At 43.7% G+C, this 138,981-nt stretch overlaps 2 protein-coding genes and 1 pseudogene across 5 annotated transcripts; 1 reads left to right on the top strand and 2 right to left on the bottom strand.

The window, feature by feature from the left end:
* Positions 1-38,327: 38,327 nt before the first annotated feature.
* Positions 38,328-72,034, top strand: UBAP1 (ubiquitin associated protein 1; the record flags this gene model as incomplete). Of its 3 annotated transcripts, XM_080709093.1 has the most annotated exons (6): positions 38,328-38,361; positions 56,020-56,144; positions 63,230-64,153; positions 69,759-69,941; positions 71,231-71,332; positions 71,894-72,034. In XM_080709093.1, the coding sequence occupies 6 exons, from the start codon at positions 38,328-38,330 to the stop codon at positions 72,032-72,034; spliced, it is 1,509 nt and encodes a 502-aa protein (XP_080565219.1). The 3 variants fall into 3 exon arrangements, with proteins under 3 accessions (XP_080565219.1, XP_080565221.1, XP_080565220.1); XM_080709095.1 differs by lacking the exon at positions 63,230-64,153; XM_080709094.1 differs by lacking the exon at positions 69,759-69,941.
* A 3,110-nt stretch (positions 72,035-75,144) lies between these two features.
* KIF24 (kinesin family member 24) lies at positions 75,145-125,783 on the bottom strand (the record flags this gene model as incomplete). The annotated part of the gene is made up of 12 exons (XM_080709384.1): positions 125,146-125,783; positions 119,137-119,326; positions 109,874-109,971; positions 107,254-107,469; positions 102,227-102,314; positions 92,928-93,049; positions 91,972-92,077; positions 83,427-83,498; positions 82,410-82,519; positions 76,951-79,170; positions 76,260-76,353; positions 75,145-75,285 (listed from the first exon to the last, which is right to left on the bottom strand). The coding sequence occupies exons 1-12, from the start codon at positions 125,766-125,768 to the stop codon at positions 75,145-75,147; spliced, it is 4,080 nt and encodes a 1,359-aa protein (XP_080565510.1). The 5' UTR covers positions 125,769-125,783.
* LOC308272579 (TAF5-like RNA polymerase II p300/CBP-associated factor-associated factor 65 kDa subunit 5L) lies at positions 99,581-101,345 on the bottom strand (annotated as a pseudogene). The gene has a single exon. The product of its transcript is annotated as a TAF5-like RNA polymerase II p300/CBP-associated factor-associated factor 65 kDa subunit 5L (transcript).
* Positions 125,784-138,981: the final 13,198 nt, after the last annotated feature.

Raw genomic sequence — 138,981 nt, 5'->3', positions numbered from 1 at the left:
CTGAGCTGCTGCTCTCCCAGAGACAGAAGAAGAAACTTTACTTTGATGAAGTCACTAATATTTCTTGTTTCTAGTCAATATCTGAACTAAAACAGGAGGAAGGCAAATGAGGGCTGGGGATGTGGCTCAGTAGTAGAAATTTGCCTAACATGTATAGGGCTTTGGGTTTTTGTTTTTGTTTTTGTTTTTGCAGGTCTGGGGATGGAACTCAGAGGCATTCGACCTCCAGGCTATACCGCCTGCCCCATAAATATATATATATGTATTATATATATATATATAATATATTATATATATATAATTATTCTTTATTTTGAAAAAGGATCTCACTGAGTTGCAGAGGACCTCACTAAGTAGCGGAGGCTGTCCGTGAAGCGTGATCTTCCTGTCTCAGCCTCCCGAGTGCTGGGATTACAAGTGTGTGCCACCACACCAGGCTAAGGCCTTGGGTTTAATGACAGCACACAAGAGAGGAAAGAAAAACTAGGCTGGTGGCCACACCTGTGATTCCAGATCTTGGGAGGCTAAAACAGGAGTAGTACCTGTAATCCCAGTATTTGAGAGGATGAGATAGGAGGATTGCAGGTTAACGGCCAGCCTCAGCAACTTTGTGAGACCCCTGTTTCTTCCTTTTTCTTTTTTTCTTTTTCTTTTCTTTTTTGTGGGTCTGAGGATGGAACCCAGAGGCATTCTACCTCTGAGCTACACCCCCTGCCCTATTTTTTTTTTTATTATTCTTTATTTGAAACAGTGTCTCACTAAGTTGCAGAGAGCCTCACTAAGTAGCTGAGGCTGGCTGCGAACTACCATCCTCCTGTCTCAGCCTCTTGAATGCTGGGATTACAAGCGTGCACCACCAGGCCAGGCTTAAGAGACCCTGTTTCTTTTTTTATTTATTTTTTTGATGATACTGGGGGTGGAATCCAAAGGCTTTCTACCTCCAGGCTATACTCCCAGACCTTTTTTAATATTTTATTTGGAAACAGGGTCTTACTAAATTCCTGAGAGCCTCACTAAGTAGCTGAGGCTGGCTTCGAACCTGTGCAATCCTCCTGTCTCAGCCTCCCAAGCGTGGGGATTACAAACATGCGCCACCACACCCGGCTAAAAGACCCTGTTTCAAATTAAAGGAAAAAAAAAAAAAAAGGAGCCAGGCATGGTGGTACACGCTTGCAATCCCAGTATAGAGGAGGCTAAAACAGGAGGATAGCAGGTTCGTGGCCAGCCTCAGCTACTTAGTGAGGCCCTCTGCAACTTAGTGAAACCCTGCTTCAAAATAAAGAATAAAAACTAGGGCTGGGAGGTGTAGCACGGAGGTAGAATGCCCCTGGGCTCCAGCCTCAGTACAGTATTAAAATAAATGAAATTGTGTTGGGGATGTAGCTGGAAGGTAGACTGCCTCTGGGTTTAATCCCCAGTACCACAAAAACAAACAAAACAAAAACAAGCCAAACTGTCTCCTGGTTTTACTTCTTTCCTTTCTTCTTCCCTTCCTCTTTTCTAAGTTTCCTTTTACTGTTGTCAAATGAAAAGGTGCATACATACACAGAGACATTTGCTCCTCCATATTCCACGAGTTTCAGATTTGCAAATTGGGAATCAACAGGTTTCTATCTTCTCTGTTTTCTGATAACTCAGCCTCCAGTGAAATAGTCCTAAGAATGGAAACAGTTTTCTCCCTCAGAAGCACTCTTCCAGAGCACAGCGAGGCGGTGGGTCGCTGGCCAGAGCGTAAACAGATGGCATATCTTTGGTCATAGTGAGCGGAAGGACAGTGCTTTCTTTGTGCAGTAAGATTTGCAGGAATAAAGGATCTGAGTTGCCTGGAACAGTGGTGTATGCCCTTATTTCCAGGACTTGGGAGGCTGACACAGGAGGGCTGCAGGTTCCAGGCCAGCCTCCACAACTTAGAATTTCAGCAATTTCAGTAGAAAGACCCTATTTCAAAATAAAAAATAAAAAGACCTGGGATGTAGCTCAGTATAACACCCTGGGTTCAATCCTGATCATTACAAAACCAAAAAACAAACAAACAAAAAGAATATAGGAAGCCAAGTGTAGTGGCACACACTTGTAATCTCAGTACTTGGGAGGCTGAGGCAGGAGGATTGCAGGTTCATGGCTAGCTTCAGCAATTAAGGGAGGCTCTCCACAATTTAGTGAAATCTTTTTTAAAATAAAGAATAAAATTGGATCTGGGTGTGGTGGCATATGCTTGTAATTCTAGTACTTGGGATACTGAGACAGGAGGATCTCAGGTTCACAACTAGCCTTAGTTACTTAGTGAGGCCCTCTGCAATTTAGTGAGACCCTGTTTCAAATACAGAATAAAAAATAGGGCTGGGGAGTGTAGCTTGGGGATAGAATGCCCTTGGGTTCAATCCTTAGTACTGCAATAAACAAATAAATAAATAATAAAATAAATAAAAAGTGCCCATTTATTTCCTAGTTAACACAATATTATATCTATATCTATATCTATTGCAGGTCTGGGGATAAAACCCAGAGGCATTTGACCTCTGAGCTACACCCCCTGCCCTATTTTTTCTTTCTTTTTTTTTTTTTTTGGTGGTACTGGGGTTCCTGGAAGCCCTTTCCACCTCCGGGCTACACTCCCGGGCCTATTTTTATATTTTTTATTTGGAAACAGGGTCTCCTAAGCCAGCACGCGTGGCTGGCTTCGAACCTGCGCGATCCTCCTGTCTCTGCCTCCCAAGCGTGGGGATTACAAGCGTGCGCCACCACGCCCAGCCTATTTTTTATTCTTTATTTTGAAACTGGGTCTCACTGAGTTGCAGAGGGCCTCACTAAGTAGCTGAGGCTGTCCGCAAACCGCAATCCTCTGCTCTCAGCCTCCCAAATGCTGGGATTACAAGCGTGTGCCACCACACCCAGCTCAATATTATCAATATTTTAGTCTGATAAAAGTAGCGATTGCTGCATTTTAACCTTGTGAATGGTGCTTCCAGGGTGGCAACTAGAGATGTATTTTAAAATCTTCCAAACCAACATCCCAAGACTTACACAAAGAGGAGAGCAGCAACTGGTCTTCTACCCTGACCCCAGGTGATTACTTGGCATTGGGGTTAGATACTGCGGTTGGCTAGAGGCCTTTGCAAACTTGTGGCAACAAAAAGGGACACCTCCTTCTGCCTAAATTGCTGTGTGAATGTAGGAAGGCATGCCCTCAACGAACCCATGAGATCATAGTCCAGGGGTTGGGGGTATGGCTCAGAGGTAGAATACTTCTGGGTTTGTTCTTAGTTTATCAAAAACAAAAGAAAAGAAAAGAAGGAGATGGGCAACTCTAGTGCTTCTGGAAAGGGATGTCAAGTTGTAGCACTTTAACCAAAGAAATCAGATCTTGAGATTTAAAGGTTTGGTTTTTTTATCAGCCGGGTGAGGTGGCACATGCTTATAACCCAGTATTTGGGAGTCTGAGACAGGAGGATCACAGGTTGGAGGACATCCTGAACAATTTAATGAGATTCTCGGCAACCTAGCAAGACTCTGTTTCAAAAACAAAAATAAAATAGGGCTGGGGTTACAGTTCAGGAGTAGAATGCCCCTGGGTACAATGCCCAGTACCACAAAAATGAATGAATAAATAAATAGCTTTCATGTGGCTGTCTGTGGACCTACCTGCCTTCCTCCTTCCATTTTCCTCATCTTTCCCTCTCCCTTTCTTCCTCTCTCTTTCTTTCTCCCACAGTCTGGCTATATGGGGATTAAAATATGCTGGGGATTTAATTTCTCTAATTACTTGGAAGGCCATCTGTGCCCTGCTTTGATGCATGAGCCCCTGCTCTGGCCAGGGACCCACATGCTGATCTGCCTGGCCTTCATTTCTCCAGCCTTCCTTATTCCCTGTCCCCTACCATCTGGCTACAGGAGCCCTTTTGTTAGAGAGTAGGACTGAGAGATGGAGCTCTAGACAGAAATCCTCCCCAACCTGCTGTGCCCCCAACACTCTGGGGACAGGCAATCCTCAGAGAACGATTCAATATCGGCCATCCTTGGCTACCAACCAATATCCAAGAGCTGCATCTGGGTGGAAACCTATCATGGCTGATGGAGTGAAGTGTTTTCCTCTCCTCAGGAGGATTTTGCAGTTTTATCTCCCCTTAGCAGACCTGACTTAAGTTCAAGGCTGAGTCATCATGGTGAGCATGGCAATATTTTTGTTTTGCTTAAGTACAAGTTAATGACGCTATAACAGAATTCTGGTAAAGATGGCATTTTGATCCAGGTAAAATGTATTCTCTATACTGAAAATCATGAGCAAAAAATTGATTTTTCAGATTCCTATTTACTGTTCAGAATGAGACAGATTTATTATAAGCTTTTTTGGGGGGGATGAGAAGAGAGTACTAGTAGGAAAAGAAAAGAGATGGCCTGTTCTTCTCATCAACTTCTCTTTCTTGCATATCACTATTTCTCTAATCCATAGTCCAGTTCTCCACCTCCAGATAGTCTGCATCCTCTCTTCACTGTAATAAGCTCAGTTCAGAGCTCCAGCTGACTGGGGCACAAAGACCATTAGATGAGGGTTTTCTCTCTTTTGGTGCTAAGGATTGAACCTAGGGGCATTCTACCTCTGAAATATACCCCCCAGCCCTTTATATTTTTTAGTTTGAAACAGGAGCTTTCTCAGTTGCTGTAGCTGTCCTCAACCCGAAGTCTTCTGTCTCAGCCTCCCAAGAACTAGGATTCCACCCGAGTGCCACCGCACCCAGCTTGTTCTTCATTTGATTAACACAGAACTCAGCTCTTTGCTTTGCCAGTTGAAGCAGGATTCAGCAGTAGAGGGGCCTTCAGAGATAAACAACTCTGAATTTTATTACGTAGTTTAGGAGCTTGAGATCACCCATCCTTCTAAGAGGAAAAGGTAAAATAACTGTCCTCTCGCCTCAGTGGCAAAAGGGCAGCAGAGCTGTAGATGTGGAGATGTAGTTGATGGAGTGGCTGGCTTTGGACTTGAAAGCCGTGATGCTGAGTAATAACTTCACTCTCCAAATATGCTGCCTTCACTGAAAATCAGAGATAATGATGTCATCTGCCTTTTAGGACCATTAAGAGAACTGAATACAAAGATAAATATATGACATAGCGCATGCTGAGTGCATTGATGAAGGCCTATAATCCCAGCAACAAGGGAGTCTGAGGCAAGAGGACCAAACGTTCTTTCCCAAGGCCAACCTGGGAAATTTGGTGAAACTCTTTCTCAAAATAAATTAAAAGGGCTGGGGATGTAATTCAGTGGTAGAATGCCCCAGGGTTTAATCCCTAGTACTGCAACAAACAAAAAAATCCACAATGCTTGCTGGGTGCAAGCCTATTCCCCCAGCTACTTAGGAGGCTAAGGGAGGAAGATTATTGAGCCCAATAGTTTTAGATCAGCCTAGTCAACAAAGCAAGACACAGTGTCGTGTGTGTTGAGGGGAGTACTGGGGATTGAACTCAGGGAACATTCTACTTCTGAGCTACACCACCAGCCCTGTTTTATTTTTTATTTGAAAACAGGGTCTCACTAAGTTGCTGAGAGGCTCACTAAATTGTTGAGGTGGCTTGGAACATGCAATTCTTCTGTCTCAGTCTCCAGGTATGTGCCACTGTGCCCAGCTTTAACTGTATTTATTTATTTATTTATTTATTTATTTATTTATTTATTTATTATTTGGGTGGTACAGGAGTAGAACCCAGGGAGTTTCTACCTCTGGGCTATACTCTCAGATCTATTTTATATTTTATTTGGAAACAGGGTCTCACTAAGCTGCTGGGCTGTCTCAGCCTCCCAAGTGCGGGGATTACAAGCATGCACCACCACACCCAACCTAGACTTTTTTATTTTAAAACAGAGTCTTGTTAAGTTGCTGAGACTTGCCTTTTTTTTTTTTTTTTTTTTTTGGTGGTACTAGGGGTGGAACCCAGAACCCAGGGGCTTTCTACCTCTGGGCCACACTCCCAGACCTATTTTATACTTTATTTGGAAACAGGGTCTCACTAAGTTGCTGAGATCCTCACTAAGTAGCTGAGGCTGGCTCCCAGTCCTATTTTGTTTTTCTTTTGAATAATAAATAAATAAATAAATAAATAAATAAATAAATAAATAAATAAATGAATTATCAGTAATATTATTAATGTTTTGGTGTGTGGTACTGGGGATTGAACCAAGGGGTCACTCTACCTCTGAGCTATACCCCCAACCTATTTTTTATTCTTTCTTTCTTTTTTTTTTTTGGTGACTATTTTATTTATTTATGGTGGTACTGAGGATGGAACCCTTCTTGGGCTACACTCTCAGACCTATTTTATATTTTTATTTGGAAACAGGGTCTCTTAAGCCAGCAAGGCTGGCTTCGAAACTGCACAATCCTCTTGTCTACCTCCCAAGCGTGGCGGTTACAAGCAAGAATGTGCTACCACACCCGGCTTATTTTGTTTTTTTTGGAACTTGGGATCAAACCTAGAGCGCTGCACCTGCAAAGCAAGCACTTTGCCACTGAGCTACTCCCAGCCCCTTTATTTTATTATTATTATTATTTTGGTGGTACTGGGGGTGGAACCCAGAGGCTTTCTACCTCAAAGCTAAACTCCCAGACATATTTTATATTTTATTTAGAAACGGAAGCCGGGCGTGGTGGTGCATGCTTGTAATCCCCACGCTGGGGAGGCTGAGACAGGAGGATCTCACAGGTTCAAAGCCAGCCTCAGCTACTTAGTGAGGCTCTTAGCAACTTAGTGAGACCCTGTTTCCAAATAAAATATAAAATAGGTCTGGGAGTATAGCCCGGAGGTAGAAAAGCCCCTAGATTCCACCCCCAGTACCACCAAAAAAAAAAAAAAAAAAAGAAAGAAACAAGGTCTCACTAAATTGCCAAGAGCCTCACTCACTAAGTAACTGAGGATGGCTTTGAACCTGTGTGATTCTCCTGTCTCAGCCTCCCAAGAGCGGGGATTACAAGTGTGCGCCACCATGCCCAGCCTCCTTTATTCTATATTTTGAAACAGGGTCTCACTGAGTTGCAAAGGGCCTCACTGAGTACCTGAGGCTGTCTGTGAACTGCGATCCTCCTATCTCAGCTTTCCAAATTCTGGGATTACAAGTGTGCGCCACCACGCCTAGCTGAATTATCAGTAATATTAAAAAAAAAAAACACATCCCAAACCGGGCGTGTTGGTGCACGCTAATAATCCCAGCATTCGAGAGGCTGAGACTGGAGGATCACGGTTCGCAGACAGCCTCAGCTACTTAGTGAGGTCCTCTGCAACTCAGTGAGACCCTGTTTCAAAATAAAGAATATGACTTCCAGGAAGATGGCGACCGAGAAAAGCGGGGCTTAAGAGCCCCGCTAACAACCAATCTCCAGTACCACAAAATCAGCGCCTTTCATAGCCAGAAAACACCATCACCAGAGAAACAAAAAAATCACCAGGCTCCAGAGAGAAAGCGGACTGAGAACAGAGCTCAGAGCCACACAGGAGATACACCAGCCTCACACCCGAGACCGCGGCAGCAGCGCCATACTGCCGGCAGCAGCGGCGACTTCACCGGACGGCTACAGCAAGCCGAGGTGAGCCGCTGCGGAACAGCCAGGTGAGATTTCTCGCCGCAGGTAAAATCTAAAGCTCCCAGTGACTGAGCTCAGCACACGCTGCAGGGATTCAGAGTGGAAATCAAAACCAAGAAGAAATACGCCAACCTCACGGCCAAGGGCGTAGCAGCGGCGCCATATTGCCACCGGCGGCAGCAGCAGAGAATTCACCGAGTCCAGTACAGCTACATCTGCGTACTCAAGAACAGTGAGTCAAATTGTGGGCCACAGAGGAGAAATCCCAGTACTGTACTCCCTGGGACTTGACCCAGTGGGGGAGGGGCGGTGGCAGAGATATCACACCATAGGAGAACGTGCAACCTGGCACCCCCCACAGTCTAAAGCAGCCTCTATCAACTCTCTGGGTCGGAGACTCTGTGATACAACCCAGTAAAGGAGTAGTGGGGTCTGAGATACTACAGACTCGAGATCCAGAACACCTTAAGTGAAGTCATAGTGACCCAAATGAAGAACCCAGAGAAGGCACAAACTTCCGAAATCATGGGAAAGAGGAATAATACTGGAGCAATGAATGCCCACAACCCCACAACATCAGAACCCAATAAAACAGAAAATCAGAGATTTCTAGAAGATCAAATCAGGAAAATAACTGTAGAAATAATAGAGGTGCTTCGAAAAGAACTCAGAGAGAGCCAAAAAGAGATAAAGGATGCAATTAATGAAGTAAAGGCCTCAATTCAAAGCACAAACAACCGATTAGACCACATGGAGAACAGAATCTTGCTCTTAGAAGATGATCATTCAAAAATGAATGCATAGTTTCTAATCTAGGAAAAAATATCCAACAGCAGGAATCTGATATTGAAGAAATATGGGCCCATTTTAAGAGAGCTAACCTAAGAATAATTGGAATAGAGGAGGGAAAAGAAAGTGAAACCAAAGGGATCAACAATCTCTTCAAGGAAGTAATAGCAGAAAATTTTCCAAACATAGAGCAAGAGGTTGATACACAGGTCCAGGAAACTTATAGAACTCCCTTTAGACAGGATTGGAGAAGAGGATCCCCACGCCACATAATTGTCAAAATTACCAATGTGGAAGCCAAGCAGAGAATCTTAAAGGCAACAAAAACAAAGGGCCAAGTGACATTCAGAGGCAAACCAATTAGAATCACTCCAGACCTCCCAAACCAAGTCATGAGAGCCAGAAGGGCTTGGAGTAACATATTCCAAACTCTGAAAGAAAACAACTTCCAGCCAAAAATTTTCTACCCAGCAAAACTTTCTATCAAATTAGATGGAGAAATAAGAAGCTTCCATGACAAACAGAAACTGAAGGAATTTATGTCTTCAAAACCAGCACTAGAGAAAATACTCAAAGAGATTAACTACAAAGAAGAAATAGGTAACACACACCAGAACCAGAGAAACAAGAGTTTCCATCCAACACACAACTAAGACTGGTTATCTGTGGAGATTCATTATTTATGTTAGTCTTTTACCTATCTCTAAATGGTATTGTTTGCCTTTATTGTTGTTAATTTTTAGGATTCCTAGTTGGAATATTAATATACCTTCAGATATAGCATTTGGAAATATTTTATCCCATTCTATTAGTAACTGTTAACTCTGTTTACATTGGCTTTGGATATACAATATTTTTTTTTTTAGGGAGTTTGTATACTCTTCTGTTGCCTGTTCCATTGAAATCATATCCAAGAAATCACTGCCAATTTCAGTGTTGTGAGGTTTTATGACCCAGATGTTCTCCTAAAAGTTTATACTCTTTAAGATTTATATTTAGGTCTTTTATCTATTTTGAGTTAATATTTGTATATGGGATTAGGTAAGGGTCCAACTTTATTCTTTTCCATGTAATTATGTTTCAACAATATTTAGTTAAAAGATTATTATTTCCACCACCAAATGTTCGTGGAAACCTTGTCAAAAATAACTTGACAATATAGGGAAGAATTTAGCTCTAGGCTTTTATTTAACTCCAATGGTCTATATATCTGCCTTTAGAATAGTACTACACTGTTTCAATTATTGTAGCTTTATATGGTTTGAAATCAGAAAATATATATCTTCTAGCTTTGTTCTTTTTCAAGATCGTTTTGGGTATCTAGAGTTCATATTCCATAGTAGGATAGATTTTTTTTCTGAAAAATAAATATATAAATATATGATAGTTTCACCTAAAAAAATAGAAAAAAAATATTCTCTGGTAAGAAAGAAAGTAAAAAGAAATATTGAAATGTTATCTTTAAGTCATCAAAAGCTTTGTATCAGACAAATGAAACTGTTATGTGAGATTATCATTTTTAGTTTTGGATAAATTGCTATAATACTAGATGTCAACCACTAAGCCAAGCATGGGAGGGAGGTATGGGGAGGGAATGAGGTGGGGTTCAGGTGGGGGCTGACTGGGCGATGTGTGCATGTATGTCTACGAAAGTTTGTATCCCACTATGATGTATGAATACAGTGCACCAATTAAAAATAAATAAATAAATAAATAAATAAAAATTAAAAAAATAAAAATAAAGAATATGCCGGGCGTGGTGGCGCACACTTGTAATCCCCGTTTGGGAGGCAGAGACAGGAGGATCGCGCAGGTTTGTAGCCAGGCTCGCTGGCTTAGGAGACCCTATTTCCAAATAAAAATATAAAAAAATAGGTCTGGGAGTGTAGCCCAGAGGTAGAAGGATTTCCGGGAACCCCAGTACCACCAAAAATAAATAAATAAATAATAAAAAATAGCGCAGGGGGTATAGCTCGGAGGTTGTATGCCCCTGAGTTAGATCCCCAGACCCGCAAAAAAAAAAAAAAACAAAAACCAACAACAACGACAACAACAACAACACCCACGAAATTTCTGGCAGTTAGCATTACCATTACTATATATATATATATATATATATATATATATATATATATATATTACCTCTGAGCTACACCCCAGCCCTACTTTTTATTCTGTGTTTTGAAACAGGGTCTCACTGAGTTGCAAAGGACCTTACTAAGTAGCTGCAGCTGTCTTCTAACCAAGATCCTCCTGTCTCAGCTTCCTGAAATCTGGAATTACAAGCATGGACCACCAAGCCCAGCTTTACTATATATATATATATATATATATATATATATATATATATATATATATATGTGTGTGTGTGTGTGTGTGTGTGTGTGTGTGTGTGTGTGTGTGTTACTAGGAATGGAACCCAGGGGCTTTCTAATTCCAGGCTATATCCCTAGACCTATTTTACATTTTATTTTGAAACACGGTTTCACTATGCTGCTGAGAGCCTCACTAAGTAGCTAAAGCTGGCTTCAATCTGCGTGATCCTCCTATCTCAGCCTTTTTTTTTTTTCCTGTGGTACTGGGGATGGAATCAGAGGCATTCTACCTCTGAGTGACCCCCAAACCTGTTTTTTATTCTTTATTTTGGAACAGGGTTTCACTAGGGTTGTGGGAGGGCCTCACTGAGTAGCTGAGGCTGACCCCGAACCTGTAATCCCCCTGTCTCAGCCTCAAGAAAGATATTTTTTCAAAATAAAAAATAGAGCAGCCGGCCGTGGTGGCGCACGCCTGTAATCCCCGCGCTTGGGAGGCGGAGACAGGAGGATTGCGCAGGTTCAAAGCCAGCAGCGCTGGTTTAAGAGACCCTGTTTCCAAAAATAAAAATAGGTCTGGGAGTGTAGCCCGGAGGTAGAAGGGCTTCCAGGAACCCTAGTACCACCCTAGTACCACCAACAAATAAATAAATAAATAAAAATAAATAAAAAATAGAGCTGGGAACTGTGGCACAAGCTTGTAATCTCAGTACTGGGGAGACTGAGACAGGAGGATGGGGTTTGAGGCCTACCTCAGCTACTTAGTGAGGCCCTCTGCAACTTAGTAAGACCTTGTTTCAAAATAAAGAATGAAAAATAGGGCTGGGAGTATAGCTCAGAGGTAGAATGCCCTTGGGTTCAATTCCTAGTATTAAAAAAAAAAAGCTGCCTGTAATCTAGTACTAGGAGACTGAAACAAGGGTATCACAGGTTTGAGGCCAGCTTCAGAAACTTAGTGAAATCGTGTGTGTGTGTGTGTGTGTGTGTGTGTGTGTGTTACTGCAGATCAAACCCAGAGGCATTCTACTTCCAAGCTACACCCCTAGTCCTATATTTTTATTCCTTATTTTGAAACAGGATCTCATTAAGTTGTGGAGGGCCTCACTAAGCAGCTGATGTTGGCTGCAAACCTGTGACTCTCCTGTCTCAGCCTCCCAGTTACTGGGATTATAGGTGTTCACCACCAGGCCTGGCAGAGACCATATTGTATATATTGTTTTTATTATTTATTTATTTATTTATTTATTTATTTATTTATTTATTTTGCGGTACTGGGGATGGAACTCAGGAGCATTCTACCTCTGAGATAAACCCCCACCCCTGGTACACGCTTGTAATCCCTGTACTTGGGAGGCCGAGACAGGAGGATCGTGCAGGTTCGAAGCCAGATGCACTGGCTTAAGAGACCCTGTTTCCAAATAAAAAAAGTATAAAATAGGTCTGAGAGTGTAGCCGGAGGTAGAAGTGCTTCCAGGAACCCCAGTACCACAATAAATAAATAAATAAATAAATAAATAAAACCCCTGTTTTTTAATCTATTTTCTGAAACAGGGTTTCACTGAGTTTTGAAGGGCCTTGTTAAGTAGCTTAGACTGCCTGCAAACCGACATCCTCCAGTCTCTGCCTCCTGCTGAGATTACAAACATGTGCCACCATGCCCGGCTTTAATTAATTTACTTTGTGTGTGTGTGTGTGTGTGTGTGTGTGTGTGTGTGTGTGTAGTACTGGGGATTTAACCCAGAGGCATTCTACCTTCAAGTTAACATTCTTTTTAAGCACTACATATTGTTGTCTGGTGTGGATTATTAAGTCAAGCATTTATTTATTTACTTATTTATTTATTTATTGTGGTACTGGGGATGGAACCTAGAGGTATTGCACCTCTGAGCTACATCCCAGCCCTGTTTTTTAGTCTCTTTATTTTATTTTATTAAAAAAATTTTTTTTGTGGTACTGGGGGTGGAACCCAGGGGCTTTCTACCTCCGGGCTATACTCCCAGACCTATTTTATATTTTATTTGGAAACAGGGTCTCACTAAGTTGCTGAGAGCCTCACTAAGTAGCTGAGGCTGGCTTCGAACCTGTGTGATCCTCCTGTCTCAGCCTCCCAAGCGCTGGGATTACAAGTGTGCGCTACCACGCCCGGCTCAGTCTCTATTTTTGAAACAGGGTCTCACTGAGCTGTGAAAGGCCTCACTAAGTAGCTGAGGCTGTCAGGGAACCACGATCCTCTGGTCTCCGCCTCCTGAATGCTGGGATTACAAGTGTACCACCATGCCCGGCTCTTTATTTGTTTGTTTATTTATCTATTTATTTATTTGTGGTGCTTGGATTGAACCCAGGGGCATTCTACCTCCGAGCTACACCCCCGGTCCAATTTTTTATTCTTTATTTTGAATCAGGGTCTCACTAAGTTTTTTGAGGACAGCCTCATCAACCTAGTGAAACCCTGTAAAAATAAAAGATAAAGCAATGGGCCTGGGGTGTAGCTTGGATGTAGAATGCCCCTGGGTTTAATCTCCAGTACCACATATACTCACACACATAAAAAAAAAAAATAAAAAAACCAAAAAAACAAACAAACAAACAAAAAAACACACAAGAGGGGCAACTCTAAAATGGGGTTCACATAGCATCAAATCAAACTTTGCTGACTGGGCACAGGATTCCCTTGCCCATGCGCTCACGCTTAACTGTGTGTACTGACATTTTGCTATCTTTGGGCAAAGGAGCCTTTTTTGATCTAACAACACTATTTTGGAAACCAGAAGAAAACATCTGGCATTCACTCTGATAGGAGAACCAAAGCAAAGCTGTAAACACCATATGTCAATTTTTCTTTCCAAATTTCTGGGAGCTTTCTTTGCCAACTCCTTGCCATACTTGGTGGCAGCAGAAGCAAGTGAAACTGTTCAGGCCTCTCCTGTTGTTCTGGGAGGAAGGTGGCTGCGGTCAGGTGTACCTTCTAGCGGCATGCCTACACCCTCCTCCATAGGTCCCAGCCTCTTCCTCCTGGAGTAAGGCAGCCACGTACAAATGGGGCTTTGAGCTTTGCACAAAGGTGCCTGACCGAGTGGTCCAGAGAGGACTGAAGCCCAGTATCTTGCCAAGCCGTCTTCCCTGGCACTGCGGCTACTCAGAGGTGACTTTTTCCTACTTTTCACAGAGGCATATTTTAGTCTAATATCTGGCCTTGTCCTGAAACTCACTGACATTATTTACCTTTATTGTAATTGCAAATAGAATGATTGATTGGTACTGGGGATGGAACCCAGAGGCATTCTGCTTTCAAGTTACACTCCTCAGCCTTATTTTATTTTATTCTTTTATTATGAAACCGGAGCTGGGCATGGTGGCGCACACTTGTAATCTGAGTACTTGGGAGACTGAGACAGGAGGATCCCATAGGTTCGAAGCCAGCCTTAGCTACTTAGTGAGGTTGTCCGCAACTTAGTGAGACCCTGTTTCTAAATAAAATATAAAATAGGTCTGGGAGCGTAGCTTAGAGGTAGAAAGCCTCTGAGTTCCATCCCCAGTACCCCCCCCCCCCACACACAAAAGAATATAGCCGGGCATGGTAGTTTATGCTTGTAATCCCAGCATTCCAGAGGTTGAGACAGGAGGATCGCGGTTCACCGCCAGCCTCAGCTACTTAGCGAGGTCCTCTGCAACTCAGGGGGACCCTGTTTCAAAATAAAGAATAAAAAATAGAACAGGGCATGTAACTCAAAGGTCGAATGCCCCTGGGTTCCATCCCCCAGGAAAAGAAAAGAAAAGAAAAGAAAAGAAAAGAAAAGAAAAGAAAAGATTACAGGGTCTTGCTAAATTGAGAGTCTTACTAAGCTGCTGAGGTTGGTCTCAAACCTCCTTCCTGTCTCAGTCTTCCAAGTACTGGGTGGGATTATAGGAGTGTGCCAATATGCCAGGCTCCCTCCTGAGATTCTTTTCTTTTTCTTTCTTGTGTTACTGGGGTTGAAATCCAGGGGTCTTCTACCTCCAGGCTATACCACCAGCTCTATTTTATTTTTTTATTTGGAAACAAGGTATCGCTACGTTGCTAAGAGCCTCACTAAATTGCTCTGGCTGTTTTGGGACCTCTTCCTTCCTGAGAAATCTAGTGTTGTTTAACCTTTGCTCTTATGACAGCATAGGACTTGGAATATAGAACGATATGAGCCCAATAAATTTCTATAGACGGGAGTCTTTTGTCCTACTGCTAGGACAGTTTACTCACTTCGTTAACAATTTTTTTTTTTGGGGGGGTATTGGGCATTAAACCAACCTTTTTAAAGTTTTTTTCTTTTTTCTTTTTGCGGTACTGGAGAAGAAATCCAGGGCCATTCTACCTCCGATCCATACACCCACCCTATTTTTTATTCTTTATTTTGAAACAGAGTCTATATAAGTTGCAGAGAGCCTCTTGCTAAATCTCTGATGGCCTAGCTAGGTTGCTGGGGATGACTTTGAACCTGTGATCCTCTTATCTCATCCTCCTAAGTACTAGGCTTATAGGCATACACCACCATGCCAGCACTTCTAATAGTTTAAAGCTATTTTTTTGTTTGTTTGTTTGTTTTAACCATACTGGAGTTTGAACCTAGGAATGCTCTACCACTGGTCTATAGCCCAGTCCTTTTTTTTTTTTTTTTTTTTTTTGTGTGTGTGTGTGTGTGGTACTAGGAATGGAACCCAGGGGCATTCTACCTCCATGCTACACCCCCAGCCCCATTTTTTATTCTTTATTTTTAAACAGTGTTTCACTGAGTTGCTAAGGGCCTCACTAAGTAGTTGAGGCTGTCAGAAAACCATGATTCTCCTGTCTCAGCCTCCCAAATGCTGGCATTACAAGTGTGCGCCACCGCGCCTGGCTCTCCAGTCCTTTTTATTTGAGACAGGGTCTTCTAAGTTGCCTGGGCTGAGCTTGAAATCGATCCTCCTTCCTCCGACTCCTGAATTGCGGGGATTACAGGTGTGCACCACCGCGCCTGCTTAGAATCACTTTTTTTGTGTGCTCCTATCCTCATCCTTCGGAATGTGAAATCACCGTTATCCATTCATGGTCATAGGGATAACTTCATCTCCACATAATGGTCATCACATAGGTCTTAGAATAGGAGGAAACTTCAGAACTCACCAAAGATCTGAATCTCTTTAACTGTGAACTTCTGAGAGTTTCAACCTGATCTTCAGGATTCTAAGACTTCATCCTGACTTTTCTCTTGGTTATCCCAGGATAAAAGATGCCTTTGCCAAAAATTCCAGTGACTTTATTTATAGCTTAAGAACTGTTAAACCCAAGCCAAGCCTCTTCCCACTTCCCTCCTGGTTTCTTCAACCTTATCTCCCTCTCTTGTACATAGATGCTTTTCTTATTTTTATTTTTATTTTTTTGTGGTACTTGAGATTGAACCCAGAGGCGTTCTACCTTTGAGCTATACCCCCAGCCCAATTTTATTTATTTATTTACTTACTTATTTATTTATTTATTTATTATTTTGCGGGTCTGGGGATGAACCAAGAGGCATTTGACTTTCGAGCTACACATCCTGCCCAACTTTTTATTCTTTATTTTGAAACAGGGTCTCACTGAGTTGTGGAGGACCTCTCTAAGTGGCTGAGGCTGTCCGCGAACTGCGATCCTCTGGTCTCAGCCTCCCAAATGATGGGATTACAAGCGTGTGCCACCACGCCCACCTCAATTTTATTTATTTGGAAACAGTGTCTTGCTAGGTTGACAGGAGTCTCACTACTTGCTGAGGCTGGCCGAGAACCTGTGGTCCTCCTGTCACAGCCTCCCAAGTACAAGGATTACAGGTATGTGCCGCTATGCCTGGCCCTCTTACATAGATTCATGTTATACTTACTGGTTCTAAATTTTCCTAGGACATTCCTGCATCCATCCTTTCGCTCAGGGTACTTTGGGCACCATTCAAGCTTCCTTTAAGCTTAAATTACATCAACTTTCATTTCTCCACAAAGTCTTCCTTGATTTCTCAAGTCCTCCTGTACTCCCTCCTCTCCTCTCTTACTTCTCCAGCATGAAATATACTACAGAGGAGCTCAGGGACCATCATCATCTGTACTTGTGTCTGATTCCCTCAAAGGCCCTCCTGGATAGCATCTCTGTAGACTCACAGTGCCGGGCACATAGGAGGCTTCGGCAATGCTGGGTGGCTAAATGAATGAAAAACTGGAGAGGTGGTGGTCTGTCTTTCCTGTCTCTGTTCTTAGATATCTCTTATTAGATATCTTTTATTAGATTCCTAGTGTGTGAAGGGAGGAAGAATGAAGGGGGGAGGAAGTTACAGGCTGGTGTCCCTTGGTTTGAAGTACTGTTGCAAGCCAGGAACAGCAGTGAACTGGTATTGGCTGATGTCTTCTGAACTAAGATGAGTCATCACTGAAATTAGCAATTGGAAATTGACAAGTATGAATCACTTCGATGAAGGTAAAGAGGTATATCGAGCCAGGTGTGGTAGTATATGCCTACAATCCCAGTACTTGGGGAGCTAAGACAGGAGGATCCAAGGTTGGAGCAGAGCACAGTAATTAGTGAGACTCTTTTTCAACAAACCAACCAACCAAAGCTGGGGGGTGTGGTTGAGAGGTAGAATGCTCCTGGGTTCAATCCAAAGTACCAATGAATGAATGAATAAAAAGAAATAAAAATAAAAAGGGCTGGGCGTATAACTCAGAGGTACAATGCCCCTGAATTCAATCTCTATTTTTTATTTTTATTTTATTTTTGGTACTGGGAATGGAACCCAGGGGCCTTCTACCTCTGGGCTATATTCCCAGACCTATTTTATATTTTATGTTGGAAACAGGGTCTCACTAAATTACTGAGAGCCACACTAAATAGCCAAGCTGGCTTAGAACCTGCGTGATCCTCCTGTCTCTTCCTCCCAAGTACTGGGATTACAAGTGTGCACCATCATGCCCAGCTGACCCCATTTTTAATTTGGAAACAGGACCTCGGTAAATTGCTGACAGTCTTCTTAATTTACCGAGGCTGGCTTTGAATCTATGATCTTACTGTTTCAGCCTCCCAAATACTGGGATTACAGGCATGCAATGTGTGCCTGGGTTTTTTTTTTTTAATTTATGGTGCTGGGGACTAAACACAGGGGCATCTACTTATTTTTGGTACTGGGGATGGAACCCATGGGTCTTCTACTACTGGGCTACATCCCCAACTCTCTCTCTCTCTCTCTCTCTCTCTTTTTTTTTTGGTGGTACTGGGGATGAAACCCAGGGGACTTCTACCTCCGGGCTACACTTCCAGACCTATTTTATATTTTATTTGGAAACAGGGTCTCTTAAGCCAGCTGAGGCTGGCTTCGAACCTGCTCGATCCTCCTGTCTCAGCCTCCACCACGCCCGGCCTTTATTTTTTATTTTTTATTTTTTTTATTTTTTTTATTTTTTTTTTCTTTTTTTTAAATTTTTTTTTAATTTTATTTATTTTATTTTTTTTTAAATTAATTTATTTTTTAAATTGGTGCATTGTAGTCATATATCAATCACATTGGAGTACAAGACTTGAGAGGATATACAAGCACACATCATCCAATTAGCCCTCCTCCAGCCCCCGTCCCATTCCCTCCCCCTCCCTCCATCCCACACTTCTTTGGTGATTTACTTTGATACATTTGTTTATGTACCTCCTGCATTTTAAAGAGGCTCCGTCCTCCAGTATTACATACCCTCTGATTGATCACATTAGTTGCTTCACTATAGGGCCCTTTCTATAGCTCAACCTCTTCCTGTTGCCCTTTTCCTCCTAGTTATTGCTGATTAAGAGAAGCGTCTGATTTATATTTTCTGCGATATTTCTCTGTGCATGCTGCGTTGCAAGTACCAATCCCACTCTTGATGGTCCCAGTAGTGGCCTGGCTACTCAGTGGACTGATCCAGACCTCGCTGGCTCACGCAGCGGCCTTGCCTCATGGGAGGACCCAGTTCTGGTCTCGCTGGCCCCTGAACCGGTCAAACCCCTAAGCTGGCTTTGGTCCCGACCTTGGAGGCCGCAGGAGTGAACTTGCCTCACGCCAGGCTCCGATGCCGGCCTCACTGGCCCCAGCACCGGCCTAACCCCTTGACAGGCTCTTATCCTGGCCTCAGAGGCCCCAGTACCGGCCTTGCCTCACGGCAGGCTCCGATGCCGGCCTCACTGGCCCCAGCACCGGCCTAACCCCTTGACAGGCTCTTATCCTGGCCTCAGAGGCCCCAGTACCGGCCTTGCCTCACGGCAGGCTCCGATGCCGGCCTCGCTGGCCCCAGCACCGGCCTAACCCCTCGGCAGGCTCTTATCCTGGCCTCGGAGGCCCCAGTACCGGCCTTGCCTCACGGCAGGCTCCGATGCCGGCCTCGCTGGCCCCAGCAGCGGCCTAACCCCTCGGCAGGCTCCGATCCCGGCCTCGGAGGCCCCAGCACTGGTCATGCCTCAAGGCAGGCTCCGATGCCGGCCTCGCTGGCCCCAGCACCAGCCTAGCCCCTTGGCAGGCTCTTATCCTGGCCTCGGAGGCCCCAGTACCGGCCTTGCCTCACGGCAGGCTCCGATGCCGGCCTCGCTGGCACCAGCACCGGCCTAACCCCTCGGCATGCTCCGATCCCGGCCTCGGAGGCCCCAGGACTGGTCATGCCTCACGGCAGGCTCCGCTGCCGGCCTCGTTGGCCCCAGCACCGGCCTAACCTCTCGGCAAGCTCTTATCCTGGCCTCGGAGGCCCCAGTACCGGCCTTGCCTCACGGCAGGCTCCGATGCCGGCCTCGCTGGCCCCAGCACCGGCCTAACCCCTCGGCAGGCTCTTATCCTGGCCTCGAGGCCCCAGTACCGGCCTTGCCTCAAGGCAGGCTCCGATGCCGGCCTCGCTGGCCCCAGCACCGGCCTAACCCCTCAACAGGCTCTTATCCTGGCCTCGGAGGCCCCAGTACCGGCCTTGCCTCACGGCAGGCTCCGATGCCGGCCTCGCTGGCCCCAGCACCGGCCTAACCCCTCGGCATGCTCCGATCCCGGCCTCGGAGGCCCCAGCACTGGTCATGCCTCACGGCAGGCTCCGCTGCCGGCCTCGTTGGCCCCAGCACCGGCCTAACCCCTCGGCAAGCTCTTATCCTGGCCTCGGAGGCCCCAGTACCGGCCTTGCCTCACGGCAGGCTCCGATGCCGGCCTCGCTGGCCCCAGCACCGGCCTAACCCCTCGGCAGGCTCTTGTCCTGGCCTCGGAGGCCCCAGTACCGGCCTTGCCTCACGGCAGGCTCCGATGCCGGCCTCGCTGGCCCCAGCACCGGCCTAACCCCTCGGCAGGCTCTTATCCTGGCCTAGAGGCCCCAGCACTGGTCATGCCTCAAGGCAGGCTCCGATGCCGGCCTCGCTGGTCCCAGCACCGGCCTAACCCCTTGGCAGGCTCTTATCCTGGCCTCGGAGGCCCCAGTACTGGCCTTGCCTCACGGCAGGCTCTGATGCCGGCCTCGCTGGCCCCAGCACCGGCCTAACCCCTCGGCATGCTCCGATCCCGGCCTCGGAGGCCCCAGCACTGGTCATGCCTCACGGCAGGCTCCGCTGCCGGCCTCGTTGGCCCCAGCACCGGCCTAACCCCTCGGCAAGCTCTTATCCTGGCCTCGGAGGCCCCAGTACCGGCCTTGCCTCACGGCAGGCTCCGATGCCGGCCTCGCTGGCCCCAGCACCGGCCTAACCCCTCGGCAGGCTCTTGTCCTGGCCTCGGAGGCCCCAGTACCGGCCTTGCCTCACGGCAGGCTCCGATGCCGGCCTCGCTGGCCCCAGCAGCGGCCTAACCCCTCGGCAGGCTCTTATCCTGGCCTAGAGGCCCCAGCACTGGTCATGCCTCAAGGCAGGCTCCGATGCCGGCCTCGCTGGCCCCAGCACCGGCCTAACCCCTTGGCAGGCTCTTATCCTGGCCTCAGAGGCCCCAGTACTGGCCTTGCCTCACGGCAGGCTCTGATGCCGGCCTCGCTGGCCCCAGCACCGGCCTAACCCCTCGGCATGCTCCGATCCCGGCCTCGGAGGCCCCAGCACTGGTCATGCCTCACGGCAGGCTCCGCTGCCGGCCTCGTTGGCCCCAGCACCGGCCTAACCCCTCGGCAAGCTCTTATCCTGGCCTCGGAGGCCCCAGTACCGGCCTTGCCTCACGGCAGGCTCCGATGCCGGCCTCGCTGGCCCCAGCACCGGCCTAACCCCTCAGCAGGCTCTTATCCTGGCCTAGAGGCCCCAGTACCGGCCTTGCCTCAAGGCAGGCTCCGATGCCGGCCTCACTGGCCCCAGCACCGGCCTAACCCCTCGGCAGGCTCTTATCCTGGCCTCGGAGGCCCCAGTACCGGCCTTGCCTCACGGCAGGCTCCGATGCCGGCCTCGCTGGCCCCAGCAGCGGCCTAACCCCTCGGCAGGCTCCGATCCCAGCCTCGGAGGCCCCAGCACTGGTCATGCCTCAAGGCAGGCTCCGATGCCGGCCTCGCTGGCCCCAGCACCGGCCTAACCCCTCAACAGGCTCTTATCCTGGCCTCGGAGGCCCCAGTACCGGCCTTGCCTCACGGCAGGCTCCGATGCCGGCCTCGCTGGCCCCAGCACCGGCCTAACCCCTCGGCATGCTCCGATCCCGGCCTCGGAGGCCCCAGCACTGGTCATGCCTCACGGCAGGCTCCGCTGCCGGCCTCGTTGGCCCCAGCACCGACCTAACCCCTCGGCAAGCTCTTATCCTGGCCTCGGAGGCCCCAGTACCGGCCTTGCCTCACGGCAGGCTCCGATGCCGGCCTCGCTGGCCCCAGCACCGGCCTAACCCCTCGGCAGGCTCTTATCCTGGCCTAGAGGCCCCAGTACCGGCCTTGCCTCAAGGCAGGCTCCGATGCCGGCCTCGCTGGCCCCAGCACCGGCCTAACCCCTCAGCAGGCTCTTATCCTGGCCTCGGAGGCCCCAGTACCGGCCTTGCCTCACGGCAGGCTCCGATGCCGGCCTCACTGGCCCCAGCAGCGGCCTAACCCCTCGGCAGGCTCCGATCCCGGCCTCAGAGGCCCCAGTACCGGCCTTGCCTCAAGGCAGGCTCCGATGCCGGCCTCGCTGGCCCCAGCAGCGGCCTAACCCCTCGGCAGGCTCTGATCCTGGCCTCGGAGGCCCCAGCACTGGTCATGCCTCACGGCAGGCTCCGATGCCGGCCTCGCTGGCCCCAGCACCGGCCTAACCCCTCGGCAGGCTCTTGTCCTGGCCTCGGAGGCCCCAGTACCGGCCTTGCCTCAAGGCAGGCTCCGATGCCGGCCTCGCTGGCCCCAGCACCGGTCTAACCCCTCAGCAGGCTTTTATCCTGGCCTCGGAGGCCCCAGCACCGGCCTAACCCCTCGGCAGGCTTTTATCCTGGCCTCGGAGGCCCAAGTACCGGCCTTGCCTCATGACAGGCTCTGATGCCAGCCCCGCTGGCCCCAGCACCGGCCTAACCCCTCAGCAGGCTCCGGTCCCGTCCTCGGGGGCCCCAACACTGGCCTTGCCTCACGGCAGGCTCCGATGCCGGCCTCGCTGACCCCAGCACCGGCCTAACCCCTCAGCAAGTTCCGGACCCGACCTCGGAGGCCCTAGCACAAGCCTTGCATCATGGCAGGCTCCAATGCCGGCCTCACTGGCCCCAGCATCGGTCTAAACCCTCTGCAGGTTCCAATCCCGGCCACGGAGGCCTCAGTAGTGGCCCTGCCTCACAGCAAGCTCCGATGTCGGCCACTGGCCCCGGCGCCCGCCTAACCCCTCAGCAGGTTCCGATCACTGTCTCTGTGGTTAGTATTTCAAAGGTTCCAGTTGTAATGTATCAGATCTCTGCCTCCCCCGAATATTGGCCACTGGCATTGCCACTGCCTCCACCGTTTCAAATCCTTCCCAGGCTCTTTTTCCACTCTGAATGTTGTCCAGTGTTCCTAAGCATGCGTGATGGTAGCATTCGACATTTGGTGTAATTTCTCCAAAAAAATAAAGTTGGTAAGATCCGGTTTCTGCTTCTCCTGAATACAAGTCTCTACCACCATCGCGAAGAACTCTTTCAACACCGCATTTCTCCTTGGTCTCCGCTAAACTCTCTCCTTATATGTGATGTCTGAGATTCTTAACAATATAGAGAAATAGCAGTCCTCTTTCACGGTGAATTTTTCCATAAGTTCCAGTGCATTTAGATAAGTTTTGTCTGCATCTCCAGTGTCCTGGCATCCATAACGGCTTTCTTACCACCTCTCCGATATTTTTCTTTATCTTTTTCTGTTCTGGGCCCGGTTTCTCCAGGGGTCTGGCGTGCTACTCGCAGTTCGGCCTGGGGCCCAGAGTCCCGCGACCCGGGCCCCATCTGGCGTGCCCAGCCCGCGACCCCCGCCCAGAACCCAGCGTCTTACTGGGTCCGGTTTCTCCAGGGGTCTGGCGTGCCAAGCGCAGTTCGGCAGGGGTCCAGAGTCCCGCGACCCGGGCCCCATTAGGCGTGCCCCGCCCGCGACCCCCGCCCAGAACCCAGCGTCTTACTGGGCCTGGTTTCTCCAGGGGTCTGGCGTGCTACGCGCAGTTCGGCCCGGGGCCCAGGGTCCCGCGACCCAGGCCCCGGCTTTTGTGCGCCGCGCGCGACCCCTGCCCAGAACCCAGCGTCTTACTGGGCCTGGTTTCTCCAGGGATCTGGCGTGCTACTCGCAGTTCTGCCTGGGGCCCAGAGTCCCGCGACCCGGGCCCCATCTGGCGTGCCCAGCCCGCGACCCCTGCCCAGAACCCAGCGTCTTACTGGGTCCGGTTTCTCCAGGGGTCTGGCGTGCTACGCGCCCCTTTATTTTTTATTTTATAACAGGTCTCACTAAGTTGCAGAGGGCCTCACAAAGTAGCTGAAGCTGGCCATGAACCTGCTGTCTTCTCCTGTCTCAGCCTCCCAAATATTGGGACAAATGTGCACCAATATGCCTGGCCTGGCTAGTTTTTGAAGATCTGAGAAAGGTTACCTTGCCCTGGCTTCAAACTTGCTATTCTCTTGTGTCAGCCTCCCAAGTACTAGATTAAAGGTACATATCACAGAGCTTGATACCTTTCTCTCCCTTCTTTTCTTTTTGTACTGGAGATTTAATCCATGGGCCCAGGGGCTTTCTACCTCTGAACTACACTCTCAGCCCTATTTTTTTATTCTTTATTTTGAAACAGGGTCTCACTGAGTTGCAAAGGGCTTCACTAAGTAATAGCTGCGGCTGGCCTTGAACCATGATCTGCCTGTCTAAGCCTCCCAAATACTGGGATTCTAAGTGTGTGCCACCAGGCCAGCCTTGTCCCAGCCCTTTCTCTCTCTTCTTTCTTTCTTTCTTTCTTTCTTTCTTTCTTTCTTTCTTTCTTTCTTTCTTTCTTTCTTTCTTTCTTTCTCAGGTCTGGGGATAGAACCCGGAGGCATTTGACCTTTGAGCTACACCCCTTGCCCTATTTTTTATTTTGAAACAGGGTCTCACTAACTTGCAGAGGGCCTCATTAAGTAGTAGCTGAGGCTGTCTGCGAACCGTGATCCTCTGGTCTCAGCCTCCCGAATGCTGGGATTACAAGCATGCGCCACCACACCCGGCTTTGTCCCAGCCCTTTAAAAAAAATTTTTTTGGGTGTGTGTGTGTGTGTGTGTGGTACTGGGGATTGAACCCTGAGGCATTCTACCTCCAAGCTAAACCCCCAGCCCGATTTTATTTCATTATTCGGAAACAGGGTTTCACTGAGTTGCAGAGGACTTCATTAAGTTGTTGAGGCTGGCTTTGAACCTGTGATCCTCCTATCTCAGCCTCCCAAGTACTCAGATTGCAAGTGTAGGCTACCACTCCTGGCTTTACTTTTTTTTTTTTTTTTTGGTGGTACTGGGGGTGGAACCCAGGGGCTTTTCTACCTCCAGGCTTTATTCCCAGACTTATACGTTATTTGGAAACAGGGTCTCACTAAGTTGCCGAGAGCCTCCCTAAGTAGCTGAGGCTGGCTTTGAGCTTATGCGATCCTCCTGTCTCAGCCTCCCAAACACTGGGATTACAGCATGCACCATCACGCCTGGGTTTTATTTACTTTTTATATTTCTTTATTTTTTCCTTTTTGGTTCTGGGGATTGAACCTTGGAAGTCACATACACTAGGCAATAACTTCACTCCTGATATACTTCCCCATCTCATATTTTTTTTTTCTCTTTTGGGGGGGGATCTAGGAATTGAAACTGGGGGTGGACTATCACAGAGCTATAACCACAGCCAGTTTTTTATTTTTTTTTTTTGTGTGTGTATGGTAGTTGGGATGGAACCCAGGGCATTCTACCTCCAAGATACATCCCTAGCCCTATATTTTATTCTTTATTTTGAAACAGGGTCTCACTGAGTTGCAAAGGGCCTAAGTAGTAGCTGAGGCTGTCTGCAAACCACAATCCTCCTGTCTCAGCCTCCCAAATGCTGGGATTACAAGTGTGCATCACTATGCCCGGCTTTGTTATTTGCCGGAGCCAGCCGGCAAAAGTATGGGTTCTGAAGAGAGGCATGAGGATGAAGAATTCAACTCTTAGAATTTGATTCAAAGAATTTTTTATTTATTCTAACATGGGGGGGGGCGCCAGCCTACTATCTCTACTGGCCGACTCCTGCTCCCGGGTCAATATCTCTACTGGTCGACGATTGCTCCTGGGTCAGAATTCTCTCTTGGGCCGATTTACTGGCCAACCTACTGGCCGATGCCTACTTCTAGGTCAATATCATCTCTCTTGCCCGGCCTCTCCACTCCTGGGGTATTTATAGGGTTACAGGTCAATCATCATCCCCGTGCTATCACCATGGGAATATAATAGAGACCAACCCAAAGCACATACATTACAGGTAGGTTAATCAGTACCCTCGTGCCATCACCACCTGATCTTCTCTCAGACTTTTTACTTTGAACATCACCGCCTGATCTCTCAGACCTTTTACTTTGAACTTTCCATAACTCCAAACCTTGTTGACTCTGGGCGAAGGACAGTCAGCTGAGTCAAATATTCTTTTCGGGGAAAACCTTAATGGCTTCCCACAGTTATTTTTTATTTTTAAATTTTATTTATTTATTGGGGTACTGAGGATTGAACCCAGAGGCATTCTATATCTGAGCTACACTCCTAGCCCTATTTTATTTTTATTTTGATACAAGACCTCACTAGGTTGATGAGAGTCTCACTACTTGCTGAGGCTGTCCTTGAATGTGTGATCCTCTTGTTTCAGCCTCCCAAGTACTGGAATTACATGACTGAAAAGGAATATTTAAAAAAAAAAAAAGGTTTTTTTTCGTGATACTGGTGATTGAACCCAAGGGCATTGTACTTTTGAGCTATACCCCCAGCCCTTTTTATTTTTTGTTTTGAAACAGAGTCTAACTACTTTACTGAGCGTCTTGCTGTGTTGCCTAGGCAGGTCTTGAAGCAGCTATCCTCCTGTCCCAGCCTCTCAAGTACTGGTACTACAGGTGTGTGCCCCACTTTGGTTTTTTATACTGCTATAGTCCTAGTGCTGAGAATAATGCCTGGTATCATGAAGGTACTCAATGAATTTTTTTTCAATAAATGAGTGAAAATCTATTTGCTCAAGAGTACTAGTGTAGTACATGTCTATTCCCTGCCTCTTTACTGATTTTCAGGCTTACATTCCCTCCATTACAGCTCTCCAGAATACTTGGCCATTTTGTTTGTTTGTTTGTTGGGATTTTGCTAAGTTGCGTAGGTCTTTGCTGGCCTTGATACTCCTTTCTCAGCCTCCCAATCTTTGGGATCACAGGAATTGTGCCACTATGCCCAGCCATACTTTTTTATTTTTGATACTGAAGATTGAACCCAGGAGCATTGTACCTCTGGGATACACCCCAGGCCCCCTTTTTTGTGGACTGAACCCAGGGACCTTCTACCTATGAGTTATACCCCTAGCCTTTTAAAAAAATTTCTTTCTTTCTTTCTTTCTTTCTTTCTTTCTTTCTTTCTTTCTTTCTTTCTTTCTTTCTTTCTTTCTGGTTACTGGGGTTCCTGGAAACCCTTCTACCTCCGGGCTACACTCCCAGACCTATTTTTTTATATTTTTATTTCGAAACAGGGTCTCTTAAGCCAGCGCGGCTGGCTTCGAACCTGCGCGATCCTCTTGTCTCCACCTCCCAAGCGCGGGGATTACAAGCGTGCACCACCACGCCCAGCAGTTAATCCTTTCTTTCTTTTATTTTATTTTTTTGGTGGTACTGGGAATGGAACCCAGGGGCCTTCTACCTCCGGGCTAATACTCCCAGACCTATTTTATATTTTATTTTGAAACAGGGTCTATTAAACCAGCTGAGGCTGTCTTTGAACCTGTGCAATCCTCCTGTCTCAGCCTCTCAAGCGCTGGGATTACAAGTGTGTGCCACCACGCCCGGCTAATTCTTTATTTTGAAACAGGGTCTCACTAAGTTCAGGAGGGCCTTACAAGTTGCTGAGGCTGGTCATAAACCTGTGATTCTCCTGTCTTAAGTCTCCCAAATACTGGGATTACAAGCATGGGCCACCATACCTGGCTCTTGTTTTTTTTTTTTTTTTTTTTTTTTGTGTGTGTGTGGGTCTGGGGATGGAACCCGGGGGGCATTTGACCTCTGAGCTACACCCTCTTCCCTAGATTTTTATTCTTTAATTTGAAACTGGGTCTCACAAAGTTGTGGAGGGCCTCACTAAATAGCTAAGGCTGTCCACGAATCGTGATCCTCCAGTCTCAGCCTCCCGAATGCTGGGATTACAAGCGTGTACCAGCACGCCCGGCTCTTCTTGTTAAGTTTTGAAACAGCGTCTTGCTAAGTTACTGAGACCGGCCGCAAACCTGCGAACCTCCTGTGTTAGTCTCTCAAGTACAGGGATCAGAGGCATGTGCCACAGTGCTTGGCTCAAAATACTTTGCCATCATCTTTTTTTTTTTTTTTTTTTTTTTTTTTGCAGTACTAGGGATGGAACCCAGGGGCATTCTACCTCCAAGCTACATTCCCAGCCCAATACTTTTATTCTTTATTTTGAAACAGGGTGTCATTGGCTTGCATAGTGCCTCACTAAGTAGCTGAGGCTGGTTGCGAACCACAATCCTCCAGTCTCAGCCTCCTGAATGCTGGGATTACAAGTGTAGGACACCATGCCTGGCTCTTTGCCATCATCTTAATCTCAGTTTGGCCAGTTGAAGTCAATTCATTATCTCCCTTAGCTAATCACCGGTTCTACTACTAAACTATTCCTGCAGCTTCAGGTCATTCTTATCTGTTAATGACAACCCCAACATGTCTCTCTAAGTGTAGTTGAGTCCCTCACCTAAATTTTTTTTTTTTTTTTTTTTGCGGGTTTGGGGATGGAACCTAGGGGTATTCAACCTCCGAGCTACAACCCCTGCCCTATTTTTTTATTCTTTATTTTGAAACCGGGTTTCACTTTTGCGGAAGGCCTAAGTAGCTGAGGCTGTCCGCAAACCACGATTCTCTGGTCTCAGCCTCCCAAATGCGGGGATTACAAGCGTGCACCAACGTGCCTTGCTCCCTCACCTAAATTTTAGCCTGGTTCTGCCTCTAGTTTTTTTTTTTTTTTTTTTTTTTTTAATCAACTACTGCTTCTAATTTAGCTTAGGTGTGAGTCTTTTACTCAATGTAAATGTCTACCATATAATCTCTGGTCTGCCCTATTCACTGTGACCATTTTGATTCTTATGAGGTAGAGGTTTGCTCAGCTTACTCCTTTCTCTACAAAGTTGTGGCTGCTATTTCCTGCTGAACTAAGTAGGAAAACCATCCAGAATTGAAAATTTGCTGCTCTCTGCTCATTTTGACCCCAACCCTACCTTTCTGGAATGCTGCATCCAATTTTGTGTGTGTGTGTGTGTGTGTGGTTTTGGGAATTAAATTTAGGGGCATTATACTTCTGAGCTACACCCCTAGCCCTATTTTATTTTATTTTTTGTGGTACTGGGGATGGAACCCAGGGGAGGCAGTCTACCTCTGAGCTGCACCGCCAGTCCCTTCCCTTCCCTTCCCTTCCTTCCTTCCTTCCTTCCTTCCTTCCTTCCTTCCTTCCTTCCTTCCTTTCTTTCTCCCATCCAAGTACTAACCAGGCCCGACCCTGCTTAGCTTCTGAGATCAGACGAGATAGGGCGTTCAGGGTGGTATGGCCGTAGGCTCTTTCTCTCTCTCTCTCTCTCTCTCTCTCTCTCTCTCTCTTTCTTTCTTTCTTTTTTCGGGTCTGGGGATGGAACCCAGGGGCATTTGACCTCCGAGCTACACCCCCAGCCCTATTTTTTTATTCTTTATTTTGAAACAGGGTCTCACTAAGTTGCAGAGGGCCTCACTAAGTAGCTGAGGCTGTCTGCGAACTGCGATCCTCCGGTCTCAACCTCCCGAATGTTGGGATTACAAGCGTGCGCCACCACGCCTGGCTATTCTTTATTTTGAAATAGTGTCTCACTGAGTTGCAAAGGGCCTCACTAAGTAGCTGAGGCTGTCTGTGAACTGTGATCCTCCTGTCAGTCTCCCAAATGCTGGGATTAAAAGCATGTGCCACCCGGCAGAATTAGGAACATTTTTTTTTTTTTTTTGGTGGTACTGGGGATGAAACCCAGGAGTCTTCTATCTCCGGACTACACTCCCAGACCTATTTTATATTTTATTTGGAGACAGGGTCTCTTAAGACAGCTGAGGTTGTCTTCGAACCTGCGCGATCCTCCTGCAGGGATTATAAGTGTGAGCCATCATGCCCGGCAAGGAACATTTGACAATAAAAATTTATCTTATTCAGTTAGGAATTTATGCACTTAATTACAGTAGACATTCAATAAATACAGAAGGCAGTGAAGCCTTGGGATTAGATAATCTTCTTTAAACTTGTTGAATCTCAAAGCTAGAGAGAGATTTAGAGGTCAATTTTCAGTTTATTCATTCATAAATGGGGAAAGTGAGGGCCAGAGAGAGGTTTCAGGTCGCTGATTCAAGAAAAGAACTTAGAAGTCCTAATTTCATGTAGGACTCACTGCTAAATCTTTGTGCGTCCCTTAGCGCTGCGAGGCTCTTGGGTTCTCCGTTTTGTTCAGTCTTTAAGGCTTTGGTGACCCTCTCTGAGGTCAGTAGAGTTCACCCCCTGAAATTACAAAGCTCTAGGGGGTGGGAACTGCCCATCTCTAGAAAAGGGTTAGTTACGTCACCGTTGGCCCCTCCCATTGGTTCGGACGGGTGGAGCGCGGCGCCATGACGTCAGACGCTGGAAGGGGCGGAGCGGTGAGGAGAAGGAGGAGGGAAGTAGGACTTCAACATGGCGGCTGCGGTACTGGCGGTGGCTCCGGTGACGGCCTGGCCCGGGGCGGGTAGAGCTGGAAGTGGCGGCGTCCGCTCCCCGTAGGGACGTCGGGAGCTCAGCGGGGACCGAGCCTGGGGGGCCCGCTGGCGCCAGCACCTTTCGGCTTTTGGGACGGCAGCGGCGTTCAGGTGAGGGGGCCTCTCCGGGGGAGGGGAGAGGGGCGGAGTTGGGGGAGGGGGCCGGTACCCCGGGACCGCGGTCGGAGGGAACCCCGGGAAAGGGCCGGAGGCCTTGCGGGCGGAAAGGAGCTGGAGTTGAGGGGTGCGAGGGAGAAGGGGCCGGACTGAGATCGGAGACTTGGGGAGGATTCTGGGAGAAGGGTCGAGTGACGGGACCGGAGTTAAAGGGGCGGAGGGCTGAGGAGTTGCGGGAAAATGAATTCGGATTACAAGGATTAAAGCCCTACTAGATGATTGGCGTAGAGTGAGAACTCGGTGGGAACTAGAGGCGGCAGGGGAGAGGAGTACAGGTTTTAGTAAAGAAGGTGAGTTCTAGCCGTTGAGGGTGAGCTGCAAATGTGAGGTGCAGATTGAGATCTTTCTGAGGCAGTGAGATTAGCGAGAAAGGAAGGCGACTGGACAAGGGTGAGGACTCGTTGGGATATGTTTGGCATCTTTTGGTCTTCTCCAGATATGTTTATCTTTCCTTTTTGTTTGCTTCCTGGATGGACAGTCCACCTGGAGCTCTGAAATAGCCCCAAATCTGTATTGTGAAACGAAGTTACAGTGCATTTATTTGATCTGTACCTGTGATCTCTGACCTTTGTGTTGCTGCCACATGTAATTGTTTCTAGACTAGTGTTTTGGAGGTGTAGTTTGGCATAAAGGTAAGATTTATGTTAAACTGGAATTAAATTTTGAGCTTTTAGACATTTGGAGTGTTGTAGAACCAGATTTGGTAACTTACGTATTAAACAGATTCTGATCTAACTTTACAGTCTAGTAGTTTACCTAGTTCCTCCCGTTGTAATGATTAATATTTGAGAATTTTGATATGATGGATGTTTCTCTGTTGAGTTTTGTCCAGATTTGATGATGGGAAAAACAGGGCACTTAGTTTTCAGTGATAGAGGGCTATTCCTAGTTAATGTCCCAACTTGGTGAAACTGAAAGTTTCTGTATTATAGCAAAGAACAAATGTCCAAAGTCCAAAAGAATTACATTTTCTGCATTAGTGCAATTTTATAAATTCAACTTTTTTATATTAGACCAACCTGCTTATTCTTTTTTTTCTTTTTGGCGGTACTCAGGATGGAACCTAGGGGTATTCTTTTTTTTTCTCCTATTTTCCGGGTATGGGGATGGAACCCAGGGGCATTCAACCTCCGAGCTACACCCTCTGCCCTATTTTTTATTCTTTATTTTGAAACCGGGTCTCACTGAGTTGCAGAGGGCCTCACTAAGTAGCCAAGGCTGTCCGAGAACCGCAATCCTCGGGTCTCAGCCTTCCGAATGCTGGTATTACAAGTGTGCACCACCACGCCCGGCTTACCTAGGGACATTTTACCTCCAAGCTACGCTATACCCCCAGTCCTATTGTTTATTCTTTATTTTGAAACAGGGTCTCACTGTGTTGCAAAGGGCCTCACTAAGTAGCTGAGGCTGTTGGGAAATCGCAATCCTCTTGTCTTGGCCTCCTAAATGCTGGGATTACAAGTGTGTGCCACCGCCTGGCTCATTCTGTTATTTATTGAATGCCTACTATGTGCTTCATTAATGAGTTATTATAATTATGGAAGTTGGAAAATTGGTAATATTTCTTTAGTGATCATCTCACTACACAGCAAATACCCCCCCAGTGGTGCTGAGGATTGAACTCAGGGGCATTCCAGCTCCTAGCTATATCCCTAGCCCTATTTTATTTTGTATTTGGAAACAGGGTCTCACTAAGTTGCTGAGGCTGGTTTCAGACCTGTGATCTTCCTGTCTCAGACTCCCACGTATTGAGATTAAAGGAGGGCACTACCATGTTTGGCTATAGCAGATCATTTATCGGCCTGTTACAGCTTCATTGGGAAAAAAAAGTATTAGTTTAGAAATAAAGGCAAAGAGCTGGGCACGTACACCAGTACTTGCAAGGCTGAGCTAGGAGGATCACAGGTTGTTTTTTTATTTTTATTTTTATTTTATTTTTTGTGGTACTGGGGGTGGAACTCAGAGGTTTTCTACCTCCAGGCTATACTTGCAGCCCTATTTTACATTTTATTTGGAAACAGGGTCTCACTAAGTTGCTGAGAGCCTCACTAAGTAGCTGAGGCTGGCTTCGAACCTGTGCAATCCTCCTGTCTCAGCCTCCCAAGCGCGGGGATTACAAGCATGCGCCACCACGCCTGGCGGATCACAGGTTTTAAGCCAGCCTCAGCAACTTAGTGAGACCTTTTTTCCAAATAAAAATTAAATAGGGCTAGGTGCATAGCCTAGAATTAGGAATGTCATCCCCAGTACTACCACTACCAAAAAAAAAAAAAACAAAAACACAAAAAACCCCCCAAAACCCCCAAAAAACAGAGGAAGAAAATTAAAGTATATAAATATAAAAATTTACTGAGTTTCTTTTTTGTTTAGTGTTTATGAGATTACTTTATTATAACATTTTTTGGTCTGGGGATTTAATACAAGGATATTCTTCCCTTGAACTATACTCCCAGCCTTTCTTATTTTGAAACACAGTCTCACTAAATTGCCTAAGCAGACCTTGAGATTCTGTTGCAGCCTCACAAGTACTGAGATTATAGATATGCTCTACAAATTTTTCTTCCTTGTATATGGTACTGGGGACTGAACCCAGGGACATTCTACCTCCAACCTACACCCCCAGCCCTTTTTATTCTTTAGTTTAAAATGGGAGCTCACAGCTGAGTGTGGTGGCACATGCTTGTAATACCACTACTTGGGAGGTTGAGACTGGAGGATCTGGGTTTGTGGCTAGCCTCAGCTACTTACTGAGGCCCTCTGCAATTTAGTGAGACCTTGTTTCAAAATAAAGAGTAGAGCCAGCCTCAGCTACATAATGAGGCCCTTTGCAACTCAGTGAGAACCTGTTTCAAAATAATAAATAAAAGAATAGGGCTGGCGTATAGCTAAGAGTAGAATGTCCTGGGTTCCATTCTCAGGACCGCAAAAAAAAAAAAAAAAAAAAAAAAAAAAAAGTAAAAGAAAAAAGAATAAAAAATCGGCTGGGCTTGGTGGCGCATGCTTGTAATCCCAGCATTCAGGAGGCTGAGACCAGAGGATCATTGACAGCCTCAGCTACTTAGTGAGGCACTCTGCAACTTAGTGAGACTCTGTTTCAAAATAATGAATAAAAAATAGGGCAGGCGGTGTAGCTCGGAGGTCAAATGCCCCTGGTTTCCATCCCCAGGCCCCGTAAAAAAGAAAAAATAAAAAAATAAAAAATTGGACTGGGGGTGCAGATTGGAGGTAGATTGCCTCTGGGTTCAATCCCAGCTCCACCCCAAAAAAGAAAAGAAACGGGGGCTCGCTAAGTTGCTGAGGTTGGCTTTGAACCTGAAATCCTTGTGTCTCAGTCTCCCAAGTGTTGGGATTAGAGGTGTGTCCCACCTTGCTCTGCAAGGTATTTATTTTGTAGTATTGGGGATGGAACCCAGTGGCATTATACCTCCGAGCTACACCCCCAGTCCTATTTTTTATTCTTTATTTTGAAACAGGGTCTCACTGAGTTTCTAAGGGCCTAAGTAGCTGAGGCTGGCCTCCGATCTGGGATCCTCTTGTCACAGCTTCCCAAGTACTAGGATTACAAGTGTGTGACACCATGCCTGACCCCAGGAGTGTTCTACCTCTGAGGTACAGCTCCAGCCTTTTTATTTTTTTGGAAAGAGTCTTGTTATGTTGCTGAGAGCCTCTCTTAAGTTGCTGAGGCTGTCCTCAAACCTGCTATTTTCCTTTCTCAGCCTCCCAAATACTGGGTTTACAGTCATGCACTACCACACCTGGCTCTTTTTATTTTATTTGAAAATAGAGTCTCAGTAAATAGCTGAGAGCCCCAACTAAGCTTCTGAAGCTGGCTTTAAACTTGCCATCCTCCTGTCGTCTCAGCCAAATAACTGGGATTATAGGTGTAGGTCACAAAACCCAGCTCAGCACTTTTTTAAAAAAATATTTTTTTTGTTTCTTTTCGTTTTGTGATCCTGGGGATGGAGTCCAGGGGCATTCTGCCTCCGAGCTACATCCCCAGCCCTCTGAGCTACATCCCCAGCCCAATTTTTTTTTTAATTCTTTATTTTGAAATGGGGTCTCACTGAGTTGCAAAGGGTCTCACTAAGTAGCTGAGGCTGGCCATGAACCATGATCCTCCTGTCTCAGCCTCCTAAATGCTGGGATTACCAGCGTGCAACACCATGCCCTGCTTTAAAAAAAAAAAAAAATTCATTTTAGTGATACCAAGGATTGAACCCCAGGGGCATTCTACTTCTGAACCAGACCCCTGTACCTATTAATTAATTAATTATTTTGTGGTGCTGGGGATTGAACCTGGGTAATTCTACCTTGGAGCGACATATCCTATTTAATTTGGAAATAGTGTTACTAAATTGCTGATAGCCTCACTAATTTGCTGAGGCTAGCTTTGAACCTGGGCTCCTCTTCTTTTAGCCTCCTAAGTATTGGAATTACAGGCATATACTGCCTCACCTGGCCCTATTTTATGTATTTAACTTTTTTTTTTTTTTTGGTGGTACTGGGGTTCCTGGAAACCCTTCTACCTCTGGGCTATACTCCCAGACCTATTATGTATATGTATATGTATATGTATATATATTTTTATTTGGAAACAGGGTCTCCTAAGCCAGCAAGGTTGGCTACGAACCTGTGCGATCCTCCTGTCTCCGCCTCCCAAGCGCGGGGATTACAAGCATGTGCCACCACGCCTGGCCTTTATTTAACTTTTTAATTTTTTTTTTTTTTGTGTGTGGTACTGAGGTGGAACCCAGAAGCTTTCTACCTAGGCTTTACTCTCAGACCTATTTTGTACTTTATTTGGAAACAGGGTGTCACTAAGTTGTTGAGAGCCTCACTAAGAGACTGGCTTCAAACCTGTGCCATCCTCCTGCCTCAGCCTCCCAAACCCTGGGATTACAAGCGTGCGCCACCACACCCAGCCAACTATTTTATTTTTTATATTGAAGTGGTATTGCGTAAGTGCTGAGGCTGTCTTCAGACCTGTGACCCTCTTGTCTCAGCCTCCCAAGTACTTGGGTTACAGGACTTTGTCACTATTCCTGGCTCATTGAAATTTTAGTCACTTATGATGTCAATATTTCTATGAGGAAATGACACCTGAATATTTTGTTCTTCTCAAACTAATGAATAAGTGACTATAATTTTTTTATTGCTTAGTCAGATTGGACTCACTTTGTATTTTTGAATCAGATTGGACCTAGTTCATTAAGGGCCAAAATTTGTGTTTGGCAGTAATTTATTTGCATGTGTTCTCAGACTGCCGGATTGGTCATTATCACTTGCTTAATGCTTACTAAACACTTCCAGTGTTTGAGTCATTAAATTGGCTAATGGTAATTGTAAATCTGTGGTTACTGAGTTAAGAGCCAGCAGTATATGTGTGTATATTTGTGTATATTTGCTTCACTTCCTCCCAACACTTGATATTATGGGACTCATGAATTTTTTTCTTTTTCTTGTGATACTGGGGAGTCAAACTGAGGGGTACACTACCACCAAGTTACCCTAACCCTTTTTATTGTTGTTATTATTTTTTGTGGTACTGGGACTAGAACCCAGGTACATTCTACCTCTGAGCTACACTCCCAGCCCTGTTTATTCTTATTTATTTATTTATTTATTTATTTATTTATTTATTTATTTATTTTGGTGGTACTGGGGTTCCTGGAAACCCTTCTACTTCTGGGCTACACTCCCAGACCTATTTTTATATTTTTATTTTTATTTCTATTTATTTATTTATTTGCGAGTCTGGAGATGGAACCCAGGGGTATTCGACCTCCGAGCTACACCCCCTGCCCTATTTTTTATTCTTTTTTTGAAACCGGGTCTCACTGAGTTACAGAGGTCTCACTAAGTAGCTGAGGCTGTCCGCGAACCGCGATCCTCTAGGTCTCAGCCTCCTGAATGCTGTGATTACAAGCGTGCGCCACCACACCCGGCTTCCCAGCCATATTTTTTGTTCTTTATTTTGAAACAGGGTCTCACTGAGTTGCAAAGAGCCTCACTAAATAGCTGAGGCTGTCTGCAAACCATGATCCTCCTGTTTCAGCCTCCTGAATGCTGGGATTATAAGCGTGCGTCACCATGCCCAGCTTTTGCCTGGCTATTTTTTAAAGCTAATATATTGCATTTTTTCCAGGAATTTTCAGTAACTTTTTTTTGGTTCTGGAAATTGAATCCAGGGCCTCTTACATGCGAGGCAGATAGATGCTCTGACACTGAGTTGTACCTTCAGTCTCTCTCAGTAACTTTTATTTTTGGCCCTGAGTATTGACTCCAGGTCCTTGTATTTTCTAAGCAAGCACTCTTCTGCTGAGCAATATCTCCAGCCCAGCCCAGCCCCTTCTTTTTTTTTGTATGAGGATTGAGCCCAAGGAAATTCCACCTCTCAGCTATACCTTGGCCCTATTTTATTTTATTTTATTTTATTTTTTTGGTGGTACTGGGGATGGAACCCAGGGGCCTTCTACCTCCGGACTCTACTCCCAGACCTGTTTTATATTTTATTTGGAAACAGGGTCTTTTAAGCCAGCTGAGGCTGGCTTTGAACCTGTGCGATCCTCCTGTCTCAGCCTCCCAAATGCTGGGATTACAAATGTGCGCCACTACGCCCGGCTAATTAATTTATTTTTGACCCAGGCATGGTGGCACATACTTGTAATCCCAGTACTTGGGAGGCTGAGACAGGAGGATCCCAGGTTTGTGGCCAGCCTCAGCTACTTAGTGAAATTGAATCCAGGGCCTCTTATTCTTTATTTGAAACAGTGTCTCACTAAGTTGCAGAGGGCCTCACTAAGTAGCTGAGGCCGTCATCTATCCTCTGGTTTTAACCTCCTGAATGCTGGGATTACAACAGTGGGCCACTACTCCTGCCCCCCCCCCCAGTTCTTTTTATTTTTTTGTTTTGAAACAGAGTCTTGCTAGGTAGCTGAGAGGCTTGTTAAGCTGTTGAAGCTGGTCTTGAATCTGTGATCTTCCTGTCTCAGCCTCCCAAATAGTGAGATTACAGGTGTGAGTCATCACACCTGACTTGATAGAATTTTATTTTATTTTGCCGGGTGTGGTGGTGCAAGTTTGTAATCCCAGCGCTTGGAAGGCTGAGACAGGAGGATTGCACAGGTTTGAAGCCAGTCTCAGCTACTGACTGAGGCTCTCAGCAATATAGTGAGACCCTGTTTCCAAATAAAGTATAAAATAGGTCTGGGAGTGTAGCCCAGAGGTAGAAAAGCCCTTAGGTTCCACCCCCAGTACCACATACACACACACACACACACACACACACACACACACACACACAAGTGATTTTATGACAAGTGTGGTGGTGCTCACCTGTAATCTTAGTACTTGGGAAGCTATGACAGGAGGAGGATTACAGGTTTGAGGCCAGTGTGCAGTAATTTAGCAAGGTTCTGTTTTAAAATAAAATAGGAACTGGGAGTGGTGGCACATGCCTTTAATTTCAGGTTACTTGGGAGGCTGAGATAGGATTGCATATTCTAGGCCAGCCCCAGCAATTTAGAGATCTTCAATTTAGTGAGACCCTGTTTCAAAATAAAAAGTAATCCATTGTGGCACATTCTTGTAATCCTAGTATGTGGGAGGCCGAGACAGGTGGATCATTCATAGGTGTTGGGCCAGCCTTAGCAGCTTAGTGAGTCTCTCCACAATTTAGTGAGACTTTGTTTCAAAACAAAAAAATAAGCCAGGTGTGGTGGCCCATGCTTGTAATCTCAACAATTGGGAATTGGGAGGCTGAGACACTGAGGCCCTTTGCTACTCAGTGAGACCATGTTTCAAAATAAAAAGAATAAAAATTGGGCTGGGGATGTAGTTCGGAGGTAGAATGGCCCTGGGTTCCATCCCCAGTACTGGAAAAAAAAAAAAAAAAAAGTCTGGGGATATAGCTCAGAGGTAGAATGCTCCTGGGTACAAGCCCCAGTAACTGCCCCCCCCCCAAGATGGAAAAAAGAAAAGGTCTTTTCTCCTTCCTTGTCTTCATTTTTTGGATTTTGAGAGCAAGAACTGAGGAAGATGTCAGCCCTGAAGTAGTTTTGTTTCTCCTTTGTTGCCTCCATTTTCATATTTATATTCCCTGAAGACATTGTGTGCCTAAGAAATATTTCCTTGTTTTACAGGTTCTAAATGGCTTCTAAGAAGTTGGGTGCAGATTTTCATGGTAAGTGTATTTCTAAATATTTTTAAGTTTTGATTTGATAAGATAATTTGAAATCACTTAGCATAGTTTTCAGTGCTTCTTTTTTGTCTCTTTAAATGAACAACTTGAGAAAAATAAAGTTGTACAACATGTAGCATATATATCCCCAGTGTCTACAGATAATTTTAGTCTTGAAGCAGTTCTTCAATGGGTAGTTAAACTTCATAGTCTCCCTGGCTATTTTTACATTACCACTATTGGAGATGGGAAGAGACCTGCCTGTTCTTCAGCAGTATTTTGAGGTAGTTATTCCCATTCTTGTTCCTTGTTCATATCTCTTCTCAAACTTTCCATCCATGTATATGAAAATTCTAATCCTGTAGTTAATGTTTGGTTTAGTCTTCTTCGCCCCCTATAAAAGGAAGTAATTTTATAAGAATAATTATAATTTTCCACATGGAACTAATAGTTTCTCTATCACCATTTCTTAAGTATGACCTAGCCAGGCTTGTTAGCACATGCCTGTAATCCCAGCAACTTGGAAGACTAAGGCAAGAGAATGGAAAGTTTGAGGCCAGTCTTCACAATTGAGCAAGATGCTTCAATAAATTAAAAGGGCCAGCGGTAGCCTGGTGTGGTGGTATACATTTGTAATCCCAACATTTGTGAGGCTGAAACAGGAGGATCACGGTTCACAGATAGCCTCAGTTACTTAGGCCTCTGCAATTTAGTGAGACCTTGTTTCAAAATAAACACTAAAAAATAGGACTGGGAGTGTAGCTTGGAGGTAGAATACTCCTGGGTTCCATTCCCAGTACTGAAAAAAAAAAAAAAAAAAAAAAGAATAAAATAGGGCTGAGGGAAGCCCGGCTAGGTGGTGCATGCTTGTAATCTCAGCATTCGGGAGGCAGAGACCAGGGGATCATGGTTCGCGGACAGCCTCAGCTAGTTAGTGAGGCTCTTTGCAACTCAATGAGACCCTCTTTCAAAAATAAAGACTTAAAAATAGGGTTAGGGTGTAGCCCAGAGGTATAGTGCCCCTGGGTTCCATCCCAAGTACCACAAAAAAACAAAAACTTAAAAGGGCTGGGAATGTATCTCAGTGGTAGAGTGCCCCTGTGTTCAATTCTCAGTACTGCAAATAAAGGCAATACTGGCTCTAAATGAAATGCAATAATAAAACTCTTATCTGCATTTTTGGAGAGTTGAGGTGCCTGAGAAGTTTAATAATTTGGACTATCTTTTCTTTTTTTTTTTTTTTTTTTTTTGGTGGTACTGGGGTTTCTGGAAGCCCTTCTACCTCCGGGCTACACTCCCAGACCTATTTTTACATTTTTATTTGGAAACAGGGTCTCCTAAGCCAGCACGCGCAGCTGGCTTCGAACCTGCGCGATCCTCCTGTCTCTGCCTCCCAAGCGCGGGGATTACAAGCGTGCGCCACCACGCCTGGCGGACTATCTTTTCATACAGTAGAAGATAAGATTTATACTCTAGAAATAACCAAACAATACAAATTGTTTCAAAGCTGATCTTTCATTCTAAAAATTGTAACTTTTTTTTTTTTTTTTTTTGCTGGGGTGAACCCAGGAACATTCTACCTCTGAGTTACACCTCCAGCCCTATTTTTATTCTTTATTTTTGAAATAGGGTATCATTGAGTTGCTGACAGCCTCACTAAGTTGCTGAGTCTGGCCTCAAATCAGGGATCTTACTGTCTCAGTCTCCCAAAATACTGGGATTATGAGCGTGTACCACACGCCTGGCCTCCTAAATTCTCCTTCCTTCCTTCCTTCCTTCCTGTACTGGGGGTGGAACCTAGGGGCTTTTTTACCTCTGGGCTATACTTCCAGACCTATTTTTTATATTTTTATTTGGAAACAGGGTCTCACTAGGTTGCTGAGAGCCTCACTAAGTAGCTGAGGCTGGCTTCGAACTTGTGCGATCCTCCTGTCTCAGCTTCCCAAGTGTGGGGATTACAAGCGTGCACCACCATGCCCGGCACCCTATTTTCTATTTTATTTGGAAACAGGGTCTCACTAAGTTGCTGAGAACCTCACTAAGGAGTTGAGGCTGGCTTTGAACCTGTGCGATCCTTCTGTCTCAGCCTCCCAAGTACTGGGATTATAAGCGTGTGCCACCATGTCCGGCTTTGTATTTTATTTTTTATGATGATGATGATGATGATGGTGATGTAGTACCTGGGGATTATACCCTTAGCCCAGTTTTATTTATTTGGAAAGAGGGTCTCACTAAGTTGTGGAGAGCCTCATTAAGTAGCTGAGGCTGGCTGAGAACCTGTGGTCCTCCTGTCTTAGCCTCCCAAGTACTGGGGTTACAAGCATGCACCATCACGCCTTGCTAAATTGTATTTTATTATTGAAATGATTTATTAAACTGCCTGAATTGGTATGCTTTTTCTGAGCCACAAATGGGTGTGTGGTAGTTATCAATCAGCTATGCTTGGTGCTGTAGTAGTTATTTTTATTTTATACATTGCACAAAACAGCTTTGAAATTTTGAATTGTCCTTATACATATACCTATATACATAACTTGTACGTGTGCTGTTAAATCCTTTTGGAGGTAAGACATGCAAACTCTAGAAGTAGTTTTCTGCTGCAGGTCAGGCATAAAATCTTCCAGGTAAGCTATCCTCTATTGTATAAGAGTCATTACAGGGGTCTTTTGCTCATCTAAAGTTTCCTCTGGATTAATCTCATTGGAAAAAGAGAGGACAGAGCCAACGGCAGAGAAAAGGCCAAGGGAGGAATACAGCAGAAATGAAAATTCTAAATTTATAGCCTGGTGTGGTGGCGCATGCTTGTATTCCCAGTACTGAGGCTGAGACAGAAGAATCAAAGGTTTGTGGCCAGCCTCAGTTACTTATTGAGGCCCTCTGCAACTTAGTGAGATGCTACTTCAAAATAGAAAAGAATAAAAGATACTTGTAATCCCAATACTTGGGAGGCTGAGTGAGACAGGAGGATCAACGGGTTCGAGGACAGCCTCAGCAAGTAGTGAGACTCTAATCAATCTAGAAGACCCTGTTTCAAAATAAAGAGTAAAAAATAGGGCTTGGGGTATAGCTTGGAGGTAGAATGCCCCTGGGTTCCAATCCAGTACTTCAAAAATAAAAGGATCCCCCCCACCCCACCACCACCAGTACTGGGGATGGAACCCAGGAGCATTCTGCCTCCAAGCTACACCCGAAGCCCTTTTTTTTATTCATTTTTTAATTTTTATTTATTTTTTGTGGTACTAGGGGTGGAACCCAGGGACTTCCTACCTCCAGCCTATACTCCCAGACCTATTTTATATTTCATTTGGAAACAGGGTCTCACTAAGTAGCTGAGGCTGGCTTTAAACCTGTGCGATTCTCCTGTCTCAGCCTCCCAAGCGTGGGGATTACAAGTATGCACCACCACGCCCGGCTTTTATTCTTTATTTTGAAACAGGGTCTCACTGAGTTGCAAAGGGCCTCACTAAGTAGATAAGGCTGTCTGTGAACCATGATCCTCCAGTCTCAGTCTTCCAAATGCTGGGATTACAAGTGTGCACCATCACGCCCGGCTCAAAAAAGATTCTTTGAAGACAGAGCTTTTTTTTTTTTTTTTTTTTTTGTGGTACTGGGGATGGAACCCAGGGGCATTCTACCTCTGAGCTACACCCCCAGTCCTATTTTTTTTTTTCTTTTGGTGGTACTGGGGGTGGAACCCAGGGGCTTCCTACCTCTGGGCTATACTCCCAGACCTATTTTACATTTTTCGTCTCACTATGTTGCTGAGCGCCTCACTAAGTAGCTGAGGCTGGCTTCGAACCTGTGCGATCCTGTCTCAGCCTCCCAAGTGCGGGGATTATAAGCGTGCACCACCATGCCTGGCAGTCTTTATATTTTTTGAAATAGGGTCTCACTAAGTTGTGAATGGCCTCACTAAGTAGCTGAGGCTGTCCCAAACTGCAATCCTTTGGTCTCTGCCTCCTGAATGCTGGCATTACAAGCATGTGTGCCACCACGCTGGCCTCAGGGTTATTACAAAAATAACAAAAAAAAAGAGCTAGGTGTGGTGGTGCATGCTTGTAATCCCAGCATTTGGGAGGTTGAGACTGGAGGATAGCAGTTCAGGGACAGTCTCAGCTACTTAGTGAGGCCCTCTGTAACTTAGTGAGACTGTTTAAAAAAAAAAATAGGTTTTAGGGTGTAGCTCAGAGGTAGGTTGCTCCTAGGTTCCATCCCTAGTACTGCAAAAAAAAAAAAAAAAAAAAGAAAATCTAAATTTATAATCTTATTTTAAAAATAAGCTTTCTAACCGGGCATGGTGGCACATGCTTGTAATACCAGCATTCCTGAGGCTGAGACTGGAGGATTGCGGTTTGTGGACAGCCTCAGGTACTTAGTGAGGCCCTATACAGCTTAGTGAGATACCGTTTCAAAATAAAAAGAATAAAAGAAAAAATAGGGCAGGTGGTGAAATTCGGAGGTCAAATGCCCTTGGGTTCCATCCCCTGACCTGCAAATGAAAAAAAAAAAAGCTTTCTGCTGGGTGTGGGAGGTAGAGACCAGAGGATTGTGGCCATTAGTAACTCAGACACTTTTTCAAAAAATATAAAGACTAAAAAATAGGACTGGGGGTGTAGCTTGGAGGTAGAATGCCCCCTGGATTCCATCTCTAGTACCAAAAAAAAAAAAAAAAGCTTTCTGTCTTTAAAGAATCTTTTTTTTTTTTTTTTAAGTACGGGGGATGGAACCCATGGGCATTCTATGTCCGAGCTACACCCCAAGCCCTATATTTTATTCTATATTTTGAAACAGGGTCTCATTAATTTGAGGAGGGCCTCACTAAGTAGCCAAGGTGGCTGTGAACCTGTGATCCTCCTGTCTTAGCCTCCCAAGTACTGGGATTATAAGCACTCACCACCATACCTGGCTCTCAGAGATACCTTTTTTTTCCTGGTACTGGGGCTGGAACCCAGGGGCCTTTCTACCTCCGGGCTACATGGGGCTACATTCCCAGACTTATTTTATTTTATTTATTTTATTTATTTATTTATTTATTTATTTATTTATTTTTTGCGGGTCTGGGGATGGAACCCAGGGGCATTTGACCTCCGAGCTACACCCTCTGCCCTATTTTTTATTCTTTATTTTGAAACCAGGTCTCACTGAGTTGCAGAGGGCCTCACTAAGTAGCTGAGGCTGTCCGCGAACCATGATCCTCCGGTCTCAGCCTCTCTAATGCTGGGATTACAAGCGTGCACCACCACGCCCAGCTTTTATTTTATATTTTATTTGGAAACAGGTCTCATTAAGTTGCTGAGAGCCTAAGTAGCTGAGGCTGACTTCAAACCTGTGGGATCCTCCTGTCTCAGTCTCTCAAGTACTGGGATTACAAGCGTGTGCCACCACACCACATTTGATGGGAATGAAAATAAGATAGACTTTCAGGTTTTGTGTTCCAACTACACAATCCAGAGGAGAAAGATAGAATTCTGAGTTTTTCTGCATAGTTAAGGCCTTATAATTAATTACTTAATAGTGGCACTAGGGATTGAACCCAGAGATATACCTGCATCCATCCCTCCCTCACTCACTCCCTTCCTTCCTTCCTTCCTTCCTTCCTTCCTTCCTTCCTTCCTTCCTTCCTTCCTTCTTTTCTTTCTTTGTACTGGGGGTAGAATCCAGGGGCTTTTCTACCTCCGGGCTGTACTCCCAGACTTTTTTTTTTAATGTGTGGGTCTGGGGATGAAACCCAAGGGCATTAGACCTCAAGCTACACCACCTGCCCTATTTTGTATTCTTTATTTTGAAACAGGGTCTCAATAAGTTGCAGAGGGCCTCTCTAAGTAGCTGAGGCTGTCTACGAACTGGGATCTCATTTCAGCCTCCCGAATGCTGGGATTAAAAGCGTGTGCCACCACGCCCAGCCTCTCAGACCTGTTTTATACTTTATTTGGAAACAGAGTCTCACTGAGTAGCTGAGGCTGGCTGGCTTTGAACCTGTGCAATTCTCCTGTCTCAGCCTCCCAAGCACTGGAATTATAAGCATACATGCCACCACACCCAGTTGCAGCCCTATTTTATTATTTTATTTTGAAACAGTCTCACTGAGTTGCGGAGGGCTTTGTGAGGTTGCAGAGGCTGGCTATGAACTTGTGATCCTCTTGTCTCAGTCTTCCAAATACTAGGATTACAGGCATGTGCCATAATGCCCTGTAAGCAATGGCCTGTGTGTGTGTGTGTGTGTGTGTGTGTGTGTGTGCTATTGGGATGAAACCAGAGGCATTCTACCTCTCTGCAAAGTCCCAAGCCCTATTTTATTTCAATTTTGAAACAGGGTCTCACTAGGTTAATGAGAATCTCACTAGTTGCTGAGACTGTCTTCGAACCTATGATCCTCTTGTCTCAGTCTCCCAAATACTGGGATTATAAGCATGTGCCACCACACCTGGCTAGGTGTGTGGTGGTTTATTATTTTTGTTTTTTATTTTTTATTTTTTGCGGGTCTACCTCCAAGCTACACCCCCTGCCCTATTTTTTATTCTTTATTTTGAAACCGGGTCTCACTGAGTTGCAGAGCCTCATTAAGTAGCTGAGGCTATCCGCGCACCGCGATCCTCTGGGTCTCAGCCTCCCGAATGCTGGGATTACAAGCGTGCGCCACCACGCCCGGCTTGTGTGTGGTGTTTTAAATAGAAAGAAGAGTCAGGCATGGAGGTGCATACTTGTGAGCCCAGTACTTCGAAGGGTAAGACAGGAGAATCATGAGTTTCAGACTAGCCTGAGCAATTTAATGAGAACCTCTGCAATTTAGCAAGACTCAGCTCTGTGTTGTTGGTACGTACTTGTCATCCCAGTAATTGGGAGGCTGAGACAGGAGGATTGCAGGTTCTCGGCCACCCTCAACAACACAGTGAGGCCTTCCTCAATTTAGTGAGACCCTGTTTCAAAATAAAAAGGGCTGGGGGTGTAGGTTGGAGGTAGGATACCCCTGGGTTCAATCCCCTGCAACTCCCTCCCACACACATGCAAAAGAAAAAAATTAGCAAGGCTTTGTTTCAAAATACAAAATAAATCCCCAGTACTCTCCCAGCAACAACAAAAATAATCTCTGAGTTACTTATCTATTTATTTGGTTCTTGGGATTGAACCCAGAAGCATTCTACCTCCAAGGTACACCCCCAGCCCTGTTTTATTCTTTATTTTGAAACAGGTCTCACTAAGTAGCAGAGGGCCTCACAAGCTGCTAAGGCTGTCTGTGAATTGCCATCCTCTTATCTCAGCCAACCAAATATTGGGATTACAAGTGTACAACACCACACTTGGCTTTTATGACATTTTGCAAGCATCTGAGTGTAGTAAATCACGTTCAGAATGGTTTACAAGGCCAAAATTAGAGGCTGAGGAAACTAAGGTTACTACTACTTCTCCAGAATCGCTTTTGCCTTTCTATACTGGTTTTCTCTATGACTGCTTCATTTTCAATCTTCTGTTAGTAGACTTGTTCTACTTGTATAAAGTATACAGGACCAAAAATGGCCACCCATTTATGGTGCTGCATGCCACTTGATCTTTCAGTTTAAGTGGCCTGGTCATAGGCTAAAGGAATCTGATGGCATAGCCTAACATCTGAGTTTGTGGATTGCTTTCCCCAAAGTTAGGCAGTACTTGGTTGGTCCATTGGGGTGCAGCTAATATTTCTTAGGGCAGGTAGGGTATGAATGAGGAGGTAATAACTGCTCACATAGCTAGATATTAAAAAGCCTTTTTTTCTTTATTTTTTTATTTTTGGTGGTACTGGGGTTCCTGGAAGCCCTTCTACCTCTGGGCTACACTCCTAGACCTATTTTATATTTTTATTTGGAAACAGGGTCTCCTAAGTCAGCAAGGCTGGCTTCAAACCTGCACGATCCTCCTGTCTCCATCTCCCAAGCCCGGGGGTTACAAGTGTGTGCCACCACGCCCAGCAAGCCTTTTTTTTTTAAATATTGGAGCTGACTAGGTCTTGTGTTGTATTTATTATCTTGTGACCAGCATTTAATTTTCCTTCAAGTTACTCCTTTCAACTGCATTGCTGGTAATATTATTAATAATCACATATCCCTAAGTAACAGAATAAAGGGTATAAACTTTTTTCTAAAAGACTTTTAGAAATATTGTATTTATTTATTTATTTATTTATTTATTTATTTATTTATTTATTTAGCAGGTCTGGGGTGGAACCCAGGGGCATTAGATCTCTGAGCTACACCCCCTGCCCTATTTTTTATTCTTTATTATGAAACGGTCTCACTAAGTTGCAGAGGGCCTCACTAAGTAGCTGAGGCTGTCCACAAACCACGATCCTCCGGTCTCAGCCTCATGAATGCTGGGATTACAAGTATGTGCCACCATGCCTGGCTTGTCCATGTATTATTTACTTTTTTTTTTTTTTTTTTTTTTTTTTTTTGGTGGTACTGGGGTTCCTGGAAACCCTTCTACCTCTGGGCTACACTCCCAGACCTATTTTATATTTTTTTTTATTGGAAACAGGGTCTCTTAAGCCAGCGCGGCTGGCCTCGAACCTGCACCATCCTCCTGTCTCCGCCTCCCAAGCACGGGGATTACAAGCATGCGCCACCACGCCCGGCAAGTCCATGTATTATTTAAACTACAAACTTTTGGCTGAGTTTAGATCAGAATTTTCTTGGAGCCTGGTGCTTTAAAATGTCAATCCTTGTCAGGATGGCTGAGCAGTCTAAAATGTCAGTCTTGCTTAATTTATAACTCATTCTTTTCTTAGCTAATAAAAAAATTATTTTTCAAGGGTTATTTTTAAAGTGCTAAGGACTAGCCAGGGATGTTTCACCACTGACCTACATCCCCAGTCCATTTTTATTTTGAGACAGAGTCTCACTAAATTATTCAAGCTGACCTGGAATTTGTGATGCTCCTGTCTTAGGAGGATTGCAATTGTGGACTACAGTACTCAGCAAAAAATTTGTTGCACTGGGGATTGAACCCCAGTGGTATTCTACCTCTGAGCTATACCTCTAATCTTACTTTATTTGGAAACATGGTTTTGCCAGGTTGATGAAAGTCTAACTACCTGCTGGGACTGTCCTCGAACTTGAGATCCTCCTGTCTCAGCTTCCCAAGTACAGGGTTTCCAAGTGTGCAGCACCACACGTGACTTTTTTTTTTTTTTTTGGTAGTGAGGATGGATATGCCAGGGGCATTCTTCCTCCGAGCCACACCCCCAGCTCTATTTTTTAGTTTTTGAAACAGGGTCTCATTGAGTTGCGAAGGGCCTCACTAAGTAGCCGAGGCTGTCCGTGAACCACGATCCTCCAGTCTTTTCCTCCTGAATGTTGGGATTACAAGAGTGTGCCACCATGCCTGGCTTTATTCTTTATTTTGAAACAGGGTTTCACTGAATTTCAAAGGGCCTCACTAAGTAGCCAAGGCTATCCGCAAACTGCAATCCTCCTGTCTCAGCCTCCTGAATGCTGGGATTATAAGTGTGTGCCACCCTGCCCAGCTACCTGGCTATTTTTTAAAAGAATTTAAAAAAATGTGTTAGCAAACAAGTATATTATCCTTTTGATGTCTGGGGAAATGTCTTGAGATTGTAATTTAGGAGGGAAAAAAGGTCACTGTTGTTTTGACCTAACAAAACTTTCACTCCCCTTATTTATTTTTATTTTATTTTTGTGGTACTAGGGATTGAACTTAGGGACATTCTACCTCTGAGCTACATGCCCAGCCCTGTTTTATTTTTTATTTTGAAACAGGGTCTCACTGAGTTTGCAGAGGTCTGCACTAAGTTTTTGAGGCTAGTTGCAAACCTGTGATCTTTCTATCTCAGCTTCCCAAATATTGGGATTATAGACATGTGCCACCATGCCTAGCTTTATCCTCCTTTAAAAGCACTTGATTTAAGCCGGGCGTGGTGGTGCACGCTTGTAATTCCAGCATTTGGGAGGCTGAGACAAGAGGATCCGGGTTCACAGCCAGCCTCAGTGAGGCCCTTTGCAACTCAGTGAGACCCTGTTTCAAGATAAAGAATTAAAAAAAAAAAATAGGGCTGGGGAGTAGCTTGGAGGTAGAATGCCCCTGGGTTCCATCCGTAGTACTGCAAAACAAACTAACAAAAAAACCCCACTTCATTGAGGTATGATTGACATAGAAAGAGTTGTACATATTTAATGTAAAACATCTTGATTGTTTGGGGTAAGTATATATCTATGAAGCCATTACTATCATTATGGTATAAAAATGTCCATCACAGCTCAGATTCCTCCTGCTCCATCCATCCATCCATCCATCCATCCATCCATCCATCCATCCATCCATCCATTTGTGATACCAGGGATTGAACCCAGGGGCATTCTAACTCTGAGCTGCATCCCCAGCCCTATCTGTCCGTCTGTCTGTCTGTCTGTCTGTCTGTCTGTCTGTCTGTCTGTCTGTCTGTCTGTCTCTCTCTCTCTCTTTCTTTCTTTTGTGGTACTGGGGTTCCTGGAAGCCCTTCTACCTCCAGGCTACACTCCCAGACCTATTTTATACTTTTTATTTGGAAACAGGGTCTCCTAAGCCAGCGCGGCTGGCTTCGAACCTGCGCGATGCGATCCTCCTGTCTCCGCCTCCCAAGCGCGGGGATTACAAGTGTGCGCCATCACGCTCGGCTTATTCTTTATTTTGAAACAGGGTCTCACTACGTTACAGAGGGCCTCACTAGGTAGTTGAGGATGTCCACGAACCTGCGATCCTCCTGTCTCAGCCTCCCAAGTACTAGGATTAAATCTTTCCTCTGTATGTACCAGACATTGGTTTCAGGACTCCTTATGGGTAACAAAATCCATAGATGCTCAAGTCCCTTATAATATGGCCAATGCATATCCTGGCATATACTGTGTGTGTGTGTGTGTGTGTGTGTGTGTGTGTGTGTGTGTGTGTGTGAGAGAGAGAGAGAGAGAGAGAGAGAGAGAGAGAGAGAGAGAGAGATAGAGATAGATAGAGATAGTGGGGACTGAACCCAGAGACATTCTGCTTCTGAGCTATAGTCCCAGCCTCATATTTTTATTTTGAAACAGGGTCTCACTAAGTTGCTAAAGCTGGCTGTGAAGCTGTTATTCTCCTGTTTTAGCCTCTTAAGTACTGGGATTACAAGTGTGCACTTGCAAACTCATTTTATAGGTTACTTTTTTTTTTTTTTGCTGTACTGGGTATTGAACCCAGGGGCATTCTACCTCTGAGCTACATGCCCAGCCCTATTTTATTTTTATTTGGAAACAAGGTCTTACTAGTTTAATGAGGGTCTCACTACTTGATGAGGCTGTCCTTGAACCTGGGATCCTCTTGTCTCAGCCTCCCAAATACTGGGATTACAAGCTTGTGGTACCATACCTGGCTTTAGATTATTTATAATACCGAATAATGTGTAAATGATGTGTAAATAGTTGTTTTTCTGTGTTTTTTTTTGTATTGGTGATTGAACCCAGAGGTATTGTACCTCCAGGCTATACCCCCAGCCCGATTTTATTCCTTATTTGGAAACAAGGTCTCACTAGATTGCTGAGAGTCTCACTAAATTGCTGAAGCTGGCTTTGAAACTGTGATCTTTCTGCCTTAATCTCTCAAGTACTGGGATTACATGCATGCACTACCACGCCCAGCTCTATACTGTATTATTATGGGAATAGTAATACTGGAAAGAAGTCTGTATATATTCAGTACAGATGCATTTTTTCCTGTGAGTATCTTAATGTAGACTAGGTGGCCATCATTCTAATTATTCTAAGTGTTTCATCCCTCTAACCTCCTCTGCTTCTTTCAGGATGTTTTTTTTCTTTATATTTTGTGTTCAGCATTTTCTTAGTTTTGGGGGAAAATATATATATATATATATATATATATATATATATATATATATATATATATATGGGATGTTTATCCTGCTTAGGCTTAGCTAAACTTTTTCTTTTTTTTTTTTTTTTGGTACTGGGGATTGAACCCAGGGGCACTCTACCTTCAAGCTACACCCCCAGCCCTATTTTTTAGTTATGGAGGGTCTCTAGCTGAGGCTGGCTGGAAACCTTCTGTCTCAGCCTCCCAAGTACTGGGATTACAAGCATGCGCCACCATACCTGGGTAGCTAAACTTCTTAAATCTGCATTCTACCTGTGAACTACAACTCCAGCTTTGTTTTATTTTTTATTTTGAAAGAGAGTCTTGCTAAATTGCTAAGGGTCACTAAGTAGGTGAGGCTGGCTTCGAACCTATGAACTTCTTATCTTAGTCTCCCAAGTATTGGGATTACACATATATGCCTTGCCTTAATAATATTTATTTTAAAGCTCTCTGTGCAGGGATTAGTGGTGCTTGTCATCTCAGTACTTGGTAGACTGAGACAGGATTGCAGGTTCGAAGCCAGCCTCAACTTGGTGAGGCTCTCAGCAACCTAGTGAGAGCCTGTTCCAAAATAAGAATAAAAAATAGGTCTGAGGGTATAGCCTAAAGGCAGAATGCCCCTTGATTCAATTCCCAGTACAAAAAAAGCTCCCTGTAGATATTACATTATTTTGACTCTTCTTGGATTTGAGTGTGATGCCTGGTTCCTCTCTTGATAGATCACATTTTCTTGCCTCTGTCTTATAAATTTTTAATAAATGCCAGACATTGTATATTAAAAAGCTGATTTTGTGGGTTATTTGACTTGTTTTATTGTTGGAGTTTAAGTGTTTTTTTGTTTTTTGTTTTCCCCCTCAGTACTGGCGATTGAGCCCAGGGGATTTCTACCTCCAAGCTATACCTACAGCCCTATTTTTTATTCTTTATTATTATTATTTTTGGCAGTATTGGGGATTGAACCCAGAAGCATTCTAATCTGTTAGACAGCCCTATTTTTTTATTGTTTGTTTTAAAACAGGGTCTCATTAAGTTGTGGAGGCCTCACTAAGTTCTGAGGCTGGCTGTGAACCTGTGATCCTCCTGTCTCAACCTCCCAAGTACTGGAATTACAAGCATGTGCCACAATGCCTGGCTGGCATTTTAACATTTTTGTGGTGGTTTTTTTTTTTTTTTTTTTTTGTGGTGCTGTGGATTTCGTACTGGAGGTTGAACCCAGGGGCATTCTACCCCTGAACTGTATCCCAGTCCTATTTTTACTTTTATTTTGAAACAGGGTTTCGCTAAATTGTAGAGGGCCTTACTAAGTAGCTGAGGCTGGCAGTGAATCTGGGATCTTCTTGTCCAAGCCTCCCAAGTACTGGCCCCTATTTTATTTTATCTTATTTTATTTTACTTTTTGGTGGTACTGGGAGTGGAATCCAGAGGCTCTTCTACCTCCGGGCTATGCTCCCAGACCTATTTTATACTTTATTTGGAAACAGGGTCTCACTAAGTTGCTGGCTTTGAACCTGTGCGATCCTCTTGTCTCAGCCTCCCAAGTGTTGGGATTATAAGCATGTGGCACCATGCCGGCCTTTTTTATTTATTTTTATTTTTTTTTCTGAAGATTTAAAGAAGTTTATTAGAAAGATAGAAATACAGAAAATAGTTACAGCCCTATGCCAAAATGGCATGAGGGGGGGGGTTGCCCGGGCCAACTCACAGCTCCCCTTTTTTATTTTTATTTTGAAATAGTGTCTCACTAGGTTGAAGAGAGTCTCACTATTTGCTGAGGCTGTTCTCGAAACTGTGATCTTCCTGTTTTAGCGTCTCAAGTACTGGGATTACAGGCATGCTCTATCACACCAGGCTATTATTATTATTATTATTTTATTTTATTTTATTTTATTTGGTGGTACTGGGATTCCTGGTAGCCCTTCTATCTCCGGGCTACACTCCCAGACCTATTTTATGCTTTTTTATTTTTGGAAACAGGGTCTCTTAAGCTAGCGCGGCTGACTTTGAACCTGCGCGATCCTCCTGTCTCCGCCTCCCAAGCACAGGGATTACAAGCGTGCACCACCACATCCATCTTTATTCTTTATTTTGAAACAGGGTCTCACTGAGTTGCAAAGGGCCTCACTAAGTAGCTGAGGCTGTTCGCGAACCACAATCCTCCGGTCTCCTCCTCCTGAGTGCTGGGATTACAAGCGTGTGCCACCATGCCTGGCACCCCAACCCTGTATTTTATTTTTTATTTTGAAACAGGGTCTTACTACGTTGCAGAGGGCCTCACTAAGTAGCTGAGGCTGGCCGAGAACTTGTGATCTTCCTGTCTCAGCTTCCCAAGTACTGGGATTACAAATGTGTGCTAACACACTTAGCATTGATTGATTGATTGATTGACTGATTGGAACTGGGGACTGAATCCAGTGACAGTCTGCCTCCGAGCTACATACTAGTTCAATTTTGTTTTGAAACAGTCTCACTAAGTTGTGGAGAGCTTCATGAGGTTGCTGAGGCTGGTCACAAACCTATGATCCTTCTGTCTCAGTTTCCCAAATACTGGATTTCAAGCTTGCACCACCAAACTTGGCTGTTAAAAACATTTTGATAAGCTAGGTATGCTGGTGCTCATCTGTAATCCAGGAACTTGAGAGGCAGAGACAGGAGAATCTGAGGTTTGAGGTTCGAGGCCAGCCTCAGCAACTTAGCAAGACCCTGTTTCAAAATAAAACTTTTTTTTTAAAGGTTAGGGGTGTAGTTAGGAGGTAGAATGCCCCTGAGTTTAATCCCCAGTATTCCCTTTCACACACAAAACCCAAAACATTTTTATGGCCTTATTTTTGTAAATTTTTTTTTTTTTTTTTTTTTTTTGGTGGTACTAGGGGTGGAACCCAGAGGCTTTCTACCTCCGGGCTATACTCCCAGACCTTTTTTATATTTTATTTGGAAACAGGGTATCACTAAGTTGCTGAGAGCCTAAGTAGCTGAGGCTGGCTTCGAACCTGTGCAATCCTCCTGTCTCAGCCTCCCAAGTGCGGGGATTACAAGCGTGCGCCAGCACGCCCAGCATAATTATTTTTAATTTTAGTAAATATTCAGTAAAAGTTGGGTAGCAGTGAAAGTTGAATACAAAAAAGCAAAACCACATTGTGTTTGCTCTTCATTGAATCTGCTAGATACTATGTTGAGTTTGTGAGATATGAATAATAAAACATTTTTCACTGTTAAGGTTTCTCAAATTCTTGCTTACAGTTTCTAGGGTGATAATAAGGAAAAGAAACTTTGTTCTTTCCTGTGCTGGGAATGGAACCCAGGACATTATGTATGTTAAGTGCTCTGCCATTGAGCTATACCTCCAGCCTCAGGAAACAAACTACTAAACAATAGTATTAAGAGTGTGTGTGCCGGGCGTGGTGGCGCACGCTTGTAATCCCAGCATTCGGGAGGCTGAGACCGGAGGATCGCAGTTTGCAGACAGCCTCAGCTACTTAGTGAGGCCCTCTGCAACTCAGTGAGACCCGGTTTCAAAATAAAGAATAAAAAATAAGCAGGGGGTGTAGCTTGGAGTTCGAATGCCCCTGGGTTCTATCCCCAGACCCGCAAAAAAAAAAAAAAAAAAAAAGTGTGTGAGAGAGACAGAGATAGAGAGACAGAGAGACAGAGAGAGAGAGAGAGAGGGAGAGAGGGAGAGAGGGAGAGAATGGAACCCAGGGGCATTCTCCCAGCCTCATTTTGTTTGTGGTACTGGGGATTGGATCCACTGGTGTTCTGCCTCCAAACTACACTACCAGCCCTAATTTTTTATTCTTTATTATTTTTTTTGGTAAGGCTATGCTTTATTACATGCATAATTACAAATCTGTGCTAAGTGAAAATGTATAAAGCAATGGAGACCTGGATTTAAGCCACACAGAGAAAGGGCTAGATGATCCCATTAACCATTCCATTGCCTTTGATATGATAATTCTTTATTTTGAAACAGGGTGTCACTAACTTGTGGAGAGCCTCAAGTAGCTGAGGCTGGCTTTGAACTTGCTATCCTCCTGTCTCAGCCTCCCAAATACTGGGATTATAAGCATGTGCTACCATGCTGGCTCATTTTTTTTTAAATTTTGAAATAGGGTCTCACTAAGTTGTGGAGGGCCTAAGTTGCTGAGGCTGGCCAGGAACCTCTGATCCTCCTGTCTCAGCCTCCCAAATAGTTTTCTTTTAAATCTAAAGTAGTTTTTTTGTATTTATTAAATGATTGTAGGAGTCAGGTGTGGTGGCACATGCTTGTAATCCCAGTACTTGGGAGGCTGAGACGGGAGGATCACAGGTTGTTGGGCAGTCTCAGATATTTAGTGAAGCCCTCCATAACTTAGTGAAACCCAATTTCAAAATGAAGAATAAAAAATAGGGCTGAGGATATAGTTCTGAGGTAGAATACTCCTGGGTTCCATCATAGTACCACACACACAAAAAAATTATAGCCTGGTGTGGTAACACATGACTGTAATCCCAGGAATTTGGAGGCAGAGATAGGAAGATTGCAGACTTGAGGTCAGTCTAGCAATTTAGCAAGGTCTTTAGCAACTGTTTCCAAATAGTAGGGCTAGAGGTGTAATGCCCTGGGATTTAATCCCTAGTAGTACAAAACAAAACAAAGATTCTACCCAGGTGTGGTAGTGTACACCTATAATCCTAGTACTTGTGAGGTTGAGGTTGGAGGAACATAGTTTTGAGGCTAACCTAAGCAACATAGCATGATTCTTGCAATTTAGTGAAAACCTGTCTTAAAATAAAAAAGGACTAGGGGTGTGGGTAGCTTGGAGGTAAAATGCCCTTTGGTTCAATTGTTAGCAACATAACACACACACACACACACACACACACACACACACACACACACACGATGTAGAAAATTCCAAATCAAGGAGGTTCTTTTGTGTGGGGTTTATCATTAATTTAGTAGTGTTTATTAAAATGCCTATATGTGCCAGGCAGTGACGTAGGTTTTGAGAATGCATCATTGAATAAGGTAGATTTAAATTAACTTGTCTTCAAGGAGTTTACATTCCATTGGGCAAGACAGACAATAAATAGAATAAAACGTCAATTATAAAGCCGGGCGTGGTGGTGCATGCTTGTAATCCTAGTACTTGGGAGGCTGAGACAGGAGGATTGCATAGGTTCGAAGCCAGCCTCAGCTACTTAATGAGGCTCTTAGCAACTTAGTGAGACCCTGTTTCTAAGTAAAATAGAAAATAGGTCTGGGAGTATAGCCGGGAGGTAGAAAGCCCCTGGGTTCCATCCTCAGCATCATACTAAATAAATAAAACGTCAGTTATATAATATGTTAGAAGGAAATAAGTGATAAGCGGAAAAAGTTGAAGGACACTGTTGAATACTGTAGTGAGGGTGGGGTGAAAAGTAGGGATGTCAAAGCAAGCCTCCCTGAGAAGGAACATTTGAGCAGACCTGAAGGAAGTGAAGGAGTAACCTGAGGGAAGAGCAGTGCAGAGAGGGCGCAGCCAGTGCAGTGACCCAGGCGGCCTGAGCCTGTTTCCTAGTCTAGAGCAGAGGTGTCTTTGACGGCACGGCTTTTGCACTATGTTTAATTGGAAACAAACCTAGTAAGAGCAAGTCAACTTAAATTGCATTTCCTTCTCAGAGATTTAGGGGCAGGAGAAGGTAAGGGTTGAAGAAGAAACTTTTTGTAACCTCTAGTCTTAGTATAAATTAACGTGTATCCTCTAGACATAAGATTATAGCAAAACAAATAATAAAGTTCTTTGCTGATATTTTCTACTTTATTTTTGATTATAGGGACTTTCAGTTACCTTGATGATGTCCCATTTAAGATAGGAGACAAATTCAAAACACCAGCTAAAGTTGGTCTACCTATTGGCTTCTCCTTGCCTGATTGTTTGCAGGTTGTCAGAGAAGTACAGGTAAGTGGTGATTTTTAGTTAAAGTTTAGTGCACTTAAAGAATAAGAATATGATGTGTAGTGACATAGATAAAGCTACTCTTACACCTCTTATTTGTGTTTTTCTTGGCTCCTGTGACTACCTGGCTCACATTGTCACATGCACACTGCCATTTATATGTCTTATATACACATACTCAGACTTTATTTACTCTCTTAGGTTGTGTATTTCTGGGGCTCTATGCCTTGCACAAAACCACATTTTGTCCACCTAACTTGCTTTTCACTTTTTCTGTTAAAGTTCTCATCATCTCAGTTATCAAAATTAGATAATATTATTCTTCTTTATTTTGCGGGTCTAGGGATGGAACCCAGGAGCATTCTACCTCCAAGCTACACCCCCTGCCCTATTATTTATTTTTTATTTTGAAACAGGGCCTCACTAAGTAGCTGAGGCTGTCCACGATCCATGATCCTCCAGTCTCAGCCTCCCGAATGCTGGGATTACAAGCGTGTGCCACCATGCCTGACTACTTTTTTTTTTTGTGGGACTGGGGATGGAACCCAGGGGCATTCTACCTTCAAACTGCACCCACAGTCCTATTTTTTATTCATTATTTTGAAACAGTCTCACTGAGTTGCAGAGGACCTCACTAAGTGGCTGAAGTTGGCCTTGAACCTTCTCATTCTCCCAAATGCTGGGATTACAAGCATGCACCACCATGTCTGGCCTTTTTCTTTTTTTGTGTGTGACACTGGAAATTGAATCCAGGGGCAGTTTACCTTCGAGATATATCCCCAGCCCTGTTTTATTTTATATTTGAAAATAAGGTCTCACTAGATTGATGAGAGTCTCACCACTTGCTGAGGCTTTCTGTTCTCAAACCTTCAATCCTCCTCTTTTATCCTCCCAAGTGTAGGGATTACATACCCAGCCCTATTTTATTTTGGAAACGGTCTTCCTAAATTGTTGAGGCTGGCCTTGAAGTGGTGATCCTCCTGTCTCAGCCTCCCAAGTACTGGGATTATAGGTGTTTGCCACCATACCTATCTTAGGATAATCTTAATTGTAAACTGTTAGTCACTCCATGTTCCAGACTACTAGAGAATATCCAGTAAATTGACCATATGTTAATGAATCAAGTGTAGACATAGGTTATGAACACCTTAGATCTTCTCCATGTTTTCTCCAAGCCAGGTCACCAGCAGTTTGTTGAGTATACTTTGTACATTCTCCACCTGTATCCTGCTTTTCCCCATAAACACATGGTGGATATGGTGGTGCTAGCCTGCAATTGTGAGGCTGAGGCAGGAAGATGAAAAGTTGAAGGCCAGTCTGGGCAATTTAATGGAGAATATTGATTGAAAACAAAAATAAGCCAAGTGTGGTGGCTCATGCCTATAATCTCAGTCCTTGGGAGGCTGAGACAGGGGGATTGTAGGTTTGAGGACACCCTCAGCAAGTATTGTGAGATTCTCATCAGCCTAGTGAGACCTTGTTTCAAAAGCAAAAGCTAAAAAGGGCTGGGAATGTCCTTCGAAGGTAGAATGCCCCTGGGTTCGATCCCTAGTACCAAATAAAATAAAAAAGGGCTGGGGGTGTAGTTCAGTGGTAGAGCACCTTCCTGTCATGCTTGTTCTCTAGTTCAATCTACAACCTCAAACAAACAGAAAAATGCAGCACCTCTTAGCAGTCACCACCTCGTTGTATCCTCCCTTGCATAATCACTAATCTACTTGGTACTTTCCACTTGGCAATAGTCTTCATGTAGACTTTGTGACTGACTTATTTCACTTAACATAAGCCAGGCGTGGTGGCGCACGCTTGTAATCCTGCACTTGGGAGGCTGAGACAGGAGGATCGCTCAGGTTCGAAGCCAGCCTCAGCTACTTAGTGAGACCCTGTTTCCAAATAAAATATAAAAAGTAGGTCTGGAAGTATAGCCCGGAGGTAGAAAAGCCCCTGGGTTTCACCCCCAGCACCACCAAAAATAAATAAATAGGTAAATAAATAAATAAATAAATAAATAAATTTTAGCCTTTTTTTTTGCGGGTCTGGGGATGGAACCCAGGGGCATTCAACCTCTGAGCTACACCCACTGCCCTATTTTTTATTCTTTATTTTGAAACTGGGTCTCACTGAGTTGCAGAGGGCCTCACTAAGTAGCTGAGGCTGTCCGTGAACCATGATCCTTTGGTCTCAGCTTCCCGAATGCTGGGATTACAAGTGTGTGCCACCATGCCTCCTGGTTTATTCTTTATTTTGAAACAGCATATCCCTAAATTGTGGAGGGCCTCATTAAGTAGCCTCATTAAGTAGCTGAGGCTGGCTGTGAACCTACAATCCTGTCTCAGCCTCCCAATTACTGGGATTACAAGTCTGCACCACCACACCCAGCCAAAGTACCTTTTAATTTTGATTAAATTTTGGCACATGCTTGTAATCCCAGTAGTTGGGAGGCTGAGACCAGAGGAGCACAGGTTCACTGCCAGCCTCAGCTACTTAGTGAGACCCTCTGCAACTTAGTGAGACCCTGTTTCAAAATAAAGAATAAAAATGGGGCTGGAGATGTAGCTCAGAGGTAAAATGCCCTTGGGTTCAATCCTCAGCACCACCAAAAAAAGAAAGAAAAAAAAAAGGAAGAAAGAAAATTGGTTGCTTGGGGTCTCACTGGGCGATGTGGCTAAGGGAATTGGTGCTGGTGCTCTCCTTACCCAGAGTCAGACCTAGAGCACGAGGTGGATGGCTTGAAGCTCTCTACAGTGTTGCCACATTTACCTTTATATTACAACACAAACTCGATTTTTTAGCTAAATTCCATCAAAGTAAGTCAGGACACAATACATCTCATGTCCTGAAAGCTTCTCTTGAATGTGGTGATAATGGTCATAGTAGTGTGGAGTGGCCTTTTGTGTCATAATAAATTCTGCTGTCACTCCTACTATGGAATTGTCATATACTAACTTTGTAATCTTGTACAGATTTCTTAAACTCTTCAAGGTTCCATTTCCTCATCTAAAAAGTGATAATAATAGCTTTAATATTTATTAGAAGGTTGAACTAAAGTACTTACCCCCTGTTCTAGACTGTCTTGTATTTCTGTAACAAAATACCTAAGGATGGTTGCTTTGTACAGAAACGAGATTTATTTACCAAACAGCTTTGAAGGTTGAAAGTCCAAGACTTGGTGGCTCCAAGTTTAGCCATCTGTTTAGTCCCTGGTGAGGCGTTCTGACTACTACATCACAAAATAGTGCAGTGGAAAAGGGACTGGCTTTGTGCAGAAGGGGCATGTATGTGAACAGGGCTAGATCACATGGTTACACAGGAAGCAAGAGTGATTCAGAATAGGCCAGATTCTCCTAAAATAACCTTTGTCTGAGGAAAATCTCAAAGATTGAGAAAGCCCACCTGGAAGAGAAACACTAATTTCCCTCCGTCTGTTTGTTTCTTATTTTTGGTGGTACCGGGTATTGAGCATTAATCTCTCTTGAAGAACTAATCACCTCCATTAAGACCCATTTCTTAATGGTTCTCCTACCCTACACTGCCACACTGGGGATCAAGCACATGACTCCTGGGAGACATCCCCAAGTGGATGTTCAAAACCTCAGATAGTACGAAACTCTGTATACAGGCAATGTAATATACCACAACAGCCGAGCTGATTACCAGGGTAATTACTAAGTGACTAACTGATGGTGTGTTAGCTTTTCTGTTGCTGTGACCTAAATATTTGATGAGCACAACTTAAAGGAAGGAGGATGTGTTTGGAGCTCATAGTTTCAGAGGTCAGTCCATGACAAGCCAGCTCCTAGCAGGACCCTTGGCAGCAGCTGTGGCATGGTGGAAGAGGAAAAGAACTTCTCTCACCACATGGTGTCTGAGCAGCAGAGAGATGAGGAGGAAGGTATGGGGCACAGAAGAAGTCCACAAGGCATGCCCATAGTGGCTTTCCATCTCCAGCCATGCCCCAGCTGAACCTGACTGCATTATCTAACACTTGAGCTTCTCGAGGGGACCATAGCAGATGAGAATCATATACAGTGTAGATACACTGGACCAAGGAATGTTTCATTTCTCAGGGAAGGACCAAGTGGGGTCCCTTAGTGCCCAATTTCATCATGGTACTAAGAATGGCACACTGTTTGTTTATTTGAGTGGTACTGAGTGAGGATTGAACTCAGGGGCATTCTACCTCTGAGCTACACCTCCAGCCCTGTTTTATTTTTATTTTGAAATGGGGTCTCACTAAGCTGATGAACATCTCACTACCTGCCCAGGGTGTCCTCAGACCTGTGATCCTCCTCTCTCAATCTCCTAAGTACTTAGATTACAAACATCCACCACCAAGCCTGCTTTAAGAATGGCATATCCCAGTACAAAACGTACAAAAAACCAGTTTGTTAGAAAAGCAAAGAAATTTTCGATTATTCTTTGAGTTAAACTACAGAGACTTGGCCGGGCGTGGTAGCGCATGCTTGTAATCCCCGTGCTTGGGAGGCTGAGACAGGAGCATCGCACAGGTTCAAAGCCAGCCTCAGCTACTTAGTGAGGCTCTCAGCAACTTCGTGAGACTCTGTTTCCAAATAAAATATAAAATAGGTCTGAAAGTATAGCCCGGAGGTAGAAAGCTTTTGGGTTCCACCCCCAGTACCACCAAAAACAAACAAACAAAACAAAAAGCCTACAGAGACTAGTTTATAGGCAGTGGATATTAGGTTACCACCAGTTTTATAGGAGGAAACTGGTTCCAAATTGGTTGCCTCTATGTGGGAGCAGCAGAGTGTCTGCCCACTGCTCTTGTCTCTCCTTTTTATTAGTGGTAGAATGGAAGCAGTGATCCCCCATGTGTCTTTCTGGGGCATAGCAGCTGGGTCAGGAATTTAAGTTAACTTTTTTTTTTTTTTTTTTTTTTGGTGGTACTGGGGGTGGAACCCAGAGGCTTTCTACCTCAGGGCTATACTCCCAGACTTATTTTACTCTTTATTTGGAAACAGGGTCTCACTAAGTTGCTGAGAGCCTCACTAAGTAGCTGAGGCTGGCTTCAAACCTGTGTGATCCTCCTGTCTCAGCCTCCCAAGTGCGGGATTACAAGTGTGCGCCACCACACCTGGCCATTAGGTTAACTTCTTGACACACATTTTTAGGCATCTCTGTTCTTTGAATCTGGAAGGGTTGGAGGTGTCCCGAGCTCTTTATTAGGTTGCTTTACTTTAAAACACTTGTCTGAGTCAGGCATGGTGGCGCATGCCTGTAATCCCAGTACTGGGGAGCCTGAGACAGGAGGATTGCAGGTTCGAGTATAGCCTCAGCAACATAGTGAGATTCTTAGCAATCTGTTGAGACCTTGTTTCCAAACAAAATATAAAAAAGGGCCGGGGTTGTTGCTCAGAGGTAGAATGCTTGTGTACCTAAATAAATAAATTAATAAATGCTTATCTTAGCATGTTAGACCTCTTTCCTCTGTACTCCCCCTTTCCTATTTTTTTTTTCCCAGTACTGGCAATGGAATCCAGGGGCATTCTACCTCTGAACTACACCCCCAGCCCTATATTTTATTATTTGAGACAGGGTCTCACTAAATTGTGGAGGGCCTCAATAAGTAGCTGAGTCTGGCACAAACCTGAGATCCTCCTGTCTCAGCCTCCCAAGCAGTGGGATTACAAGCATGTGCCACCATGCCCACTCACCCCTTTTCTGCTTTTTTTTTTTTTTTTTTTGCGGTACCGAGGATGGAACCCAGGGACAGTCTACCTCCGAGCTACACCCCCAGCCCTATTTTTCATTCTTTATATTTTGAAATAGGGTCTCACTGAGTTATGAAGGGCCTCACTAAGTAGCTGAGGCTGCCTGCGAACTGCGATCCTCTGGTCTCTGTCTCCCAAATGCTGGGATTATAAGCATGTGCCACCACGCCCGGACCCTTTTCTACTTTTAATGTGTCTTCAACCTTAAACATACACATTGTTTCGCTCTGAGTGAACACCAAAGATTTTTTCTTTTGTACTATGTGAATTTTGTGTCATATAATGGGTGTAGTTCTTCTAAATGTGCAAATGAAGTTTTTATAAATTGAGCTGTTCTTTAAGGTATTATTAAGGAATTCTGAAGTAAATTCCTTGTTTAATTTGCTCTAAAAATCTTATTCTGAGTATGTCTATACTTTTTTTATTTTTGTTTTTGTTAGTGTTAGGTCTTAAACCCTGAGTTTTACCCATGCTAGGCAAGTATTTTTTTCACAGAGCTGAAATAATTTTTATGAATACTACTGTAGCTCATCCCCCCACCCCCCTTATAGTACTGGGGATCAAACTTAGGACCTTGCATATGCTAGGCAAACACTCTACCACTGAGCTACATCCCAAACGATTTTTTTTCTCTTTTTAATTTTCAAATGGGCCCTTGCTAAGCTGATGAGGGTGTGTGTGTGTGTGTGTGTGTGTGTGTGTGTACACGTACTGGGATTACAAGCGTGCGCCACCATGCCTGACAGAGGCTGGGTTTGACTTTGTGATCACCCCGAGTCAGCCTCCTGAGTTGCTGGGATTATAGGCAGGTACCACTATGCCTATTTCTTTCTTTTTCTTTTCTTTTCTTTTTATTTTGTGGTACTGAGAATGGAACTCAGGGGCATTCTACTACCTCTGAGCTACATCCCCAGCCCCCCCCCCCCTTTTTTTGTGTTATTGGGGATGGAACCTAGGGGCATTCTACCTCTGAGCTACATCCCCAGCCCTATTTTTTTCTATTATTTATTTTGAAACAAGGTGTCACTGAGTTGCACAGGGCCTCACTAAGTAACTGAGGCTGTCCGTGAACCGTGATCCTCTGGTCTCAGCCCTTCTACTGCTGGGATTACATGCATGCGTCACCACGTCCGGCTCACTGTGCCTATTTCTAGTTAATTTCTTGAAGTAATCTTGGAACATAGTTTGGTTAAATTGCATAAAGACATTGGCAGCCTTAGACTTTCTGTGAGTGTATCATCTCACATTCCTTCAGTGCTGCTGGCCCACTTCTGAAAGAGTGAAGAAGGATTGAGGTGGGTGGGGGAAGGGCAGCCACATGGGCTGATCCCTCTTTTCTCTGCTGTATCTTTGCAGTATGACTTCTCCTTGGAAAAGAAAACCATTGAATGGGCCGAAGATATTAAGAAAATCCAAGAAGCCCAGCAGGAAGCAGAGCGCAAGACCGAGGAGGCCGAAGCTAAAGTGAACTCAAAGAGCGGCCCAGAGGGTGATAGCAAAATGAACTTCTCCAAGACTCACAGTACAGCCACAATGCCACCTCCTATTAATCCCATCCTCGCCAGCTTGCAGCATAACAACATCCTCACTCCGACTAGGGTCAGCAGCAGTGCCATGAAACAAAAGGTTCTCAGCCCACCCCACACAAAGGCAGATTTCAATCCTGCCGACTTTGAGTGCGAAGAGGACCCATTTGATAATCTAGAATTGAAAACTATTGATGAGAAGGAAGAGCTAAGAAACATTCTGGTAGGAACCACTGGACCTATTATGGCTCAGTTATTGGACAATAACATGCCCAGAGGAAGTTCTGGGTCTGTGTTACAGGATGAGGAGGTCTTGGCATCCTTGGAGCAGGCAACCCTAGATTTCAAGCCTCTTCATAAACCCAATGGCTTTATAACCTTACCACAGTTGGGCAACTGTGAAAAGATGTCGCTGTCTTCCAAAGTGTCCCTGCCCCCTATCCCTGCAGTAAGCAATATCAAATCTCTCTCCTTCCCGAAACTTGACTCTGATGACAGTAGTCAGAAGACAGTCAAGCTGGCGAGCACTTTCCATAGCACATCCTGCCTCCGCAGCGGCACGTTCCGGAATTCCCTGACGCCTTCTGCCCAAAGCAGTGCCAGTGAGCTCAATGGGGACCATACTCTTGGGCTTTCAGCTTTGAACTTGGACAGTGGCACAGAGGTGCCAGCCCTGACATCCTCCCAGATGCCTTCCCTGTCTATCTTGTCTGTATGCACAGAAGAATCACCACCTCCAAATACAGGTCCCACAGTAAGTTTTTAAGACACCTTCCTGAGTTAAAGTCCAAAGATTTCTAAAGCCTACCCATCAGCTGTCTCTCTCACATTTTTCTTCTTAAGGCTTAAGGTAAGGCAGGACATGGCAGCTTATATATGTAATTCTGGTTACTTTTCTGATGACCAGGACTATTAATTGTGAAGTAGCCTGGTTAATTTTTGTGTGATTGGAGGCCCCAGTAAAACCTTTCCCAGTGAGAAAAGTACTTCTCTCCAGAATAATAGTGCCCTAGATGGGGGAGGGGCACTGTAAGTAGTCTTCACCTAGGAATTTCCAGGGAAGTGTTAATGGAATAGATGGGTTGATCCCATCTCTTCAGATTTTTGTTTTGTTTTGTTTATTTTTTTTGCAGTACTGGGGATGGAACCCAGAGGCATTCTATCTCTGAGTTACACTTTCAGTCCTATTTTTTTATTTTGTATTTTGAAACAGGGTCTCACTGAGTTGCAAAGGGCCTCACTAAGTAGCTGAGGCAGTCTGCGATCCTCCTGTTTCAGCTTCCCAAATGCTGGAATAGCAAGTATGTGCCACCACGCCTGGCTTTCCAGATTTTTATTTTATATTTTTCTACCTATATACATTTTCCTTAGACGTTCAGAAAAACATGGAATAATCTTGAAAGAAATGCTGTTTTGGTGGTTTTTTTTTTTTTTTTTTTTAACTACTAGAGATTGAACCCAGAGCTACACATATGCTAAACAAGTACTCTACTACTGAGCTATACCAAGCCTTTTTTTTTTCTTTTTTTGGTGGTACTGGGGATGGAACCCATGGGTTTTCTACCTCTGAGCTACACTCCCAGACCTATTTTATATTTTATTTGGAAACAGGGTCTCACTAAATTGTTAAGAACCTCACTAAGTAGCCAAGGCTGGCTTTGAACCTGTGTGATCATCCTATCTTACCCTCCCAAGTTACTGGGATTATAAGCGTGTGCCACCAGCCTGGCTTATACCCTAGCCCTTTAACATTAAAAAAAAGTTAACCAGGCATAGTGGTGCACATTTGCAATCCTAGTACTTGGGAGGCTGAGACAGGTAGGTTATAGGTTTGCTTATAATCTTAGTACTTGGGAGGCTGAGATAGGAAGGTCATAGGTTTGTGGCCAGCCTCAGCTACTTAGTGACACCCTTTATAACTTAGACCCTGTTTAAAAGTAAAGAATAAACCGTACGTGGTGGTACATGCTTGTAATCCCAGCATTTGGGAGGCTAAGACAGGAGGATCGTGTACAGCCTCAGCTATTTAGTGAGGCTCTTTGCAACTCAGTGAGACCCTGTTTCAAAATAAAGAATAAAAAATAGAGCTGGAGATGTAGCTCGAAGGTAGAATGCCCCTGGTTCCATCCCCTTTACAGCAAAAAAATAAAAAAAAATTCTTTTTTAGTTGGTGTGATGTTGCATCCAGTACATCCCAGTACTTAGGATGCCAAGAAAAGAGGATCACAAGTTCAAGGACAGTGTCAGCAACTTAAGACTCTCAGCAACCTGGCAAGACTGTTTCCAAAGAAAAGATAAAAAGTCTGGAGGCGCTGGGCGTGGTGGTGCACGCTTGTAATCCCCGCGCTTGGGAGGCAGAGACAGGAGGATCGCGCAGGTTCAAAGCCAGCCGTGCGCGCTGGCTTAGGAGACCCTGTTTCCAAATAAAAAATATAAAAATAGGTCTGGGAGTGTAGCCCGGAGGTAGAAGGGCTTCCAGGAACCCCAGTACCACCAAAAAAAAAAAAGTCTGGAGGCATAGCTCAGAGGTAGAACTCCCTGGGTTCAATCTCTAGTACTCCCTCCTCAGTTCTTTTGACATATAAAATATTTTAGCTTTTAGGTATTCAGATATGTTCATCATTTCATATGCTACAATTACTTTATTAATAGAGTATTTAATCTCCCTTTTTTTTTTTGTGGTACTGAGAATTGAACCTACAGGCATTCTACCTCCGAGCCACACACCCAGATTGATTTTATTTATTTGGAAACAGGGTCTCATTAGGTTGTTGAGTCTCACTACTCGCTACTTGATTGCAGGCTGTCTTCAAACCTGCAATCCTCTTGTCTCATTCTCCCAAATACTAGGATTACAAGCATGCACCGCAATGCCCGACTTGTCTTTAATCTCTTTAAAAAATGAGTTTATTTTTTATGAAAAATAGTACAAGCACATTTTATGAAATCAGGTAGCTTTTTTTTTAATTTTTATTTTTTGGTGGCAGTGGGGGTGGCACTCAGGGCTTTCTATCTCCAGGGTATACTCCCTGACCTATTTTATATTTTTATTTGGAAACAGAGTCTCACTAAGTTGCTGAGAGCCTAAGTAGCTGAGGCTGGCTTCGAACCTGTACGATCCTCCTGTCTCAGCCTCCCAAGTGCGATTACAAGTGTGCGCCACCATGCCTGGCAAATCAAGTACCTTTTAAAAGGCTTATATTAAGCTGGGTGTGGTGGCACACACTTGTAATCCCAGTACTTGGGAGGCTGAGACAAGAGGATCGCCCAGGTTTGAAGCCAGCCTCAGCTACTCAGTGAGGCTCTGTTTCCAAATAAAATATAAAAAATAGGTCTGGGGATATAGCCCAGAGGTAGAAAGCCCCTGGGTTCCACCCCTAGTACCACAAAAAAGAAAAAAAAAAAAAGGCTTATATTGTCATGCACAGTGGCAGGTACCTGTGGATCATCCCAGCTCAAGGAGGATCACGACCAGCCTGCACAAAGTAGTGAGATGACCCCCCAACACACACACATACATGAAAACTAAAATAAACAAAAAGGCTTATATTGTAGCCCTGACATGGTGGTATACACCTGTAATTCCAGTACTTGGGAGGCTGAGACAGGAGGGATATAGTGTACACACCTGTAATTCCAATATTTGGGAGGCTGAGACAGGAGGATCATAACTTCAAGGACAGCCTCAGCAGCTTAGGCCCTCAGCAACTTAGACCTTCGTTCGTTCGTTAGTTCCTTCCTTCCTTTCTTTTTTTTGGCAATAATGGAATTAAAACTAGGGGCATTCTGCCTCTGAGCTATACCCCCAGCTCTGTTTTATCCTTATTTGGAAAACAGGGTCTTACTAAGTTAATGAGACTCACTACTTGCTCAGGTTGTCCTTGAACCTGCAGTCCTCCTGTCTCAGTCTCCCGAGTATTGGGATTGCAAGCATGCATCACCATCACCATGCCTGGCTCCCTGCTCTATTTTTTTATTCCTTATTTTGAAACAAGGCCTCACTAAGTAGCTGAGTCTGACTATGAACCTGTGATCCTCGTGTCTCAGACTCCCAAGTACTGGGGTTACAAATGAGTGCCACCACACCTGGCTCAACTACTTTTTTTTTTTATTCTTTATTTTGAGACAGTCTCGCTGAGTTGCAAAGGTCTCACTAAGTAGTTGAGGTTGTCCACTAACCCTGATCTTCCTGTCTTAGCCTCTCAAATGCTGGGATTACAAGCATGCTTCACCATGCTCAGCTACTTTTTTTTTTTGTGGGTCTGGGGATGAAACCCAGGGGCATTCAAGTTCCGAGCAACACCCCCCGCCTGTTTTATGTTCATTTGTTTCCTTCCTTCCTCCCTCCCTTCCTTCCTTGTACTGGGATTCCTAGAAACCCTTCTACCTCCGGGCTACACTCCCAGACCTATTTTTTTTATATTTTTATTTGGAAACAGGGTCTCACTAAGTTGTGGAGGGCTTCACTAAGTAGCTGAGGCTGGCTTCGAGCCTGTGCGAGCCTCCTGTCTCAGCCTCCCAAGCGCAGGGATTACAAGCGTGCGCCACCACGCCCGGCTCTACAGCTTTTTTGTTTTTAAATCATTATCACGTTTTTAATTTCTGCATCATATTTCCTCTTGTAAACTGGTGTCATTTCATCATTCAAGGCTATGGTTTTCTGTTCACGGTTAAGAGTAAGGCACTAACATAAATAAAGCCCAGATGGGCGTGGTGGCGCACATTTATAATCCCAGTATTCGGGAGGCTGAGACTGGAGGATTGCGTTTCACGGCCAGCTTCAGCTACTTAGTCCCCTCTGCAACTTAGTGAAACCCTGTTTGAAAATAAAAAATAGGGCAGAGGTGTAACTCAGAGGTCGAATGCCCCTGGGTTTCATCCTTGGACCTGCAAAAAAAAAAAAAAAGGAAAATAAATAAAAATAAAAAATAAAATAAAGCCCATTGTGGTGGTACATGCCTTTAATCCCAGTACTTGGGAGCGTGAGACTGGTAGTGAGACTGTCAGTAACCTAGTGAGACCCTGTTTCAAAATAGGGCTGAGGGCATACAGCTCTGACGTAGAATGCCCCTGGACTCAATCCCCAGGAAACCCCCCTTCCACACATACGCAAAGTATGTATGCTCCCAATTAAAAGATAAATATTAGGAAACATTTTCTTTGATTCTTGGCAGCGGAGCCAAGCTGTAGAACAGTTTTCGACTTTGTTCCCGTAGCATGTGGGTTTTTTGGAGTGAGCTGCCTTTGTGCCTTGAGAGTGACTCATTATCAGAGGTGCGAGGAGCTAAACATAAGAATCTTTTCACCAGTCAGATGAGAATTAGTAAGGTCTTGTGACTGGGAGCAGGCTGCCTGTAGCCAGCATAGTAAATTGACAGGACCTTGGAGTCCATATTCCAGTCCTTGGGGCTAAGCCTGGCATGGTTAATAATCCCTTTGACTTGGCTCTGTAGGACAACAGTTTTAGCAGGAAATGAGACACAGTATTTGGTGTGGGGCAAAGGTGAGTCCCCTTAAGACCCTAAGGCCCTGAGCTGGGTATAGTGATAACAGGTTTGAGACCAGCCTGGGCAATTAGTAAGATCTAGTAAGATCTTGTCTCAAAATAAAGTGATAGGAATGTAGTTCACTGGTAGAACCTTCCTGGGTTTATTTCCCACTACTTCAAAACAAAACAAAATCCTGAAGCCCTAATCTGGCCATGCATGGGAGTAGTATTTGCAGCTTCTGCCCAGACCAGTGATAGAAATAAGAAGAGGGAGCTGGGTGTGGTCCTTACTCGTAATCACACCACTTTGGGAGGCTTGAGACAGGAGGATTGTAGGTTCAGAGCCAGCTTATTGAGGCCCTCAGCAACTTACCAAGACCCTGTGTCAAAGTAAAAAATAAACTAGGGCTGGAGGTATAGCTGAGGTAGAATGTGGGGGTGTTGTTAGTGAATGATCTCTTTGGGTACTGAGATACTACAGTCTTGGAAAGGGATAATGGAGCTCTGGAGAGAAATAATTGTAGCCAGCTTGAGCATCAGTCCTGTGGGTAGTCTCAGCCTCTTTCTCCAGCTCAAGTCCAGGGATTGGAGCGTGGAAGGGCATGTGGCTACTGTGTTTTCTCACTTTGGTGAGATGAAGGCAGCCACAGTTGAGGCTATCTTCCTAGCTAGCTTTTCTCTCCCCTAGCTGCCACCTCTTACCCCTCCTCTTCATATCTCTTCAGGGGGTCTGGCTACAACCTGGGCAGACTGCTTGACTTGGGGCTTGATTCATTTCAGAAATGGAAAGTTCCTGGGTTAGGCCACCTCAGTGGCATGTCTTTTGGGATCCAGTCTTCTTGCCTTGATTGTCTTGTTTCTCTACCACCAGGTCATCCCTCCAAATTTCTCAGTGTCACAAGTGCCCAACATGCCCAGCTGTCCCCAGGCCTATTCTGAACTGCAGACACTGTCCCCCAGTGAGCGGCAGTGCGTGGAGACAGTGGTCAACATGGGCTACTCATACGAATGTGTCCTGAGAGCCATGAAGAAGAAAGGAGAGAATATTGAGCAGGTGAGTGTTGGTCTGGGGGGTGCAGGGGGATGAGCCGGGAGAGGATGCTGACCTCTGGAGCAGGAGTGGTGACCTGGCCTCTGCCCAGAACACCTTGGACCTAGAGCAACAGCCTCTTGTGCATTTGTGGAGACTCATACGGGGTATTTTACCTGGGAAACCAATAGTCTCAGCAGCAGGACTTCTTTGGGCTGAGGAAAAGCATAGGGAGCAGTAGAGCTCTTGGACTGTCATCCAACTACCTCATCCTCTGCGCCTTCAAAGGGTGTAAAATTAGGTGTATGGTCAGATCTTTCTTTCCAGAAACTTCTCATGGCTGCCCAGGGACTCCTGAAGAGTATACTGGGGTATAACACCTCAGGGACTTTTTTTTCTTTTTGCGTGTCTGGGGATGGAACCCAGGGGCATTCTACCTCCAAGCTACACCTCCTGCCCTATTTTTGTATTCTTTATTTTGAAACAGGGTCTCACTAAGTTGCAGAGGGTCTCACTAAGTAGCTGAGGCTATCTGCGAACTGCGATCCTCTGGTCTCAGCCTCCCGAATGCTGGGATTACAAGCGTGTGCCACCATGCCTGGCTCTCAGGGACTTTTTTGAATTGGGCTATTTGTCAGAGGACTGTCCTGTCCAGGCCATGGATTTGGCATTCTAGGGGATTTGACATTCTAGGAGATGTGAGTCAGCTTTGGCAGCACCACCTTTGGAAAACAGCTATTCATGTGTAGAAGGCGTGTCTGTTTGTTCAGCAGGTAGTCACTGAGGTCATGCTCTGTTGGATACAGTTTAAGACACAGACTCAGATTCTCTCCAGGATCTGGTGATTCAGATAGGGCGGGAAAGAGACTTTACATTAGCTAGTTTAAGACATTTTAAATTTTTTATTGGTACTGGGGATTGAACCCAGGGCTATTCTACCTCTGAGCTACACCTCCAACCCTATTATTTTTTTTATTTGAAAACAGGGTGTAAGCTGCCAATAGCCTCACCAAGTTGCTGAGCCTGGCTTCAAACCTGTGATCCTCTTGTCTCAGCCTCCCAACTACTGGGATTATAGGTATACACCATGCCTGGCTCCTCAGTCCTTTTTGTTTTTGGAACAAGATCTCACTAGATTGCTGAGAATCTCACTACTTGCTGAGGATGTCCTCAAACCTGTGATCCTCCTGTTTCATCCTCCCAAGTACTGGGATTACAGGCATTCACCACTGTGCCCAGCTTAGTTCAAGACTTCTGGGAAGTACAGAGGATAGGCGGGAAGTGTTCAAATCAAATCTTGTTTCTTCTCTTAGATTCTCGACTATCTCTTTGCACATGGACAGCTTTGTGAGAAGGGCTTCGACCCTCTTTTAGTGGAAGAAGCTTTGGAAATGCACCAGTGTTCAGAAGAAAAGGTGGGAACCTTCATGCTTCATAGGAGTCATTTGGAAAGGATAAAGTAGCCTCTCTTGGTTTCCTCTCCTGGCCCATAGTCCCTTTTCCTTGCCATGACTATAGGCAGAAGCAAGTGAAGACAGAATCTCCCAAGTGTTCAGATAGGTTGAAGGCCCTGTGTTTGGCATGGATGAGGCACTGGGTTAAAGACTCACCTAGAATCCAGGGCAGAGGAGGGAAAATTATCTTGGGCTAAAAGCCAAACTTTCAGATTACTTGGGCCATTGCTATTTTTTCCCCTTGGAGAGGAACCATTTGGGGGTTCAGTATTCTTGGCAGGAGTAGGGATGTGGGTCGTGGGACCCTGACAAAAGGTCAGTAAGAATTAAGATGGACTGTGCATGGCTCCTGAAGCATGGTGGGCTGTGGCATTAAATGTCTGCTGACTAGGGAACTGCATGGAGGCTCCTGAGGCTGTGGCTAAGGATGCAGGTGCCTCTGTTCCAGGAATCCTGTGTACATTGAGCTGTGTTGTATGACTGGATCCTTTTCTTTAATTTGCATTCTCTTCTGTCCCTTAGATGATGGAGTTTCTTCAGTTAATGAGCAAATTTAAGGAAATGGGTTTTGAACTGAAAGACATTAAAGAAGCTTTGCTATTACACAACAATGACCAGGACAATGCTCTGGAAGACCTCATGGCTCGAGCTGGAGCCAGCTGAGATCAGGCCCTGCCTGGACCCTGCCACGGAACCACCATCCCCCCAGGAGGCCCTGCAGAGCCCTCCTGTGGGGAAGAACGGGCGCACTTCCGGGTTTTCCTTTTGGGAGTTAGGTCAGGTGTGGAGACTGTGCTTGCCAGTCTCTGAGCCTAGGCCCTGAGCTGAGGAGAAAGTTGGGAAGATTTGGGTGTGCAAATGCCCCAGAGTTATCCTAACTCCTCCCATATTAAATGTAATTGTATTTGAGAAGTGTCCTTCCCACCTCGGCCCTCCTGAGAGACTACCTGGGTCATTCTGGGATCTCTACATCCTCAGCAGAAAACTGGTCTGGCTGCCAAGAGGAGTAGGGAGGAAAGGGGAGGGCCAGACTTTGTGCTGCTTTGGGGCTCAATGCTTCCCCCACTACCTGCACTGGTGGACTGAACTCTAATCCAAGTTGAGTATAAGTGAAAGGTTCTTCCAGGGTTTTTTCTCCCTTTAAAAACAGTCTCTTAGTGTTACACTGGTTTGCAATGTCTCTGGGGTGTGAAGAATGCACTTTCCCCACAGGGCCAAGTTTGCCTCTTCTGCCAGGCAGTCACCATGCTTCGGCTTGGTTTAGACCACAATTCTTTGATGCCCAGGGCTTTAGAGCTCCTGCTCTAGGAAACTGTTGTCAGTTTGAGTAATCACTGGCCCGTTCCCACATAATGAATGGGTGAGAAAACAGGCCACGACCTAGTGGCTCAGCACTAACCCCTTCTGTTCCGTTTGAACAGCCTTCACTCCAGCCCTGCTTTAGGATGACACGAGTTAACACCTAGGCTTAGAAATCAGTCTCTTTGGTTTGTTTTGTATTATGTTGTACATCATTAAAGATCTAAATACAAAGGATATACAGTCTTGAATCTAAAATAATTTGCTAACTATTTTGATTCTTCAGAGAGAACTACTAATAAAAATCTAAAAGGTATGTCTTTGCTGTGGTAACGTCTTTATTGCCAAGAATTGTGTTATTGAGGAAAATGGGCTGGTGGGAGGGAGGGAAGGGCCTTCTTAGGGCTGCAACAGGACCTATTTCTCTTTCTTTGATTTCAGTACTTTCTTCCCCACGCTAGGCCTGTGGGACCCAAGGAGCTGGTCTCCAATCTGCTCTAATATTTAGTTTGCCAAAGCAGGCCCTGACAAGGATCTGTTTAAAACTGGCCTAGCTCAGTCTCCAGGCCAAGGACCTAGACTTTTTTTTTTTGCCAGATTAACTGTGGAGGTGGCATATAGGTTGTGCCTTCAAGTGAAATTGAGGAAGGAGTCCCTTTTCCTGTGGGTAGCACCAGGCATTTATAATGCTGTACACTGGCAGGACTGGATTTAAAGTGCTTCCTGAGCTCTCATTGGTGCTGTTGCAGCCAATAGAATCCCTAATGTTTCTTGCCCTTATATTCACTACTATCTCACCATCCCTCTGGGGCTCTTGGCTGAGAGCCAGTTTCTGTGAGTAGGTACCAGAGCCTTATGCTGGAAGGAGGACACCCTCTGGTGGTCAGATCGAGCACTGCCTGAGGCTGTAGTTCGAAGAACCATTTAGCCCTTATCTTGGCCATTTAATCAAGTCCTCCTCTTAAAACCTGAAAGGTAATTCTTTACCTGAGAGAAAAATTTCATATGGTAGTGGGCTGCAGGGCCAAGGCTGTTACATCTGAATCTCAGTATGATTCAGGGTGGCCTCTGGAGCTGATGCATATCTGGAGGCTGCCTTGTTTTCCTTGTCTTGAGTTTCTTCTGCTAAAAAGACAACACTACAAGCAGAACTGAGATGAGGTGTGTGTATGAGTGTGAATTCTATGCTGGAGGCCTCAGACTATTAAGTATAGCACTCAGTGCCAGGATACTGAATATAGATCCTGGAGAGTGGCTGGATGGCCAGGGTGTCCTGGAAGATGGCAAGCCTAGGAGATGAAATTGCTTGAGAGCCTCCAGCTCTTCAAGTATTCTCTGAGAGCCAGGCATGGTGGCGCATGCCTGTAATCCCAGTACTTGGGAGCTGAGACATGATTATAGGTTCGTAGCCAGCCTCAGCAATTCAGCGAGGCCCTCCGTAACTTAGTGAGACCATTGCAGAATGAAAATACAATAGGTCTGGGCATGTAACTCAGAGGTAGAATGCCCCCTGGTTCCATCCCCAGTACCATACACACACAAGACTATTAAATGACGAGTCACAGCCAGGAACGGCTAATGGGCACTGTCCACGGCCCATTACTTCAGTGAAAGGCAGAAAGAGGAAAAAAATGCAGTGACATGGATATCACCGTCTGTCTCAAAAGTGGGTTTCTGGAAGGGAGGGGAGCGATAAGCATAAAGCCTGCCACACACCTGCCACTGTTAAAAGCATCAAGTCAAGACTTACTCATTTTACACTTTTAAAAAATAAATCTCCAAGCCAGGTATACTGGAGCATACTTAATAATCCTAGTACTTGGGGTGCTGAGACAGGGAGAAATGCAGGTTTGAAGCCAGCCTTGGCAACCTAGTAAAACTCTCAACCTAGCAAGACCCCTATTTCACAACAATAAATAAAACTGAGCTGGGGGTGTAGCTTGGAGGTAGAATGTCCTTGGGTTTAGTCCCCAATACCATACAAACACACAAAAAAACAAAAGCAACCTAAATCAGTCTCCGAGGTCTGATGTGCAGGCACAGCTCATCCTACTGCTGCCCACTAGCACCAGTGTTTTAGTTTTTGTCTGAAGAAAGGCACAGAATTCAGATTTGAGCCCCTGGGTTCAGTTTGTTGTCTTCTACAACTTCTGACTTGACTACCCCGCTCTCTGGTCTTCAAACTTAGGAACATCTACAGAGTTATTAGTCCCAAATGTGTTCCCATAAACATGGGGTCACTAAAGCAAATTCTCTTTGAGCCCCCCCCCCAAGAGGGGAGACATTAAAGTCTTCAGCTTGATCACGAGTGAGGAACCAGGGCCCATTCGATGCCACCTGTGGCTAGCACGGGCAGGACCCGGGGATGAGTGGCTTCTGGTATGTGCAGAGAAGATCTGGCAGAGGCCTCCACCAGCCCCTGAAAGCCCAGCCCAGCTCCTACCATGCCCCACCACCCGGTGTAAGGTCTTGCTCTAAGACACCACTGTTCTCTCAGGGGATGCAGCTGGCCTGTGGCAGGTGATGTACTGCTGCAGCTGGCTCCTCAGACTCTGGATGCACTCGGATTTCAGAGCCATAATTTCATCCAGCTGCGTCACAAAATCTTCAAAATCCTGAAAGGAAATAGTGGGCAAGTGGAGTTTTTCTGCTCCTTTGCAGATTATTTTTTTCTAGTTTTTCTAGTTTCTCCCTCTTCCAGGAAAATTTCAGAATCCAGGCTCCTGCTCCAGCTAGGAAACCTGTTGGAGAGTTGCAGTGGCACTGGGGGTGGGGGGAGGACATTTCTGCATTTGAAATATAGTAGAGAGATACTTTGTAGAACAAAGTGGTATTAAGATAGAAATACTTCTGGTCCATGTGTTTTAGGCAACAGGCTGGTCACTGTTACAGTTAAAGGGAGGGAGCCCAAGCTACTAGGAAAGCAGGACAGAGGCTGGAAATCTTTTAGCCTGGGAATGGACAGCCTAGCACCTCCTTGTATCTCAAGACAGACTGTCTCAAACTGTCTCAGAGAAGTGGCACGAGGAGGCAGAAGTCCTCAAAAGTGTGAGCTGTGTGAGCCGGGCATGTTGGCACACCTGAAACCCCAGTACTTGGGAGGCTGAGATAGGAGGATCTTAGGTTTGAGGTCAACCTCAGCAACCTGAGAGGGCTGGGAGTGTAGCTCAGAGACAATGTCCTTGTGTTCAATCCCCAGTACAAAAAAAGAAAAAAAAGAAAAAAAGAAAAAATGCTGGGCGTGGTGGCGCACGCTTGTTTGTAATCGTGCTTAGAAGGCTGAGACAGGAGGATCACACAGGTTCGAAGCCAGCCTCACCTACTTAGTGAGGCTCTCAGTAACTTAGTGAGACGCTGTTTCCAAATAAAATATAAAATAGGTCTGGGAGTATACCCTGGAGGTAGAAAGCCCCTGGGTTCCATCCCCAGTACCACACACACACACACACACACACACACACACACACACACACAAGAAAAATGGCTAGTGTATGCCAGCAGAACCTTACCATGGAAAACATGGATGACCATTAAAGTAGCCACAGACTAATTCCCAACAACCCTTGAGTGTCTAGCCAAGGCAACTTACATTAGAAGCCAGCTGGCTAATCAGGGTCTCCTCCTTGAAGCCCAGCTTGGCCATTTCATCCAGCTGTTCCTGGTGTGCACGGATGACCACCTGCCTGGGAACACCGAAGAGGAAATGTGATCCTCCTGGTCTCCCATCCTCTCAAGGACAGCTTTCTGAAACTGAGCCTCTTTGCCCAAAGTAGCCAAGGCTGACCAGGGCTGGCTCACCACCTCTCTCCCCAATTTCCATGTTCCTTTCTTATGACTAGTCAAGGGATTAGGAAGTACCAACAAGATAGAGGGAGAGAGACGGGCTTTTTAAGCTATTCCTGCCTCCCCAGTTATACTTAGGGACAGGGCTGGGTGCCGATTCTCCAGCTGCCTATTTTAAACAGCTTCCCTGAGAAAGATTCTCAAGGCTGTGACCACCCTGAATGATAAACTTGGCACTAGGTCTCCTGTGGAGGTCCAACACCAAAGCAAGAGGTCTGAGATTCTTAGAAGCTGAAGGATCTATTGTCAGATTCTAATGATGAGTAGAGATCATGGAGCAGCAAGATTGTCAAACCTCCCCAGAAGTAAGTGTAGAAAGGCAAGCTCCTCACCTTGCATCCCAGCATGGCTTTCTATCTGTCCACAATAAAACATTAAGTAGGAGAGTGAGTAGGGGTACCAAAGAGACTCAAGTTTTAGGAGAAAGTCCAACTTACTGTGCTTGTTCCAGGGTGGGCTGGTGGAATGTCCCTGAGGTTGTAGAAGAGCAGCTGGAAACAAGAGAAGGGTTCGGTGACACTAAGCACCGTGAGACTGGCCTGTGCTTCAGCCATGTGATGTCCTCCTTGTGGCAGGGCAACTTCGTGGGGTCTGAGGACAAACCATACCCCTGCCAACTGAGCACCGTAGGATGTTTTCTTTCCTGGGCCCAGAGCTGATCAGCCACACTACTACTTCCTGTTCGTGGGGTAAGTACAGGTCCAGAGTGGGGTACTCCAATATGTATGGTGAAGGGCTTTCCTGGGAAATCCTGAGAGCCACCCAGCTCTGTCTCCTCAGCCTGAACAACATGCTGCTCACCACCCACATGTTCCTGGGGGAAGAGGGCATGCTCTCTACCCTGGCAGGCCTCTCCCAGGCCAACCTCCCTGTTGGACAGCTTCTTGAGTGGGTGCCGATGGATGGGCGATGGGGACAAAGCTGGAAGATTGCCACCAGGTTTATTATCAGGGGGAGATGAGGACAGCCACAGGTGTCCAGTTGCAGAAGACACTGGCAAGGCTGCCTCTTGATCACTAGATACCATGTGGCCCGTGGCTGGGTCCCCTGTACTCTCTAGACTGTGCACAGCTCCATCCTGGGCCAGCTGCTCCAAAGGAGAAAGGTCACCATCTGAGGTCTCTAGGAGGGACACAGTGAGGGGAGCCATTAATCCTGAAGTACATTCAGAGCAAGTTCCTCCAGCATCTTCTCCTTGGAAAAGATTACTGTTTTTCACTGGTCTGGTCACCTGAGTTGAGCTGTCTTTACCGACTTCTGTCAGTGATGTGGTGACTAAGTCTCGTTGGCCTGGGGACCCAGGAACTGCAACATGGGATAGTGAAAAAGAGAAACCATCTTCCAGGGATGGTGAGCTGATGTCAGCCTGCCCACAAGCCTCACTTCTGAAGGCAGCCTGACTAAGGTCAAAGGCTGGGCCTTCTCCATCTTTTCTTTGACTATGTGCAGTATCTGCCTGTGAGCAGGATGGCCTCTCTGCCAGGTTGTCTCTAGGAGGCCCTGAGGAGGCAGGACCTTCCTCTCTGCTCCAGTCTAAGCACACCTTCCTTGGGCTGTGGCTGTGACTGAGTGCTGCTCTTCTGTGGCTTAGGGGGTCCCTGGAGTATGCCCAGCTTTCAGTTGGACCCTTTTCACCACCACCTGTCCTGGCGCTAAAAAACAGACTCTGCTGCCTTTCGGCCACCTTCCCCTCCAGACCTGGCTTTCCCTTCTGATGAAGGAAGAAGGAGCTTTCGCTCTTCTCCACTGTGCTCCTTTCCTTGGATGTCCTCTGACCAGAGATGTGTGAAAAAGAATCTTCACTGAAATCACTGTCATCCAGGTCCTCAGCCTGGGCGGCATCGTGGCTCTCAGAATAAGAGCAAAACAGAGGGGCCTCCTTCTGGAGCTGGCCCTCTGAAGGCCTGTGTTGGCATAGAAGCCTTTCCAGTGGTTGGTATTTTAACTTCTGTTGCAGGAGAGGTGGCTGCTGGAACTGTTGGTGATAAAAGCGCAAATGTTCCTCTCTTTCCTTCTGGTGTGGAGGGATGTCTGTCCAAGCTTCAGAGGCAGGCATGACAGGTGGGCCCTCCTTGCTATCCTGACTGTCCTCGATTAAGCAGTGGCTGTTGCCAGAGGACAGCTCAATTCGTGACACCAGCTGCTTCTGTACTGGCTGCACTGTCTGCACCTTCTTGCCTCTGGGAGGCAGCTTTCCATGCACAGGGCCTTCTCCTGTGCCTGGGGTCCTGCTTCCCCACCCAAAGGCGGGCTTGTTGCCAATCTGATTTTTCTCAGAGCACAGTGATGCCAACTCTTCTGCCCTTTTTTTTGCCAAATGTCCAGACCGCACTGTACCTTTGACAGGGCTAGTCTGCATGACACACTCTTGGGGAGGACTTCCTCTGGAGCCACCTCTTTTACCAGAGGCTTTAGGTACAGAATCAAAAGGGATGTTGGGGGTATGGCTGGCCAGAGGATGGGCCTTCCCTCTCATGGAAGCAGATGCCACTGTGAGCGAGTGCTGAAGCCCCAGCTTGACTTTTTTGGGAGAACACTTCTCCCCTGTCAGAGCCACAGGAGAGCTCTGGATTCGTTTTGGAGATGAGTTTCCAGGTGTCCAATTTTGACTGGCAGATGAAGTGCAACACTTAATGCCTTTCTTTAGTTCTTTGACCCTGTAAATAAGGATACATTTAATGTTAAATGTGTATTCTTGTATATTCTGTAATTCCTTTTTTTTTTTTTTTGGTGCTGGGGATTGAACCCAGGGGCATTCTACCTCTGAGCTACACTCCCAGCCCTATTTTATTTTTTATTTTGAAACAAGGTCTCACTAATTTGCAGAGGGGCTCACTAAATTGCTGAGGCTGGCCATAGACCTGTGATCATCCAGTCTCAGCCTCCCAATTGCTGGGATTACAGATATGCACCACTACACTCAGCTCTATGCGCTTTAGTTCTTTTTTCTTTTTTTTTCTTTTTCACTACTAGGGATTGAACCCGGGGCCATTCTACATCCAAGCTATACCCCCAGCCGCCTCCTCCTCCTCCTCCTCCTCCTCCTCCTCCTCCTCCTCCTCCTCCTCCTCCTCCTCCTCTTCTTCTTCTTCTTCTTCTTCTTCTTCTTCTTCTTCTTCTTCTTCTTCTTCTTCTTCTTCTCCTTCTCCTCCTCCTCCTCCTCCTCCTCCTCCTCCTTCTCCTTCTTCTTCTCCTCCTCCTCCTTCTTCTTCTTCTCCTCCTCCTCCTCCTCCTTCTCCTTCTCCTTCTTCTTCTTCTCCTCCTCCTCCTCCTCCTCCTCCTCCTCCTCCTCCTCCTCCTCCTCCTTCTTCTTCTCCTCCTCCTCCTCCTCCTCCTCCTCCTCCTCCTCCTCCTCCTCCTCCTTCTTCTTCTTCTCCTTCTTCTTCTATATTGTGGATGGAACTCAGGCACATTCTACCTTCAAACTACACCTCCAGCACTATTTTTTATTCTTTATTTTGAAACAGGGTCTCACTGAGTTGCAAAGGGCCTAAGTAGTAGCTGAGGCTGTCCGCATGAGTTGCAAAGGGCCTCACTAAGTAGTAGCTGAAGCTGTCCTCCAACTGTGATCCTCCTGTCTCAGCCTTCCAAATGCTGGGATTATAAACGTGCACCACCACACTCAGCTCGTATTTTTTTATCCTTTTTTGTGTGTGTGGGTATGGGGATGGAACCCAGGGGCATTTGACCTCCGAGATACACCCCCTGCCCTATTTTATTTTTATTTTGAAACCAGGTCTCACTGAGTTGCAGAGGGCCTCACTAAGTAAGTGGGGCTGTCCGTGAACTGCGATCCTCCGGTCTCAGCCTCCCAAATGCTGGGATTACAAGCGTGTGCCACCACGCCCAGCGTTTATTCTTTATTTTGAAACAGGGTCTCACTGAATTACAAAGGGCCTCACTAAGTAGTAGCTGAGGCTGTCCAGGAACCGAGATCCTCCTGCCTCAGCCTCCCAAATGCTGGGATTATAAGCGTGCGCCACCACGCCCAGCTTATTCTTTCTTTATTATTTTTTTATTTTTATTTTTTTGGTGGTACTGGGAGTGGAACCCAGGGGCTTTTCTATCTTCGGGCTATACTCGCAGACCTATTTTTTATACTTTACTTGGAAACAGGGTCTCACTAAGTTGCTGAGAGCCTCACTAAGTAGCTGAGGCTGGCTTTGAACCTGTGCGATCCTCCTGTCTCAGCCTCCCAAGTGTGGGGATTACAAGTGTGTGCCACCACGCCCGATTTATTCTTTATTTTTGAAACATGGTCTCACTAAATTGTGGAGGACTTCACTAAGTAGCTGAGGCTGGCCACAAATTTGCAATCCTGTCTCAGCCTCCTAAGTATTGGGATTACAAAAGTGTGCCAACACACCCGGCTGTAATTCCTTTTCTATAGCTTTCAGAGAAAATAAAAACAGAAAATTTGGCAATTCTGTGAGCAGAGTCCTCTTTCCTGCAAACCATCCCCTTTCAGGATCCTCTGGGAAGGTAAATGCCCTCAAACTTGCTGTGCATTTCAAGAAGCAAAGCCTCCAGAAATAATTACGGTGCAAATTCCATTAAGGGAAAAGTGAGCTGCCTCTTTCTAGGGATTTTCAACCTTAATACTGCTGATATTTTGTACCATGTAATTTTTTATTGTATGAAGATGTCCTGTGTATTGAGGATGTTTAGCACCATCCCTCATCTCTACCCACTAGATGCCAGTTATCATTCTTCCCAGTCATGACAATAAAAAAGTCTTACCCACTACGAGAAACATGTGTGACTACAGGGTCAAGTGGCAGATACCAAAGTCACCCCAGAAAGACGCCTGCCCAGGGAGCCAAGAGGTGTTAGTTCTGGCAACTTCTAATGAACCTTTGGAAAGTTCCTGCTCTTTGATGGGCCTCAGTTTATCCTTCTAATATGTCCAGGTTGGTTCATTCTGGACCCATCTAGCTCCAAATAATTCTGCTTTGACAAGTATATGTATTTCCCCCCCCCCCCCCAGTACTGGGGATTAAACTTTATTCCTGAGCTACATACCCAGCCCTTTTATTTTTTTATTCTGAGACATGATCTTGGTAAGTTGCTCAAACTGGTGTGTTTTTTGGGGGTTGGGGGTAGTACTGGGTATTGAACCCAGGGGCATTCTACCTCTGAGCTACACCCTCAGCCCTATTTTTATTCTTTATTTTGAAACAGGGTCTCACTGAGTTGCAAAGGGCCTCACTAAATAGTTGAGGCTGGCTGTGACCCATGATCCTCCTGTCTCAGCCTCTAAATGCTGGGATTACAAGCATGTGCCACCATGACCGGCTCTTTATTTTTGAAACAGGGTCTCACTAAGTTGTAGAGTGCCTCACTAAGTAGCTGAGGTGGCCACAAACCTGTGACCCTCCCAAATACTGGGATTACAAGTGTGCACCACTATACCCAAATCTAGGCTAGTCTTAAACTTGCAGTCCTCTTACTTCAGCCTCCCAAGAAGCTGGGATTACAGGTGTGCACCACCACACCTGGTAGTAATATGCATTCTATTTCCTACAATTAGGGCTGAGACCAACAGGAAGGAAGGCTCACTGTGCTGACCACCCCAGATTAATACTTCACTTCCCAGAAGCCACTGAAAAGCCACTGATGAGGTCAACTCTGGAACAAAGGAGTGTGTCATCTTCTGTCTTGTCACAGGTGTAAAAGCAAGGCCTACTAGGTCACATCCTTCAATCACCAGATGCTCCAAAGAGAGGGCTGTGGAACTCAACATCAGATCCACAGATCTTATATATGTAAGAGTTGTGCACAAATTCATGATGTGCGCGAACACACACACACACACACACACACACACACACACACACACACACACACACTACATACCCCCCCCCACTTCCATTTGGGAGCCAATTTGCCAACTTACCGGTCAGCATAACGCAAGGTATTCAGAGTGTGTTCAGTGGCTACATGGCTTGGTGAGATGTTAGCAATCATGCATGTTTTGGCATTGCCAATGAAAGAATCCTTCAGGACCTGTCCAAACCAGAAGGCAGGTGAATGAATAAAGTCTACCAACAAAGGGCATACTTTCTACTTATATGCAGGACACACTGGAGCCAATAGTAGCCCTCTGTCCACAAAAAGGTGAGGTCTTGTTATATTGTCTGAGCTAGTCTCAAATTTGTGGGCTCAAATGATCTTGCCTCAGCTTCCCAAGTAGCTGGATTACAGGCATGTGTAGGCTTGTGTCACCATATCTGGCCGAGCCTGGTGGAGCACACCTGTAATGCCAATACTTTGGAGGCTGAGACAGAAGAATTGCAGGTTTAAGGCCAGACTCAGAGACTTCGTGAGACCCTGTTTCAAAATAAATAAGAAAAAGGGCTGGAGTGGTAGCCTGAAGGTAGAATGATCCTGAGTTCAATCCTCAGTATTAAAAAAAAAAAAAAAGGCTTCTTGCTGGGCATGTGGTGCATGCTTGTAATCCCTGCATTTGGGAGGCTGAGACAGGATGATTGTGGTTTGAGGACAGCCTCGGCTACTTAGTGAGGACCTTTGCAACTCAGTGAGACCCTGTTTCAAAATAAAGAATAAAAAATAGGGCTGTGGGTGTAGGTCAAAGGTAGAATGACCCTGGGTTCCATCCCCAGTACCAAAAAAAAAAAAAAAGCTTCTTTAATTGAAAATAAACAGAAAGGTAGTGACCCCCAAAGAGCTCAGCTGCATCCCTGGGATCCCAACTCCCTGTGCTGTAGGTATCTCTCCCTGAGTCCGCCTTTGCCAGAGGCCTAATAGACTGAGAGCTCTGGGAGAAATATGGCAGTTCTTTCCACTATGCTTAATATTGTGCCTTGCTGGTACCGTACACTCTATTACATCAACAGGAATGGAAGAAGGAGCCATGAATGAAATAAAACTCAAGGCTCACATTTAACTTTACCTGAGTTAATTTGCTCTGCCTGAAGGGGGTATGGCTATGTTCCTGGTCCAGTGCTCGGATACACTCTTTCAGCTGCAAAGTGGGAGAATAAAAAGTATATCAAATAACATGTTCAAAATGAGTAACAGATAAGATGCTACATCCATGTGAAACTTATTTTTCTTAAATAAACCACACTTAGGCAATTCCCCAAAAATAAAGTCAGTATGTGATAGAATTTTTTTGTTCAACAAATAAAACCAAGTGGGACTAGGAAACACCACACTCTGCTGCCTAGCTAAGGGCTTTGCAGTTTCAAGGCTGAAATTCCAGGATTAGCCTTGAGTATCTGACCTATCCTTAGATCTCACGGTCCAAGTTTATGTGGTGATATTCTGGCTTACCTGCTCCTTCCTCTCCTCACAATCTTCTCAACTACTGGTGCCCTTAAGTACAAAAAATATCTACACTGTTCTTTCTCCCTACTTACTTACCTATAAGTGTCATACTTATAGGTAAATTCAAGTGCAGATTTGAATATAAATTGTCTGAGTGGGTCCAAAGTAGAATGGAGCTGAGAAATTTCTTAGGTCTACACCTATTTGCAAAGAGCAGGAACTGTGGCCTAAAGGTAAGGGGACATTACTTGTTCCTAGGCATGGCCCTGCAGTAAGAAGTGCTCACTGGACATCACCAGGGCTGGCAGAAACCTGGAAATGTGGACCTCCAGGTATAACATGTCCTTCAGAAACAGCAGTGGAGATGGGGACGGAAAAATGAGAGAAGAGCCGGGCGTGGTGGCGCACGCTTGTAATCCCCATGCTTGGGAGGCAGAGACAGGAGCATCCTGCAGGTTCGAAGCCAGCCGCGCTGGCTTAAGAGATCCTGTTTCCAAATAAAAAGTATAAAATAGGTCTGGGAGTGTAGCCTGGAGGTAGAAAGGCTTCCAGAAACCCCAGTACCACAGAGAGGGGGGGGGGGAGGGGAGGGGAAGAGAGACCTTCTCTTTCTGAGTCATGCAGTGAGGCTAAAAGGCCGAATAAATAAAAAATAGGAAAAAGAAAGGAAGCAATCCCTTGGAAATATCAGTGCAGGGGTCTACCAAGAGTAAGAAATTAGCTTTGTGTGTTTGCTGTGGCTGTTATTACTTCAATTTTTTGTGGCACTGGGAATTGAACTCAGAGGCATTCTATCTCCAAGTTACACCCCCTAGCCCTATTTAATTTATTTATTTTGTGGTACTGCAGATTGAACCCAGGGGCATTCTATCTCTGAGATGCATTCCCAGCCCTACTTTGTGTGGTGTGTGTGTGTGTGTGTGTGTGTGTGTGTGTGTGTTACTGGGGTTCCTGGAAACCCTTCTACCTCTGGGGTACACTCCCAGACATAAAATTATATATATATATATATATATATATATATATATATATATATATATTTTTTTTTTTTTTTTTTTTTTTTAAACAGGGTCTCTTAAGCCAGAGAGGCTGGCTCCTCCTGTCTCTGCCTCCCAAGCGCAGGGATTACAAGCATGCGCCACCACGCCCGGGTTATTCTTTATTTTGAAACAGGGTCTCACTAAGTTGTAGAGGGCCTCACTAAGTAGGTGAGGCTGGCCTCATACGAACCTGTGATCCTCCTGTCACAGCCTCCCAAGTACTAGGATTACAAGCATGTGTCACTTGTATTTTTATTATTTATTATTTTTATTTTGAAACAGGATCTCACTAGGTTGATGAGAGTACCACTACTTGCCGAGGCTGTCCTCAAACCTGTTATCCTCCTGCCTCAGCCTCCCATGTATTGGGATTACAGGCATGCACTACCACACCTGGCTTTACCACAGCTATTTTTAGCAACAGTAACAGAGGCCCATCAGTGACCCAACTCTATCCAAGAAGCTATGGGACTTAAGAAGAAATATGGCAATATCTTCGTTTATTAAAAATCAATTCAAGCCGGGCGTGGTGGCGCACGCTTGTAATCCCCGCGCTTGGGAGGCAGAGACAGGAGGATCGCGCAGGTTTGAAGCCAGCCGCACGCGCTGGTTTAGGAGACCCTGTTTCCAAATAAAAATATAAAAATAGGTCTGGGAGTGTAGCCCGGAAGTAGAAGGGCTTCCAGGAACCCCAGTACCACCACCAAAAAAAAAAAAAAAAAAAAAAAAAAGAAAATCAATTCAGCTGGGTGTGGTGGCTCACACTTGTAATCCCAGCATTTGGGAGGCTGAGACTTGAGGATCGTTATTTGTGGACAGCCTCAGCTACTTAGTGAGGCCCTTTGCAACTCAGTGAGACCCTGTTTCAAAATAAAGAATAAAAAATTGGGCAGGGGGTGTAGCTTGGAGGTTGAATGCCCCCGGGGTCCATCCCCAGACCCACAAAAATGAATAAATAAATAAAAACCAATTCAGAGCCCAGTGTGTTGGCAGGAGGATCATGGTTCGAGGCCAGCCTCAGCTACTTAGTGAGGCCCTTTGCAACTCAATGCGACCCTGTTTCAAAATAAAGAATAGACTTCTGGGAAGATGGCGATGGAGAAAAGCAGGGCTTACAAGCCCCGCTAACAACCAATCTCTATTACCACAAAATCAGCGCCTTTCATAGCCAGAAAACACCATCAGCAGAGAAACAAAAAATGTAAATACAAGGGACAGAGAAAAAGAGGGCTGGAAAAATGAGACACCATTAAGAAACCAGACCACAGTGCTGCAGCTGGAGATGCGGTGTGGAGTGGTGCGGGCACCATCTTCCCTTGCAGCACCAGGCCCCAGAGAGGAGGGGGACTCAGAATGGAGTTCAGAGCCAGAGAGGAGATATGCCAGCAGCGCCATACTGCTGACAGCAGCAGCGAGCTCACCAGACGGCACCAGGCCAACGCACTCAACAACCTACCAGGCTCCAGAGAGGAGCAGCGGACAGCGAGCCGAGGTGAGCCTCTGCGGATCAGCCGGGCGGAATTTGGCAGATTTTTCAGCGCAGGGAGCATCTAAAGCTCCCAGGGGCTGGGCTCAGCACACCCTGCAGGGACTCAGAGCAGAGCTCAAAAACAGAGAAAAAATACTCCAGCCTCACAGCCGAGGGCGTGGCAGTGGTGCCATATTGCCACCGGCAGCAGTAGCAGCGAATTCACCGAGTCCACTACAGCTCCATCAGTGCACTCAACAACAGTGAGTCAAATTGTGGCCCGTAGAGGAGAAATCCCAGTACTGCAATCCCAGGGACTTGACCCAGTGGGGGAGTGGCGGTGGCAGAGATATCACACCATAGTCACAACTCCCTGCAGGAGAACGCCCAATCTGGGCACCCCCCATGGTCTAAAGTAGCCTCGACTGACTCCCTGGGTCTGAGACTTTGCAATACAACCCAGTAAAGGAGTAGTGGTGACTGAAATACCACAGACTCGAGATCCAGAGTACCTTAAGTGAAGTCATAATGACCTAGGGAAGAACCCAGAGAAGGCACAAACTTCCGAAATCATGGGAAAGAGGAATAACAATGGAGCAATAAATGCCCACAACACCACAGCATCAGAACCTGATAAAACAGAAATTCAGAGATTTCTAGAAGATAAAATCAGGAAAATAACTGCAGAAATAATAGAGGTGTTTCGAAAAGAATTCAGAGAGAGCCAAAATGAGATAAAGGATGCAATTAATGAAGTAAAGGCCTCAATTCAAAGTACAAACAACCGATTAGACCACATGGAAAATAGAATCTCGTTCCTAGATGATCACTCCAAAAATGAACGCATAGTTTCTAATTTAGAAAAAAAAAATCCGACAGCAGGAATTTGACATGAAGGAATATGGGCCCATTTTAAGAGAGCTAACCTAAGAATAATTGGAATAGAGGAGGGAAAAGAAGGTGAAACCAAAGGGATCAACAATCTCTTCAAGGAAGTAATAGCAGAAAATTATCCAAACATAGAGCAAGAGGTCGATACACAGGTCCAGGAAACTTACAGAACTCCCTTTAGACAAGATCGGAAAGAGGATCCCCACACCACATAATTGTCAAAATGACCAATGTGGAAGCCAAACAGAGAATCTTAAAGGCAACAAAAATAAAGGGCCAAGTGACATTCAGAGGCAAACCAATTAGAATCACTCCAGACTTCCCAAACCAAGTCATGAGAGCCAGAAGGGCTTGGAGTAACATATTCCAAACTCTGAAAGAAAACAACTTCCAGCCAAAAATTTCCTACCCAGCAAAACTTTCTATCAAATTAGATAGGGAAATAAGAAGCTTCCACGACAAACAGAAACTGAAGCGCTGGTTTTGAAGCTGTCTTCAAAACCAGCGCTACAGAAAATACTCAAAGAGATTAACTACAAAGAAAAAATAGGTAACACACACCAGAACCAGAGAAACAAGATTTTCCATTCAACAGACAACTAAGATTGGTTATCTTTGGAGATTCACTATTTATGTTAGTCTTTTACCTATTTCTAAATTGTATTGTTTGCTTTTATTGTTGCTAATTTTTAGGATTTCTATTTGGAGTATTAATATACCTTCAGATATAGCATTTGGAAATATTTTATCCCATTCTATCAGTAACTTTTAACTCTGTTTACATTGTCTTTGGATATTATATATATATATATATATATATATATATATATATATATATATTTTTTTTTTTTTTTTTTTTAGGGAGTTTGTTTACCCTTCTGTTGCCTGTGCCACTGAAATCATATCCAAGAAATCACTGCCAATTTCAATGTTGTGATGTTTTATGACCCAGATTTTCTTCTAAAACTTTATAGTCTTAAGATTTATATTTAGTATTTTATGTATTTTGAGTTAATATTTGTACATGGTGTTAGGTAAGGGCCCAATTTTATTATTTTTCATGTAATTATTATTTTTCAACAATATTTAGTTAAAAGATTATTATTTCCTCCACCAAATGTTTGTGGAAACCTTGTCAAAAATAACTTGACAATATATGGAAGAATTTATCTTTAGGCTTTTATTTAACTCCAATGGTTTATATATCTGCCATTATAACAGTACTACACTGTTTCAATTATTGTAGCTTTATAAGGTTTGAAATCAGAAAATACACATCTTCTAGCTTTGTTCTTTTTCGAGATCGTTTTGGGTATCTAGAGTCCATATTCCATATTAGGATAGATATTTTCTGAAAAATAAATAAATAAATGTGTGATAGTTTCACCTAAAAAAAGAAAAAAAAAGAAAAAATATTCTCTGGTAAGAAAGAAAGCAAAAAGAAATATTGAAATGTTATCTTTAAGTCATCAAAAGCTTGGTATCAGAAAAATGAAACTGTTCTGTGAGATTATCATTGTTAATTTTGGATAAATTACTATAATACTAGATGTCAACCACTAAGCCAAACATGGGAGGGAGGGATGGGGAGGGAACGGGGTGGGGATCGGGTGGGGGCTGACTGGGCGATGTGTGCATGTATGTCTACAAAAGCTTTTTTGTATCCCACTATGATGTATGAATATAGTGCACCAATAAATTTTTTTTGTGTGTGGTACTGGGGTTCCTGGAAGCCCTTCTACCTCCGGGCTACACTCCCAGACCTATTTTTACATTTTTATTTGAAAACAGGGTCTCCTAAGCCAGCGTGTGCGGCTGGCTTCGAACCTGCGCGATCCTCCTGTCTCTACCTCCCAAATGCGGGGATTACAAGCGTGCGCCACCATGCCTGGCAAAAAAAAAAAATTAAAAAATAATAAAGAATAAAAAATAGGGCTGGGGATGTATCTTGGAGGTAGAAGGACCCTGGGTTCCATCCCCAGTACCTAATAAAAAAGATCAATTCAAAGCTGGGTATGGTAGTTGAGTCCTTTTTAGCTCAACTGAACCAGAATGGAATAGTCAACAAACTATATTAAACACAAAGGAGAAGATAGGGGGGATACCTAGAAAAGAAACAAGACATATTTGTATACCTCACAAAACATGATATTTTAATCCTATCCTAAAAAGTTTGTTCCCAGGTCCTTTGCATGCTACAGCCCATGTGAGACAAAGTCAAGTTCCAAAGGCTGTATGACTTCACAGGTACTTTTGTGTGTGTGTGTGTGTGTGTGTGTGTGTGTGTGTGTGCGCGCGCGCGTGCATGTGCATGCACTACTGGGACTAGAACCCAGGGGCATTCTACCTCTGAGCTATGCCCCAGCCCTATTTTTTTATTCTATATTTTGAAACAGGATCTCACTGAGTTCCAAAGGGCCCCACTAAATAGCAGAGGCGTTCTGTGAACCGTGATCCTCCTGTCTCAGCCTCCCAAATGCTGGGATTAAAGGTGTGCACCATCATACCCGGCTTTGACAGGTACTTTTCCCCAGACTTTCAAGTTGATTCCTGAACCAGTTTAAATGTCCAGTACTTAGGAGGCTGAGACAGGAGGATCAAAGGTTTGAAGCCAGCCTCAGCAGCTTAATGAGGTTCTCAGCAACTTAGTGGGACCCTGTTTCCAAATAAAATATAAAGTAGTTCTAGAGGTGTAGCATCAAAGTAGAAGGCCCCTGGGTTTTATCCCCAGTACCACACACACAAAATAATTACAGATCCTCCTGTCTCAGCCTCCCAAATGCTGGGATTAAAGGTGTGCACCATCATACCCGGCTTTGACAGGTACTTTTCCCCAGACTTTCAAGTTGATTCCTGAACCAGTTTAAATGTCAGAATTACAGATTTTTGGTTGGCCAATTTATTCAATCTACCTGTGCCTGGGAATCCTAATCTATAAAGTAGGGATAAGAGAACTTGCCTCACAGAGTTGGTGGAAAAACTAAACTGATTGGCATGTAGTAAATTCTAAAAATACATTAGTTCCTTGGAGAAATGCTTAATGGTAGGTGAAATTAATGGTAGTCACATATTTTATTAAACATGCTATACCCAAATATTACTTTGTCATGTAATAAATATGAAAAAATACTGAAGCTGGGCATGGTGGAGCACGCTTGTAATCCCAGCACTTGGGAGGCTGAGACAGGAGGATTGCGCAGGTTCGAAAGCAGCCTCAGCTACTTAGTGAATCTACTTAGTGAGGCTCTCAGCAACTCAGTGAGACCCTGTTTCCAAATAAAATATTAAAAAATAGGTTTGGGAGTGTAGTCTGGGGGTAGAAAGCCCCTGTGTTCCATCTCCAGTACCACACACACACACACACAAAAAAAAAAAAACTAAGATGTTTTGCATGCTTTTTTGATAATAAGCCTTCAATATCCAGTGTGTAATTTAGACTAGCCACTTTAGACAGCACAGATATAGATCTTAATCACTTTACAGGAAATACAGAGAGAATAACATGTTAAACACCAACATGGAGCTGGGCGTAGTGGCACATGCTTGTAATCCCAGTACTTAGGAGGCTGAGACAGGAGGATCACAGGTTTGAAGCCAGCCTCAGCAGCTTAATGAGGTTCTCAGCAACTTAGTGGGACCCTGTTTCCAAATAAAATATAAAGTAGTTCTAGAGGTGTAGCATCAAAGTAGAAGGCCCCTGGGTTTTATCCCCAGTACCACACACACAAAATAAATAAGTAAATAAAATTAATAAAAAACCCCACCAACATGGGGATGCAGTCAGCCAAATCAAGAATGTGTGATCTACCGGGCATGGTGACACACACCTGTAATCCCAGTATTTGGGAGGCTAAGACAGGAGGACTTCAAGTTCGAGGTCAGCCTCAACTAAGCAAGGCCCTCAACAACTTAGTACACCCCACCCAACATACATACACAAGAATGTGAGTAACCCAGTTCTTTTTTTTAAATATATACATATATTTTTTGTGGTAATGGGGAATGAACCCAGGGGATTTCTACCTCTGAGCCACATCCCCAGACCTATTTAATTTTTTAGTTTGGAACAGAGTCTCACTAGGTTGCTGAGAGTCTCAGTATAGTGTTGAGGCTGTCCTCCAACCTGAAATCCTGTCTCAGCCTCCCAAGTACTGGGATTACAAATGTGTGCCACCACACCGTTTAAGTAGTGTGGTGTGTGTGTGTGTGTGTGTGTGTGTGTGTGTGTGTGTGTGTGATTTAGGATTGAACCCAAGGGCATTATACCTTCAAGCTACACTTCCAGCCCTATTCTTTATTTGGAAACAGTGTCTCACTAAGTTGAAGAGGGCCTCACTAAGTAGCTGAGGCTGGCCACAAACCTGTGATCCTTCTATCTCAGCTTCCCAAGTCCTGGGATTACAAGCATGTGCCATCATGCCCAGCTTCAAATATGATAAATGTTGAAGCTGGGTGATCATTAAACTATTTGTTGTACTTTTGTATGTTTGGGGAATACAATTTTAAAACTTGGATAAAGCCTACTTAAGTTAACCATTTGGCAACTGTAGAAATATTTCTAACTAGCAAAGACTGACCAGAGAAAGAGAAGGCAGAAAGATAAATTGCCTAGCAGTGCCAAGAGTCAGCAGCCTCTGTCTGGCCTCTATTCCTCTGCCAAAGGAGAGCATGCCTGCTGCTCTGCTGATTTCACCCCCACCTCACCTACTCTGGCTGCACATAGAAGGCAAAATCTTTCAAGAAGGATTTTTAGATTTTGAGCAACTTACAGCCAGAAGACTCTGGTTTATTTCTGCACCTTCCATCTTTGTCTGTCTATCTGAGTCCTTGGCATCCGCGGCTCTTTCACTGCCAGCCAAGTCAATAAAAGAGATCCTAGAGAAAAGACACAGCATGAGTGACTTCTTTGGGGCTCTGGTTTATTTTTATATCAGTTGACATTTTGTGACCTCAAGATGAAATTAATACAGGTTCTTCCTCAGGAAAGAAAAACATTACTGTCAGTTCTCCCAAGACATCACAAGATTATGATCTGTCAGCTGCTGCTGGCACCGTTCACTTGGACCCTTCCCTTGGTTCTAATCATTTGTGAAAAAGTATGACTGAAATTAATCAAGCACTTTTCCCATAAAGCTAAATGATCATAAAGAAAATCACTTAGGTGGCCACTTAGATAATTAAATAGAAACTTTTGTAGGCTGCTTTCCAGGAAAGGAAAGAAAGAAAGAAAGGGAAGAAAGAAAAAAGAAAAAAGAAAAAAGAAAAGAAAGAAAAGAAAGAAAGGAAGAAAGAAAGAGATTCATTATTTAGAGGTGAGATAGGCTCATCCATCAGTGTGGCAGAGTTTGCTAAAATAGCACCGAAAAGCAATGAATGTATCCAATTGTCTTATGGCCTTTTTAATGAAGAATGGATTAATCTCCGCACCCCTTTTATGGTCTGAAAACTCTCTGAAATGCATTTCTTGTGGTTTCTTTGCTGATACTGTTTTTCACTTTAGAAGCAATCAATGTCCCTTTTAATAACTTAGGGTTGACCAACAATAGGTCATTATTTCATGGTCAATCAACTGATGGCACTTTAGTACAATGATTTATTTCAGGGCTAACAACTCTACTCTGTATCCCAGACTCCATGGAGGCAGGGCGTTCTGGTGTTAACAAATATTTCAAAGTCACATTAAGGAAAGGCAGACAATGCGCTTCCCTGCATAGTTCCAGCTCACCTGCCAAATGTCCTCTTGGCTGAATCTTTGATCTGAATTTGGATGATGGCATGGGAGCGGGAAGAGTCTGCATTAACTCCAGTGGCCCCAGTGCTGCGCTCCTTGCTGCCCTTTAAGATCACCTGAAAATAAAATCCACAGAATGACTTCCCCAAGAAGCACACAAAGCCCCCTGGCTCCAAAGAACTGTCTAAGCAAGCAGTAGAGACCGGACATAGAATTTTGTCAGTCTGCTGCAGTTTTTTCTGTAGCAGTGGAAAGCTGCCCAAACACTGAATCATAGAGTAAGTACCCAATGCAATGAAAACAATGTGGAATATTAATTTTATGGGAGAACATTTGGTAGCTCCAAGAGCTAATTTACTTCTTGATCTCACATACTCTTTTTAATATAGTTGATGGGTTTAGCCTAACTAAAATTCCTAGAGCATAACTTGGCTCCCAAGCAAGGTCTCATGGTACCCATCTATCTTAGTAACTGAAGCAAAGAACAGAAATGTAGACTGCGGAATGACTGATCACATCCACCTGTTCTACCACAATGCAGGATGCCAGGCCTGATAAGCAGGAATAAGGATGTGAAAAGTTATTTATATTATAAGCCCATGGCTTCCCTTGAGACAAATCCTCCCCCAACCCCACACCAGACGGGGGCAAAGACTTTATCCCTCTGAATAAAATGTAATGGATGAGCCAGGCATGGGGTGAAGGCTTGTGGTCCCAGTACTTGGGAGGCTGAGACAGGAGGATCCCAGACTCAAGGACAGCCTCAGCAACTTAATGAGGCTCTTAGCAACTTAGAAAGACCCTGTTTCAAAATAAAATAAAAGCTGGGGATGGTGGCATATGCCTGTAATCTCAGTACTTGGAAGGCTGAGACAAGAGAATCACAGGTTTGCAGCCAGTCTCAGCAATTTAACTATGCCCTTGGCAATTTAGTGAGACCCTATTTCAAAATTAAAAAGTAAAACAAGAGTTGGGGCATAGCTCAGAGGTACAATGCTCCTGCGTTCAAACTCTAGTACCACAAAAACAATCAAACAAAAAAAAATAATACAATACTAAAGAACTAACATCTTTGTGTAAGTTTTCCAAACTTAAGTTGTTTCTTTTCATAAGTATAAAACAAAGTTCATGGGAAAATACAGAGTTATATCAAAGAAAATATGGAAGGAAGGAAATCAAAAGAAAAAAAGGAAGGGAAAAAAGAGAATCTAGGAGAAATACAAATCTAGGAGTTGAGCAAAATTAACGCACTATTTTTTTTTTTTTTTTTGCAGTACTGGGGGCGGAACCCAGGGCTATTCTACCTCCAAGCTATACCCCAGCCCTATTTTTTCTTTATTTTTGAAGCAGGGTCTAAGTTGTGGAGTGCTTCACTAAGTAGCTAAGGTTGGCCGAGAACCTGCCAAGTACTGGGATTACAAGTGTGCGCCACCATGACCAGCTAACACAAACACTTTAAAAATCACTAGGCCCTGCCGGGCGTGGTGGCGCACGCTTGTAATCCCCACGCTTGGGAGGCGGAGACAGGAGGATTGCGCTGGTTCGGAGCCAGCCTTGTTGGCTTAAGAGACCCTGTTTCCAAACAAAAATATAAAATAGGTCTGGGAGTGTAGCCCGGAGGTTGCAGGGCTTCCAGGAACCCCAGTACCACAAAAAAAAAAAAAAAAAATCACTAGGCCCCTTTTCCTCTCCATCTCAATGTCCTCCGTCCCTAAAGGTCTACTGGGCAAGTTTCTAAATCTAGGTCCTTTAGAGAGAATATGTTTTAGATGTACTAAAATGGGAATCTGATGCAAGAGGAAGTAGAGACAACTGTTAAATTCAATGGTGCTAGGAAACATTTGAATAAGATATGTAAAAAATTAAGCCAGTACCATTGCTAACTAAATATCTTATGTACATTACGCCATTTTCTTTTCTTTTCTTTTTTTATTTTTGCGGTAGTGGGTAGGAACCCAGGGGTATTCTACCTCTGAGATACACGACCAGCCCTAATTTTTTTCTTTATTTTGAAACAGGGTCTCACTGAGTTGCAAAGGGCCTCACTAAGCAGCTGAGGCTGTCCTCGAACCGCAATCCTGTCTCAGCCTCCCAGATGCTGGAATTACAAGTGTGCACCACCATGCCTAGCTAAGTCATTTTCTTCTGTCATCCAGCACAATCATCTGTTATCTTTCGTATGTTTCAAGTTGAGAAAAATAAAGGATATACTGAAGAATACATGGCCCTGGCACCCAGCTTTGCCTGGTTATAGACTTTAATCACTAAGCTTTCCTGCACAAATACCAAAGAAGGGCCACTTTACTAGTATAGGACTGGAGCTGGGCATGGTGGTGTATGCTTGTAATCCCAGCATATGAGAGGCTGAGACAGGAGGATCATAGATCGAGGACAGCCTCAGCTACTTAGTGAGGCCCTTTGCAACACAGTGAGACCCTGTTTGAAAATAAAGAATAAAAAATTGGGCTGGGGGTGTAGCTTAGAGGTAGAATGCCCCTGGGTTCCATCCTCAATACTGAAAAAAAAAAAAAAGTAGTATACGACTGTGTCTTCTATCACCCACATTAAGAGGCCCACCTAGGAGAACTTCTTATATGGACCTTTGGTACCAATTATCAAAAAAATAATGATAAAACATGAAACAGCTGGGTGTGGTGGAGCACGCTTGTAATCCCAGCGCTTGGGAGGCTAAGACAGGAGGATCGCACAGGTTTGAAGCCAGCCTCGGCTACTTAGTGAGGCTCACAGCAACTTAGTGAGATTCTGTTTCAAAATAAAATATAAAAAAAAAATAGGTCGGGCGTGTAGCCCAGAGGTAGAGGCCCCTATGTTCCATCTCCAGGAACACGAACACACACACACACACACACACACACACACACACCCCCCACAATGAAGCGGATTTGTCAGAAGTCCTGGATATGGATACCTCTGCTTATATAAAATGGCTATAGGAATGACTTAAAAACCAACAAATCTCTAAAACTGAAAAAAAAAAAGCTCATTAATTGCCTGATAGAAAAAAATATCTTGATCTCAAATCTAGAAAATATGAAATAGTGAGTCCTCTGTAATCAAATATACCTGGAAGGAAAAACTTCCTGGGAAAAAAACAATTCTGTGTGAAAAATGAAGCCGCCAGCTACGCATGTACCAACAACTGGCCTGAGTGAGACAAGGGTGATCTGAGAGAAAGGCCTGAAGGTGACACTCAAGCCGACACCTGGGAGAAACATGAGTGGGCACGAAGAGCGATACGCGAGGGAGTGAAAGCATGACATCCGAGTCGGCAAGTGCTGTTGCTACAAGTCAATAAATGTTTATGAGGGTAACAGGGTCAGATATCTATAATTTATATCAACTTTCCACCTTGATCTCAACTGTCTTCTTGCTTGTACAACAGCCTAAATATTGCAGACTGAGGCTATCAATAGTAATAAAATAGTAATTTGTCGACTAACAAGAAATTTCTCCTTGCCTTTCTTAGGAATACTTTAATACAGTGCTATAAACTCTCTCTCTTCTCTTCTCTTCTCTTCTCTTCTCTTCTCTTCTCTTCTCTTCCCTTCCCTTCCCTTCCCTTCCCTTCCCTTCTCTTCTCTTCTCTTCTCTTCTCTCTCTCTCTCTCTCTCTCTCTCTCTCTCTCTCTCTCTCTGTGTGTGTGTGTGTGTTTTACTGGGGAGTGAGCCCAAGGGCCTTTTGCCTTCAAGCTATAGTGCCAGTCCTATTTTGTTTTTTCAATTTGAAACAAGGTCTCACTAAGTTGCAGAGGGCCGTGTTAAACTGCTGAGGCTGGCCTTGAACCTGTGATCCTGTCTCAGCCTCTCAAGTACTGGGATTACAGGCATACATCATCAAGCCTGGCTATACACGCTTTCAGAATAGAAAAGTTCATTTGACATAGACTCCCCATTAGCAAAGTTATGTCCAGAGCCAAAGAAAGATTTCCTCAGTGTTTGCCCCCCCCACCTTTTGTGTGTGTGTGTGTGGGGGGGGTACTGGGGGATGGAACCCAGGCGCTTTTCTACCTCCGGGTTATACTCCCAGACCTATTTTATATTTTATTTGGAAACAGGGTCTCACTAAGTTGCTGAGAGCCTCACTAGGTAGCTGAGGCTGGCTTCGAACCTACGCAATCCTCCTGTCTCAGCCTCCCAAGTGCTGGGATTACAAGGGTGTGCAACCATGCCCAGCTCTCTTTTCCCATTTGATTGATTTAAATCCCAAGCCACAATGAAAATATGAGGACCAGACTCACCTGAAACTTCTAGGCAAATAAAGGAATGGCTGGGGGAAGTAGAAGGAAGAGGGTCACCAGGAAGAGGTATGTGAGAAACAATTTCCTTAGGAGTTCCTAGTGGAAGGAGCTCTGGATAGCACAAGAATGTGCTCAGCCTCAGCCTGACACTTTTCTCCTATGCATGTGTTTGCAGTCACTACAAAGGGGACTACAAAGGGGGCTCTTAAATTACCCTCTAAAATGAACACACTCAGGTGCTTTCCTTAGGTTTTGGATCCCAAGACACAGGATCTGATAATCACACAAATATGAGATCTCAGCCCTTATAGGTAAGCAAAACTTACCTATATGTTCCAGGGGGGGAAAAAAACTATTAGAAAAAGATAAAGCTGAGCATGGTGGCACACACTTGTAATCCCAGCATTTGGGGAGCTGAGACAGAAAGATGGCAGTTCATGGACAGCCTCAGCTACTTAGTGAGGCCCTTTGCAACTCAGTGAGGCCTGGTTTCAAAATAAAGAATAAAGCCGGGTGTGGTGGTGCATGCTTGTAATCCCAGCATTCGGGAGGAGGAGACCAGAGGATCATGGTTCTCCTGACAGCCTCAGCTACTTAGTGAGGCCCTTTCAAAAACTAAAAATACTAAAAAATAGGACTGGGGGTGGAGCTTGGAGGTAGAATGCCTGGGTTCCATTCCCAGTACTGCAAAATAAATAAATGAACAAATGAATAAATAAATAAATAAATAATAAAAATAGGACCTGGGCTGGGTGGTACACACTTGTTATTCCAGTACTTGACAGGCTGAGACAGGATATTCACAGGTTCGAGGACAGCCTTGACAATGTAGTGAGACTTTTAGTAACCTAGTGAGATCCTGTTTCAAACTAAAAAATAAAATAAGTCTGGGGATGTGTCTCAGAGGTAGTATTCCTCTGGGTTCAATCCTAGGTACCACAAAATAAATAATTAAATAATTAGGACTCGAGGTATAACTTGGAGATAAAATACCCTTGGGTTCAATCCCTAGTAACACACACACACACACACACACACACACACACACACACACACACACAGACACACACGTACAAACACACACACTAAAAAGGACAGTGTATAGTGGGTGTGGTAGAGCATGCCTATAATCTTAGTATTTGGGAGGCTGAGACAGGAAGATTAAAGGTTAGCCTCAGCAATTTAGCAAGGTTCTCAGCAACTTAGCAAGACTCTGTTTCCAAATAAAATATTAAAAACTGGTCTGGGTGTATAGCTCAGAGATATAATACCATTGGGTTCAACCTCAAGCACCACACACAAGCACAAAAACCAGGCTGTAGTAGGGGGATGCAGTATGGCTTGGAGATGTATACCTGTAATCCCAATACTTGGGAGAATGAAACAGAAGGATTGTAGGTTTGAGACTAGCCTCAGCTATTTAGTGGGACCCTCCACAACTTAGAGAGACCTTGTTTCAAAATAAAGAAGAAGAAGAAGAACAAAGTGTAGCTTGGACAGAGAATGTCCCTGGGATTCAATCACCAGTACCACAAAATAAATAAATAGAAAGGGCTGTGAATGTAGCTCAGCTATAGTGGGTGCCTAGCAAAAAAAAAAAAAAAAAAAAAAAAAAGGTTTACCTGGGCATGGTGGCATACACCTGTAATCCCAATACTTGGGAGGTTGAGAGGAGGATCAAAGGTTTGAGGACAGCCTAGTAAGTGATGGAACTCTTATCATCTTTCTAGCAACACCCTGTTCCCAAAATAAAATAAAATAGGGCTGGGGGTATTGCTCAGAGGTAGAATGTCCCAGGGGTGAATCCCAAGTACCTCAATCAATAATCATTCAATAAATGGTTTAAGCCAGGCATGGTGGTACATGCTTATAATCCCAGTACTTGGGAGGATGAGCTAGGAGGATCACAAGTTCAGGGCCAGCCTCAAAACTTAGTGAGACCCTGTTTCAAAATAAAGAATAAAAAAATGGGGCTAGGGTATAGCTCAGAGTTAAAATGCCCCCCCCAGTTCCATTCCCAATACTGCAAAAAATATTAAAATAACAGTAATAAATCCTGGTTCTTTATCATTAAGGAAAAGGGAAGACTGCCAGGATCATCACCCCTTTCCCAGTCCCATCCCACATTCCTCCACCAGCAGGGGCTTTACACCCTTCTGCTCCACCCATGTGACACTGTCCAAGGCTGCTCTGTGACTGCCCTAAGCAAATCCACCTGGGAAGAGACAGGAAGGTGCCCATGCAAGGTCTAGAGGGTTCTGAGCTCAGGGCATTCTCATCTCAGGTCCAGCATTACCTGCCCTGCCCTTCAGTCCTGTGTTACAGAGCAGCATACAGGGCCTGCCCATGCCCATGCCAAGGAGGGAGGGAGGGGCTCTGTCACAGACCACTAGTGATCTGGTCTCCATTGGACCATGGCTGCAGCCAGGGTCTCAACCACTACCCAGTTCTCTGACCGAGATACAAAATCAATATTCCTGATTTTCATGAACTGCATACCCAGGACGTTGCTCATCAGCCCCATGTACATGCCCACCAGCTCGCGGAAGAGGCCATCTGCAGGGGTGCTGCAGCATGCACTCCTGATGTCCCAGACTTACGCAGGGTTGTCCATGGAGGCAGAGGCCCCCAGGCTGCTATTGGGACTGAAGGCCGGGCTGGAGACACTGTCCATGTGGCCCCTTAGCTCTTTAAACAGGGCTCTGGAGGCCAAGTCCCATGGCTTCAACCACTGGTCCTCGCCAGCCGATGCCAAGTACTTTCCATTGGGAATAAAGGCCAGAGCCAGCATGGGGCCCCAGTGACCTGTGAAGAGCCTCACCAAGCTGATCTGCTGGGTGTTCCATAGCCACACAGTCTTGTGGGTTGAGCCCATGGCCAAACAGTTTGAGTTGGGGTGGAATTTGACACAGTCCACGTCAGCCAGGTGTCCTGCATATATCCTCAGTGGGTACACTCAGTCAAATGACCATATCCTGGTGGCAGAGTCATGGGACCCACTGATGAAGTACAGGCTGTATGGGCTGATGTCCAGTCCCACACAGGATAGGCATGTCCCTGGTACAACAAAGTATTGGCGAAACTGCCCAGGTTCCAATACGTGATAGTAAGAGAGCAACCCTGAGCTATCTGCAAGGAACCATGTGCTACACACCAGTCCACAGTGTCCCCACAGGACCTTCACCTCTGTGCCTATGCCGTCCTCCTCTCCTCCAGAGTGTCACAAGCCAGGCAGATGCAGGACACATCCACACGGTGAGGCTAGGATTTGAGCTTCCTGGACTGCAAACTCCACAGCTTTATGCAAAAGCTGTTGAACCCCACAGCCAGCAGCTTGCTGTCAGGGAGGCCTCGGCTATGTTCAACAGCTGATCTGTGTTGTAGAAGGTGTAGACACAGACGGTGGTGAGGGATGGGGGCCCGTCATTGACACACTTGATGCTGTTCTGCAAGAACTCCAGGGTAGCCTCATTCTGCAGAAGAGGCTGGCACCTCCTGGGGGCTCTAGGCTGCCGCTCTTGCTGCGGAAGGAGCTGCTGCTGGTGTAGAGCTGGTAGTCTATTCTCTTGGTAGGCTGCACATCAAGGTGAATGTGCCAGGTGAGGCCCTTGTACAGGGCAATATTGCTTTGGAGGTAATGAATAAGATACTTGTAGCTGTCTTCTTGGAGGAAGACCATGTATTTGTTACCTAGGAATTCATGCATCTTGAAGTTGGACAGGATATCCTGGATGGCCTGAGTGCTCTGCAGCTGCTTGATGGTGCCCCTCTGGCTAGCGTTCTGCAGGAACATGCCATGGAAGCAGCTGTAGAAGCTCTCCACCGTGCTCTCTGGGCTATTGTGGACCAGACTGAGATGAAGGTAGACAAAGAGTGGGTAGAGGAGAGACATCACTTCATGACTATGCTGGGAGTCAATCACCGAAAAAATTCCGCAGTCGCCCAAACTGTACTTCATGTCGCTGGGGCTCTGCCTGGCAAGGGGCTGCAGACACTATGTTGGCACAATTCTGACTAGACTTGAGACTGGCTGCCATCTCCTTCACGGTCTGAGAGAGCTGTAGGCCTTGCTTTACAGAACCATTCGAGTCCACATACTGTTGGCATTTGAAATAGCAGGTCACTGCCATCTGAACCTCCTTTGTGTGCTTCATGATTGATTATCCAGTCGCCCACCACCGCTTTCTCCACTGCTAGCTGGGCTCCCATGCCCCGCTGCGCCTGTGCCTCTGGGCAACCACCACATGACCGTCTCCCAGAGCTAGCCATTCGGCTGGGCTGCAACTTGAGTTGGGGCAGGGCACTCTCAGTGCTCAACTGGCAATGCCTTATTCTTTATTTTGAAACAGTCTCAACTAAGTTGTGGAGTGCCTCACTAAGTAGCTGAGGCTGGTGTGAACCTGTGATTCTTCTGTCTCAGCCTTTCAAGTACTGGGATTTAAGTATGTGCCACCATGCTGGGCAATTTTTTTTTTAATTTAATAAGAACATTCATCTCCAGCAGCTTTCTCCAGACTTCACTGCTACAGAATAACATAATAACAGTCTTTGAAACTAGCCCAGGCAGGTGTGGTGGTGCAGGCTTGTCATCCCAGCATTTGGGAGGCTGAGACAGGAGAATTGTTCCCAGACAGCCTCAGCTACTTAGTGAGGCCCTCTGCAACTCAGTGAGACCTGGTTTCAAAATAAAGAATAAAAAAATCAGGCTGCGGGTATAGGTTGGAGGTAGAATGCCCCTGGGTTCCATCCCCAGTGAAAGAAAGAAAGGAAGAAAGAGAGAGAGAAAGAGAGAAAGAGAGAAAAAAGCGAGCCCAAGAGCATCCTGGCTACACTTGAGCTTCTCCCACTCCATGGTATTGGAGCATCAACTCTGTGAAGAAGCCAACCTCTCCAAAGAGGGCTCATTTCACAAATCTGAAGTGGTATGCTTGTCACTGCCCTTTGCTTAGATCTGAGACCATATACTTTCTAGGTAGCAGAATGAACTCTTTCCCTGAACTGTTTTCAGGGAGTCATGAAGAGAAAAAAAAATTACCTCTAAGAGGAGCTCCACACTATCCACCTGGAGCTCTTGAAGCCCCACTATCTGTACCACATGCTTGTTATCTTCTCTTGCGAAGAGCCTGCAAATGCAAAAATATAGTTGATAAGATGGCGCTGCTGTAAGTTTATTCTTGCTTCCTGGGAAACCAGTCCCCCATTAAATATCAAGTTTGCTGTGTGGGTGAGATAGATATGCTTCCTTTACTCAATCCCACTCTTCTAACCTCAGCCTCATATTTCAGTAGTGGTCCCTAAGCCACATCTGTAGCCCTCTGTAACTTTAATTTTGAGACATGGTCTCCCTAAGTTGCCCAGGCTGGCCTCAAACTTGTGATCCTCTGGTCTTAGCCTCCTGAGTCCCTGGGATTACAGTGACAAAACTAGTTGTTGTAGTAAATCTTTGGCAGGGCGCAGCATCTTTTGTAGGGCACACTCACCTGTAATACGAGTACTTGGGAGGCTATGACGGAAAGATCATGCACAAGGCCGGGGCAGTAAATGAGGCAGATCCTGTTTCAGAATAAAAAAGGCTGGGGGTGTAACTTAGTAGATGCCAGCCTTGACAATTTAGTGAGATCCTGTCCCAAATAATAAGAAGGTAGATGGGAAGCCAAGCATGGGAAGGAGGGATGGGGAGGGAACGGGGTGGGGATCGGGTAGGGGCTAACTGGGTGATGTGTGCATGTATGTCTACAAAAGTATTTTCTTTATACCATTATGATGTATGAATACATTGCACCAATAAAATAAAATAAAATAAAATAAAATAAAATAAAATAAAATAAAATGGTGGATGGGCATGGTGGCACATGCCTATAACCCCAGCACTTGGGAGGCTGAGATAAAAGAATCAAGTCTGAAGATAGCTTTAGCAAGTAGTGAGACTCTCATAAACCTAGCAAGATCCTGTTCAAAAATAAAAATAAACATAAAAATAGGTATGGAGGTGTAGCTTGGAGGGAGAATGCCTGTGGATTCAATCTCCAGCACCAAAATAAATAAATAAATAGATAGATAAAAACAAAAAGGGCAGCTGAGCATGATGGCGCATGCTTGTAATCCCAGTACTTGGAAGTCTGAGACAGGAAGATCACAGGTTGATGGCCAGCTTCAGCTACTTACTGAGGCACTCTGCAAATTAGTCAGACCCTATTTCAAAATAAGGAATAAAAAATAAAGCTGAGGGTGTAGATTGGCAGTAGAATGCCCCTGGGTTCCATCCCCAGCACTACAAATAAAATAAATAAAATAAAATGGGCCGGGAATATAGCTCAGAAGTAAGTACCCCTTGGTTCAATCTCTACTTCTTCTTCTTCTTTTTTTTTTTGGTGCGGGTCTGGGGATGGAATCCAGGGGCTTCAACCTCTGAGCTACAGCCCCTGCCCTATTTTTTTATTCTTTATTTTGAAACAGGCTCTCACTAAGTTGTGGAGGGCCTCACTAAGTAGCTGAGGCTGCCAGCGAACCGCGATCCTCCTGTCTCCGCCTCCCAAGCGCGGGAATTACAAGCTTGCGCCACCATGCTCAGCGCTATTCATTCATTTATTTTTTTTGTGGGTCTGGTGATGGAACCCAGGGGCATTTGACCTCTGAACTATACCCCTTGCCTTTTTATTCTTTATTTTGAAAATAAGTCTCACTAAGTTGCAGAGGGCCTCACTAAGTAGCTGAAGCTGTCTGCGAACCACGATCCTCCAGTCTCAGCCTCCCGAATGCTGAGATTACAAGTATGTGCCACCACGCCCAGCTTTATTCTTTTTGAAAAAAATAACAAAACTAAATTGCAGAGGGCCTCACTAAATTGATGAGGCTGGCTGTGACCTGTGATCCTCCTGTCTCAGCCTCCCAAGTGTGTGCCACCATGCCAGCTTTATAGCATTCTTTTTCTTTCTTTCTTTTTTTTTGGTACTGGGGATGGAACCAAGGGGCATTTTACCTTCGATCTACACCCTCAGCCCTATTTTTTATTCTTTATTTTGAAACAGGGTCTTACTGAGTTGCAGAGGGCTTCACTAAGTAGCTGAGGCTCTCCTTGAACCCTGTCCTTGAACTGGTATCTCCTATCTCAGCCTCCCAAATGCTGGGATTAAAAGCGTGCACCACCACGCCCAGTTCTATAGCATTCTTTTAATTGACAGTCATTTGTCAGGACTGAATCCAGAACCCTTGCATTCTTTCAACTGTTTTGGTTGGAATAATCCACAGGATAATAGAATAAGCTGGCTTCTCCAGTTATGCTACTCAACACCCTTGTGCCCCTCTGTGATAGGGCCTGTTTTATCATGGTCTCCCTAATGAACTGGAGCTGCTCTTCCAATCCCCATTCCACTAACTGCCTGGAGCACATGAAACTTGAACATACTATTGGATAGTTTCATAGAGGCTTGGGTACCTCTGCTGGAGAGTTAGTCTCAAGCTAATTAGGTCTTTGTAGCCTTCCACCATGCTTAACATCAACTTACTCCTTCCAAAAAGCCTCAGGTCTCATTCGATAATCTTTAATCCTTTTGCTTCTCCTGCTCCCTCTACCTTCCCATGTTCCAGTTACTTGATCCTTTATAACTTTGTTTCCTCCTACTCAGTTTAAATCATTTGCTTCAATCAAACCAAAACGGTATGCCAAAAACATATAATAATTCGAGGAGTTACTAAATATACTTTTTTAGGGATACTAAGAATTGAATACCCAATTTAAAATACACACACACACACACACACACACACACACACACACACTTTGAGGGTCTCAAAGTTGCTGAGGCTGGCCTCAAACCAGCAAGCATGTTGTCTCAGCTTTCTAAGTATTGCAATTACAGGTGCATGCTACCATGCCTGGCTCTAAATACATTTTTTTGTGTGTGTGGTACTGGGGGTGGAACCCAGCTTTTCTACCTCTGGGCTATACTCCCAGACCTATTTTATACTTTATTTGGAAACAGGGTCTCACCAAGTTGCTGAGAGCCTCACTAAGTAGCAGAGGCTGGCTTCGAACCTGCGTGATCCTCCTGTCTCAGCCTCCCAAGCACTGGGATTAAAAGCGTATGCTACCACACCCGGCTAATCTAAACACATTTTTAAATTACTAAATTATGTTGTAAGAATAATACTTTAAGCTTAATAACAGTTAAAAGACTAATGTGAAGAAAAAATATATATAAATATATTTGCAGTACTGGGGATAGAACCTGGGGCAATTCTACCTCCGAGCTACATGCCCAGCCCTATATTTTATTCTTTATTTTGAAATAGGGTCTCACTGAATAGCGAAGGGCCTAAGTAGTTGAGGCTGTTTGCGAACCCTGATCCTTCTGTCTCAGCCTCCCAAATGCTGGTATTACAAACATGTGCCACCATGCCTAGCAAGAAAAATATTTTTTACTGATTTCAGAAAACTATCATTATATTAAATATTATTGAAAGAAAAAGCAAGAGAAGGTGGGATACATTATATATTTCAGTATAATAATAGGTCAAAAGACTAAAAAGAAGCCAGGCGTGGTGGTGCACGGTTGTAATCCCAGCATTTGTAAGGCTGAGATGAGAGGACTGCAGTTTGTTGACAGCCTCAGCTACTTAGTGAGGCCCTTTGTAACTTACTGAGACCCGATTTCAAAATAAAGAAAAAAGTATAGGGCAGAGGGTGTAGCTCGGAGGTCAAATGCCCCTGGGTTCCATCCCCAGACCCGCCAAAAAAAAAAAAAAAAGAGCTGGGCATGGTAGTGCACCTGTGTAATCCCAATACTTGGGAGGCTGAGACAGGAGGACTATTCGAGGACAGCCTCAGCTACAATAGTGAGGCCCTCTGTAACTTAGTGAAATCCTGTTTGAAAATATGGGATTAAAAAAAAGACTAAAAAGAGATTTAAATACATGTTAACTTCCTGAAATTATGACTTTTTTGTAGAACAAAATAAAATGGAAAGTTGCCAGGTTGTTCTGTGGTACTAAAGATCCAACCCAAGGCCTCATACATGCTAGCCAAGTACTCTACCATTGAGCCGAATGTGGTGGCACACGCTTGTAATCCCTGTGCTTGGGAGGCTGAGACAGGAGGATCACACAGGTTCAAAGCCAGCCTCAGCTACTTAGGCTCTCGGCAGCTTAGTAAGACCCTGTTTCCAAATAAAATATAAAATAGGTCTGGGAGGATAGCCCAGAGGTAGAAAAGCCTCTGGGTTCCACCCCCAGTACCACAAAAACAAAAAAACCCAAAACCAAGTACTCTACCATTGAACTATAACCCCAGTCCTTAGTGGAAGCCTTTTGATATTAGGATATTGTGCATTTAAGAAAAATTAATGAGCCAGGCGTGGTGGTGCATGCTTGTAATCCCAGTATTTGGGAGGCTGAGAAAGGAGGATTGTGTTTTGTGGTCAGCCTCAGCTACTCAGGCCCTCTGCAATTCAGTGAGACCCTGTTTCAAAATAAAGAATAAAAGCCGGGCATGGTGTCACACTCTTGTAATCCCAGCATTCGGGAGGCTGAGACTAGAGGATTGCGGTTCGTGGACAGCCTCAGCTAATTAGTGAGGCCCTTTGCAACTTAGTAAAGCCGTTTCAAAATAAAAAATAAAAAATAGGACAGGGAGTGTAGCTTGGAGGTCAAATGCCCTGGATTCCATTCCCAGACCCACAAAAAAAAAAAAAAAAAAAAAAGAATAAAAAATAGGGCTGGGGGTGTAGCTCAGAGGTAGAATGCCCCTAAGGTTCCATCCCCAGTACCACAAAATAAATAAAATAAAAAGTACTAAAGGGCTAGGATGTAGTTCACTGGTAGAGCATCCTTAGGTCAGTCCCCAGTACTGATGATTATAATAATAATAGGAAGAAGGCTAATTTATATTTTTCTATAGCTGAACTGACAGTTAAAAAAATGTATGTGATGTAGGAAACTCTTGTTTCACAAAAGGGCACTAATGTACCAAAGACTCTCATTAAGCCCATGTGATTAAACTGATTCAGAAGCTCTGGCTTAAAACAATGATGAACAGATTTATAGTTTTCCATTCATATCCAATACCTTTTTCTTCTATTTAGGAGGTCATAAAGCTGTCCACAGTATATTTCATAGAAGCTAATCCACACAAAGAGACGCCTTCTTGGCTGGGACACTTCTAGTTGCCTGAAGATATCTTTGGCTGCCAGAGCATAGAGACCTGGGTTCTGATGAGTTCCTATCATGGTGTAGGTCTTTCCAGCACCTGTTTGTCCATATGCAAAGCAAGTAGCATTGCCTCTGGGAAAAGAACAATTTGATCACTTTTTTATATTAAGAAGTTGTACTTTATATACAATTTTTTTTGTGTGGTACTGGGGATGGAACCCAGGGGGCGTTCTACCTCCGAGCTAAACCCCCAGTCCTATTTTTTATTCTTTTATTTTGAAACAAGGTCTCACTCAGTTGCAAAGGGCCTAAGTAGCTGAGGCTGTCTGCAAACTGTGATCCTCCTATCTCAGCCTCCCAAATGCTGGGATTACAAGTGTGAGCCACCATGCCTGGCTGCATACAAATTTTTAATGAAAGGTCAGATAGAAACTTAGAATCCTTGACAAAATTCATCTATAAATACACAATTCTTTACGGAGAGAAGGTATGGGTACTCCAAATACAATGGTTGAGGTCCCGTCAGAAAAAGGATTATAGGGAAAAAAAATCTGAAGTTTCTAAAAATCTCGCAGAATGAGAGTAAAGAACAATTTCTACCTTCTAAACATGTTAGGAATGAACTTTTTCTTTTCTCTTTTTGTGGTACAGGGAATGGAAACCAGGGGCATTCTATCTCCAAGCTACACCACCAGCTCCTAATTTTTATTCTTTATTTCAAAACATGTTCTCACTAAGTTGCAGAGGGCCTCCCTAAGTAGCTGAGGCTGGCCATGAACCTGAGATCCTCCTGTCTCAGCCTCCCAAGTACTGGGATTACAAGCAAGTGCCACCCACCCAGATTATTTTTTGCTTTAAAAAAGAAAAAACTTACGCCAGGCGTGGTGGCACACACTTGTAATCCCCATGCTTGGGAGGCGGAGACAGGAGGATCGCGCAGGTTTGAAGCCAGCTGTGCTGGCATAAGAGACCCTGTTTCAAAAATACAAAATAGGTCTGGGAGTGTAACCCGGAGGTAGAAAGGCTTCCAGGAACCCCAGTACCACCAAAAAAAAAAAAAAAAAAAAAGACAGAAAAAACTTACCAGATGTGGTGGTGCATGCTTGTAATTTCAGTACTTGGGAAGTTGAAACAGGAGGATCTCAGGTTCACGACCAGCCTTAGCTACTTAGGGAGGCCCTCTGCAACTTAGACCCTGGGGTTCAATCCCCAGTACTGAAGGAAAAAACAAAGTTGATAAGTGATATTCACTTAGCAAGTGATATTCACTTATTTATCCTATTCAAATAAAAAACAACTAAGCTATGGTCATAATATATAATTCCTATTATCAAACCACTTAAAACTTTTAAGTCTGAAACTTTTGACAAAATTATGTTAATAGCTTATATTTCTCCACCAAAAAAGAGAAATATGTATCATCAGTGTAAAGGAAAAAAAATTTGTCAAGGATACTAGAGATTGAACCCAGGGGCATTCTACCTCGGAGCTATGCTCCTAGCCCTTTTAGAATATTGATTGATTGATTGATTGATTGATTGTGATACTGGAAATTGAACCCAGAGGCATTCTGCCTCCAAGCTACATCCCCAGACTAATTTTTCTTATTTGGAATCAGAGTCTCACTAGGTTCCTGAGAGCCTCACCAAATTGCCAAGGCTATCCTTGAAACTGCATTCCTTAAGTCTCAGCCTCCCAAGTACTACAATTATAAGCATGTGCCACTACACCCAGATTATTTTTTATTTTTAATTAGGGTCTAAATTGCTGAAAGTCTCACTAAATTGCTGAAGCTGGCCTTGAACCTGCAATAGTACTGACTCAGTCTCCCAAGTACTTGGGATTACTGGCATAAACCATGCCTGGCTATAAAAGAAAATTTTTACTAAAAATTTCTCTTTTTGTGTGGTACTGAGGGTGGAACTCAGGAGCTTTTCTACCTCTGGGCTATACTCCCAGACCTATTTTATATTTTATTTGGAAACAGGGTCTCACTAAGTTGCTGAGAGCCTCACTAAGTAGATGAGGCTGGCTTAGAACCTGTGTGATTCTCCTGTTTCAGCCTCCTAAGCGCTGGGATTACAAGTGTGTACCACCACACCCGGCCTAAAAATTTCTGAATGCTTGGTAAAACCTATAAATTAAGACAGTGTACTTTCTCATAATAGTCTAATTAAAATTCATTAGATCAAAACACAAATTTAAGCCAGGCATGTTGGCTCATGCTTGTAATCCCAGTACTTGAGGAGGATTGCAGGTTTGCAGCCAGCCTCAGCAACTTAGGTCATCTGCAACTTAGTGAGACCCTGTTTCAGTTAAAAAAAACAACAAACAAACAAAAAAAAAACAAAAAAAAACAAAGAATAAAATAGGGCTGGAGGTGTAGCTCAGAGGTAGAATGTCCCTGTGGTTCCATCCCCAGCACAAACCAAAACACAAATTCACATTTTATCTAAAAGAAGTAAAAAGCATAAGTGATATTTATACAGGGTTATTATTTATGAAAAATAGGAAACAAAAAGAGAAATCTTCTCACCCATTGAAAATATGCTGAATGAGTGGGTAAGTAGTCTTCATATATACATCTCGATTGGTACACGCCTCACCAAAGACTTCATCAAAATAAAACACATGCTGAAAAATAAATTTGATTTTTATAGAAATAGATACCTTCTGGATTTTCTTTACCACTATTCTAGTTAATGCATAATAAAGGCCTAAACAAATTGTTTTTAAAGAGGAGGGCAGGTTTATTTGGCTCTCAGTTTTAGAGGTTCAGTCCACGGTTTACTGGCTCCAAGACAGAAATATTGCAAAAGGTCTAAACACAGTTTAAAATAATAGTAACTGACCATGATAAACTCAGACAGACAAATAATCAGTAACTATTAAGTGACAGGGCCTTCTTTTTCTTGAGATCACTACAGGTGTGTTCTTAGAAGTAAACAAACAAATAAATAAATAAATATTTTGGTAATGGGGATTGAACCCAGGGGAATTCTGCTTCTGAGCTATACCCCCAGCCCTATTTTATTTTTTACTTTGAAACAGGGTCTCACTAAGCTGCAGAGTGCCTCACTAAGATGCTGAGGCTGGTTATGAACCTGCAATTTTCCTGTCTTCTAAGTACTGAAATCACAAGTGTGTAGCACTATGCTTGGCTGTAACTATGTTTTTAAAAGGTAAAAACCAAATCATACAATTTTTGTCTCTCTTAAGATATATAAATTGATGTGTAAAAAAAGAATAAGCCAGCCCTTTTTAGGTCTGGGAGAGGAACTGAATTCCATAGAGGATTCTATTTGTAGTTCACCTAAATAAAGCCAGTAAATTTGAAATTTTGAGGGAATTCTAGGGGAAGATTTCCATCCCATAGGTAACATAGCTTAACTTTTAATAAACTGGACTTGGGCCAATTTAATTTTATTCATTCTACCTCAGATTCAATTCCATTTTGTGTATCATTACATCAGAATGGGAATCTGAGAAGAAACTGGGACCACAAAGTCAAGTTTATTAGTGAGAAAAAGTCTTCAAGCTGGGTGTGGTGGCCCACACTTGTGATCCCAGTACTTGGGAAACCAAAACAGGAGGATCTCAGGTTCATAGCCAGCCACTGCAACTTAGCTAAGTTCAGTTTCAAAATAAAGAATAAAAAAATAGGGTTGGGGGTATAGCTCAAAAGTAGAACGCCCCAGGTTCAATCCTCAAAGCCAAAAGAAAAGAAAAGAAAAATCTCCAGCTGGGCTTGGTGGTGCACGCTTGTAATCCCAGCACTTGGAAGGCTGAGACAGAGGATCGCACAGGTTCAAAGGCAGCTTTACCTCCTTAGTGAGGCTCTCAGCAACTTAGTGAGACCCTGTTTCAAATAAAGCATAAAATAGGTCTGGGAGTATAGCCTGGGGGTAGTAAAGCCCCTGGGTTCCACCTCCACTACTACCAAGCAAAAAAAAAAAAAAAAAAAAAAAAAGAATTAGTATATTAGTATCTTTCCTTTTAATAGGATTTGTTTTCTTTTTTCTTTTTGGTGTTGAGGATTGAACCCAAGGCCTCACACATGCAAAGCAGGTGCATTACTACTGCGAACTATATCCTTAGCTCTCAAGAGGATTTAAGTATTATTTTTTTCTCCAATAATTTTATAAAAATCTTTTGTGAAAGATGTGTGAATATAAAATATAATTATTGTAGTTAACATAAAACCCTTTCTTTTTATCATATTTATTTTTATTTGATCATATATATACACATACACACACACACACACACACACACACATTTTTTTTTTTTTTTGTGGTACTGGGGATGGAACCCAGGGGCCTTTTACCTCTGGGCTACACTCCCAGACCTACTTTTATATTTTATTTGGAAACAGAGTCTTGGTAAGTTGCTGAGAGCCTTACTAAGTAGCTGAGGCTGGCTTTGAACCTGCATAGTCCTCCTGTCAGCCTCCCAAGCGCGGGGATTACAAGTGTGTGCCACCATGACCGGCTTATATGTATTTTTTGATATTAGGAATTGAACCCAGGGGCATTCTACCCCTAAGATAAACCTGGCATGATATTTTATTATTTTATTGTTTGAAATATTATTTTTGTTATTGTTGTTGTTTATTCACTATTCTTTTTTTCCCCCCAGTACTGGGGATGGAACTCAGGGGCATTCTACTTCTGAACTACACCCCCAGTCCTATTTTTTATTCTTTATCTTAAAACAGGGTTTAATTGAGTTGCAAAGGGCCTCACTAAGTAGTAGATGAAGCTGGCCATGAACTGCAATCCTCCTGTCTCAGCCTCCCAAATGCTGGGATTACAAGGATGTGTCATGATGCCTGGCTTTCACTATTCTTTTTTAAAACACTTTTTGTTTTTTGTTGTGCTGGGGATTGAACCCAGGGGCATTCTACCTCCGAGCTACACTCACAGCACTATATTTTATTCTTTATTTTGAACCATGGTCTCATGGAGTTGCGGAGGGCCTCACTAAATAGCTGGGGCTGTCTAAGAATCCAGATACTCCTGTCTCAGCCTCCCAAGTACTGTGATTACAAAAATGTGCCACCAGGCCTGGCTTATTTGATCATATTTTATGAATGAGGTTGGACTAAAACCTACTTCAAACTTGAACCTTGAACCTTGAACCTTGGTATAAAATCAGAGTTCCATAGTTTATTAAAAATATGTTCAAACCAGGCATGGTGGCGCACACTTGTAATCCCTGTGCTTAGGAGGCTGAGACAGGAGGATTGCACAGATTTGAAGCCAGCCTCAGCTACTTAGTGAGAAGCTCAGCAACTTAGTGAGACTCTGTTTCCAAATAAAATATAAAAAAATAGGTCTGGGAGTATAGCCCAGAGGTAGAAAAGCCCCTGGGTTCCACCCTCAGTACCATCAAAGAAATAAGTTCAAAGCCAACACATAGTAACTTAGTAAAACTCCATTTTAAATTTAAAAAGGCCTGGGGAGATAGCTCAGAGGTAGAATACCACTAGGTTCAATGCCCAGTACAAACATAAATAAATAAATAATTAAATAATAAGAAAGTAGATCTGGGCTGGGTATGGTGGTACATGTTTATATTCCTGGCACTTGGGAGGCGGAGACAGGAGGATTGTGGTTTGTAGACAGCCTCAGCTACTTAGTGAGGCTCTTTGCAACTCAGTGAGACCCTGTTTCAAAATAAAAAATATGGTTGGGTGGGTAGCTGAAGGTAGAATGCCCCTGGGTTCCATTCTACTTCCGAAAAAAAAGAAAAGAAAAGAAAAGAAAAGAAAAGAAAAGAAAAGAAAGAAGATCTGGGATATAGCTTAGTGGTAGGGCACTAGCTTAGCATGCATGAAAACTCTTGATTCAATTCCTACTAAAGGAAAAAATTGAGGGAGGGAAAATTATGACATTTAATTAGACACAAAAACCTATCACTTTAATCCCTGATCAGTTTAAAAATAAAACCCAATGTATTTGGCAAGATAGCTATGAAACTTCCTTTTCTTCTTTCTCTTTGATGAAGGAAGGAGGAAAAAAAAGTCCTCTCAGCCGGGCATGGTGGCGTATGTTTGTAATCCCAATATTTGGAAGTCTGAGACAGGTGGGTCACAGGTTTGAGGCCAGTCTCATCTACTTAGTGAGGCCCTCCACAACTTACTGAGACACTGTTTCAAAATAAAGAATAAAAAATAGGCCTGGGGATGTAGCTTGAAGGTAGAATGCCCCTGGGTTCAATCCCCAGGTCTGCCAAAAAAAAAAAAAAGTCCTCCCAATATTTTTCTATTATAGCATTGACAGGTAAAGACTTTGACCTATGAGAGGAAAGGTCCAAAGTTCAAACAGCAGAGAAAATGTCATAGAAACTATAGGCAGTCAATAAATATTGACCAATGGCAATGACAAAGAAGTAAGGTTATTGAGTTTGGGGATAATGGAAAAATACAAAAGATAAGGTGCCTCCTTAAGGAAATTACTGTGACTGAAGCATCATTAAGGAACTGTTGGGTAGATGGTGATTGGATAGAGCTGTTACTGTGGCTATAAGTAGCTATGGAACTAGATAACATTACAACTAATTTGTCACTTAGACCATCTTCAAAATAAATACCTCCCACTGAGACCTAATAGACTTGTGCATTGATCAGCAATCGATAAGGTTGTTAAAGCAATTGGGCTGGTTGTACAGTGGCCTAATGACTTATTGCCCATAGAAAGACTTTGTGGAATATGCTGAATGTCACTGTAAACCCCAATTTTGGTAACCACAGGGAAAAAAGAACAATGCAAGTTTGAAAGAGGGGGTACATTTAAAAAATTTTATTTGGCAGTTAAGGGAATTCTATTATAGTAAATTATCAGCCGACTTAAGTGAACTGGCAGCACACCAGATTACTCAGGAGTTTATCTCTTTACTAGTCAGGGGGTTTTGAGGCAAGAGAACAATAAAGAAAGAGAAAGTGAATGAATACAATAGGAATAGTCAAGCACACACACAAAAATGTGAATGTTTAGGGAGGATTCAGAGTAAAAGAAACTGAATTCCAAAATCTTAACATCTGGTGGATTATCTATTCTGTGACATATATTATTCACAAGTGTTTTACAATTTTACAAGTCCCTTAAAGTATGATCACTCACATCTGTGGAGTTTGCTGCTTCCCCATAAGAATGAAGAGTTGATAGACTTCCGGGAAGATGGCGACCGAGAAAAGCGGGGCTTAAGAGCCCCGCTAACAACAAATATCCATTACCACAAAATCAGCGCCTTTCAAAGCCAGAAAACAACATCACCAGAGAAACAAAAAAAATCACCAGGCTCCAGAGAGAAAGCGGACTGAGAACAGAGCCACAGAGGAGATCCTCACGCCCGAGGACGCGGCAGACGCGTCAGCAGCGCCATACTGCCGGAGGCACCGGCGAATTCACGGGACGGCCACAGCAAGCCGAGGGGAGCCGCTGCGGAACAGCCAGGCGGGATTTCTCAGCACAGAGGACATCTAAAGCTCCCAGTGTCTGAGCTCAGCACGCGCTGCAGGGATTCAGAGTGGAAATCAAAACCAAGAAAAAAAAAACGCCAGCCCAACAGCCGAGGGCGTAGCAGCGGCGCCATATTGCCACCGGCGGCAGCAGCACCGAATTCACTACAGCTACATCTGTGTACTCAAGAACAGTGAGTCAAATTGCGGGCCACAGCGGAGAAATCCCAGTACTGTACTCACTGGGACTTGACCCAGTGGGACAGGGGCGGTGGCAGTGATATCACACCATAGGAGAACGTGCAACCTGGCACCCCCCACAGTCTAAAGCAGCCTCTATCGACTCTCTGGGTCGGAGACTCTGTGATACAACCCAGTAAAGGAGTAGTGGGGTCTGAGATACTACTGACTAGAGATCCAGAGCACCTTAAGTGAAGTCATAGTGACCCAAGGGAAGAACCCAGAGAAGGCACAAACTTCCGAAATCATGGGAAAGAGGAATAATACTGGAGCAATGAATGCTCACAACCCCACAACATCAGAACCCGATAAAACAGAAAATCAGAGATTTCTAGGAGATCAAATCAGGAAAATAACTGTAGAAATAATAGAGGTGCTTCGAAAAGAACTCAGAGAGAGCCAAAAAGAGATAAAGGATGCAATTAATGAAGTAAAGGCCTCAATTCAAAGCACAAACAACCGATTAGAACACATGGAGAACAGAATCTCGCTCTTAGAAGATGATCATTCCAAAAATGAACGCATAGTTTCTAATCTAGAAAAAAATATCCGACAGCAGGAATCTGATATTGAAGAAATATGGGCCCATTTTAAGAGAGCTAACCTAAGAATAATTGGAATAGAGGAGGGAAAAGAAAGTGAAACCAAAGGGATCAACAATCTCTTCAAGGAAGTAATAGCAGAAAATTTTCCAGACATAGAGCAAGAGGTCGATACGCAGGTCCAGGAAACTTATAGAACTCCCTTTAGACAGGATCGGAGAAGAGGATCCCCACGCCACATAATTGTCAAAATGACCAATGTGGAAGCCAAGCAGAGAATCTTAAAGGCAACAAAAGCAAAGGGCCAAGTGACATTCAGAGGCAAACCAATTAGAATCACTCCAGACTTCCCAAACCAAGTTATGAGAGCCAGAAGGGCTTGGAGTAACATATTCCAAACTCTGAAAGAAAACAACTTCCAGCCAAAAATTTCCTACCCAGCAAAACTTTTTATCAAATTAGATGGAGAAATAAGAAGCTTCCATGACAAACAGAAACTGAAGGAATTTATGTCTTCAAAACCAGCACTAGAGAAAATACTCAAAGAGATTAACTACAAAGAAGAAATAGGTAACACACATCAGAACCAGAGAAACAAGATTTTCCATCCAACAGACAACTAAGATTGGTTATCTGTGGAGATTCATTATTTATGTTAGTCTGTTACCTATCTCTAAAGGGTATTGTTTGCCTTTATTGTTGTTAATTTTTAGGATTTCTAGTTGGAATATTAATATACCTTCAGATATAGCATTTGGAAATATTTTATCCCATTCTATTAGTAACTGTTAACTCTGTTTACATTGTCTTTGGATATACAATATGTTTTTTATGTTTTAGGGAGTTTGTATACTCTTCTGTTGCCTGTGCCATTGAAATCATAACCAAGAAATCACTGCCAATTTCAATGTTGTGAGGTTTTATGACCCAGATTTTCTCCTAAAAGTTTATAGTCTTAAGATTTATATTTAGGTCTTTTATCTATTTTGAGTTAATATTTGTATATGGGATTAGGTAAGGGTCCAATTTTATTCTTTTCCATGTAATTATTATTTTTCAACAATATTTAGTTAAAAGATTATTATTTCTACCACCAAATGTTCGTGGAAACCTTGTCAAAAATAACTTGACAATATAGGGAAGAATTTAGGTCTAGGCTTTTATTTAACTCCAATGGTTTATATATCTGCCTTTAGAATAGTACTACACTGTTTCAATTATTGTAGCTTTATATGGTTTGAAATCAGAAAATATATATCTTCTAGCTTTGTTCTTTTTCAAGATCGTGTGGGTACCTAGAGTCCATATTCCATATTAGAATAGATTTTTTTTCTGAAAAATAAATATATAAATATATGATAGTTTCACCTAAAAAATAGAAAAAAATAGATTCTCTGGTAAGAAAGAAAGCAAAAAGAAATATTGAAATGTTATCTTTAAGTCATCAAAAGCTTGGTATCAGACAAATGAAACTGTTATGTGAGATTATCATTTTTAATTTTGGATAAATTGCTATAATACTAGATGCCAACTACTAAGCCAAGCATAGGAGGGGGGGATAGGGAGAGAACGGGGTGGGGATCGGGTGGGGGCTGACTGGGCAATGTGTGCATGTATGTCTACAAAAGTATGTATCCCACTATGATGTATGAATACAGTGCACCAATTAAAAATAAATATGAAAAAAAAATAATAATGCCAGAGGCAAAAAAAAAGAATGAAGAGTTATTGTAAGGGGAATATTAGCTTAGAATAAGTTCCTTTCAATACTATACTCTCTACATAATCATTTTGATAAGCAGTGAACATTTTTTGTGTCTGAGTTAACAGTACTTGTGTTTGTTTACTTATTTATTCATTTGGTGGTACTGGGGATTGAACTTAGGTGCATTCTGCCTCCCAGATATACCCCCAGTCCCATGTTTTATTCTTTATTTTGAAATAGGGTCTCACTAAGTTGCAGAGCAAGGGCCTCACTAAATAGCTGAGCCTGGCCACAAAACTGAGATCTCCTGTTTCAGTCTCCCAAGTACTCAGATTACAAGTGTGCCTCATCACAACTGGCTGTTTATTTAAACCCTTATGTTAGATATGAAAACATATCCCTATATTATGTTTACTCATTGTAATCTACCATGTACAAAGTGGAATTATCAGCTGGGCATGGAGGAGCATGTTTGTAACCCCAGTACTTGGGAGGCTAAGACAGGTGGATCCCAGGTGGCCAGCCTCAGCACTTAGTGAGACCTTGTTTCAAAATAAAAGAATAAAATAGGGCGGGGAGCATAGTTCAGAGGTAGAATGTTCTTGGGTTCCGTCCTCAGTAACAAAACCAAATCCAAAACCAAAAGAAGGTCAAATTATCAGAATTCAATTTCTACCAATTAAATCTAAACCCAAACAACTGAGAATTAAAATAAGCATTTGGCAGCTAGGCGTGGTCATGCACACATGTAATCCCAGCATTCGGGAGGCTGAGACCGGAGGATCGCAGTTCACAGACAGCCTCAACTACTTAGTGAGGCCAGGCCCTCTGCAACTCAGTGAGATTCTGTTTCAAAATAAAGAATAAAAAATAGAGCAGGGGGTGTAGCTCAGAGGTCGAATGCCCCTGAGTTCCATCCCCAGACCCGCAAAAAAAAAAAAAAAAAAAAAAAAAGATATTGTCTAAGACTTGCCCTCAGCAGAGTAGAGTGAGTTCACGTTGCAAGATATAGGTAAGAATGGAAATCAACTACATGACCATCTCATAATCACTCTGGGTCCTATCTACGATGACCTATTTAAATTCTTTTTATCCTCTCATGCCTCCATTTTGCTGAATATGTATATAATTAGCATGTTGAAGTATGTATGATGTAACTCCACTACAGGAGAATAGAATTATTATTATTATTATTATTATTATTATTATAGTACTAAGGATGAAACCCAGGGGAATTCTACCACTGAACTACACCCCCAGCCCTATTTTTTATTCTTTATTTTGAAACAGGGTGTCACTGAGATGCAAAGGGCCTCACTAAGTAGCTGAGGCTGTTCATGAACCCAGATCCTCCTGTCTCAGCCTCCCAAATGCTGGGATTACAAGTGTGCGCCAACATGCCCGGGTGAGGAATTATGTTTTTATACACCCCATTGCACCATAGTTTTTAAAATGAGGGTCAGGCCGGGCGTGGTGGCGCACGCTTGTAATCCCCACACTTGGGAGGCAGAGAAAGGAGGATCGTGCAGGTTCGAAGCCAGCGGCACGCGCTGGCTTAGGAGACCCTGTTTCCAAATAAAAATATAAAAATAGGTCTGGGAGTGTAGCCCGGAGGTAGAAGGGCTTCCAGGAACCCCAGTACCACTAAAAAAAAAAAAGAAAAAAAAGAAAAAAAAAAGAAAAAGAAAGAAAGAAATGTAGCAATGATTTAATACAATGCACTAGAGAAATGAATATGAACATCAACACCGAACAAGAAACTGTATTTTAGAATCCATATGATTTTACTCAAACAAAAAGGAAACAACTGACATACTTGATATTCCAAACACAAAAGGAAAACATCATACCTGCAGAATATATTGTGTGAGGTCAACTGCTTCTTTCTTCTCATGTACAAGAAGAGTTTCTTTGTCTTCTACAGTAATAATATTAATTTCTCCTCGACGTACCTCCCTTACACAAAGAGGGCGTTTTCGGACACAAACTCTGATTTTCTCCATCTCAGTCCAAGGATTCTCTTTTTCTAAGGTGTTCTGTCTGATATATATTCATAAATAGGTTTTAATTTTTAATAGTGGGATAAAGCTACTTAAGAGATCAAAGCATTGGAATTGGTACCTTTGGCTGTGTCCTAGTCATAATGTATTTTTTAAATTATAAAGTGTCAATAATGAAAAGTTTAGCCAGGCATGGTGACCCATGTTTTTAATCTCAGTCTTGGAAGGCTGAGACAGGAAGATGGCAGGTTCCCCAGCAGCCTCAGCTACTTAGTGAGGCCCTCTGCAACTTAGACTCTGTTTCAAAATAAAGACTAAAAATAGACTTGGGGGTACCGCTCAGAGGTAGAATGTCCCTGGGATCAATCCTGTTCTGTAAAAAAAAAAAAAAAAAAAAAAGAAAAGAAAGAAAGCTGGGTGTGGTGGCACATGCTTGTAATCCCCACGCTTGGGAGGCAGAGACAGGAGGATCGTGCAGTTTTGAAGCCAGCCGTGCTGGCTTAAGAGACCCTGTTTCCAAATAAAATAGGTCCGGAAGTGTAGCCGGGAAGTAAAAGGGTTTCCAAGAACCCCAGTACCACCAAAAGAAAAGAAAAGAAAGAAAGAAAGAAGAAATGTTCTTTTATTAGCAATCCTCTTGATTATTTCCATCTCCACCCACCACCTCATCCCTTGCCCTGTAAAAGAAAGAAAGGAAGGAAGGAAGGAAGGAAGGAAGGAAGGAAGGAAGAAAGAAAGAAAGAAAAAGACCAGAACCAAACAAAACCCTGAGTTATTTTAGCTCTATGATTTATGTGTTTAGCTTCTAGGAGTGATCCTTCTAATGGCGTCTGCTTTTTATATCCCTAAAATTCAGGCTGGTTAATTCTCAAAATCTAATATAATATGCTGCTCACTCCTCCAAGGTCTTTACAAAAACTAAACTTAGGTCTCTTGCTCCTTTTTTATTTATTTATTTTTTCGCTGGAAATTGAGCCCAGGGGTGTTTTACCTCTGAGCTACATGCCCATCTCCATTTTTTCTTCTTTATTTTGAAACAGGGTCTCACTAAGTTGTGGAGAGCCTAAGTAGCTGAGGTTAACCACAAACCTGTGATCCTCCTGTCTCAGCTTCCCAAGCCTGCGCCACCACATCCAGCTAATTCTTTATTTTTGAAACAGGGTCTCACAAAGTTGTGTGGAAGACATCACTAAGTAGCTAAAGCTGCCCTTGAACCTTCAATCTTCCTATCCCTGCCTCCTAAGTGCTGGGATTACAAGTGTGCACCACCACACCTGGCTCCCCCAGCCCTATTTTATTATTTTGAAACAGTGTCTTACTAAGTTGTAGAGAGCCTCACTAAATGGCTGAGGCTGTCCTGGAACCTGCTATTCTCCTGTCTCAGCCTTCCAAGTACTGGAATTACAAACATGGACCACACCTGGCCCTCTTGCTCTCTTTTAGTCCCATTATTCTTGCATGTTCACCATTTTTTTTCTTTTTGTGGTAATGGGTATTAAATCCAGCAGCTTTCTACCTCCAAACACCTTCAGCCCTTTTTAAAATTTTGAAATATGGTCTTGCTAGGTTGCTGAGTCTCCTTAAGTTGCTGAGACTGATCTCAACCTACCATTCTCCTGTTTTAGCCTCCCAAGTACTGGGATTATAGGCATGCTCATTTTCTCAACCATTAAATTTTTTTTTTCTTGTGGTACTACAAATTGAATCCAGGGGCATTCTACCTCTGAGCTATATCCTTAGGCCTATCTATTCATTCATTCATTTATAAATTATTATTTATTTGTGTTTGTGTATATGTATTACTGGAGATTAAATCCAGCAGCATTCTACCTCTGAGCTACACCCCAGGCCTATTTTGTATTTATTTTTAAGGTGAGTCTTACTAGGTTGATAAGAGTCTCACTAGTTGCTGAGGGTGTCCTCAAACCTGCGATTCCTCCTGTCTCATTCTTCCAAGTATTGGGATTACAAGTGTGTGCCACACTCCTGGCTTATCTAAATTCTTTTTTATATTACTGGGGTTTCCTAAATATCTTGAACTAGGTGGTAGGTTTCAATTTACTTTTCCTCCTGTTCCTCTAGATATATTCTACCCATCCCGGGGTCCTGTTTCCTTACTTCTCCTTTTTGCCCCTACCCTGGCATGCATTTGTTAGTTAGATAACAATCATATATTTCTCCCTTGAGACAGGAGGATTGTGCAGGTTCCCAGATAGCCTCAGCTACTTAGTAAGGCCCTTTGCAACTCAGTGAGACCCTGTTTCAAAATAAAAAATAAAAACTAGGGCTGCGGGTGTTGCTCAGAGGTAGAATGCCCCTGGGTTCCATCCCCAGTACCACACACACACACACAAAAGGAATAAAATCATATATTTTTTTCTTCCCAGGACAATTTTAGGACTGGCCCTGTACACCACTAATTCAACTTTCTATTGAGATGCATTCCTTCACTGGCTTCATTGACCCATTCAACCTTAATACCCAATATCTAGGGAATATTCCTTGGGCTAGGGATAACAAATCCATCAGGTTTACTTGCTGAGTCTTATGGTGATATTTATATTTAAGAAATGACCACTTATATGGAAACTCCTCTAAAACTAAGTAATCATAGGGTTTTTTTTTTTCAGTACTGGGGATGGAACCCAGGGACATTCTACCTCTGAGCTACACCCCCAGCACTATTTTTTTATTCTTTATTTTGAAACCGGGTCTGAGTTGCAAGGGGTCTCACTAAGTAGCTGAGGCTGTCCGTGAATCGTGATCCTCCTGTTTCAGCCTCCCAAAATGCTGGGATTACAAGCGTGCACCACCACCTGGCAGAAATGGTTTTTATTTAATTTTTTTGTGTGGTATGGGGGTTGAACCCAGAGCCACATGCATGCTAGACAAACACTCTATCACTAAACAACACCCCCAGCCTTTTTATTTTTTCCAAAATGCTGGGATTACAAGCATGTGCCACCATGCCGCTTCTCCAAACCTTTTTAATTTTGAGACAGTGTCTTGCTAAATTGTCCAAACTGGCCTCAAACTTGTGATCTTTGTGCTTTAGTCTCCCAAATAGCAGAGATTCAGGTATGCAGCTGGCAAAAACAGAGTTCATGACGCAGGTGTTTTTGCTAGGACCAATGATTTTGTCCAGTTATTAAGAATGTTTTAGAGCCAGGCGTGGTGGCGCATGCTTGTAATCCCAGCATTTGGGAGGCTGAGACCGGAGGATCGCAGTTCGCGGATAGCCTCAGCTACTTAGTGAGGCCCTCTGCAACTCAGTGAGACCTGGTTTCAAAATAAAAAATAAAAAATTGGGCAGGGGGTGTAGCTCGGAGGTCAAATGCCTCTGGGTTCCATCCCCAGACCCATTAAAAAAAAAAAAAAAAAGAATGCTTTAGGAAGGCAAATTATTCACTCCTTTACACTTTAGAATTTGCATGATAGTTCTTCATAGTGGACTGTATACAAGATACTCCAACTAGATGCACAATTTTTTTTAGGATCTAAATTAGTTTTTTTTTTTTTAAAGTAAATAAGATCTAAGAATGGTGGTGCACACTTGTAATCCCAGTACTTAGTAGGTGAGACAGGAGGATCTGGGTTCGTGGACAGCCTCAGCTATTTAGTGAGGCCCTCCACAACTTAGTGAGACCTTATTTCAAGATAAAGAATAAAAAATCGGGCTGGGGGTGTAGCTCAGGGGTAGAAGTCCTCTGGGTTTAATCCCAAGCACCATAAATGAATAAATAAATAAATAAATAAATAAAATTTCTAATATGTGCATAAAGCACTGTGTGTGTGTGTGTGTGTGTGTGTGTGTGTGTGTGTGTGTGTGTGTTTACTGGGGATTGAACTCAGGAGCACTCATCTCTGAGCTATACCCTCAAACCTATTTTATTTTTATTTTTTTTTTCTTTTGTGGTCCTGGAGGTGGAACCCAACGGTTTTTCTACCTCTGGGCTATACTCCCAGACCTATTTTATACTTTATTTGGAAACAGGGTCTCACTAAGTTGCTGAGAGCCTAAGTAGCTGAGGCTGGCTTCGAACCTGTGTGATCCTCATGTCTCAGCCTCCCAAGTGCTGGGATTACAAGCGTACTGCCACCAAGCCTGGCTGAACCTATTTTATTTGGAAACAGTGTCTAAGTCACTGAGAGCTTTGCTAAGTTACTAAGCTGGCTTCAAATCTGTGATTCTCCTGTCTCAGCCTTCCAAGTACTGGGATTACAGGGGTGTATCACAAGGCCTGGCTTAATTATCTTTATATCTAGAGTCAGGCCCAGAAGAGGTAGTACTTAATATTTGTCAAATAAATGTAATAATGTAAACTAAAACTAAAATGTTCATTCTATCCTTTTATGTGTGTGGTGTGGGGTGAAGGGGGGAGTGGTGAGGACTTAACCCAGAAGCATTCCACCTCTGAGTTATACCCAAAGTCCTATTTATTTATTTATTTATTTAGTGGTACTGGGGATGGAACCCAGGGCCTTTTTCTACCTCCGGGCTATACTCCCAGACCTATTTTTATACCTTTTTTGGAAACAGGGTCTCACTAAGTTGCTGAGAGCCTCACTCCTTAGCTGAGGCTGGCTTCAAACCTGGGCGATCCTCCTGTCTCAGCCTCCCAAGTGCTGGGATTACAAGTGTGTGCCACCACGCCCAGCATTTTTAAAGAACACATTTCAAACTGGGCGTGGTGGCGCACACTTGTGATTTCAGTACCTGGGAGGCTGAAACAGGAGGAACACAGGTTTGTGGCCAGCCTCAGCTACTTAGTGAGGCACTCTGCAACTTAGTGAGACCCTGTTACAAAATAAAAAATAAAAAATAGGGCTGGGGGTATAGCTTGGAGGTAGAATGCCCCTGGGTTCTATCCCCACTACTGCAAAAAAAAAAAAAAAAAAAAAAAAAAAAGAATAAAAAATAGGGCTGGGGGTATATCTCGGAGGTAGAATGTCCCTGGGTTGTTCCATCCCTTTTAAAACACACACATGCCGGGCGTGTGGCGCACACTTATAATTCCCGCGGCTTGGAAGGCGGAGACAGGAGGATCGCGCAGGTTCAAAGCCAGCTGTGCTGGCTTAAGAGACCCTGTTTCCAAAAATAAAAAAGTATAAAATAGGTCTGGGAGGGTAGCCCAGAGGTAGAAGGCTTCCAGGAACCCCAGTACCACCAAAATAAATAAATAAATAAAAATAAAACACACACACACCCTGCAAAATATTGTACCAAAACAAAACCCTGAAAATTGAATATTTTTTCCATTGTAGAAGGTCAGTGAACTATTTTCCATATTATTATGTTACACTATAATAAATAAAGGAAGCCAGGCATAGTGGTGCATACGTGTAATCCTACCACTTGGGAGGCCAAAATGGGAGGATTGCAGGTTCTTGGCCAACCTCAGCTATTCAGTACTCAGTGAGGCACTCCACAATTTAGTGAGACCCTGTTTCAAAATAAAGTTTAAAAAAAAAAAAAAAAAAAAAAACCAGGGCTGTGGGTGTAGCTCGAAGGTAGAATGCCCTTGAGTTCAATCCCCAGTTCTGCAAAGTAAATAAATATATAAATAATAATAACAATAGAAATCGATCTGCTATAGGAACGTCAGCAGATCCTGGCAGGAGTCAGCTGTTTGATGCACATGAACAATATCATCTTTCTCCCATCTGGAAAGTCCCAATTCCTCATTAATTTTCCCCACCCAGGTATTTTGTTACTGATGCAAAAGCTGGTCACTATCATTTCTATGTTATTCATTTAGTCTAAATAAGGAGTCGTTCTCCTCTGGTCATGAGAGGCCTGCTCCTGCCTGAGGCTACTTTCTCTCTCAAAAAGAAAAAAAGGTAAAAATAAGTTATTACCTGATACAAGAATGAGGGATTCCATAGTTATACCCTGAAACATGAGACACTCTTTGAATTATGGGAATGTCACAATTTCCCAGTATTGGAGAAAAATAATTTGATGAAAAGGGTGAAGTATTAGTTTCTGTTTGCACACAGGAATCAGCTTCTGTGGTATTCCGAGTTCTTGTTTTTGTGTGGTAGTGGGAATCATCTCGTAACGTGTGTCCCAGCACTTTTAGGTAAGTGGACTTGTGTTCATTTGAAGAGAAATCTGACATATTGCCCATTTCAAAGCCATTACAGCTGGCAGTTCTGTCTGTGTTGTCAGTAGGAGAATCAAAATGCAGTTGTCTACGAGGGCCAGATCGAAATTCCTGAGGCTTGATGTACAGGCTGCTTGTCTGAAGAGGATGCTCTGGGCTTCTGACAGCTTTATCTTCCTCCTGCATAATCTTAATGATTTTGATAAGTTGGAAGAGACGTTTGCGGTCATTCATGTCATGGACTCCCAATTTGGAATAGTCCTTCATTGAAACCTTGGCTAATTCATCTATTTTATGAAGGCCAAGAGCAGTAAAATGAGGATAATACTGTGCAAGTTCAGCTTCACAAAGACATTCATACAACCAGGATGCCATTTTTGTGAATAGGTTTTTATAATCTCTGAAGAGAGAGGGAAAAAAGGTTATTAACTTAAAATAGAGTAGATTTAGTGTGATTATTTAAGATTTAAAACATGAAACAAATATGCAGAAAAATGTTTTATCATCAAGTTTTTTTTTTGTTTTTTTTTTTTTTTTTTTTTGGTGGTACTGGGGTTCCTGGAAGCCCTTCTACCTCCGGGCTACACTCCCAGACCTATTTTTTACATTTTCATTTTGGAAACAGGGTCTCCTAAACCAGCGCGGTGCGGCTGGCTTCGAACCTGCGCGATCCTCCTGTTTCTGCCTCCCAAGCGCGGGGATTACAAGCGTGCGCCACCACGCCCAGCTATCATCAAGTTTTTAATAAATATATTTTCTTCTAAAATTATTGATTAAACAGCATAGTGTATAAGATATTTTATATAGACCATGGAGAATTTGTAATAACAGATGTAATTTGTTCATCTGCTTAATAAAAACAGACCCTCAATTATATTCAGATAGGCAAAGACATACACAAGTAACTTACTTGTTTCATGGTTGGTCCTCCTTATCTTGCAATGTCTACTTAACACATGCCACAAACTATTGAAACCTTGTTCTCAACCACCAATTGTAGCGGTACTAATTTTAGATGTTCAACTTAATGTCAAGGCATGTCGCACAACTGTTTCCCATGATTAATGAACAAAGGCTAAGAACTCCTTCAGAATAGAAAGCAGAATTAAGCAGCAGCCCACAGAAGATTATAAACTATGACTCAGAGGAAATCACATTTTTATCAGCTGAGCATTGAAAAAAGTTATTTAGCTGGGCATTGTGGTAGACACTTGTAATCCCAGTACTTGGGAGGCTGAGACAGGAGGCTCAGAGGTTCGCGGCCAGCCCCATCTATTTAGTGAGGCCCTCACAACTTAGTGAGACCCTGTTTCAAAATAAAAAATAAAGTGGGGAAAAATTTTTAAAAAATAAAAAAATAAAAAATAAGGCTGGGAGCCAGGCGTGGTAGTGTATGCATGTAATCACTGCGCTTGGGAGGCTGAGACAGGAGGATTGCGCAGGTTTGAAGCCAGCCTCAGCTGGCTTAAGGGATGCTGCTTCCATATAAAATATAAAATAGGTCTGGGAGTGGCCCAGAGGTAGAAGGCCCCTGGGTTCCATCCCCAGTACCACCAAAAAAATAAAATAAAATAAATAAGGCTGGGGGTGTAACTCAGAGGTTGAATGTCCTGGGTTCAATACTCAATTCCACAAAAAGAAAGAAAAAAGTTAATCAGAAGTAAAATAATCAAAGCTGGGTGTGGTGGTGCACGCTTGTAATTCCAGCATTCAGGAGGCTGAGACCTGGAGGATCGCGGTTCACGGACAGCCTGAGCTACTTAGTGAGGCCCTCTGCAACTCAGTGAGACCCAGTTTCAAAATAAAGAATAAAAAATAGGGCAGGGGTTATGGCTCAGAGATCGAATGCCCCTGGGTTCCATCCCCTGACCTGCAAAAAATAAAAAAGAGAAGTAAAATAATCAGCCAGGCACATGCTTGTAATCCTAGCATTCAAGAGGCTGGGACAGGAGGATCACGGTTCCCACACAGCCTAAGCTATTTAGTGAGGCATTTTGCAACTCAGTGAGACCCTGTTTCAAAGTAAAGAATAACCCCTGGGTTCCATCCCCAGTACCGCAAAAAAAAAAAAAAAGTAAGATAATTGAGCCAGGAATGGTGGGACATGCTTGCAGCCTCAGCTACTTAGTGAGGCCCTTTGAAATTCAATGAGACCCTGTTCAAAAAATAAAGAAAAAAATAGGACTGAGGGTGTAGCTCTGAGGTAGAATACCCCTGGGTTCCATCCCTAGTACTGCAAAAACCAAAAAAAAAAAAACAAAAACAAAAACAAACAAAAAACAAAAGTAAAATAATCAACTTAATTAACTCAGAATCAAGTAATTCGGCATTGCAGATCATTCCAAAAAGTGGTCATTGATATATATCTATACAAAATAAACATTACATAATTTATCTAGGAAATAAATACTAAAGTCAAGATTTTAAATGGTTGAATGTTAAACTTCTTAGGAAATTAATACTACAGTCAAGATTTTAGATGGTTGAATGTTAAAGTTATAACTTTTAATATCAGATATTTAATTAAGTACTGACAAATGATCTGGTAATAATATATAATCCTGCTCTATTATTAAGTCAACACTGAATATTTCTCCATAGCACTGTTAAGTTGAAGTTTATGAAAATATTAAAAAAATAAATTTAAACTTTTTTTTGCGGTACTGGGGATGGAACCCAGGGGCATTCTACTTCTGAGCTCCACCCCCAGCTTGATATTTTATTCTTTATTTTGAAACAGGGTCTCACTGAGTTGCAAAGGGCCTCACTAAGTAGCTGAGGCTGTCCGCTAACCATGATCCTCCTGTCTCAGCCTCCATATGCTGGGATTACAAGTGTGTGCCACCATGCCTGGCTTCTTTCCTTTTCTTTTTTGGTGGTACTGGGGATGGAACCCAGGGGCCTTCTACCTCCGAGCTACACTCCCAGACCTAATTATTTTATTTGGAAACAGGGTCTCTTAAGCCAGCTGAGGCTGGTTTCGAACCTGCGGGATCCTCCTGTCTCAGCCTCCCAAATGCTGAATTACAAACGTGCGCCACCATGCCCGGCTTGCATTTTCTTTTTAAAAATGGCTTTATAGGCTGGGCATGGTGGTGCCAGCTTGTAATCTGGAGGTTTGCAACAAGCCTTATCAATTTAGTGAGACTTTCATCAATTTCGTGAGTCCTTGTTTCAAAATGAAAAACAAAAAAGGATGGAGAAATAACTAATATAGAATGTCTCTGAGTTCAATCCCCAGTACACACACACACACACACACACACACACACACACACACACACACACATTTTATAATTCACAGTTATCAAAATTCAATTTGTTTCATTTTAATTTATATTTTGTCTTCTCTCTAGGACACACAATAAAGAGTTATGGGCAGGGTAATAAAGATAATCACAGAGTGTCAAAAAACTTTGGAGGAAATACTACTTAAGCTAAAGAAAAGGCCAAATGGGCTGAGTAACACATTCTGCTCTCACCTTGCCTTCTTCTACTTATGTTAAGATTTTTTTTAAAGGCCACAGATTCTCTGTGGTTCTTCCAACAAGTGATAGAGACTATTTCTTTTCCCATTGCATCTAGGCTAGCCTTATACTTGTTTTGGCCAATAAAATATTGTAGAAACATGTGACTTCCATGTCTGGGTCTCAAGAGTCCTTTCTATTGCTCTCTTGTATTTTTCTGCTATGTGAGAAAGCCCAGGCAATAGCCATGATAAAAGCCAGAAATGCAGAAGAAGCCATCTTAAGACTATTCAACCCCAATGCAACCATTAGATGAATGCAGCCAGAGGAGTGACCCCAGGTCAGACCAAATGAAGAATTACCTAAGTCCAGCACAAATATTTGAGTCACAGAGCTATGAGCAAATAAAATGATAACTGTTTAAACCACCAAGTTTTAGAGTAGCTTATTACATAGCAATATATAATTACAATATCATTTCTGTGTCTTATTTTTTTTTAATTTATGGTACTGGGGATGAAACCCTGGGGCATTCTACCTCCAAGCTACACCCCAGCCCTATTTTTCTTATTCTTTATTTTGAAACAGGGTCTGAGTTGCAAAGGGCCTCACTAAGTAGCTGAGGCTGTCCGTGAACAGCGATCCTTCTGTCTCAGCCTCCTGAATGCTTGGATTACAAGTGTGTGCCACCATGGCCTGCCAGCTATGTCTTAAATTTTTTATTCGACTTTTTTTTTGAGACAGTTTAGCTTTGCAGCAAATTGAATACAAAGTACACAAATTTTCCAAATATTCCAGTTCCTCCCCCATTAGTATACCTACACTGACATATGATCACTACCCAAAGTTCATAGTTTACATTAGTGTTCACTCTTACTGTTGTGCATTCTGTGAATTTAGTCAAATGTATAATGATGACATGTACTGACTATTTGAGTAAAATACAGAGTAGTTTCACTGCCCTAAAAATCCTCTATGTTCTTCCTATTCATCCATCTCACCTCTCAAACCCCTGGCAACTACTATCTTTCTGCTGCCCCATAGCATCTTACCTAGAATGTCATATGGTTGGAGTCATACAGTGCGTAGCCCCTTGGATTGGATTATTTTTGCTTAAGTTTCTTTGAAGCCCCCACATCCAGAACTGAAGATTTTACCCAGGGGTGCTTTACCACTGAGCTATATTCTCAAATTTTAATTTTTTTCGTGGTAGTGGAGATTGAACCCAGAGGAATTCTACCTCTGAGCTATACCCCCAGCCCTATTTTATTATTTTTTTTTTAAAAACAAGGTCTTGTTAAGTTACTATGCACTGGCCACAAACCTGTGATCCTCCTGCCTCAGCCTCCCAAGTACTGGGATTGCTGGTGTGTGCCACTGCATTCAGATTATTTTTTATTTTGAGACAGGGTCTTGCTAAATTGCCCAGGCTGGCCTCAAACTTGCAATCCTATTGCTTCATTCTACAGAGGGCTGGATTACAGCCATGGGCCACTATGACAGGCTCCTGCAAGTCTTTTCATGGCTTAATAGCTCATTTAATTTTACTGCTCTAAGACATTCCATTTGTCGGAATGTACCAATTTTATTTATTCATTCACCTAATGAAGGCTGCCATATTGTATGCTTAAAAGTTTTGGAAATTACGAGTAATGCTTCTATAAACATCTAAGTGCAAGTTGTTTTATTTTCAAATATATACAGTACTGGGATAGAACCCAGGGACTTTCTACCTCCAAGCTACACCCCCCAGCCCTATTTTTTAATCTTTATTTTGAAGCCAGGTCTCACTGAGTTGCAAATGGCTTCACTAAGTAGCTGAGGCTGTCTGCGAATCACGATCCTCCTGTCTCAGCCTCCCAAATGCTGGGGTTACAAGCTTGGACCACCACACCTGGTGCTGTGCAGGTTTTTATGTGGACATGAGCTTCAACTCCTTAGCGTAAATACCAAGGTGCATGATTGGTGGATCACATGGTATAATATACTTAGTTTTGGAAGAATCACCAGACTACTTTCCACATCGGCTGCACTCTTGCATTCTCACTAGCAATGAATGAGAATTTCTGTTACTACACATTGTTGCTAGCACTTGGGACTACAAGTGTTCTGGATTTTGGCCATTCTGATAGGTGCATAGTGGTATTGCATTATCTCCAGTGCCTTTTTATTTTCAGTTTTTGCAGTGATAGGGACTGAAGCCAGGGTCTCATGTATTCTAGGCAAGTGTTCTATTACTGAGTTATATATACTCTGACCCATTCAATGCCTTTTAAAGTGCTGGTACCCTTCTCTGAAATGTTCCCAACTCCTTTTGCCTACTAAAATGAGTTATGACTGGGTGTGGTAGTACATTCCTGTAATCCCAGTACTTGGGAGGCCAAGACAGGATGATTGCAGGTTTGCAGCCAGCCTTGGAAACTTAGCAAGGATCTCAGCAACCTAGCAAGACCCTATTTCCAAATAAGAAATAAAATAGGACTAAAGGTGTAGCTTGAAGTTAGAATTAGAATTCTTCTGGGTTCAATCCTCAGTACCACAAAAAAAATTTTAAAAATAAAGAAATGAGTTATTCCCATCCTTTCAATAATAGCTCAAGAGCTCACCCCTCCACATCATCATGAAGCTTTCTTTCATTTTTCAGCCTCTTTTATCATTTCATCCTCAAATATATTATGCAGTAGCTAAACTAAGCCACAAATCCCTTCTACCTGGAATACTATTCTTTCCCAGGAATAACATAATTTATGTTTTCCTCTATCAGTAGGCTACATAATAATAGCAAATAGTATTTATTGAACATTTAATACAGGCCAGGCACTATTCCAAGCACTATATTTGTTAATCTCCAAACAATCCTATAAAGGAGCTTAGTGTATGATTTTGACAAGTTACTTAATACATCTGAAACTAATTTTTCTCAACTGTAAAATAGAAATGCAATAGTCCTCACGGTTCATAGGGTTAGGATTCAACTGCTAATGTTATTTCTGTATTTCTATCTTAACCACCTAGTACAGAACCTAGAATAGAACAAGCCTTCAATGTTTTGGTTTGTTTCAAGCTATTTCTAAGCAGCTGTATTCCCCAAATGGCTCAGCCTAACCCATGGGAACAGCTTGTAAGTGTTATGTGGTCTTCTCATTTTCCATAGGACATACAGGGTTGAATTTTTCACACACCCATTTCCTAATGACATACCAAACATTTCCCAATACAACGCTGATAATCATGGCTTCTACTGAATCCTTTAATTAGTACCAACAAGACTAACGTATTCATTTTGCAATGCTTAATATCCCACAACATGGGAAGAGAAGATGCTCAAGAGAGCAGTAATTTGAACATGCAAATTAAAGCAGCCATTGACAGCCAGGCATGGTGCCGCATACTTGTAATCTCGGTACGTGGGAGGCTAAGACAGGAGGATCCAAGTTTGTGGCCAGCCTTAGCTACTTAGTAAGACCCTGTTTCAAAATAAAAAAGAATAAAAAATAAGGCTGGGTGTATAGCTTGGAGGTAGAATGCCCATGGGTTCAATCCCCAGTACAGTTAAAAAAAAAAAAAAACAAAACCGTAGTCATTGACAAATTTCTAACATAAACTGGCAGCCATATCACATTTCTGAGCCCTACAGTTAACCTATGTTTATTTTATTTTTTTTTTATTTTTATTTTTTTTTTATTTTTATTTTTTGGGTGGTACTGGTGTTCCTGGAAGCCTTTGTACCTCCAGGCTACACTCCCAGACCTATTTTATATTTTTATTTGGAAATAGGGTCTCTTAAGGCAAAAAGGCTGGCATCGAACCTGCGTGATCCTCCTGTCTCCGCCTCCCAAGCACGGGGATTACAAGCGTGCGCCACCATACCCGGCTTTTTATTTTATTTTAAAATTCTATATTCTAGCTAGGTGTGGAGATGCACAGTACTTGAGAGGCTGGGATAGGAGTACTGCAAGTTTGAAGCCAGCCTCAGCAACTTAGTAAGACTGTCAGCAATTTACCCTGTTTCTAAATAAAAATAAAATAGGCCAAGCAGAGTGCAAAGCTGTACCACTCAGCTGTACTTGGGAGGCTGAAACAGGAGGATTGCAGGTTTGCGGTCAGCCTTAACTACTTAGTGAGGCCCTCCACAACACAGTGAGACCCTGTTTCAAAACAAAAGAATAATGTTCTATGAATAGATTAATTACCTCAGGGAGATATGACTTCTTGAAAATTACTATAACATTTTGGTTGTAGGGTTAATAGGTCATTTATTAAGTGCTTTTATGTATGTGTGTGTGTGTGTGTGTGTAATTTTTATTTTTGCGGGTCTGGAGATGGAACCCAGGAGCATTCAACCTCCGAGCCACACCCCTGCCCTATTTTTTATTCTTTATTTTGAAACCGGGTCTCACTGAGTTGCAGAGGGCCTCAATAAGTAGCTGAGGCTGTCCACAAACCGCGATCCTCCTGTCTCAGCTTCCCAAATGCTGGGGTTACAAGCTTGGGCCACCACGCCCAGCTTTTTCTCTTTTTTTTTTTTTTGGTACTGGGGGTGGAACCCAGAGGCTTTCTACCTCCGGGCTATGCTCCCAGACCTATTTTATATTTTATTTGGAAACAGGGTCTCACTAAGTTGCTGAGAGCCTCACTCAGTAGCTGAGGCTGGCTTCGAACCTGTGCGATCCTCCTGTCTCAGCCTCCCAAGCGTGGGGATTACAAGCGTGCACCACCACGCCCGGCAACGCCCAGCTTTTTATTTCTTATTTGGAAACAGCGTCTCACTAGGTTGATAAATCTCACTACTTGCTGAGGCTGTCCTCGAACCTCCAATCCTCCTGTAGCTACTTGGTGAGGCTTTCTGCAATTTAGTGAAACCGTTCCAAAAAGAGAATTAAAATAGGGCTCTGAGTGTAGCTCAGAGTATAATGCCTCTGGGTTCAATCTCCAGTACCAAAAATTAAAATAATGTTTGGCTGAGTGTGTTAGAGGAGGTCAGAGCAAAGGACGATTTCAAGAATATTACTTTCCTCAGTACTTAGAAGCCTAATTAATTAGGGAGAACAAACAAGTCTAAGGCAGGTAGTTTGTTAAGAGGATAAATACATGAATAAATAATGTGTTGGTAACTTAGGCTATAAATTGTAGCCAGTACCCAGACAAAGGTTATAAGCAGCAATAAATATCCACTGAAAAGAGGGAAGAGAGAAATTAAATTAAAAATATTTTTCTCTTTCCACAAATTTATTTAAGTAGTTTTAGATTTGAGTCACCAAAGTATTACTGAACTTTATCTGTACTGTAAAAAAAAATCTGTAAAGATTTTTGCTGTAGACAATCTTTAGACAGGCTTTCCTGAATAATGATCCTTCTATACACCAACCCCATATTCTGCATAGATCAAATGTGTGCTTTGTTATTTTGGCAATACTAGAAATTAAACCCAGGGCCTCATGCATACTAGGCATGGGCTCTACCTCTTAGCCCATGCACTTTTATTTTTAACCATTATTTTCTTTGTAACTATGTTTTTTTTTTTTTTTTTTTTTTTTTTTTTTGCGGGTCTGGGGATGGAACCCAGGGGCATTCGACCTCTGAGCTACACCCCCTGCCCTATTTTTTTTTATTTTTTATTTTGAAACCTGGCTTCACTGAGTTGCAGAGGGCCTCAGTAGCTGAGGCGTCCGGGAACCACAATCCTCCGGTCTCTGCCTCCCAAATGCTGGGATTACAAGCGTGCACCACCATGCCCGGCTAATGTAACTGTGTATTTTAAGGCACCTTTCTATCCTTAAAAAGAAAATATTAGCTGTTAGGTTTGCAAGTCCCACAGACACGCGAGATCATCCATGCAGGTGCCATAAGTCTTTATTAGTCCAGCCCACTTGTCCCGGGCAGCTCCCTCCCCCACCCCCGTGTCGCGGGTGCGGGGTGGGGGGAGGTGTGTGGAAGAGAGCCTTCCATGAGTGTAGAAATCTCTCTCTCTCTGTCTCGCAAGCTTCTTCTGCCCCCATATCGCTCCGTCCCCCTTTTATCAAAGGGGAGTGGCTTTCCGTGGGAAACCCTGAACCTTGCAGGGTAAGGAGGCGGGTCTTCCTGCCTCCTGGCTTCCAGCCCCGCCCCTGCCCCGTGGGGGTCCAGAACCTAACATTAGCTAAATTGGGGATGGTGGCACACACCTGTAATCTCAGTACTTGGGAGGCTGAGACAGGAGGATTGAAAGTTCAAAGTCGGCCTCAGAGCCAGGTGTGGTGGCACACGCTTGTAATCCCTGGTATTGGGAGGCTGAGACAGGAAGATCGCACAGTTTGGAAGCCAGCCTGAGCTACTTAGGCTCTCAGCAACTTAGTGAAACCCTGTTTCCAAATAAAATATAAAATAGGTCTGGGAATATAGCCTGGAGGCAGAAAAGGCCCTGGGTTCCACCCCCAGTATCCCCCCCCACACACACACACACCAAAGTCAGCCTCAGCAGTATAGCAAGACCCTTAGCAACTTAGTGAGATCCTTTGTCAAAATAATTAAGTAGCTAAGGCTGGCCATGAACCTGTGAGCTTCCTGTCTCAGTTTCCCAAGTACTGGGATTACAAACAATACCACCATGCCTAGCAAAAACATTTTACAAAATATATTTTTGTTCATAATCTCAGCATTCGGGGGGAGGCCAAGACCAGGGGATTACAGTTCACGGACAGCCTCAGGTACTAAATGAGGCCCTCCACAACTTAGTTTCAAAATAAAGAATAAACAAACCGGGTGTGGTAGCACATGCTTGTAATCCCAGCATTTAGGAGGCTGAGACCAGAGGATCATGGTTCCTGGACAGCCTCAGCCACTTAGTGTGGCCTTCCACAACTCAGTGAAGCCCGGTTTCAAAATAAAGAATAAAAAATAGGGCTGGGGGTGTAGCTCGGAAGTAGAATGAACCTGGGTTCCATCCCCAGTACCACACACACAGAAAAAAAGAATAAAAAATAGCAGGGGGTGTAGCTTGGAGGCCGAATGCCCCTGGGTTCCATCCCCAGACCCGCTAAATAAATAAGCAAACAAACAAATAAATAAAAGTTGTTCAAATCAGGATCCAAATAAATTCCATACATTTGGTTTCCTTCCTTCCCTACCCTTTCCTCCCTCTCTCCCTTTTTTCCTTCCTTTTGCAGTACTGGGGATTGAACCCAGGCACATTCTACCTTTGAGCTATACCTCCAGCACTTTTTACTTTGAAACAAGGTCTCACTAAGTTACTGAACCAGGACTCCAATTTTTAATCCTCCTGCCTCAGCTTCCCAAGTACCAGTATTACAAGTGTATGTCACTGCACCCAGAAATTCATAGCTTTTTTTTTGTGTGTGGTGGTGGTACTGGGGGTGGAACCCAGGGGTTTTTCTACCTCCGGGCTATACTCCCAGACTTACTTTATACTTTATTTGAAAATAGAGTCTCACTAAATTGCTAAGAGCCTCACTAAGTAGCTGAGGCTGGCTTTGAACCTGTATGATCCTCCTGTCTCAGCCTCTCAAGTGCTGGGATTACAAGTCTGCATCACCACGCCCGGCTAAACCCATGGCTTTTTATATATTCCATTATGATTTGGGTGTTATCTTTGAGTCCTGAATATCTCCCAAAAACTCATGTGTTGAAGACTTGGTCCCCCCCACAGTGAGCAATGTCCAGAGGCAGAGCTTTGGGGAAGTGGTTGGATTGAGGCCTTGAACCTCATCAGTGGATTAATCCATTTGATGGATTAATAACTTAAATGGACTACTGGGAGGAGGTGGAAACTAGGCAAATGGGTCATGGTTAGAAGAAAAAGGTCACTGGGGTTGTATCTTTAGGGAGATCTTGTCCCTGGTCCCTTCTTCAATCAAGGTTGCTCTTTCTAAAATTTATATAACATACAAGAGATTTTTTATTTTGTTGAAAATTTACTTTGTGCGATTTTTCTTAGTGTTTGGAAACAAATTAAAATGACTTTTCACAGCTTTTTTTTCAATCCCTAATACTACAAAAAAAAGGGGGGGGTTGTAAAAGACCAACTCTAATGTCCCTATATTATTCCTTGCCAATCAAAAAAAAACGGAAGAAAAATGGTTCTGAGGCACTGAAGTTTTTGTTTTTAGTCATATTCAAACAATATCACAGATTTTTTAATTTCAAAGAGGAAATAGGGAAAAAAGATCAACAAATCCCTCTAGGACATCATTAAGTTTTAACAACTTTATTGAGATATAATTCATATACTATGAAACTCATCCATTAAAAGTATGCAATTCAAAGTCAGGTGTGGTGGCGCACGCTTGTAATCCCAGCATTTGGAAGGCTGAGATTGGAAGATCTCGGGTTCACAGCCATCCTCAGCTACTTAGTGAGGCCCACCACAACTTAGTGAGACTCTGTTTCAAAATAAAGAATAAAAAACAGGGCTGTGGGGATAGTTCAGAGATAGAATACCCCTGGGTTCAATCCCCAGTACCATACAAAAAAAAAAAAAAAAAAAAAAGAAAAAGAAAAAAAGAAACAGAGTCTCATTAAGTTGTTGAGGTTGAGCTTGAATTTGCAATCCTCCTGACTGAGTCTCCTGAATAACTGGCATTACATAAAAGTGCCACTATGCTCGAATTCAAAAGTTTTTTTGTTTTGTTTTTTTGGTGGTACTGGGGGTGGAACCCAGAGGCTTTCTACCTCCGGGCTATACTCCCAGACCATATATATATATATATATATATATATATATATATATATATATATAATTTTTTTTTAATTTGGAAACAGGGTCTCACTAAGCTGCTGAAAGCCTCACTAAGTAGCCGAGGCTGGCCTCGAACCCGTGTGATCCTCCTGTCTCAGCCTCCCAAGCGCAGGGATTACAAGCGTGCACCACCACGCCCAGCATAGAATTCATTAGTTTTTAATGCATTCGAAGTTGTATAACCATCAATCACTACAATTACACCATTATATTAGAGCATATTCTTCAAATTGGTACATGTAAGAGATACAAAGGTTAAATAATTGGGGGGGCAGGGATTGAACCCAGAGGTATTCTACCTATGAGCTACACCACTAGCCCTTTATTTTTTTTATTTGGAAATAGGGTCTCAAAAAGTTGCTGAGGCTGTCCTTGAACCTGCAATCCTCCTGTCTCTCTCAAGTGCTGGGATTACAGGTGTGTGCCACCATATCCACTTGAAATAAAAATCAATTCATTAATTGATTCACTCATTTATTCATGCTGGAGATTGAACCCAGAGGTATTCTATCTCCAAGCTACACACCTAGCCCAAATTTATTTCTTATTTGGTACAAGGTCTCACTAAATTGCTGAAAGCCTCACTGAGATGCTGAGGTTGGCTTTGAACCTGCAATCCTGTTTCAGCCTCCCAAGTACTAAGATTATAAGCGTGCACCACTATTCCTGGCTTAAAATAAAAATTATATATACATATATATGCATAAAGTGTGTGTGTGTGTGTGTGTGTGTGTGTGTGTGTGTGTGTGTGTGTGTGTATAAAAACATAAAGCCAGGCATGGTGATACATGCTTATAAATCCCAGTATTTAGGAGGCTAAGACAGGAGAATTACAGGTTTAAAACCAACCTCAGCAATGTGAAAGCAAGATTCTTTGCAACTTAGTGAAACCCTGTTTCAAAACACAAAATAAAATATTGTAATCCCAGTACTCAAAGCTGAGACAGGAGGATCACAGGTTCCTGGCTAGCCTCAGGTACTTAGTGAGGCCCTCTGCAACTTAGTGATAGTGTTTCAAAATAAATATAAAATATAAAAATTAGGGTTGAAGAACCCTAATTTTTATAGCTTGGAGTATAAAATGCCCTTGGGTTCTATAGTATTGGGTATAGCTTGGAAGTAGAATGCCCTTGGGTTCAATCCCCAGGACCACAGAAAAATAAAATAGGGATGGAGGAGTAAATTAGAGGTAGAATGCCTCTGGGTTCAAACTTGTAATCCCAGCATTTGGGAGGCTGAGACAGGAGGATCACGGTTCGTGGACAGCCTCAGCTACTTAGGCCCTTTGCAACTCAGTGAGACCCTGTTTCAAAATAAAGAATTAAAAAATCAGGCTGGAGGTCTAGCTCGGAGGTATAATACCTCTGCCTTCCATCCCCAGTACCCC

This window comes from Muscardinus avellanarius (genome assembly GCF_963383645.1).
Source record: "Muscardinus avellanarius genome assembly, chromosome: 13".
Classification (NCBI taxonomy): domain Eukaryota; kingdom Metazoa; phylum Chordata; class Mammalia; order Rodentia; family Gliridae; genus Muscardinus; species Muscardinus avellanarius.
The sequence above is the reverse complement of the archived record's forward strand: the minus strand, read 5'-3'. Positions and strand labels throughout refer to the sequence as shown.